Source organism: Neodothiora populina (genome assembly GCF_041146345.1).
Source record: "Neodothiora populina strain CPC 39397 chromosome Unknown canker_contig_8, whole genome shotgun sequence".
In the NCBI taxonomy this organism is placed as follows: domain Eukaryota; kingdom Fungi; phylum Ascomycota; class Dothideomycetes; order Dothideales; family Dothioraceae; genus Neodothiora; species Neodothiora populina.
Genome location: NW_027191411.1, coordinates 1,765,643 through 1,899,444, shown reverse-complemented (window position 1 = coordinate 1,899,444; position 133,802 = coordinate 1,765,643). Strand labels below are relative to the sequence as shown.

Sequence of the window (133,802 nt, the reverse complement as noted above, 5' to 3'; positions counted from 1 at the left end):
CGACCGAGTCTGGCTTTGGCAGCAATCCTATATCTGTACTTGGATGATTTTCTTCGGCTCTACGATGATGCTTGTACCGGCCGTTCTTTGGGCCTTTTGACCAAGCAGCGGTTTCGGTATCGTAGTCATCGCCATTACCAAGATAGCTGTCCAGGATTGGGCTCTTGTTACGGCTGGAGTGGCCAGGCAGAACTTCTTCGTTGTCCCAGAACTGATCAAAATCGGCGACAGTATACTCCTTTGCGCTCACTAGTAATCTGGCATCCTGGCCAGCAGGCTGAAGGGTTCGATGTACCTCCCTTACCTCTGAAGTCGATTTATTAAGATTACCTCGTCTGCGTTTTGCATGGGGGAGAGTTTCAATGATGTCACTGTCGGAATCTGATATATTTATGGGATCGTCAGAGGCGCCTGGTGTAGACATCCTTTTGCCATGCGAAGTATGTGGTGGTGAACTGTTGACAGAATCTGTGAGATCAATGACCTGATTTGTGCTCTGTTCCGTAGTCATGTTGTACTTTTGATCGATTCATACGTGGAACAAGTCCAAGGAATGTCTCGCGCTAGCGAATGACTAAAGCAAAACGAGGACAACTTGTAGTAGCAGAGCTGTTAGAAGTTCAACGAAAGCAGGAATAGTGGGCACGGTTGGCTAGTATGCTATGTCTTGCACGATGAGCACTTCGAAGCACCAGAGTGTTGTTCAGAGGTGAGGCTGAGTGTCAAATGCCGCCAGGCGTGCACCTCAAGCGTGTATTCATCGGATTTCATGTATCTTTTGCTAACATGCTCTCACTGCGAGTGGGGGCGGCTACGTGGTAAGATAGCTTTGTTCTTGTCAAGGTGCAGAGCTAGAGTCAACAGTCTGAATATTGGGGCATCTGGAGTTGCAGTACTGTGCCTGGCAGGCGCTGCCTAGGCACTTTTTGCCCGAAGCGGTAGATTGAAAGAAATTGTACGATTCATCAAACATTATTCTCCGAGTGATCACTCGTGCGTGTTGCTCGTGTCACATCAGGCGGTCTTGCATGAACGAACGTGGATAAGTAAAAGTGTATGGACTGACTTAGGTGTACATCGGCATACCACACATGACGCCGAGCTAATTATGTGTGGATAAGGTGAGGTACCTTAGGTAAGGTAAGGGACCCTTGAAGTGGGTACCTCCTACCCATACTTGAATGTAAGCTGCCGCCCAGCCTTTCTCGGCAGGTAAAGTGGACGGACACCCCGCGCCCTGGATCCTCATGATCATGATTCAGCAGCGCCATTACGCGATTCAAATGGCCATTGGTTGGAAAATATGCCAACCTTCTAGTCCATCTCGCTTAACCACGGGTTTCCTCGTCACCTTGAGCGGTATGGAGCACGAGCATACGTTTCCTGGATCAGTATTTATAGACCTCTACCTTGAACTGCAAGGTTGACTTCATCAGTGGTTGAATTCAAGCTTCGTCAATCTCATCAAATCATTGAGAATGTCTCTCCCAGATCGTCAGGACCCCAGCGTTAGTCTTGTTGTAGCAACTCCAGAGGAGGTGCACGAGCAGCAAGTTTTGAACAGTGATGAATGGAAAGGAGCGCTCCCATTGGAGGCATATCTGAGGAGAGAGGCCATGCTTGTTCAAGAGCGCTTGACTCGTGACGGTGGGTTGACCCCTTGGGTCCTTGTTCACGAGCATGGTGATGGTCGTACAGTCCTATCAAGCTGCGAAACCATCAACAAGAAAGCGCTTGTTGCTGTGAATGGTGAAGTCAGAGAAGTGGTATGTCATGGCGTCTGTAGTGTATTTTGTCCACCTGACTACCGTGGCAAAGGATATGCCGGGCGCATGATCACAGATCTCGGCGAGAAGCTGCGAACCTGGCAGGCCGAAGAGTCTGATTCACCGTTCAGCGTGTTGTGGTCAGATATTGGCAAGGTACTATACGAGCTCCTATAGGCGACAATTCGACTGAAGCTGACATCAGAGAAGCAATTCTACAAAGCCAGAGGATGGTTAGTCTCCGGCGTCGTTTGCCAGAAATATTCTTCTGACTGAACTCAGGCATCCTTTCCCATCTGCACACATATCACTCCATCCCTCCAAGACGAACATTTCTAAAACAGGCTTGCCCTCGACCCGAGCCTTGAAAATCGCGGATCTAGAGGAACTTTGTGCCTTGGATGCGCAATTGATGCGTCAATGCGTAGCACAGAAGTCTACCAGCGGGAAGACCACGGTGGCGATCTTGCCTGATGTCGTCACGCTCGAATGGCACCATGCACGCGAAGGTTTTGTTGGCAAAGAGCTCTATGGCAAAGCTCCAGACATCAAGGGTGCCGTGGTCGAATTGGACTCTGGCAAACGAGTGTGGTGCATCTGGACGAGAATGTGGTATAATTCGGATCCGGCCGATCCTAAGGGCAACACACTTCACATTCTTCGACTTGCATCCGACGACCAAGGGTTGCTTGACAGCGAAGCGAAGATAGCGGGCCCGAAGAAGGAAGAAGTTGCCGCAGCAATTGCTGCTCTACTTGCTGCAGCACAAGCACAAGCAAGCGAATGGAACATGGGGGAAGTAGACATATGGTATTCACACACAAACAAGAGCTCGTACAGTAGAAGGCTGAGACTGACGTGAAGCAACAGGAATCCTAGTCATTTGACAATAACGGCAGGTCGTATGTTGGAAGAGACCGTCGATGTAGTCCACAGGGAGAAGGACAGTATCTCAAGCTTGAGATGGTACGGAGCAGGTCACGAAAATCCAGCTGAGGAGGTGGAGTGGATTGGTAATGAGAAGTACGCCTGGTGCTAAAGCACTGAGGCAGATGTCTAGAGCGAAAGAGCATTGGCACATCCTGATCACCGAATAGCTCATGACACCGTCTGAAGTGCTGTTCACAGCAGGCATTCACGGGGGAAGGCTTTGAAATTACTCACAAGGGTCCTTCTTGGCGAATGTCCCTGTCATTAATCCCAATAGGATCGGGTAACTTTGGTTGGATCGCGATCAGCGCGGACACCACTGATGGATGGATCAATGCGCTGGACATTACCATTGCAAGATTCTTGCTAAGGCATGTTCTTTCTCAAGTGACAAGGATACTAATCATCAGCCTGACAATGCAGCTCGATGGTAACGATGAGATGATGACCTGAAGCGAGATAGGTATGAAGAATGGGCGCACAGTCATGTAGGTGATTGCGTTAATTGGTACTCACATCCGCCCCACCTGCCTGCAATCATACTATAGACATGTGAAGCAGTTTGCAGCATAAATCTGTGGATAAGGTGTCCTGCAACCGGTATCATGATGTACCTATCACAATGTAAGGTCGTACAAGTGGTATCTGTTATCTTGCTCTTGACGGTGCGCTCGGGACATCACCCGACACACAGAGTCACCAGACACCAGACTGCTACCGAAGCTTCTTGAAACTCTGTGTTCTTTTCGCAAGCTGTGATGATATGAGCCTCAGGTAAGTCGCTGTCTTATTCGGCGACGTGGCACAGACTTAGACGGGGGCATCTATGCATTTGTGTGCATCTGTGCATATGGGCAAGTGTGCATTTGATTTGGCAAAGCTTCGAGTCAAGCTTTCGGATCCCTTCCACTCCACTTGTGGCTGAGTAGCGAAGCCCTCCCGAGCCTCCATCTTCCCCTAAAGGTACCAATAATTACCCACCTTACCTACCTTACCTTATCTTACCCTTGCCTTGGCCTTAGTCCTGCCCGTCACAGCGTATATTTGCGTTCTGACATCAGAGAACAAACAGTCGATCGAACACGAAGCAGCCCACTTCAGTCGAGCTGTGTTTCCAGGCTACCTTATTCGCCGCTCTCTCCATCCTACCGTACTCTGCACACGGGTAAGGGCGGCAAGGCACGAGCAACAGTTGAATGCTTGCAAGTAGTGCGTATCGTGTACCGTACTTCACAAGAACCTTAGCTGGCTCTTTTCGTGTTTTCCCATATCTGGTGGAAGTGGAAGCAAAGCAAAGCAACAGAGCAGCAGTCTTTGGACCAAAACAAGCCAAACCCACTCACCCACCCCATCCTATCGTTGGCCTCTAATCATTCTCCGCCACTCCGTCTATCCGTCTCCCCCCCCCCTCTCTCTCTCTCTCTCTGTCCCCAAACTCTCTCTCTCTATCTGCCCAGTTGCGGGCTGTGTCATCACAATCTCCCTGTGCCCGTTATACAGGAGCACTAGCCACCACCAGCACCGGGGCGCAGTCGCGGAGTATAGGAGACGATACTCTCTTCTGGTCTAAGCTCTTGTTCACGGCTTCGGTTCTCCTGCTTTCTCTTGTGGCATTATTCTTGCCTGCCCGCCTTTTGCTGGCAGTGTACAGTACAGTACGCACGAACGCAGTCAGGCAGGAAACGCACGCACGCGCCCACCCCACCGCTCTCTGCTTTCCGTGTTCTCTGCTTTCTCTGACTGTTCTGTTTGGCTCGACTTGACTGCTGCCCTGAGCTGTCACTTGTTGTTTTCTTGGTACGAATTTACCCCTCGGCCGCCCATCACATCTGCCAATAATCCGCCGCACCCATTCAGACTCACCACCAATTCCACCCCTCACTCATTCCTCCACCCTTCCATATTGTCTTCTACTCTTGATCCGTGACAAGTATCGCCGTCTCTGACGATTTTTGTTTCTCTCGTGACATCCTTTTCTCTTCCCTGGACAAGTCATCATCAACAAGCACTACTGTCGTCTTTGCCGCCATTTGGTTCTAACCTCCGACTCCCAGGGCTTCCTAATATTTACCTTTACGGCGCCATCACGACTGCTTTGCCAATCTCATATACTCTGTCCCACCCGGAAGACAGTCACGTATATACATATTATCAGCAGCAACAACAACAAAAACACGTCGACCCGGCCGTCCGCTGTGCATGTGCATGTGCATGGCACGGCAAGACGCGTCTCAAGCCCGATAGATAATTCACTACAGTAGTTCTCGGCATATATCAGAATCAAATCAAATCCGACAAGATGAGCGCCACCGACGATGCGACCATCAGCGATCTGCTGCGAAAGATCGACCGCGAGAAGATGCTCATCAACGCCGCCAATCAGATGAGGCAAGCGACCAACAACTCGTCTGTCAACTCGCGCATCGACAGTCAAGTGCGAGACGCGCGACGAAACCTGCAGTATTTCGAGAAGACGCTGCAAGAGCTCCAGACGCGCAAGCTGGGCGGCGACATGGGCTCCATGTCCCTCGACTCGGGAAATGGCGCGCCACCGACACCTGCTCATGGAGTACCGACACAGTCCTCAGGCTATCCGGACACCCCTGCTGAAGCGAGCGGGTACGGCGCGCCTGGCCCTGGCGGATACAGCATGGGAGGGGGCAACGGGCTCATGCCCCCCCGGGCGCCTTACGCTCCTCCGGCACCAGGCCCCGGAGCGAAAGGACGACCCAACTACAGCAGACTCGGTATGTGCATCGTAAGAGCTCACATGAGTGAGAGCTAACATGAGTGACCACACCATAGACCTGATCAAGGCTGAGACACCACATCTTGGCCCACGCATCCAGCTCATGTTGTCCCAGCTCGAGTTCAAGCTCAGCGTGGAAAAACAGTACAAGGACGGTATCGAGAAGATGGTGCGCCTGTACCAGCTGGAGGGTGACCGCAAGAGCAGGGCAGAGGCCGAGGGCAGACGCATCGAGAGTAGCCAGAAGATCCAGCTGCTGAAGCAGGCACTCAAACGACACGAAGACCTGCACGTCGACATTGGCGCCGACATGCAAGACGACGACAGTCTGAACATGCCCAGCCAGCGCAAGCCCTTGTCGGGTCACCTGCAGATCCGAGTGCAGGCAGTTGCCGACGTCGACCATGCCGCCACAGGCCGCTTCTCCAGAGGCCCCGAGACATTCGTCATGATGAAGGTCGAGGACTCATTCAAGGGCAGGACCAAGGCCACGAGGACGGACCGATGGATTGACGAAATGCACGAGTTCGACATCGACAAGGCGAACGAGATCGAGCTGACCGTCTACGACAAGGCGGGCGACCATCCGACCCCGGTAGGCATGCTGTGGATACGAATCTCAGACATTGCCGAGGAAATGCGACGCAAGCGTATCGAGAGCGAATTCAAAAACTCGGGATGGATGTCTGCCGACCACATGGACGAAGGCAATTCGCCTGGAGGGGGATCCGGAGCGGGCGCCGGCGCCGGCGCCGGTGGACCGGGCTCGCGTCCGGACATGCCTCAGTTCCAACCCCCTCCCGGCGCTCAAGCTGCTGCCCCAGGCGCGGCTCCGGGAGGACCTGTGCCTCAGACACACCCCCAGATCATTGACGATTGGTTCTCACTCGAGCCCGTGGGCAAGATAAAGCTGGCTCTCACGTTTGGTGAGTGCGGACGTGCACATGCACATGCACATTGCTTTTCTCCTCAATCACTGACCAAATCTCGCAGTCAAACAAAGCAACAAACAACAACCCTTCGACGCCGGTCTCGGACGCAAAGGCGCCATCCGTCAACGTAAAGAGGAGGCCATCGAGCAGTATGGTCACAAGTTTGTGCAACAGACTTTCTACAACATCATGCGTTGCGCGCTGTGTGGAGACTTCCTCAAGTACACGGCAGGCATGCAGTGTGCCGACTGCAGACTGACCTGCCACAAAAAGTGCTACTCCAACGTTGTCACCAAGTGCATCAGCAAGTCCAACAACGAGTCCGATCCTGACGAGGAGAAGATCAACCATCGCATCCCGCATAGATTCGAGCCATTCTCCAACATGGGCGCCAACTGGTGCTGCCATTGTGGTTACATGTTGACTCTCGGCAGAAAACAAGCACGGAAATGCAACGAGTGTGGACTGACGTGTCACGTGAATTGCATACATTTTGTCCCAGACTTTTGCGGAATGTCGATGGAGAGACTCACTGATATCATGGGCGAGATCAAGAAGACAAAAGGACGCCAGCAGACCAGTGTCTCGGGAACGACATCCATGGCGAACCGCACATTGCGTCCAGCGAGTGCGAGACCCGCCGCCCATCAGTCACAACCCTCTTTCTCCCTCTCGGCTGGCGGTCAAGAGCAGGTCGCAACACCCCAGGATCGTCCTTTGTCTTACGGCAAGGACCGTCTGTCCGAGAATTATGATGCTCCGGGCAACAGAAATTCCCAGTATGCCTCACAGACCTCGGTCGACGCTGCTGGAGCCGCAAGAGCGTCCTATCCCACGACGCCGAGCTCGCCGGAACCGAGACCGCCACCAGCACAACGAGCCTACTCTTCACAGTCTGCCGCAGCTGCTGCAGCCGCCGCCTTGTCCGGCAAGAGGACCTCCGCACCCGAGCAACAGAGACCTGCACCTTATCAAAGGCAATCGACTGATTACAGCTCCCAGAACCAGAACCGGTCGTCTGGTCCTCCATCCACCGACCCTGTGTACAGCCAGCGGAATTCGCAGGCATCGCCGCCGCCGCAAGGCTACAACCCTGCCGACTACGCAGCTGTCTCTGGCTTCCCCGTACAACCGCTCTCACAACCGCCGTCGCAGCCTTCGGCGTCTCAGACTGCCCGAGCGGCACAGTACGCTGGCCAGGGTCCTCAATCTCCAAGCACAGCGGTGACGCCGGCATCGCCACAGGCAAAGACGTCTGCCAATGTGGTCCCCCCCGCTGGCCGCAAGGCCGCCGGCCAGCAAGGATCCAACGTGCGCGTTGGTCTCGACCATTTCAACTTCCTTGCTGTGCTTGGTAAGGGCAACTTCGGTAAGGTCATGCTTGCAGAGACCAAAACATCCAAGCAGTTGTATGCCATCAAGGTGCTCAAGAAGGAATTCATCATCGAGAACGATGAAGTCGAGAGTACCCGTTCGGAGAAGAGAGTGTTCTTGATCGCTAACAAGGAGAGACATCCTTTCTTGCTCAGTTTGCATGCTTGCTTCCAGACGGAGACCAGAATCTACTTTGTCATGGAGTACATAAGTGGTGGTGATCTGATGTTGCACATTCAGAGGGGACAATTCGGCACCAAGCGAGCACAGTATGTCTAGGCATCTTCGAAGATCACCAAAATCTCGCTGACATACAAAACCAGGTTCTACGCTGCTGAGGTCTGCCTTGCGCTCAAGTACTTCCACGAGAATGGCGTCATCTACCGTGATCTCAAGCTCGACAACATCATGCTTACGCTCGACGGTCACATCAAGGTGGCGGATTACGGTCTCTGCAAAGAAGACATGTGGTACGGTTCGACCACCAGCACTTTCTGCGGTACTCCTGAATTCATGGCACCCGAGGTAAGTATTGTTTTATCTGTCAAATTGCAATTTGCCTTTACTGACCTATCTCGCAGATTTTACTAGACAAGAAATACGGCCGAGCAGTGGACTGGTGGGCGTTTGGAGTTCTGATCTACCAAATGCTTCTCCAGCAGTCTCCATTCCGTGGTGAGGACGAGGACGAAATTTACGATGCTATTTTGGCCGACGAGCCTCTCTACCCTATCCATATGCCTCGCGACAGCGTTTCGATATTACAGAAGTTGCTCACGCGCGAGCCCGAATTGCGTCTCGGATCCGGACCGACCGACGCCCAGGAGATCATGAGTCACGCCTTCTTTAAGAATGTCAACTGGGAAGACATTTACCACAAGCGCGTCCCCGCGCCCTTTTTGCCACAAGTCAAGAGCAAGACCGACACGAGCAACTTCGACTCCGAGTTCACGAGCGTCACGCCCGTCCTGACACCCGTGCAGTCAGTGCTCACACAAGCCATGCAAGAAGAGTTCCGGGGATTCTCATACACGGCCGAATTTCAATGATCACGTAAATTTATCATCAACCGAGAGGAGAGGACAGAAAGACGAGGCATAACGAGACCAAAAAAAAACGGAGTTCACTACCACTAGCGCAGCAAGGGGCATTAGGAAGCGAAGGCACACGTAAAGAGAGCAGATAGATGAGGATTTTTGTTCCCACCCCTTCATCAACCAGTCCGTTCTGGTTGTGCATGCGTGCGTACGCGCGTGCGCACATGCGATAGTGTTTTTTTTCCTTGACTACTTTTTGGAGCTCCTTGTTTTCCCTGTTCTTCTTGTTCTTGGGTGGGAAAGTTCCGAGTTTCGCTATGGCTTCTTCTCGAGCACAAATAAATCCTTGTCGTATTAATTGATAGGGCTATAAGTGCGGTTTTTGTTGCCTTTTCTTTTCTTATTCTTCACCCTTTCTTCCGTTTGATATCCACCAACAGAGTAGTATTTCGCCTATCATGTAAGCTATACAGCACGCGCGAAACTTCGATATCTCGAATTAAAAGTGTCTTCCCTACCCTGCTCTCCGTCTCTGCCTCTTCCGATTGCCTAGTAGTGTTATCCCCCATTTCAGCTTCGGATCGTCATAAATGGCAGCTTGATCAGGCGATGCATGACACGGAGCAATATCGCGACAACAGTACCAAATCGGAGTCCCCGCAAAATCTTTCATAGTCCTGCCCTATGCTTCTTCTTATTCTGCTCCTCCTTTATCCTCACGGTACTTATGCTTAGAGATCCTCGCCTGGGAAAGAGGCGAAAGTCTGTGGTACATAAAACATGCTTGTTTCTGACACACTACTACGGACCCGTTGCAGGACCATAGTGTAGGGCAATGTATATAACCCTTTCCTCTTTGCGATTGCGCTGTTTTGTCGAGTGTACAGGTGTCAAAAGACTCGCACGCCTGACTTGGCGTTTTGGTGCAGAAGTGGGATCTACTTTCGATGAATAGGTTTGATTGGGAGGGAGAGATCGAAAGGAAATGTGCAATAGAGAGATGTAGATCAAAATGTAATAATATGATAGTGCGCTTCGCCATATAGGAAAATTGCTTAGATGAAGAGACTAGCGCAACGGATTACAAGCAAGGAAAAGCTATGGTATCACATCGGGAGACTCGAGAGGGCTTTGGTTCTGAAGGCCGGGGTCTGCTGGGTTTTGATTATGATCATGACAGAGATCTCGACAAAGTGTATATAGTCTTCAAGTCTCCCTCAGCGACATGTTCTAATACATGATTTCATGTCACTTATCAATGGTACAGCCCGTCTACTTGGTGCTTGGCCATATAAACCCTCTAGACTAGGTTACGGTGAGGTCATAAGACGGTGTAGTTTTGAGGACAAGCATACTACGCGGACAAGTTCTTGGATACCTTACCAAAGACCGATACCCTCTTTCGATCATAGCAAGAGAGCGGTGCGTTTTTCCGTGAATGGTAGTACCTTTTTCGCTCTTCAAAGTCCACATTGTATTGTCAAGTCATTAATTTACCTCATCACCGAGTGTGCGTGAAGCATTAGCCTAGACAGCTTGAGTGGTGACTACTACGTGTGACTATTACGCACCGAATGACCAAATCGAAAACCATCTGACTGGTAAGTTACGCCGCGTTGTCGCCGACGAAGTCATGTCGAGAAGACCACGTCTTAGACGGCTAGCAAATCGAGACATACATACCAGTAGCTCGAGCTATCACTGACTGAACGCCACTTCAACCGTCTATTACAATATCTAGATGTCAGTACGTGGGGTGGAAATCCCCCTCTCAGCACGAGGACGACGATCGGCCACAGTGGAGAATTCATCACATCTGGTGGTGGTGATGTTGTAGGATGCAATAGAGAAACCGTGACGTTGCAATGAACAAAGCAAACGCCCCCATCTTCGATTCTTTGTATGAGAATGACCGAGATAGGCAAATCCAGAGGATCGGAACGTGTCTACGACAGTCTGCTCCCAAATCTCTGGTAAGGAGTTTTAGCAGAAAAGAGGGATAAAGCATTAGCACACTTTCCTACGTTTGTAGCCGTCGAGTAAGAAGTCGCAATGTATACGTGTATTTTCCAGTAGCGTTCGTACCTAAGTAGCCAACTGACTTAGACCTTTCCTGTATTCCCGCCTTCTTTTCTCTTCCATAGAGTGAGTCCACTGTCGTTGGGGTTTCACGTACCTGCATAAGACCCGAAACCCTGGCATAAAACCTAATGGTCGTGTGGTGAGTGATGTAGTCTCAACGACATGACGTGGGGAAGAGACAAGACAAACATGAAACGTTCAAAGACACGTACTGCATACCACACATCCATGGCCAGAGGCACTATTCTGACAAGAGAGCCGATTGTATCACAGTATGGAGAAGGATAGAGGCTGCAGTATCATGTTTGAATGGCACAAGATTCATGTCTATGACTATTTTTATAACGGATTCTGTTGATCTTGGAAGATATAGGAGGTCGCGCTACGACACAGGTATTACAGAAGCGTTAACAACACTACGGAATTGTGACTATGGCTGCGCAGCATTCGAAGGATATCGTTGGAACGGATCATCGTAAAAAATCTGATAAGATGGTCTTGAGCGCTGAAAGATTAAATTTGTCAACTCTTCGTTAAGGCTGCATCGTGGATCGAAGTCATAATTACTCGAGAGGCAGTGACGTGGATATCACGATCCATGTCGAGCTGCTATGTACAGTAGGTAAGCACTCTCAAGCTTCGCAGTATTTACGTCATCCTTTTAATACACTTCCGGAGCTGAGTCGAAGGTGTATAACGGTGAGGTAGGATGAAGTATGACAGATTGATCACCAGAAGATGCAGATCCTCCAAAGGCGGAATGATGTATAGTGAGTTCCGGTAACCGTATGGCTGGATATGAGGGGCTTCCTAGAATGTGGTGCTTGCCTTTGGTATGATACCTCACGATGTCACCATTCAATTTACATGACCTGAAGGACGAACGAAGAGTGACAACAGCTCTCGACAGAAGAAGTAATAGAAATGCAAGGGATGCATATACTCATCACCGATGAGCCTGTGGTGTGCTGAAGCTCCACTAACAAAGAGATGCAATGTACCATTCCATGAGATGAGACAGTAAGCTGATCAAAAACGATATGCACTTCAGCCTTGGATAAGCTGAGACAGAGATGCAGGGAAACAATTGAAACGTCATAGCCGTTTCGAGTCACGTCTCTTCAGATCATTACGATCCATGATGAAACCAAGCCATTTAGACCTATGATTGATTACATTTTACTACTCGAGAGGATGCAATATGACAGATTGGCGAATAGGCGCAAGATAATTGACGATCGATCTGGAATTGGATTGTCAAAGCAAAATTGATGGAGGCACAGCTTCGACACCGTTGTTCAGCACGAGGCAGACGCAAAGGGAGGAGACAGACAAGCGTAAAATTCAACATGGAGAACGTGGGCATATGCGAGATTGGGCAGGGATAAACCATGTTCGTACCACTGCAGGCTCGTATTTGCTGGAAGGGAGAACTAGAATTTAGTTTCGTCCGTGAAATGGAAGAATGAGTACTATCCGCTACATGGATCGACGAAGGACACGAGATTGACATCGACATCGTTCACGGTATCGAGAATTGTGAATGGAAAGTTACATTATAGCATCCGAATTATTTACAAAAGAATTAAAAAATGATACAGACGGTATACAGCTGAAAAGATAAAGCAAAGCTTGCAGAAGAAAACAAGACCGTACTTTGCCAATTGAATCTAATAACCAAGAAGCTCCACCGTAACCTGAATTGCATCGCAAACAAGTCTCATACATAAGTCCAAATTTTGTTGTGAAAACACGAAATAGAAAAGAAAGAAGGGGAATCGTGAGAAAATCAAACCCGGATACTCCTGCTCTTCACTTTCGCAATGCATCATATACTTCCAGTAAGAGTAGATTGACTGTAAAGCTCAGTTGAAGAGGATCCAAGGGCGCTGCAAGAGGAGGCTAATTACTTGGTTTGCCAGGTGTCGGAGACAGTCGGGGCAGCGGTAGCTGAGCACCCTGATGGTACGGAGTAGGTGTGATTTGGATCTGCCTCCCAGCTGACATAGCCATCCTTACCAATACTGATGTATTTGTACTGGATAACTTTGCCAGGTGGCAGAGAGACCGTGCCCCAAAAGTAGTCATCGCACTCGTCAGAATTATCTTCCTTTAGGTCAATGGCTGATTTGGGATCCCAAGAACCAAGTTGAGAGACTGAGCCAACAATCTTGATGGATCCCGAGGCGAAACCGCTCGTCGAGTTGATTGCCTCTTCGAAAGTGACTGTGACCGACGTTGGTGTGGCACATGCTGAGCTGCCGGAGCTGGAAGCGGATGCTGTGGCGGATGTGGAAAGAGTGCTCTTGACCCTACCGTTGCCGGAGGATGTCGCGGATGCCGAGGATGCCGACATTGCTGACGATCCACAGATGGGACTTCCAAATAGTTGAGCAGAAGGATAGAAAACCTGAGGAAGACCGCCAACGATGGTCACAGCCAGGTCGCCGTTCGAGTTGGTGGTTTGTGACTTGCAGGTGAGCAAATCAGTAACGGACTGTCCAGCCGTGAAACCACTGGCTTTTGAAGAGAGTGTGAATGATCCACTGCCCGAGGAGCCCTTGTTTGTGAACACGCCGACTACTTGACCATTCGTCGCACCCTTTCGCATGACGATGGTCGAGTCATCAGAATATACCGGGTAGGCGTTGTAGGGCAAGTAACCAGTATCCTGGCCAATTGCGCGCTTGCGGATCTGGTTGAGGCGTGTGATGTAGGTATACATGCTCGAAGTCTTGGAGTAGCCCGATGTCCACAAGGCCTCACGATTGGCTGGCACTGACGCGCCGCTGAAAGATTGCTCTTGACCTTGGTAGATGATTGGGATACCGTCGGCAAGCATACTGAATGCGACAGCATTCTTTGTTAGTGCTGTGTCAGAGGTGTATGAGGGAAATCGAGGCTGGTCATGATTCTCAATGAAGGAGCCAAGAAGAGTGGTATCAGAACATTGGCCGATCATGATCTCGATGCCGTTAACAAGACTGCTTATACTGCCTCCGGGGGCCTTGAAGGCTTGCGTGATCCAGAAGTATGCCGGGTAATTCAGCATGCCGTCCATGTAATCCTGGTACTCGCAATACTGCCATTCGTTGCCGTTGAAAACTTCACCCATGGTATAAACGCCAGCAGCTTCACCGAACGGAGGGAAGAAGGCTTGATCGATGTGAGCAGCGCTATCAATTCTGAGGCCATCAATGGTGTAGTTGGAGACTAATTGCTTAATCCAGGTCTGGAACATAGTCACAACATTAGTATCTTCGGTTCGCAAGTCTGGCAGAGCAACCGTGTTGTCCCCGGCCCAGCATGTCTCAATACTAGTCTGACTCGAATAGTCGATGGAGCAGGCTGAGTGGAAATAAGTCTGTTGGTTGAAGGGGTTGATAGTGCTATAGTCGACACTGTTACGTGCACCATTGTAGCCCATGTGGTTAGGTGTGACGTCGACCATGAGGTACTACGCATCGATGTTAGCTCTTGAATTCGGCAGAATAAAACCCATCTAACGCACCATGCCCCGAGCGTGGAGAGCACTGGATAGTGCTACAAGATCTGAAGCTGGTCCAAAATTGGTGTTGATTTGGTAGATATCCTGCGCCCAGTATCCGTGGTAGGCTTGTCCATCTGGATTACTCTTAGATACATCGACATTCTTCACAACAGGACTGATCCAAATCTGACCTGATATCAGTGAAATTGTTCTCTCAAGCATCACCTCTGGATACTCACGGCAGTAAAGCCCATGTTTTGGATGTAGTCGAGCTTGTTAATTATACCCCTCCATGATCCTCCGCAATAGTGGGCAATGTCGCAATCAGCCGTGGTTGATCCATCGGTCCTGGCGAATCTGTCTGTGACGACCTGATAAATGGATTGCGAGCGCCACTGGGCAGAGCTCAGGCATTGTGCCGGTGTGACTAGGTATGACAAGGCCGCAGCAGCAGACAAAGCCTGAGAAAGGTAACGAGATACTGAAGACACCATGATGATGTACAGGTGAGTAGAGAAATTGAGATGAGCTTGAAATGTTCAAAAAGATGGGCATACTTGCCGTTAATATGCTGCCGTTGTTCATTACTACCCGCGTCATGCTGTGCTAACGTTCTTCAACGTCGAGCTGCCTTTGTACTAGGGGCGAGCAACTAGAACAATGAAGACCCCACTACGACTATTGAGCTGTCTCAGGCGGTTACTACCCTCCAATGCAGAAACTCTGTCGGACATTTCACATCTCAGAAACACCTGCACAGACGCCGTCAACGTGTCTGAGAGCCAACGCGCAACACGGCGCTTAATACATTGTATCCTGGATTTTCGAGGTCTTACGGCTTGTACTTCTTAAGCCGATTACATGTTTTTTGGTTCCATATAGGTTTCTCCGCACTAAACAAACCAGTGTTCAAGGGTGGCTGAAGACAAAGGACAGTGGCTGCAAGCCAAAAATTACCATTTTCCTTCAGCTTTCTAAGAGGTACGGCTCGGTGGCATCCACGACTATGCTGGCTTTATTTCACGAGGGTAAATGGTATAGGGGCCAGAGTTTGCCGAATTGCTTGGCATGGAGAGTTGCTGGCGCTCTCTGGCACTGAAAGCCCCCCGAAAGAACTCCTCCAAAGGATCACTCCCGTTCTTTAGCTAAGGTATCAGTGTGTATATTCTAAGCGCGGCAGCAGTTCTTAATGCGGTTGGAGATGCCTCGATTGCTTTGTCCATAGCAATCTACCTTACTTTATCATCCGAGGACACTGAGACAAGGCTCGGCCGGCAACGGGCCGGACCTTCGTACTATCTGAGTCGCTCGCCTCCCTTGGGATCAATGGTAGAATCTTTGCGACGGTCACTGAAGACGATGAGCTTGAGCGCCAAACTCGTCACTACCAGTAAGGCCAATCACCGGATATACGAGCCCGTTGCCTTGGCCCAGGATGTATTACACAGGTGGGTGTCGCCACAAAGAACCGCTCCATCTAGTAAAGCGATATGAGTAGTTGACCTGGAGCAATATTTACCCTGCGAATAATACTCCGACATGACGAGGTGATATTGTACAATCGTGTGCGACTGCCTCGGTGGAGTTGAGAAGTTTCATCACTCGCACTTGTACTGATTGTATTGCTTCGTTGTGTTCTCCATGGTATGGTCGGCGCCTGACACATGATGCTAAGGCGACAACAATCCGATCAAATGACTCTGTTGTTCAATAGTCGTCGCAGTCTGGACTATTCTTGTTCCACTTATCCCCGATGATGTCCTATAGGCATGTAAGTAATCATGTATTGTGATCACGACGCCCGACACAAGAGCATGATTCTTCAGGCTTCGGACCTCCCTACCAGTAAACCTGTACGAGTGCTACAGACCCCCCGACGCAAACGGGCCGTCTGCACCCGGAGACCTTCTGGTATAACGGCCCAAGGGCAACACCGCATTCACGTTTCAACGTACTTGTAGATACTCCTTCAGGATAGAGAGGGTTTGATCGGCTCTTGGCAGGGGCGCACTCCTCGCATCCGGCAAACCCGTTTACCCAGACCCTCCTAAACGGGACGCCAAACTACCTGAGAAGGCTGACTTGTTTGACTAGGGTGGGAAAGCTATTGCTCATTGACCCTTTATCGGTCTAGACGCCTAGAATTCAATACAGCGCCCCGAAAGTGCAATATCTGCCGACAACTGAGTGCGAATGGGAGTTTTACCCCGATAGTGATATATCAAAATAAATACACGATGGACCGTTTGTCACAGGAGAAATGCCTGAGTCTGCACCATGCTATGGAGTGCACACAATCCGATGTTACACCTCTATCGGATCACTCTTTGGGCTTTAAAAATGCACACATTTGCAACGAACGGCGCTGTGCTGTGGTTTACGAGTCTGGTGCGCCATACTGTATGTTCGACGGCTTCTGTGTAAGGTATCTCTAGGTACTGTGAGGCATCTAAGTTCCGTCCAAATCCGCGCGGGAGACGGCCCGCACCTGTGGGAATCTACCCTTATCTGTCCTTGGGGTAGAACATACTGAGAAGCAGTGGAAGAGAGTTCGTCGTACGGCGTTAAAGCATATAAAGTTCTTATAGACTTGTGCCACTCTAGTTGGTTAGATCGTTTTCCTCTCACAATGTATGGATACTGTCTATTTCCTAGATGTGGCGTAGCTAGTAAAGCATTCTGCTTCGATGGCGCCGGAGTCTGTCATTTTTGGGGACTGAAGCATTTCTGCGGCAGCAGACCACCATCTGGCTAATGGAAACACTTCAAGATATTGTCCTACCATTCATGACGTGTTGGCGTACAATGCAAGCCTCATCGACTGCATCTCAATCTTTTATTTGCTCTAGGACAACCCGTTGGCATGTGCCTTGCTCTGGATGTCTGAATGTACAACATGCTATGTCGACGACGGCTGAACCCCATGACAGCACGGAGAATCACTGTCTGTGCGGCTGTATTGGGCAGGGGTACAAGTACAGTAGCAAATGCAGAGGTCACCGTAATCTTGGTTCGCTCCTGGCTGAAGTGGACTAGAGTGTGCAACGAGACGAGGAACAGACAAGCAGGAAGGTAGTATCATGCTGTCTCGAAATCACCTCACTACAATACATCGCTCTTGATTAGACACTTTTATGCAACCAGGAGATGGTATAACGTGTCGTGAGAATCAACCTTAGTGCATATTCAGAGGCCAAAGCACGAAATGCGATCACGCCACACGTGCCAATTGTTGGCCGTGGAGATCGGAGTATGGAGAACTAAAGGCGATAAGAAAGATACAGGCCGTGGAATGCATTACAGAAATATTCTAGAAATACTTACCAGGAACACAAGTCATGACGAAGCTCTCCACTAATATGGGGACCCGGAACGCTCGTGAGTCCGTGGTGGGGACAATTACTCGATGCGAACGGCCATTCACCAAGGCTGGCCACCATCTACTCCAGAGCTAAGCGTCAGCGCAATGCCAATCAGTGTGACTACGAGGTGGAGTGGTCATCCATTTGATCATTTGGCAGCAGTCGTTTCAATGGCGAAGACGCACTGCAAGTCCTCCTTACAACCCTTAGGCATACTTTCGAATGACTCGTCGCGAATATTTAGGATTGGCTGGCATTGACTCCTTTGATGCGTTGCACGCCTATTGACTGCTGTGCTGCAAGGAGATTATAAGAACGATAAGCTTGATACTGTCTGGGACACCCAGAGTGGACCCAGATCCAAGAACTGGTGGTGCACTGTGCGCGAAGCAAGTCAGCAGTCGACACGAGGAAGCGAGCAGTGAATGCAACAGACTACGACCGAGACGATATTGAGTGCTCCGCGTCAATATACGAGGTGAAGATAGCGCATAGCAATAATTTTTCCAAGTTATGTAGTAATGAATAGGTCCACGGTCGAGTCAGCCCGGCAATTCTGTTGATAATCCGGAGACGGCGGCATCCGATAATTTAGGTGCGATTAGGTGCATATGTCAGCAGAGCGATAACGGATATAGGCCGAGATCGGCTCGGTAAGTCAGAGAAATCTTACATAGGTATTCTCCGTGACCCTTCCGTAACCTTGTTCGAACATCCACATCAAAGTCTTGCACGTTGGACCCTCTTACGCTTCGCTCGTCTAAATAGCGTCTACGACGACGACGACCTGAATGACTTGGTAGTACAGAAAGTGGCCTCAACCATTGAACTGCGAGCTCTTGTTGCTGACAGCTCGTCCCCACGTCTCTTGCATCATAACACTTACATAGGCTTTTCGGGGTATTGGATAATTGCTCAACTTTTGACCGTAGCTCAGCCGATCCAACAGGTAGTGCTACAAAACATCCGCACTATTGGGATGTCATTACGTCTTGAGAACTCTTCGCCCACAATTAGCTTGAATCCTACAGAAATTCATTGCAAACGGGATGAGGGCATATTTATTGTAGGTACCCACTAGAAGGGTCATGGTCACAGATATGCAACCTTACCAATATTCCTTTCTTCTCTTGAATCCTTCGCATCGCTGTTCTCTCACCTTGATTGTGATCACCACGTCATATTGAGTGAACTCTAAGGAGCGTAGTAGACTCGTGTATTGACCTCTTTAATCATTTTGGAAATCTACTGGAGTAGACCATACTTCACGTTCTCGCCTCCTTCAGTTCGCTTTTCATCACCCACGAAGGATGGGCTTCAAATCAAGGGCAGTCCCAGCGAATGGCGGAGAGCCTAAAGCTGAACACAGCCCGGATGATGTGGCCGTTGCCGACTCTGTGCCTGTTGACGAGGAGTCTTTGCCCGATATGAAGCAGACTGAAGTCCTGGACGCCTATGGCAACGAAGAAGGCGCCGAGATTCAATGTGAGTGCTTCCGTAACCATATGCATACGCCATTTGCTGTTGTTGGTGACTAATACCTTTCATCAGACAAGACCATGACATGGATACAGGGTGCTCTAGTCATGATTGCAGAGAACATCTCACTAGGTATTCTCTCATTACCCGGAGTCCTGGCCAAAGTTGGCTTGGTCGGTGGCCTCATCTCCATCGTGGCCCTTGGTATTGTCACAACCTACTCTGGTTACGTGCTATGGCAATTTAGGATGAGATATCCTCATATTACTAACTACGGCGACGTCGGCGGGGTGCTACTAGGCCCTATTGGCAAAGAGGTGTTCGGTGCCGCCTACATCATCTATTGCATCTTTTGCATGGCTTCGCATTTGCTCACGTTCACCATCGCCATGAATGTGCTCACCCAACACGCCACGTGTACTATCGTCTGGGGCGTTGTCGGTCTGGTGATTTTCACTATCCTGTCGATCCCCCGTACATTGAAAAATGTGTCATTTTTATCGATCATCTCTTTCACAAGTATTGTGTCTGCAGTCATGATTACCATGGTCGCCCTCGGCGTCTCTCCACAAGCTGCTCAGAACATGATGAAAGCGAGCTACCACCCAACTTTCTCCTCGGCGTTCAACTCCATCTCCAACGTCGTCTTCGCCTATGGTGGCCATGTTGCATGGATTTCTTTCATTTCCGAGCTCCGCGATCCTAAGGAGTTTCCCAAGTCCCTGATCCTTCTCCAGACAGTCGATATCTCTTTGTACATTGTTGCGGCTACCGTCATCTACCGTTACGCTGGTGAGAATGTCACAAGCCCGGCACTCAGCAGCAACTCGCCCATCGTGCGCAAGGTCGCTTGGGGTATCGCATTGCCGACTATCATCATTGCAGGAGTCATCTTCGCGCACGTCACCGCAAAGTACGTCTACCTACGTATGTTTGCAGGCTCCAAGTATCTACACTCTCGCGGATTGGTCGCTACTGGCTCTTGGATCGGTCTTGCCACCCTCGTCTGGGTCATCGCATGGATCATTGCCGAGTCCATCCCTAACTTCTCTGATCTTCTCGGAATAATTTCAGCCCTCTTCGCCTCATGGTTCTCGTATGGACTGCCGGGAATTTGCTGGTTCTACCTCAACTGGCATGATGGATGGTTCAACACTGCCAAGAAGATCTGGCTATCTATGTGCAACCTTGTACTTATCATATTGGGCTTCATCATCTGTGGTGTTGGTCTCTATGCTTCAGGTTACCAGATGTCTATCGACACGACAGGAAAGAGTTGGTCTTGCGCAGACAACCAGGAGTAATTTATCAATCTTGATTCATTTCTTGATCGCGCAGACCTGCAGTACAAAGAGTAATAACTGAGCAATACATCAGCTTTCTTTTGTATAATGGTGTGATGGTGTGATGACTTTTTATTGGCCGACATTAGCGAGCATATCTATGTACATAAACATTTGAAATTGAGCATTGAATAAACTATTCACGAGTCAGGTGCTGTACAGTACAAGTACACTTCAGTACCAGCACAGTGTAGGAGCGGTGCAGCAGGTTCTGTCACGTAGTGTGAACCTGAGACTGAGCCATCGTTTCAATCATCTGCCTTAGCAAATTGCAAATTGCAATGGAAGGAGCAACATCAGGCAAAATCTCCTCACCTAAACTTCAAAGCCTGCAAGTTTGCTACACACTTGAGTGGATACCATTATGCAGAGTGGCAATGGAAGCGGGGTCATCTACATCCAGAGACTGCAGCAACGTTGACAGCCATGCTGAGAGCACAGCAAGCACCCGTCGTAACACGCGGTGGCGATCTCTGAGATCAAGATCGATTCTTCAGCTAAAGAACCAAAGGCCATCTGTTGGGTCAGATCGCGCACACGTCCTGCACCACTGGATGCCTCGGACTGCCCGCTGGGTCACATAGCCGACAACATCTGCTAGGCTAGACAGCCCGAGCATGCCCGCTGGGTCAGATCCCGAGCAGCACTGGAAGTTCTCGACCTTCACGTGAGGAGTCGGACATCGGCCATGCTGGCCACGCAACGATCTGCCACCGCGGACTGGCGGCATAACAACTAACCCAGCAGGTATCCGACGGTTCTGAAGAAAGGGTGTCAGTCTGGCTAGGGTTCATGTGATAAGGGCATGGAGGGCATAACAAGGAAGGCCAATTCTACAGCATGGTAAATCGGCAAGTGCACGAGTCTGGCCGTTTACCATGAAGACAAAAGGCAAGACGGTACATCGACCAACAGCTTGCCTCCACGATCAGACAAGACTGCATGCAGGCCGCGTCCACATGTCTCACTCGGTAATATTCCATACGCCTGGCAGGTGGTATATGGAAGCTGCCAGGATCACAGAAGTGACAGGGGCCTGATGCAGGTCTCAGAGAATGACATCACTCACAACGATGACCAACGACTTCAGAATAAGGTGATGCAAGGAGCATAGCATTGCAAGAACTCGATAAGTGTAGCATCTCGGCTCGTCTTTCCCTTCAACATCTTTATCCTAGTGGGTATGAATTTGCATGGCCCGATTATGGAAATGGTGAAAGATCTAGACCTACAAGTCCGCTCGAGCAGGCTCACCTGCCCACGCTCGTCGAATCAGCTCGTGAATAGCGGCTCTCTCCAGCGGTCTCGGATTAGGATACTGTGTGCCCATCGCGATTTCCGTCGCCTTATCGATATCGCTCTCGCTCATACCGAGATCTTTGAGCGCTCTTGGGGCTTCTAGCTTGTCCAGAAGTAGATTGAGACCCTTGGTCGCATCACCGTCGCTATCAGGAAGCGCGGTTGCTAACTTGGCCATCTGCTCGGGGATCGCGGGCGCGTTGTAGGAAAGCGCATGAGGCAGGACGATCGTGTGTGTCTCGGCATGAGGCAGCCCGATTGAGCCGCCGAGCGTGTGGCATAATTTGTGGTGCAACGCCATCGACGACGATCCTAGACAGGCGCCGCAGAGCCAGGCGCCGTAGAGTGCCCTGTCTCTCGCGGGCTTCAAGGACGGGTCGGCTTTGATCTGTGGCAAAGCTTCCGCCAATGCTTTCGTGCCCTCCAGTGCGAGCAAGGTGATGACAGGGTTGGTATTCTTGGCATACAAAGCTTCAACAGCATGAGCGATTGCATTGATACCTGATACAGTGCATGTCTTCTGTGGCAAAGTCATCATTAGATCCACGTCGTAGATTACAGTCGCAGGTAGGATCTTAGGGTCGGAGCGTGTCGTCTTTTTCCCTTGATCTGTCTCGCCAAGAATTGGAGTCATCTCCGACCCAGAGAAAGTAGTTGCAATGCTGATGTGAGGAATGCCAGCGCGAATGGAGAGGGCTTTTCCTAGTCCAACGACTGAGCCGCCGCCGATGGATACTACGCTGTCCGCTGATTTGGACCTGAGGACTTGCAACGCATTCTCTGTCACATGCGTAGGTGTGTGCATGACAGCGTTGTTGAATGCTCCAGCGGCTTGCATGGAGTCTCCATGGAGAATCTCGACCAACTCATCCGTCTGCTTGCTGCCTCTAGGCGTAGACAGAAGCAACGGAGACGAGACATTAAGCCTTTTCAATTCAGCAGGCAGCTGCTTCACAGTTCCCGGGCCAAAGATGACTCTACTAGCAAGGACATTGTATTCGAAAGTATTCATTGTGATGCGATTGTAACGGTGTGCTTGGTACAGGATTGTCGCGGGCGGTTCAAGGCAATGGTCATGGAATGGAGAGTTCAAGCGCTTACTAGGACACAATATTCGTCGCCGACGTGCCACGACCTCCGATGCAGTGGCAATATTACTTGGCTGCAATTAATGCGTAAGGTGAGGTAAGTCAGGCAAAGAGCTCCGAGTCCCACTTCCGACAACAATCAACATTGACATCATTTCGAGGTCTTGTCGAATATATTCTACTCGTGCTGGGGTGCTGGCTCTGCTTCCCCGTGCCTCGCTACGCTTCTCCTTCCAGTATATCCGAACTTGCTTGCACAAATGAAGCAAATGACTAGCGGCAGTCATTTGGAGATTCAGTCCCTGGGGAAACCCCCACTGGCGCTGGCTTCCCCACCAAGAAGGCCCCTCGGTCTGCAAGTATGAGGGCTTCGGCAATTGGCACAAGTGCTTCCAGATCATTGTCTTCTTCTGGGGCTTGTCAGTCATCACAGCAGGGAGACCCCACTTACTCATAACCCCTTCATCACAGCTTCACGGTCCATGTAAATCACTCAGCGGATGCAAGTGGAGAAGATATAATTGTATATCCGCAGTGCGGGCCCTGACTTCCGAAGCTTGCCGCGCCGTCTACCGCACATCGCGAAAGATTTACCCCTCAGTAACTCCGACTTATCGCATATGAGGGCACCAATGAGCACGCTGCTGACCTCGAATAACATCGCATAAACGCGGGGCGAAGCTCGATTGTTGTAAGGACAGGTCTGCTGTGTTTACTTTAGACGGCTGCTGGTCGGCATTCGGCATAGCAGATGTGGTGACTTTCGGATCGTCTTACACTGGTGTCAAACGTGACACATGCGCTGTTTTTGGGCCTATCGCTGCCTAAGGTAGGTTTCCTTTGGCATAATCTCCATGCAGGTTCCAAGATTTGAGGTAGACAAGTACAAGGTTCAATTTTCCGTGTTTTGCCAATCTCTCTTGTTTGTCGTACAGACGGTCAATCAGAGATAAACAAAAAAATATAGTCAATTCAAGGAGGAAGTTTACTTGACAATGGCAGAAGGCGCCGCACCCCCGAGTCTCAAGGACCTCACAATCGACAACATCACGGAGAATGTGCACGCCATCAATTCCCAAACACCCAATCTACGACTCAAGTTCATCTTGGAGCGGACAGTAGTGCACCTGCACGATCTCGCACGAGAAACGAGACTCACGACAGATGAATGGATGACAGCAATACTATTCCTGACCCAAGTGGGACAAATATGCAGTGATGTCAGACAGGTGAGTTGCCAGACGACGTCTGCCCATTGGACAATATCACTCCAAATGCCCAGCGGCGGCTGATTCGGAGAAACCTCAATACAGGAATTCATTCTACTGTCCGACGTCCTCGGTCTATCGCTCTTAGTCGACTCAATCGACCACCCCAAGCCCAAGGGCAGCACAGAAGGCACAGTACTAGGCCCCTTCCACACGCACGAAGCCCAGCACGAATCCCTTGGCGGCACAATCTCCCACGACCCCGAAGGCGAGAAACTGCTAGTGTTATGCACAGTAAAAGACGTGGACGGCAACCCGATCCCCGGGGCGATGATTGACGTATGGGAGACAGACAGCAAAGGCTTCTACGACGTGCAGTACGCGGATCGAAACGGGCCGGACGGACGAGCGGTCTTGACGAGCGACGACAAGGGCGATTTCTGGTTCAAGGCGATCGTGCCCGTGCCGTATCCCATTCCGCACGATGGGCCCGTCGGCAAGCTGTTGATGCATCTCAAGAGACATCCGTATCGACCCAGCCACATGCATTTCATGTTCAAGAAGGACGGCTTCGACCCCCTGATCACGTACGTCTCCTTCTCCTCCCTTCTTCTTCTTTTCATCGAGACCGAACTAATCTCTCGAGAAACAGTGCGCTCTACCTGCGAAACGACCCCTACGAATCCACCGACGCAGTCTTCGGCGTCAAGAACTCCCTGCTAGTCGACATCCAGCGCGTGCAAGACCCAGAAATGGCCAACACGTACGGCGTCGAACTCGGCTCTGCGCTCATGACGTATGATTTCGTGCTCGTGACGGACAAGGCGGCGGCGGATCTGCGGCGCGAAAAGGCAGAGGAGGCCATGAGGAAGATTGGGTTCAAGTATAGATTCATTGATGATTTGCCTGTGCCAGATGTCGATTGAGAGAGAGTTGTATATACGGCATGTATGGAAGACCCAGCCAGGAGGAGGGAATGAATGGATTTGCCATGTGGATATTTCTACATACATGTGAATACTGGATAATTAAGCAATGTCGATACCCAGAGATCTTGAACTTGTGACAAGAGCGGATTTCACACATACCTACATCAAACAAGAAAACGAAACGAAACGATCTCAATGCGTTACGTAGAGTATGGGATGTACACACCTAAAGTGACCTTGCCGATCACATTTCCCGGACAACTAGCAGGTACCTTACTCCATCTTTTCCTTCGGCCCACACTTTTACCCCATATCAACTCCTTCCGTGCCGTGACTCTTAGTATCTATCAGGTAAGGTAAGTAATCATGAATAAGGTGACTAAAGCTTTACAGTAATTTGTATCCTTCCAAAATGCAGATGCCTTTATGCACGAGATGTGCCGTAGGGGAAATCCCGGAAACAAACAGAGGTGGGGAAGAGGGCGGGGACTCATTTATACAAACTTTCACTAATTACTCCGCAATATATCGAGTCCCGAATCATGGAGTTAGCATTGCCTTTTCGCTGTTCCCCCTGTTGAAAGCGTGTACATAGCTGTGATGCTGTGGTTCTCATATATCAAGCAATAGTTATGCTCAATCAATGGCCAATGATATACATCTGTAAAGACCATAGGGTTCCAAGGTCACTGGTCAATCACGATCCAGGGTTGGGTATGTGGTCGGCCTGTCCATGTATCTGAACCGTGGTCGCTTAGCCCGAGCATATATCCTGCAGATGCAGCTTCAGGTGTATCCTCTGCCGTCGTCTATCACTCTTCCCCCTCTTCTTTCTCTTTGCACATATTGTGAATAGATACTATAATCCATAAAGCTTCCTTGTCACGAAAGAAATCGTAGACAGAACTTTTGGTTAGTATGCCAGTCTTCCAAGAAACATCCAGCGCGGCTCGAGATCTGCGCATACTGCCATCGCGCGCATCACCACTACCTAGGGTGACACCGATACCAAATGGAGGTCTTTCGACCAATGGACTTGACCGACGAGAGGTTGTGGTTATAGGCGTGAGTCACCTTCTTAATGCATGTTGCGAGTCAATGGCAATGTCTGATTACCGGGATCGATAGGCGGGTCCCGCAGGTCTGTTCTTGACACTTCTACTTGCGAGATATGGCATCACTGGTTCCTCTCTGTTGTGTCTTGACGCCAAACCAGGCACTCTGAAAGCAGGACAAGCGGACGGCTTGCAGCCTAGAACCATGGAGGTCTTCCAGAGTCTAGGTATAGCGTCGGAAATCCTAAGTGAAGGGTGTCACATGGAGGAGGTCGCATTCTGGAACCCTGTGACCAATAACGGCAGTGAGACGGATGGTACTAAGCCCGTGAGTGGCATTGAGCGGACGTCTTTCGTGCCAGATGTCAACGTTACCGCTCGATACGGATTCGAGATTACTATTCATCAAGGCCGAGTTGAGCGTATCCTACAGGAGAATCTTGCACAATATGCACCTGCAGATACAATCCGAAGATCTCATCGGTTTGTGGAGTACGTTTATGACGATCAAGGTGACCCAGAATATCCTCTGGTTGTCAAATATGACTACGACACCGAGAACGGCACAGCCAAGCAGGGCTCGCTGCGAACAAAGTATCTGGTCGGAGGAGACGGAGCGCATTCGCTGGTCCGAAGATGCATGGGCCTAGACCTCCAAGGCGAAACATCCGACCATATCTGGGGAGTATGTGACTTTGTTGCGGACACTAATTTTCCTGACATCCGAAAGCGATGTGCAGTGCACTCCAATGCCGGCTCGGTCATGGTCATTCCCAGAGAGCAAATTGCATCAGGTGAATACCTTACGCGTCTCTATGTCCAGGTCAGTCACGGTCCATAGTGACATGGCCCTCTCGTTTGTTCTAATGTTTGCAGGTGCCGGGTGAGATGTCCCCAGAGACGGAGGTTACGACGACTAGCACAGATAAGAAAACTGCCAGCAAGTCAAGGCGAGGAGCAGTCACGATCGAGTATATCTTTGAGCAAGCGCGAGCAGCCTTCGCACCCTACAAGATCGGTATCAAAGAGGGTACCGCTCCAGACTGGTGGGCAGCTTATCAGATTGGTCAACGAATGACACCAAAGTTTATTTCCCGGACTCCGGACGGCATCGATCGTGTTTTCATCGTGGGAGATGGTAAGTTTATCTGCTGCAGCCCCGCTGGCAAAGAGCTAACGATGACCAGCTTGTCACACCCATAGCCCCAAAGCCGGCCAAGGTATGAACGTCTCGATGATGGACTCATACAATCTGGCTTGGAAGCTAGTACACAGTATCAATGGACTGACTCCAAAATCTGCCTCGGAAACATTTGACCCCGTCCTTGAGACGTTCGAATCCGAACGTCTAGAGAATGCCCGCCAGCTGATTGAATTCGATGCAAAGTTTTCTCACATGTTCTCCGGTCAGATTGGCTCGAATGACCCAGACATGGCTGGACTGACACATGAGGAGTTCGTGCGCGTCTTCAGCGAAGGTAGTGGGTTCACGAGCGGATGCGGCCTTGAGTATCATCCCAGCAGAATCGTGAAGAACGATCACAAAATAAAGGGAACAGGAGACCCCTTGCACGGCGCTCTCACTCCAGGAAGGAGGCTCCTGAGCGTCGAACTGAAGCGCTACGCCGATGCGAATCTTCGTCATCTCGATGACGGCAAGTCAAGCACTTCGATGCGCACCGAGAAATGCAGCTGACACGGGAATCCAGAACTCCCATCACACGGCCGCTACAAGATAATCATACTGACCTCCAACGACCTTCTTGACCGCGACGGCATATCTCAGAAAATCCTCAGCTCATGCATAGACACACACCAAACCTACCCGGCGGGCACGATAGATCTCGCAATAATACACCCACCACTAATCCGACACTTCGAATGGACCGATTTACCCGCAGAAGTCAAGCAACACGCCGAGATGAGAGTCTACGGTACTTCGAAGACAGAGGATGCGTACGAGGTCTATGGCGTTTCGAAAGAAGAAGGCGCTGTACTGGTGGTGAGACCGGATGGGTACGTCGGGGTTATGAGTTCGTTGGTTGGGGGTGTTGAGGCGGTTGATGCGTATCTTTGTGATTGTTTGGTGCGAGCATGAAGAAGGTCGAGCAGTCGCAAGGTACGGGCGGCCTCGATGGGGTAACCGAATGGCAGGGCGTGAGCTGACTATATTGCCAATCATACCTACACTGATAACCAACGTACTCCAGGGGTTAATGTGTCTCAGCTACCCATCAACTACATCAAGTAAATTGAGGATGAAAGATGACCCTACATAGTGTCCACCTTATCATTATCCAAATTTCGACCATCCCTTCTAGTCAGATGCAGGAAAGGCAGGTGCTACCGAAGCTGGCAGTCGCGACTCCTGCCTATCTATGTTGAGTGAAGCAGACTCCTTATCCAGGTCGACTTCGGACAGGGTCGCCTTCCCTAGAGGACGAAGTGCTGAACATGGCCACTGAAACGATGAAATCGAAGATGATGATACGTATCAATAAAGCCAGGGTCATAAAACTATCTTTGATTCTTGATTAGATGTGCTTCACTGGCATTCGTTTCCTATCACTGGACTTGAGATCAAGGTATCCCACAAGCGGACATTGCAGCTGAGAGGGTTTCCCTCTTTGTAGTCTTGCATGTGTGTGCAATCGTACTTTTTGCGAATGCTACTTGTCATATCCCAATCTGAAATAATTTTGTTCGGACGGAGGCACACGGTAAGTTCTTGAGAGTATACAGCCACAGAGGTTTGTTCTGACACCAGAGTTGTATTCGTAGCTTCATCAGTCTCGAGGACAATGGTGTCGCCATATTTTTACACGTCTAACAGAGCCCATGTGTGGTCGTCGACGGTGGTATAGATGACGCCGATGCCTTGCAACTCATCACCGGCCTTCAAGACGTCATTTGTGTCCATGCCGGTACGGCCAGCGATATCCTGCATGTGTAGACCCTCGTTTGTTTGTGGTGTGTTTGCAATACATTCGTACACTCTCCTTGCACCCGAAGAGGCAGATGCAGGCAACTTGCCTCCTCCTGTTGAAGCGCCGCCAGTCGCTGCGTACCCGCCGTCTTGTTGGCCGTTCGCGCCGCCCTCGGCTTTCTGACCTAGAGGACCGCGTTGGAAGTAAAGATGCACGTATGTGGCCTCGAGCAGGTGGTAGTTGATCTCGTTCATGTCCGTGACTGGCTTGATGGCATGTGCGACGACGTGTCTCTTGCCGAAAGTCTTGAGCTTTCCAAACACGCGAGCGTATGCGTTCTCCACCAGACCCTTCTGCGCCGGGACGTCGTTCTCGTCGTTTGCGCTGTCTGTGTCGATCCACATTTTGACTTCGAAGGTGCCGGTGCCATCGTCCAGACGATAGGTTATGTTTGTGACTTGCTTGCTGATGTTGCGGATCTGGCCGACGAATGTGATCTGTGAAGCTTCCGTGCCGTCGATTTCGAAGAACTCGGCATCCGGATTGGGGTGTTGGGCATCGATGAGTTGTTTGATCGTGACAGGACGCAGCGTGTCTTTCCCGTATTGCTTCTTTCCACTCGGACTGTCAGCTTGGCTGCCTGGCATGAAGCCGCCGCCGCCTGCTCCACCTTGGGCGCTGTATGATGTCGTGTATCCGTAATCTGACACAGGTCAGCAAGTCTCTCGTGCAGTCGATGGAGCAGAGATGGCAGAGCGCGACTTACCCATGGCGCCGTATCGAGACTGATCTCAACTCAAAAAGTTCAGATGTACTGGTTGATTCCCTTTATTTTATCAATCAAATTCGCCCTCGAGAGAAGGACAATTTTTAGAATGCTTGCAGAATGGACTGAGTCCGGATAGGTAGCTTATGGTAAGGTGTGATAGTGTCTCGGAGATGTTTTGTTTTAGGAAAGTGTGAAATTGCATGTCAGGCTGACGCGGGGCAAGTCCAGACAAAGACGCGTGCTTTCCCAGAATGTCGCGTTAATCCGACGCGTCTTGCCAAAATCAAAATTGCATCTATAGTACAGCACTCGTATCGATAAGGACCTGGGTCCGTGTGGACTGCGCGAGTCAGGACATCCTTGGGTCTTGGCGCCATGCTTTCTCCAGAAAGTCCCTTGCACGGAGAATGGCGGAGTTTATTTTGACGAGGAAATCATGAAATAATGGAATAATTTGCAAAGTCCGAGTTTCATCGTCTGCCTATACCCAGAATAATTGTTTGCCCAACAAAACCATCAATATTTCGGGATAATAATACCCCACTGGTGTCGCTGGTCGATATCGCATCATCACAAATATGGGCCGTAGAGCAGCCTCGCCTGCTGCCTCTGAGAACGACTTTGACATCACAAACAGTCTCTTCCAAGGCGACTCAGCAGAGAATGGCGACGACGACACCTTTGCTGGATGGCAGCCCCCGACCAATGCCGAGCAAGGCGCAGGCCTGAGCGATGATGACAGCGATGGCGACGAGGCATTCATTGCGGCCACTCAGGCAGCGAGCAACAGGAAGGCAACCGCCGCAAACGGCAAACCGAACAAGAAGAGCGGCGCCTTCCAGTCCATGGGTCTTCACGCGAATCTCTTAAAAGCTATCACCAGAAAGGGTTTCTCTGTTCCCACGCCTATCCAGAGAAAAACAATCCCCCTCATCTTGGAGGGTCAAGATGTGGTTGGCATGGCCAGAACAGGATCCGGAAAGACTGCGGCTTTTGTCATTCCCATGATAGAAAAACTACGCACACACAGCGCCAAGGTCGGCGCCAGAGGAGTCATCATGTCACCGTCGAGAGAATTGGCTCTGCAAACTCTCAAGGTTGTCAAGGATCTGGGGCGAGGCACAGATCTCCGTACTATTCTACTCGTCGGTGGTGACAGTCTGGAAGAGCAGTTTAGCTCTATGGCGTCGAATCCCGATATCATCATCGCTACTCCCGGTCGTTTCGAGCACCTGAAAGTCGAGATGAAGCTCGATCTGTCCTCGGTCAAGTACATTGTCTTCGATGAAGCCGATAGACTTTTCGAGATGGGTTTTGCTGCTCAGCTGGCCGAGATTATGGTCTCGCTTCCTGATAACCGTCAGACACTCTTGTTCTCCGCTACCCTGCCCAAGTCCCTGGTCGAATTCGCCCGCGCCGGTCTTCAGGAGCCAAAACTCGTCCGACTCGACGGTGAGAGCAAGATCTCGCCTGACCTCGAGAACGCTTTCTTCACCGTGAGCTCACAGGAAAAGGAAGGCGCTCTGCTCCACGTGCTCCGCGACGTCATCAAGATGCCCGCTGGACTCACCGCCAGGGCTCAAAACCAAGAAGATAGCAGAAAGGGAGGCAAGAAGAGGAAGCGAGACGGAGTTCACATCAGTGCAAACACTGACTCTCCCACTGAACATTCCACCATCGTTTTCGCTGCTACGAAACATCACGTCGAATACCTAGCCACACTACTGGATACTCTGGGATATGCCGTGTCTTACGTCTACGGCGCGCTAGACCAGACCGCGAGAAAAATACAGGTACAAAACTTCCGCAGTGGTCTGACCAACATTCTGGTTGTCACGGATGTCGCAGCTCGAGGTGTAGACATCCCTATCCTCGCAAACGTCATCAATTATGACTTCCCTCCGCAGCCCAAGGTCTTCGTCCATCGCGTCGGACGTACTGCCCGTGCGGGACGAAGGGGTTGGAGTTACAGTCTCATCACTGACAAAGACATGCCATACTTGCTCGACCTGCAGCTCTTTCTCGGCAGGAAACTGATCCTTGGAAGAGAGTCAGCCGACACTCCCAACTATGCAGAGTCCATTGTGATCGGGTCTCTGGTCAGAGATCTCGTCGAGAACTGCGTCTCCGAGGTCGGAAGACTGGTAGAGGATGATGTTGACTTGTCTAGCATGCGTGATGTTGCTGCCAAAGGCGAGAAGCAATACGTCCGCACTCGTAACTCAGCATCTGCGGAGAGCGCGAAGCGGGCCAAGACATTGGCAGCCTCCGAGCATCTCAAAGAAACGCACATGCTCTTCGGCGACGACTCCGGCACACGCAAGATCCAGGAGGAAAGAGAGGCTATGCTTGCTCGAGTGAGTGGCTTCCGTCCCTCAGAGACAATCTTCGAGGTCGGCAGACGGGGACAGCAGGCTAGTGAAGCCGCCGAGATCATGAAGAAGAGGAGGGCGAAGGTGAAGCCACGAATGCAACAACAACAACAACAACAACAACAACAACAACACGAAGAACGTGAATCTGCGAACGCCACAGAGGTCGGATCCAAGGATGATAACGCTCTGGACACCGAAGATGAAGATCTCCCCGGCCGTGATGTCAGCGTTGACCTCGATGAGGCTTCCGAGGATGAGCTGGAGGTCACATTCTCCCAGCCCAACTCGAAAAAGGCCAAGCGCGAAGCAAATTCATGGCAGGATGCAGAGCATTTCATGGGTTATACTCCGAGCACCATCAACATGGCCGAGGACCGCGGATACGGTGTTCACACCGGAGCTGATGGACGTGACTCGAATTTCTTGTCCGCGGCGAGGGGTGCCACCATGGATCTTACCAACGATGAGACCAAAAACTTTGGTCTCTCGGCCAAAGCAGGCGGCGGTCTCCGGTGGGACAAGAAGGCAAAGAACTATGTCTCTCGCGCAAACGACGAGGACGGATCAAAAGGCACCAAGATGATACAAGGCGAGAGTGGTCTCAAGATCGCAGCCTCATTCCGCAGTGGACGATTTGACGCGTGGAGGAAGGCGAACAAGATCGACGTCCTGCCGCGCGTCGGGGAGATAGAGCGAGCTGGCAACGGACGTGCTGCGAATGGCTTGACCGGTGGACAACGCTTCAAGCATAAGGCTGAGAAGGCGCCCAAGGAGGCTGACAAGTATCGGGACGACTACTACGAGCGCAAGAAGAGGGTCGAGGAGGCCAAGGAGAAGCGCATCGGTAAATTCGCCAACGGTAGGGGCAAGAACGAGATCAAGGGCGTGGAAGATGTCCGGAAGAGCAGGGCGCTCCAACAACAGCGTAAAGACAAGAACGCCAGGCCATCTAAAAAAGGCAGGTAGATTGTGTGAGAGATATGAATATAGATTGAACGGGTGTCAGCCCACACGGCTCTGTCGGTCTTGCCAGTCTACAGGGGCGTGAGATGTCTACCAGGTCGCTTGAACGCCACCTCGCTCGCAAATACTTTATATTCCTCAGCATTCGTATAATGGGAAATTTCAGGTGGCTTCCACCAGCCGAACTTTCTGACAACTACATAGGTGATGTCACAGGATTGGCTTTTGTCAAATCCGTTGTTGGTAGTAGGTACGCATGTGCTTCTATCTAGGAATACAACGATAATTTAAGATCTCAATGGTGAACTTGCTGTTACGATCCCAGTATATGGTTTAGTCTACATCACCATAGCGTCTCGACTGGCTAAAGTTGTAAGCATTGGTGAGCACTTTGCATGGTGAGTCCACGGCAGTGGCTTTGGTCGAAGATAGAGATGTCCGCACACAAGGAACTAATGCAGGGGATTGGGATCGCAGCCGACTCCGGACACAAGTGCGTCGTGACAAGCATCTGAAGCCAAGAACATGCACAAGTAAGAAACAACACCATGGCAACATGGTGGCTTGCCAATCACCAGCAATCATATCCCTGTTTGCAGAATCGGCATACGCACAACTTGCATATACACACCCTCGAGTCTCGTGGCGAAACGAGGTCACATCTTCTCATTAGCCCTGCGAGTGTGAAGATCCGGGCAGTCAAGCATGGGTGGATCTGCATCCAATAGCACTACAGCAATACCGACGGAATCAATGTGCATGCGTACCGCGGTCGTCGACGCTATTTCTGGCACCATCTACGCTCACGATACAACAGATACTCACGCCTGTGTCACAATGGCTACAAGCATACTTAGTCGAACATGATGTGAAATGTAATAGACGACTTTGGAGCAATGTCTGTCAGTCTTGCCTAGATAGTCAATGATGTCTTTCGCTTGCAGCCGGCTCACGGCTTGGCAAGCGACGTTCAGACATCGGGCTCGGCCCCTCAAAATCCATGTTATTCTTCCTCCTACCTCCAGACTTCGCACTCTCCTCAATGTCTGACCACTCATGTCCGAAGGCGCTACGGACAATCTCAGCCCCGCCATCTGTCGACAGTCGTGCATCATGCAGGTTCTGTACAGTATGCCCTGATGATACCTGCACCCCATCTATGTCACGGCCGATCCCGCTCAAAGTTCTGGACTTTTGCAATTTGAACATTCTACTCGAAGGTCTCTCTCTTGTTACCGAGGAGGCCTACCAAGAGTAAGTAGTCACGTAACGGCGAGACCAGCATGATCTGTCAACAAATAGCACGTGCCGAAAAAACCTTTGTTCCTGCATCAAAATATTCCTTGTGTTTCATACAGCCTCATCCGGAGTCCGCAGGACCTCTGGATTTGTCCGATGTACGACCTGCACGACTCTCACGTACGCTTGATGCTGGTGTGATTCATCGGGTTTTTCCCTGGGGCGCCTTCGACCACGGCACTGTTCTGCCTGCACAGATGCCTGGACTATGTTACAGACTTCCAGTGTGTGCTCTTTCGGCGGGAACAAACTGATGGCCAAGGCGTTCCCTTTGCAATGGCTTCATTGGTATGTGTATTTTCAGAAGCATCCACACCAGTATTGAGATCCTCCCCGGCGATCTGGAACGGCGTCGAAGGCAAAGCTCGTTATTTTCTTGTCCGTGGCCGGAATATTCGGGGAGAATAGCTGTAGCCCATTAAAAATCGTCTTGACCATTCTATAATGGGCGATAGTCCCGCACCGAGTTGATGAATTCACAGTAGGCTGTCGATCCGGCCCCACGCTCCTTACCATCAAGAGCGCTGGGTCGACACTGTAACACTTCGCCGAATAAACCTTACAGCTACGTTTCAACATGTACCGCCGGGAGATCCGCGCCTCTTCTAACTCTGCATGCTTCGGTACGGATGAACCCAGTGTGTGCTATTGGTTAGTAGAGGCACTGTCCCTATGGCGCCAGATTCCTGGAAGGTTTGGCGGAGCGGCGGGAGCTTACTTGTAGTCTATACAGAATAGAGCTACGATCTCATACCAGCGTCGCCAAAGGTTGCAACTTGCATGCTTTGTTGCATACGCCGGGTCCTTTCACTTTGCTCGTTGGAAGCTCCGCAATCCTACCCATGCCCATCGCTGTATCCATAGATGCCAAGTCCAAGCATAATCGTTCAGGAGCTGGCTCTTTAATCTGTCTACGGCACGGCGTTTGGAAGTCACCGCTTTGGCGTGTCAGCGTAGAGCTGTGCGGGAGCAAGATTAGATTTTGGTGAGGGTGCTGCTCTTGCATGGAGTTTCTTTTTACCCTCTCCTTCTCTTCACTCAACTTTGGTCCTGGCCGATTACGCCATGACCGACTGAGCTCCGGCATCGTAAAACGTAAAACGCCTGTTTGTTGCTCAGAGGGGGACGGACCTGTCGAACCCATGCTTTTCTAGGATCAGCGCAGCAATACTACCCCTCTGTCTCCTCTGTATCCTCGTCCTCGTTGCATCTGTCATTACCATATCCCACATCTATACCTTCAATCCGAAGGGCCTCCCATTTCACCGGTCATCGTCATTACATTTTCCCGATTTCATTTGTTATCACATTTCGATTCGTCCTTTTGCTCCGAGTTGTCGCATCGGATCTTACTTCGAAACGCCTCGCTTTTCTTTGATTTCCTCTTTCCACGTCGACATTTCAGTCAGCGAACAAAGCTCGATAGTACGACCGGCATTCATACATTTCATTAATATCACTGTCATCACTACCAATACCCACTGCGACCACTTTCCACTCGTGCTGCGAGCAAATTGCACATCCAAAGGGGGGAATGAGCACCGACGCTGAGAGGTCGAATTGACATCCTTGTTGATGCATCCGAAAGTGCGGTACACTCTTACGCGGTGTGCTTGCGAATCTGTGGCTTGCTCTAGGGACCTCGTCTGACTACTCTATACCACACAAACTCCTCGTCTGACACGTCTAAGAAAGTATGAAAGCTCTATTGCTCCAGCCAACCCACGAAACATTCTACCCTCGACGGGGATTCGAACGTCTGCCAGATTTGATCCCACGTCAGCTCCCAGGACGTACTCTGTCTTGGCAAACCGGACTCTCTTACCCTTCACCGCCTATGTCTAGCCCGCCTTCCCCACGGCGGAAGCATACCACTAATCCACCAACAACAACGTCAAGCTACCACTCTGATGTAGTTGCTGTATATCCAGAAACGACGGTAGCCGCAAGTGCTGCTCCTGGCACAAGCGTCGCCATAGAACTAACAAATGTCTATACCGAGGACACAATCTCAGCACCACCTACGTACGGAAGCATCAATCCGTTGCCGTCTGCGTCAACGACCAGTAATCCACCACATTCGTTTACCACTCAGACATCGACCGCGTCGAGTGAAGGTCAGGCTCCGCTTCTGCGGACAGAGTCAACTTCAGGTCTCAGCGGGACTGTAGAGGTCTTTGTCACTGCTGAATCTAGTACATCGGCAGCAGCTGCCTCGACGCGTGGTGGGAGAAGGTCGAAAACACACGTTGCAAATGCGTGCAATAATTGTAAACGCGCTCACTTGAGCTGTGATGTAGAGAGACCATGCAACCGGTGCGTGCAGACCGGAAAAGCAGTATGTCGTCCACATCGTTATTGATTCGCCACGGCTATGCCTAATCTTCCGCAGGATTCCTGTCGAGACGTGCCCCACAAGAAACGCGGCAGACCACGACTACGTGAAGAGGGGCACACGAAGGCGCAGCAGCTGAGTTCTGTCGTCCCGTTGGCAGTGCCTGTCGGGTCTGAGCCTATACTCGCGGGTGGTGGACGAGCCCTGGAAGGCCCAAGACACAGGCGGACTGGGTCTCTCCGTACGATTCGTTCTTACCATGACGCCCCTGAAGCCAGCCGGACGTCTATAGTGCCTTCACGACACCCTCTCGGTCCTGCATTTGCGCCTGGGCCGCGGGCATCGCAGCCCGTACCAGGACCGGTCACTCCCATAGCTTTTCTAGACATGGACCTTGTCATTATGAAAGCTAATTCAGCTTTCAACAGTCTAATGGGCGTTCAAGATATTCGAGGTCGTCGACTGAGTGAGGTTGCTCGCACGATAGAAGGAGACAGCTTTCAAAATACACGAAACGCTTTGCGGGCAGAGCGAGAGGCCAAGGAGCCGTCGTATCTACCTCCTATCTTCCAGCCCGGACTGGATCCAGTCAGTGGTATCACTGATCGAGATATTGACGAGATCACGAGAGGGTTCGACGATCAACACTATAGCTGGGTGTTTCGATTAGCGGGAGGGGTCGAACGCTCACTTGACGTGAGAATGCGGTTGGCAAAAACGTCGCTCTACTTTGTCACTTTGTTCCTACCACCACTGCCAGAGTCACCAACAGAGACGATTTTGTTGTCCGAAACTAAACCCTCTACGTCACTTTTTCAGACACCAATTGAGATTCCTGGCCAGCCGTCGTCTTTTCATGGCAGTCCCTCACACTTTCAGGAGTTCTACCCTCCCGGACGTGAAGCGTTCCCACCAGCATCACCTTCTCTGTACAGTCAGTCCTGGCCATCAAACCCAACAGGAGTAGTATATGGTCCTCCTCCCCCAACACATACAGGTTCAAGAATATTCCCATCGCTCGAACCATTGCAAACGCATTTTGCTCCACCGCCCCTAGCACCTCCACAGCTGCAGCAGCAGCAACAGCCCGTCTACTTTGGACAACCTCCTCCGCGCCCACTACCGGGAAGCGCAGGACGCCGCCAGAGTTTCCACAGTCATCGTCCCACCCCTTCCGACTCGTCGACATCCATCGGTTCAGCGACCGGACAGCCGCTATCGGCATCGTCATATATGGCGCCACGCGGCTCGTCGCATCTTCAGGCTTTTTCGACGTCGCCTGTCGCCACGCGCCCACGCTCCGAGACCATGGAGTCGTTGGGCCGTCATGTACAGAGTAGACTACGGGCGGATAGTGGTGTCACGACATTGGGTTCTTCGTCCACGTCTGCATCGGCGTCACATTGGCAGCAACAACAACAGCAGCAGCCTCAACAACATCATCAGCAATTTCTCCAACAACAACAACAGCAGCAGCAGCAGCAGCAGCATCAGCAACGACGACAACAGGGTCCACCACAATTACAAGCCCAAACCTTACAGCACACAGGCCCAGCGGGAGGTGTATCAGGAGGAACATCAGTAGGCGGTGTCGGCGGCGGGACCGGAGACGGAGGAGAGAGGCGCTCAAGACAAAGTTCAGACAGCGGAGGAGACGACTCGGGGAGTGGCAGGAGTCCCCGGAAAAGGAGAAAGATGGATCTAGAGGAAGTATTGCACAGACGGTGAGAAGAGAGGCAGAGAGAGGAAAGAAATGGATTGATGTATCTAGATATGATTTTGATTTGAAGTGAAAGAATCTCAGCTCAGAGTAAGTAGGAGAGCGAGAAAGCGGCGGCTTGGAGAGCAACGAAGAGATATGAGAGGTAAGAGAAAAAGGCATATAGTCGAACGGTTATGCTAAAAACCCTCCTGCTCCTGCTCCCGCTCCTACTCTTGCTGCTGTTGCCATTAGTACTCGAAAGTCAAAGACATGCAGCACTGTCTATGGCACATATATTCTCCCGTTCTTCATAATTTCCCCTATGAGGAGTCCTTATATCCTGTTCACGTATATACCTATTCAGGTCAGGACACGATTCCACACGCATGCATACCCATATATAGCCCTGTACATCCACACTGCACCGCACGCTGGCATACTCAATTATACATGTACCCACATATATGCTGTCTATACACTTTTGCTATGTAACCTCCTACTACTTGTATTTCCTACCTTCCACCTGCTGCAAACTTTCATACCCTACTCACGAAAGCCAATACTCGCAAGCCAATAAAGCAACTCGAAAAGCATACGGATTAAGGAAAAACCCACCCATCTACATCCAAACAATAAAGGACAAAAAGTTGAATATAGATATAATATCCAAAGCAGAGAGAGAGAAAAAGGAAAAAACAAAAAGATTCCGATGCGGGGAATTGAACCCCGGCCTTGCCGGATTTTCTGTCTCGAAGAAGAAACGTGAGAGCGGCAAATCCTAGCCACTAGACCACATCGGATTTGATATGCTTATGTTTTCATCTCTACTGATCATGACTTCTCGGTGTTTCTGTCGTGTGGACGAATATTGGCTTTAGTTGATGAGGTGGATACCAGTGGTCCACAAGAAGATGATCCTACGTCTTTTCATGGGATTGATCCAATAGCTGAAATTGCTTTAGAGCGATACCTCAACGGTCTCCGGGGGATTATTTCAACAGCTCTCAAAGTAGTGGCCGTTCATGGATACTTCTCAATGGCTTCCAAAGAATCGAGATGAAAAAAAGTACATTTAGTAATCGACGATAAAAAAAACAATCAGTTCATCAACATGTCATATATTCCATATTCATACATAGAGTAATGCAAGGGAGGAAAATAATCATCGAGACCAAGACAGGAAAATCAACGACCTGTTTCTGCTCCTGTAGAGAGGAACAACACACACGCTGCCACTATGGCTGCTGCGATGACCGTGAAGACCTTTTCATTGGCGATGTTAGTGATTTCATTACCATCTTGAATATCACCGCCAGCAGAGATCGATAGGACATGGGAAAAGACAAAAAGACAAAAGAAAACTCACCACCTGCGTCTTCCACCCACTCTGCACCAACGCCCTGCGCTGCGAATACCTGGATACGGTCTTGATGTAGTTCGCCGTGCCACTAGCCAGACACGCAAGCGACAAGAACCAAAAGAGGATCCCGAAAGGTAAAGAAAAGCGGCGTTCGAGTGGCGTGGGCTCGTGCTTGAGATGGAAGGATATCAGGATGGCGATGCTGACTATGGCCATGTACACACTTAAACGAAGCCAGGAGAGGAAGGCTTTTTCGTGGTTCATTGATCAGACCTTGGAGGAAAGAAAAGGTTGTTTGGGAGGGAGAAGGGTAGAAAGAAAGACGTACTTCTCTCGTTGGCGCAGTGGTCTCGTGCATCCGAGTCGTTGTTGTCGAAGAGCAGGGCTCCGAATAGTGGGCGCTGGACGAAGACGGAGCGGTCGTAGGAGTTGCTTCTGGTAGATTGTAAGGAAAGATGTGTATGGTTTGACTCGAGACGAGACTAGAGGATAGAAACACGATCAAGGATTCAATTGTGATATATAAGTGCAGATGTAACAACGTAATGCTGACATTGCTCCAGGTAACGGGAAACCGGGTAGCAACGCCACGAAAACAAGAACAAGACTCATATCAAACAGCAAGTACATGGAACGAAAGCAAGGATGAAAACAAGAATCACCTACTGGTTGACAACGACAGGCTTGGACGAATGGAAGAAGTAGACAGGGTTGTATGGGTGAACGCTCCCCACGGAGAGCGACAGCGACGATGCCATCATGCACTTGCTCTGCACCACCCAATCGTAACCGAGAAAAGCGTTGCTAGGACGCTCTGCCACTGTTCTGCAGTAGCATGCGACACAATGGATCCATGACTGTGCTATCGTTCAGTGGTAAATCGACAACAAGAGCGAATGGCGATACTGGCGACCATGATGGCGGAAGCGCACGCTGCCAAGAGATATCGTCGGGGCACGGGACAGCAGCCTCCGCGACGCCGTCGACCCGGTCTTTCTTTCTGGTCAACGTCGAAGCATCAAGCAGAAGCAGAAGCAGAAGCAGAAGCAGAAGCAGAACTTTTGTCAATTGAATATTGATTCGAACATGCCATAATACCATCCAGACGACCCCTTCTGCATCTTACCTATACAACAACATTTGTGTTAGCTAGGGCAAGAAAGAATACAATCACCCAGGCCCTGCGCAATCCCGCCGCCAAAGACCTCGTCCAAAAACCTCACCTTTACAAACCTCACCACCATCCATGGCTTCACGCGCACCCTTCAGGCTGGGCCTGAAAGAAATCCACCTGTACGTTCTGCCTCCCTCCTCCCCCCTTTTCCAACTTCAATGGGAGTCCCACGAAAAAACAAGACCGAAAGACTGACCCAACCCAAAAGACCAAACTTCACAGTGACCCTGCTCCGCACCGCCCGCCTGCCACCCACATTCGCGCGCTTCGAAGTGCCGCTATCGATGAACAAACTCGACCTGCGCGACTACCTCTACCACGCCTACAACGTGCGCACACTCGGCATCCGGTCCTACGTCGAGCAGCAGCCCGTGCGACAGGGAAAGCCCGGCGCCATCAAGCCGACGATAAAGCGCTGGTTCCGGCCGCGCGCCATCAAGCGCATGACCGTCGAGATGGACAAGCCCTTTGTGTGGCCTGCCGTGCCCGAGGGCGAGGATCTGGCGCCTTGGAACCCGGAGACCTTCAGGGCGTCGCAGAAGGAGAATGAGGAGTACGCGAACCGTAGGGGCAGACTGGCGGATACTATGTATAGTCAGAAGGACCGGGATGAGTTGCGGGTGCAGGCCAAGAGTCTGCTCGAGGGCAAGGAGAAGTGGAGGCCTGGTATGGAGAAGAAATAGATGGGCACGGGCATATGGCGTGTAAGATTGTATAGGCAAGGAGGGAAAAGCTGGGGTTCCATGCATATATCAACGAGGAGTCTTTGGCGCTAGATGATGAACTCGACAGGACAGCCGTGTATACCAATCCTGATCCACTTTTCTTTGTATTGTGGCTCAAGTTATGCTATCAGTCCATCCACCTCTCAATACTCGCTCAACTCAACGACCGCCGACCTGTTGTATCGAGGCTGAAAAGTGAAAAGGGTGAGAACGCCACCCATGCCGGCAAGTAAGATGCATTCCTCGCCGTCCGTCAATTAAAACCCAGTACTCCATCCTCGGGAAAAGCATCCTTTACGCCATCTTATTCCATTCGTCAGATCATCTTCGCAGCCACCATCTGTGACTTGACACTGGCCATGTATATACCATGTACCTGTATCATAGTTTATGAGACGCGCCATAAAAGCCCATAGCAGTGCAATTAGTGCATCGCTTTGTGTCGTGGATATATGCCATCAACAAACCACTTCATCGTTTCAACAGCAACCCCCAGACTTGTTGCCTCTGTGGAGCTGAACTCGGCAGACTCGTAGTCCTCAGATTTAGTCAGCTTCAATGAAATTGATCGGGTCCTCGGCTGAAACACTCAATAGACCTATGGATCTGGTTAGTACTGGCATCACTGAAAAGGAAGCCCATACTCCTGACCGACCCTGCAACCTCTCTGCTTTCCGTTTCTGCTTCGCGACGGCTCTTGCCTGTCTCTCCGCCATGTGCGCCTTCCAGTCGCCATGGACAGCAGTCGCCAATCTCTCTACATCTTCCCTTAAGAACATGGTCGCGGTTGCACCTTCGACAATATACGAACCATAATTGATGACAGGCAATCCGTCCTCCCGGTCTGGGAAGAGGTGGTCATCACTGAGATGATAATCCTTCTTTGCAGCCGTCTTGGTCTGGTCCCAGAATCAGCAATGCAACAAAGTAAGAAATGCAGAAGAAGAAATGTTCTCACAATCTTATCGGGCCACTCAAGCTTGTCGCACTTAGCACAACACCCGAACCCCGTGCGCAACACAGCCTTCCTGACACTCTTCTTACCACAAAACACACAATGCGTCTTGCGCCACCGCAGCAAAACACCTCTGTGACTCTTCGTCACTTTCTTACTCGGTTTGGGTAACACACCATCGTATTTAGTGATACTCGCCCACGACAGCAGCGTGCGGCGGCAATAAGTCTCTACAGCATCGCGCAGGGCGCGACTCGTGCCCGCTAGGTCGATTAGAGGGGACGGGACCTCTGTTGCTAGGACGCTGCGGTCGGGGTCGTGTGCGGTGAAGAGGTAGCCGCAGATGTGGTGCAGAAGTTCTGGAGGCAGGTCTTCGATTAGTGAAAGTGGGGAGTCGCTGCTGTCGCCGCGGCCGCGTTCACAGTTCATCTTGGACGGCGATGACTACCTGGACAGTTGCAAAGATTGATCCCGCGGTGGTAACACAGTCTCGGCTCGCGATCGATGGAGGTTTGCTTGTGCTTATGCTGTTGTTCACGTGCTGAATTTATTTAATATGCTGTACGACCACTGGGGTGTGTGGAGATGGTGTGGGGAGGGAAGGAGCGACGATAGCGCGCGGAGCATGTCGTTATCGATACACCATTGTGTTTGCCTTACTCAATACACGAACGAACCGTCTTCTATCAGACCTGGTAAGAGAAGCAGGACATTATAGGGCGTGCAGAGATTAATGGCACATCACTTGTTGGAGGATATCCATTACAAATGAATCGTGGCATTCCGGAATTCCTGCTTCTCCGACTCCATCTCCCTCAAGAAGAAAAACCAGGGAGATCGGGGCTATGTCACATGAGTTCATAATTCGGAGGTAGAGTACAAGAATAGTATCAAAAGCTCTCGTTCGTGGATGCGAAATCAGAGGGGAGTATATCTACACTATAGTCATGATCTCGTGACTTGCTATACGCATCGAGTAAACTCTCAGACAGGAAACAACTTTCCTGCAAACACACTTTTATTACAGAGGGTAGGACAGCTTGGACTTGACCAACACATCGGGCGCCTTCATGGTGTGCCCTTGGCCTTTACCAAACTCGATCTTCTTATAATTGCATTCCCAACTCCAGGCAACCCTGGTGCTGTCTTTGCCGGTCCACAGGCGCCATCCGTCTCTGCCCCAGCCAATCGTCGGTAGAGCGCATATGTCTTCTGCAATCTGTTTTCTGTCTCTCACATGCCTGACCTCTCGTCTCTCGACGATGGCCGGCAGAGTGAACCGCTGATCGCCAGACGCCCAGTACATGAGTCGACCCTTGATGAAAGCTTTGTTCTCTCTATCCAAGGTCTTGTAGAGCCGCTCGAGATCATCCGGCTGCAAGAACCTGATGACGACTGATCTATCAGGAGAGAGATTGAAGGGACGATGCCGAAGACGTATCCAGAAACGCCCGTCAAACAACTGCCAATCTGTCCACCCAATATCGGTTGAGGCCTGTCGCTTGCCCTCTGAACGGACTAAGACTTTCGTCATGTCTTGGAAGTATTTTCTAGGGACTTGCGCCCGTTCAATTCTGAATACGATATCGGCGTGGTGCGGAGGGATAGTACGGGTGTGCGCCCCTGGCGTGTACAGCGCCATAGACCCAGAAGACTGCTTCTCCTGTATCACCTCTGATTCTCTGGGAAACAGGCTTTTTTGAGATACTGTACGTATTATACGCAAGGAGTACAGCGCTTGTAAAGCTTGATTCCCAAGGGGAAGCTCTGTATCTTTACGCGAGAAGGCAAGAGGAAACATCTCATCTACGTGTGTAAGTAAGGTCGTAAGCGGCATCTTCGCTTTGGGAGATACGAGCGAGAAGACCTTGCGCAGCAGAATTGCTGCTCGATAACCCGCTTCGCTGCCTTGAGCACGTTCTTCACTGCCACGAGTGGGAGCGAACAATTGCTCTTTGATGTCTGCAGGAGTCTGTAGAATCAGAGAGCCAGATCTGACATCCAGCTCGATCTTACACTTGTTGAAGATGGACTCTGCTACAGCCTCGCGTCCCTGGACTCGTCTTTCTACTCTCTCGGCAAGTTTGATCATGGACAGTTGCCCCAGCGCTCGAGGCAGCTTATTCTGTGCCCAGAGATGACGAAGGGTATTGCGAAGCGTGAGCGTGACATCCGTATTGGTGGGGTCTTCGAACCACCTTACGCGGTCTCTTCTGCATGTAGCAATGAGGCGATCCTTGCAATATTCGAGAAGTGGTCGGTATACATTGATACCGCCCCCTTCGATCGGCAAGGGGCTGCCCGAGGTACCCAACCGCGTAGGCAGGAGCTTACGAGGAGAACCGGAATTCCAGACGCCGTAGATGCCCTCGCATTCTGGGAGTTGGCCCTCCGGTAAGATGCCTCGGAAGCCGGCGCCTGTGTAACCTGTCACGAGTCTGGCCAATACAGTCTCAGCCTGATCGCCTGCGTGGTGAGCGAGCAGCAGAGAATTGATATTGGCATCTCTGCAGGCTACGCCCAACGTGTGAAAGCGCAAGGCGCGGGCGTGCGTCTCGAGATTCGTCAGACGGCTTGGGTCATGGGTGATCATGCTCCAGTCCAATTTGAGGATCTTGGTATCGATGTTGAGCAGTTTCAGCTGACACGATACTTTCTCGGCTTCGAGACTACTACCTTCCCGGAGACAGTGGTCGATAATGAAGGCTGTGAAATCGAGCTTGTGCATAGAACTCCAATTTTGCCTGGTCGCGCTACATAGACTGGCTAAGGCCATGGAATCCACACCTCCGCTGATCGCCAGACCTGAACATCCACGTCAGCATCTGTGTAAATGTGAAATTGATGATCCTTCGACTATTTGACGACAGGAGTTTTATGCATATGTATCACAGGACGATCAAGCAGTACTCACCCATCCTGCGCTGGAATCCACTTTTGGTCCATATTCGATGCAAGGACTTGTCGAACTTCTGGTTGTCTATCGGAACAGATCTTGCTGCGACACGTCTCACGATATTCGACATCACATTGCAAACTTCCTCGCCCCAACAATGCAAATTACCGTGATGCAAAGAATGTCGGATGATACCAGAGGTTGTAGTGAAAGCATGTGAAAGTGCTAAAACAAAACATTAACTCCCAGAAGTTCTATGTTTTATGTCCACCGGGCTACAAATTTCGCCGTGACGTTCTTCTCCGCAAAGGCAAGAGATATGCAATGCTGTCATTCGAATTATGTGTGGAGCAAGCACCGATACCGCGACTTTTCGGCAGCTCTATAAGAACATCCCGAGATCATCACGACTTTATCTTGATATTTGTATATCTGATCGGTGCCTAGCGCCTTGTGTTCTATTCGATCCATAGCAAGATGGCCATTTCGGAGCGGAAAGCTCTGGTCGAGTCGCCATACGTGCGATCGTTACTGGTAAGTCATTATCTCGTCATATTCCATAACACCATTGGGTTGCTCTACAACTATACACAGAAAGTTGTAGAAAAATATATGGTGTACAATTGAGAAGGAAAAGAGCGAACGACATAGTGACTCTCCCAGGCAGGCGCCGTAGCAGGCACAACAGTAGACACATCGCTGTACCCTCTCGACACGCTCAAGACCCGCCTTCAATCCTCCGGAGGCTTCTTCGCAGCAGGTGGTTTCCGCGGCGTATACGCAGGAATCGGGTCTGCATTCGCCGGATCCGCGCCCGGAGCAGCCCTGTTCTTCGTGACCTACGACAGCGTCAAGCGCGCCCTCTCCTCCCGTCGCGAACAGCAGCACCAGCAGACCCTCCTCGGCGGGACCCAACCCGCGATAAGAGGCGGCGGCATAAGCGAGACGGCAACGCACATGATCGCGGCGTCGATGGGCGAAGTCGCCGCTTGCGCGGTGCGTGTGCCGACGGAGGTGGTCAAGCAGCGCGCGCAGGCGAAGCAGTTCCCCTCGTCTCTGAGTGCGTTTCAGTCGATCCTGGCGACACGACACACGCAGGGTGCGGGAGTCATGTTTCGCGAGCTATATCGTGGATGGAGCATCACTATCATGCGCGAGGTTCCTTTTACCGTCATTCAGTTCCCGCTGTGGGAGGGGTTGAAGAGATGGGCGGCGGCGAGGGAAGGGAGGGCTCAGGCTACCGCGGTGGAGAGTGCCGTTTTGGGTGCCTTTTCTGGGGCCGTGGCTGCGGCGGCTACGACGCCTCTTGATGTGCTCAAGACGAGGATGATGCTGGCGAGGGAACGACAGAGCGTGGCTGGACTGGTGGGAAAGGTCTGGAGAGAAGAAGGCGCAGGAGCATTCTTGAAGGGAGTGGGCCCTAGGACTATGTGGATTTCAATAGGTGGTGCTGTCTTCTTGGGAAGTTACCAATGGGCTAGCAACACGCTGAGTGGAGAGCGGTAATGCTGACGATTGATCGGACGAATGCTCGCTTCAAGTCGGTGGAGCTTTCCACGACCTCATCGGCGGTGATGGTCACATGGTTGTCAATGTAGGATTAAGGCATGACACTGTGATTGATAAATTCTGGTTTCGTTCAAGCTATCATAAATCCTTTCTGCCGCCTTGCAGAAGTCGTCTCGTTGCATGGATGAGGCTATTATGAAGAAGAAAATAAAGGTATCAGCCACAAGGCCATAAAAATCCCCCTCCAGCGGTGTCCTGCAAAGAAGTGCCAGGATCAATCTGCCCAAAACCTCCCCCAGAAAATCGTCAGCTGAAATGTGTGCAATGCTAGCTCCCCACGCTTTGTCAGACGAGTTGGGTGCTCACCACCAAGAGCATGAGAGCCATACATGCTTGCAACACTTCTGAGGCGCTGCTTTGAGGCGTTCAAGCTTCGTCGCTGATTCCAAGCTCGGCGTAGAGCTCGGCATCGTCGTCGACGGGTTCCTCGTCGACTCCACGCTTCTTGCTTTTGTTGACTTCAGCCTGGTCGAAGTCGATCTCGTCGTCGTTGGTGGCGGCTGCGACTTTGGCTTTCTTGCTGGTGCGTGGAGTACCCTTGGCGCGAGCAACACCCTTCTTGGTAGGGAGGGAACGGGGGACATAGTCATCCTCGTCGTCGGACTGGGCTAAAAGCAGCAGGTAGCGTTAGCAAAGTCGATGCCTAGAATGCACAGCTATCTCATGGGGCCCTTGTGGAGTGAGAGCATGACTGACCAGGCTGATGAGTGCGCTTGCGAAGAGTAGCAGGCTTCTTGGCCTTCTTCGCGGCGGGCGTGTCGGTAGCGCTCATGGCGCCGGCAGGCTGATCACCATCGGATGCTTTGGCGGCCTCGCTCGCGGCCTTCAGCTTCTTCTTGATAACGGTCCAAGTATCGCGGGCGTATTTGCCAGTGGTCATGCCGGCAGAAGTGGCAACCGCAGCCCAGTCGCTGACCTAATTTGCTGACTCAGTATAAGGTAGTCATAGAACGAGAAGTTGTAGACAGTACGCACGGTGACCTCGCCGCTAGTCGCGACAGCGGTCAGAAGGTCCACCTCCTTTGGAGTAAGACGTGGGACAGACATGTTCTCGGAGTCGTACTCGAGTATCACGGAAAAGGGTTATGAGTTGATGATTCGAGATAGATGGAATGGTTGAACAGCGGAGAGAGTCGAAGATGGAACGGTGTTTGTGCCAAAGGAAGATGCTGCTGAGACGGCTGGGACGCGAAATAGGGCGACAGGAACGGCGGGCGCTCTTCAAGTGAGGCTATCCTTCACTTCGCCCGGTTTCAAGACGTGCGTATTGGCTGGTTACCAATAAGTGTGAGTGAAGCATCGGTGATGATGTGAGGCATTGTAGCGCTATCCACCTGGCACGGCGCGGACATCGAAACGACAAAGTGAGAACACATGTGTTGTCGAAGTGGGATCCACAAGCAATCTCGTTTTCGCAGTGAATCCCGTTCTCGCAGTGAAAGATCGACCACAAGAGTATTTGGACAAGAGGTTCTTAAGAAAGCGATATGGTTGTGCAGACGAGCAGGACGATTACAACAAAAGCGAAGACGTCTGCGAGGGGTCCATGAGTTTAGAGCCGGATAGAATAATCCGGAAGCATGTGAGGGTCGTCTCTGGAGCATCATGGTGTAGGTCATCGCCTGAATCTCTCCTGCACTTGAGACGAGAACAATAGTTGTCGTATGGTCAAAAGGGTGCCGTACATTCTTTGGGACTGCACATGGTGATGATGCTGTCGGTGGCAGCACTCAGTCAAGACAGCAAGCTCGAATGCAACCAAGCGAAGAGTCTGTCCATCGATCCGTACAACACGAGCGCAATGCGGCCAGATGAGACTGTAGAGACGGTCATTTACGTTCTACACGGCATAAGTTCTATAACAGTAGATCCACGTCTTCTCCGAGACCCAGCAAAAAAGCCAGACAATGATGAAAAGTGCAACAAGATTTAGCTGCCTGTCAGAAGTCCCACAGCACCTATCCAATCAGACCGACCGAAGCCAGACATCCGAATGGATCGAGATCATTACCATCGATGCAGAAGCCGAAGCGAAAAGCAAAGATCAAAAATCGGTATCACTCTGAGGCGCCGGAGATGTTTCTCATCAGCCAAGTTGGAGTTCTGTGGCTCTTGTGAAGAGTTCAGATGAAGTCGCGAACTTTAGAAAATGATTCATGAAGTAAAGTCGACATGAAAGAAGAAAGAAGAGAGAAGTGAGGGATGAGGAAGTATTTTATACTCCTGCTCGGGATGGCTGGGACGGTCGTTTCGCTTGGCAGGAACAACTCCGGGGTCCAGATCACAGAGCAAACTGCGCAAACACGATGGAGCAGACACAGGAGCGATATCGCCGTCTCTGTCTTCTTTCTCTCTTCATGCCTCCGACAAGCGGAAGCTGCCACTTTCGCCATCTGGGCTAGACTCAACTACAGGAAGTCAGCAATCAAGCAGTCGCTAGATTCGATGCTCAATTTTCTTGTATTGCACTAGCTAACTAATTCATCCATCTGATCAGCGTCGGTCCTCCTACTTGGCCCAATCAATAATCACTGGATACAGTATTGTAGAGAATCCCACCAGTCGTGATCTCTGGAAATCGGTTTACTTGTATTAGTAGCACTTCACATAGCGTGCTGCACCTAAAGCGGGCCGATCCTGGGGAGATTCAGGCAGGGACCATCTCTCATCTTTTTCGGCGGGGAGCGTGACATCTGGTCTGCCCCTCTGTGACTCTACTTTTTGGTAATTGATAGTTGAGGTGATACTCTCTTTCTCTATATCAACACTTTCATATATCCACACAATATGGCATCACATACCGCATCGCAGAGGTACCTCAGCACAAGAGGCGGCTCATATGACGTACGAACCACCAACAATCAATGGCATCCATCTCTCGCTCATTGATTGTATGTAATGTAAATAAATTCACGCTGAGAGGTTGTGTAGCTTTCATTCGAGGATGTAGTCCTCAAAGGTCTCGCCAACGACGGAGGTCTCTTCATCCCCGAGGAGATCCCCTCGCTGCCCTCGGACTGGCAGACCAAGTGGAAGAACCTTTCTTTCCAGGAATTGGCTCTCGAGATCTTTTCTCTCTACATTTCGCAATCCGAGATCCCCTCTGCGGACCTCAAGGGCATCATCGACCGCAGTTACGCCACCTTCCGCGCCCAAGATATCACTCCTCTCGTGACCCTTGACCAAAAGAAGAACGTCCACCTGCTCGAGCTGTTTCACGGACCCACCTTCGCATTCAAGGACGTTGCCCTTCAATTCCTCGGTAACCTTTTCGAGTACTTCCTTGTGCGCAGGAACAAGGGCAAGGAGGGAACTGACAGAGCACACTTGACCGTCGTCGGCGCCACGAGTGGTGACACTGGCTCGGCAGCCATCTACGGTCTTCGTGGCAAGAAGGATGTTTCCGTATTCATCATGCACCCCAAGGGTAAGGTCAGTCCGGTGCAAGAAGCACAAATGACCACCGTCCTCGACCCCAACGTACACAACCTTGCTGTCGACGGCACTTTCGATGATTGCCAGGACTTTGTCAAGGCTCTCTTCTCCGACCCAGACATGAACAGCACCCACCAACTGGCCGCCGTCAACAGCATCAACTGGGCCCGTATCCTCGCTCAGATCACCTACTACTTCCACTCATACTTCACCCTCGTGCGCAGTCTCCCTGCCGACGCTGCCGCGAGCGTTCGATTCGTCGTACCGACCGGCAACTTTGGCGACATCCTCGCCGGTTACTTCGCCAAGCGCATGGGTCTCCCTGCCGAGAAACTCGTCATCGCAACAAACGAGAACGACATCCTCCACCGCTTCTGGCAGACCGGCTACTACGAGAAGAAGGCCGTCCACGGTCGCGCAGCAGAAGGTGGATTCGAAGACGACGGAGCAAAAGCCCACTCCGAGGGCGTCAAGGAGACACTCGCCCCCGCCATGGACATTCTTGTTTCCAGCAACTTTGAGCGTCTGCTCTGGTACCTGTCCTACCGAGTCCACGGCGGTAGTAGCACCGACGTGAAGGAGAAGAGGAAGACAGCAGGCCAACAAGTCAAGAACTGGCTCGACGACCTCAAGACCAACGGAGGGTTTGGAGTCGAATCCGCCGTGCTGGCCGCCGCAAAGGGGGATTTCGAATCCGAGCGCGTCAGCGACAAGCAGACCCTCGAGCAGATCACCAGCACCTACTCTTCCGGTCTGCCCGTCGAGCCCATCGGCGGCGACAAGAGCGGCGCCTACGCCACCTCGGGCACGGTGAACCAAGGAAAATACATCCTCGACCCTCACACAGCCATCGGAATCGCAGCCTCCTACCGCTCGCAGTCCCGTGTCTCCTCCCCCGACGCGACGCACTTCATCTCGCTAGCCACCGCGCACCCGGCCAAGTTCTCCTCTGCAGTCGAAGAAGCACTCAAGTCCCAGTCGGGCTTCACCTTCGCCGCCGTCCAGCCCGAACAGTTCGTCGGACTCGAGAGCAAGCCCAAGAGAGTCACGATCGTCAAGAACGGCGCCACCTGGTCCGATGTCAAGGATATCGTGCGCGAGGAGGTTCAGCTCGAGATGGACGGCAAGGCCCCCACTGGTCCCGGAGAGATTGTCAAGGGATAGGTAACTAGATTGACCTGTTGTTTTCTAATTCTCGTTTCATGAATTATTCGCCATAAATGGAAATATATAAAAAGTATTACGCGAGACACCAACGAAAGCCATGTTTGTTTCTGCTCCACAAAATGGATTTCATCGTATCTCCAACGTGAGGCCTATTTTTCTCTCTGTACATCAAAGTGTTATCATGTTAACCAAGTACAAGAAGCCTCCTGCGATGATGACAGATGAAACAATATTACGTGACCATAGGCATTGATCCCATCTCTCGGGTAGTGGTGCTCTCGACGTTCCTTCTTTTGTTCATCTAGCTGGCAGGAATTGATGGAAGTGTGACGACGCAGGCACTGTGGAGGAAAAGACATCGAAGAATTCATAGTACAACGATTCAGTGCCTGAGCATCATTAATAAAAAAATCAGCAGGACATGGAGTACGAGACACTTTTGAAATCGAGAAGTTTTGCTGGAGTGATTTTTGTTGGTGGTTATTATACAAGAGGGGGAGGACCGTAGCTAGCAGTACATGGTTGGCGTTGAGTATATGTGGGATGGGTATGTGATTATTTTTCTTCTCTTCTTTTTTTCTTTTTTCTGGTTATCTTCGGAGTCCTTGCGTAAATGCGTTTACTCGTTGATCTTGGCGAGGAGCCTGAGGGAGGTGTCAACGATTAGTGGTCTGTTGCTTGGATTGTTGTAGATGGGTGTTGGATGTTGGTAAGACTTACTCGTGGTCCCGGAAGAGGGTGTACTCGTCCTCTCCGACCTTGATGGGGGAACCGCCGAACTGTGGTGAGAAGCAAACGTCAGTCGACTTGTTCTCGTTCTTGTCATATCTCTACCAGGTCCGCCAATGCCTGTGGTGTGGCTCTTTTATCTTGCTCTCATTTTCTCCATGACCAATTCTTCTAGCCTTTGCAGCACCCAGCTCATCCCCACCCACCCACTCCGACCCTATCCCATCGAGAACAAAAGACTCACCTGAGGAATCAAGACCTTGTCACCAGGCTGGACAGAGACGGAGATGCGCTTGCCCTGCTTGTCGTAGGCACCAGGTCCAACGGCAAGAACCTTGGCCTCGTTGAGCTCCTTGACGGCAGACTCGGGCAGGAAGATGCCACCGGCGGTCTTGGTCTCGGCCTTTATGCGCTGCACCAGGACACGGTCGAGGAGGGGAGCGAGGGACTTGATTGACTTGGCGGCGATGGAAGACTGGTGGAGCAGGTGTCAGCTCGGTATCTCTTTCGAACTTCCCATCTCGTGACTGTTCTTCAAGGTCCAAGGCAAAGACGGATCGACTTACCATTTTGGCTGAATGGAAAGCAAAAAAGTATAGACTTTACTTTTGAGAAGGGAGAGTCGGATAGAGAAAAGTGTATATATGCAGCGGTGGGCAATGAGGTCTGGAATGAGGAATATAAAAGTGGTATAAAGAATACTTGATCGGTTGCAGTGTGGAGATGCGCAACTTCCCTTTCCGCGCCGCTGCTGCCATTTCCAAAAGCCGCCGAATTTTCCAGAACCTCGGCCGGATATAGAAGGACATAGTGTGTAGCAGCATATCAATCACCTTAACATACCTAATCCTTTCAAACACCAGATCATCGTTGATTATCATGTCATGTCTGTTCTGGCGGATAAGGTATATGTAACTGTTGCAATAGCGTGGATACTCTGAAATTGTCGTCATGACAGCTCAGAGTGACTTCGAGCCACACTGCATAGCTTCGACAGGCAAGACCTTCTGCACCTCTGTCGCAGGCTGCAATCCACATCGAGAGGAATTATTCAGTCCTTACCCTGGCTTGCGACAGGATGGATTGCAGAGCAACTGTTTCCGCTCTGCGCAGATCTCCGCAGATGGTAGCACCATAGTCACATATAGTGAAGATCAAGCCTATCGATCGTTCATTCTGTAGGTCTTCTTTCATCCTGACCTCGCACTGTTTTTTACTCTATCATCTCTGTTGCTTTTCTGAAAAAAAGGATGCAAGAGCAGCCAAATCATCAGGTGAAGATCTTCAACAGAATTTCATCAATGCAGATGTAATTGTACATGCATCTAATTTCAATCCCTTCAAACACAGTCCTCCCACCCTTCTAGATCTTTCACCAGCACCACACCCTCTGCCTGCCTACTCGACTTCGACATACGCCACCTCGCACGCTTTTGCCCTGTACCCTTACTTCGACCTTTCGCAGCCCTCGTCGACGCTGGCTCTCGTCTCCCAACAGTCCCTGCCCATCAGACTCACCAATATCCTGGACTTTGGCTTCACTGTCTCGACCTACTCCTGGGTGAATGAACAGACCGAGGCTTTCGTCTCGCCAGCCTCGTTCGCCTTCACCAATGATGCAACGCACTTTGTCGCCGGTACTAACAACGCCCTCGCAATTTTCGATCTTCAGCGCAATGGTGAAGGCCCGGTGGAAGAACACAAGTCTCGAAGAAGCGCCCGCGCGAGAAAGATGTTTGGTGTCTCACACGTTGAAATCAGTGGTATCATCAATGCTCTTGCAATCGACCCATCGAGCGAGATTCTGGCCGCAGGAAGCACAAACAGACAGATAGCTCTTTTCGAAGGCCAGGGTCGAGGAGCATGTGCAGCCAGCTTCGAGCTCCGCGAGCATGGAGAAAAAGAATCAGGCGTGGTGGGAAACGGCGTAAGTCAGATCAAGTGGAGTGGAGACGGCCGCTATCTCTTCGTCGCTGAGCGACAGAGTGATGCTCTCCTTATCTATGATGTGCGTGTCACGGGCAAGCGCATGGCATGGCTGCAGGGAAGAAAGGCAAAGACGCCCCAGAGACTCGGCTTTGACTTGGCTGATACGCCGGGCCAGGGCGTAGATCTTTGGGCCGGCGGCACCGACGGCATATTCAGGGAGTGGAAGAACGTCACCAGCAGAGAAGGGCCAGTCGAACCAGACGGCGCATTCAGAGCCAGCTCAGACACCATCAGCAGTGTTCTGCTACATCCTACAGCACATCTCCTTGTAACAACGTCTGGCCAGAGGTTGCCTCCCGAGGATTTGCTGCCTTTGGACGATTCAGACACCGAGACAGATAGCGCTGGTCACCCTTCCAGCGCAACCATGTCCGAGACGGGGCGCCTCGATAACACATTGAATGTGTGGGCAATGTCTCAATTTGCCTGATTCGCATAATATTCTGGTTTAGTGGTCATATGCACGTGTAGGCTCCCGCTTTATGTGCCGATTCGCCAACTTGACACAATGTTAGGCCTCACCTGCATCGATATTGCTCGATGGACGCAAGATAAGCCGCCGGTTTGTGGGCACGATGCAATGCAATATCACAACCGGCATGACCCTGCTGTTAACTGATTGGAGTCTTGCGTTTAAAGCTGCCGGTCAAATCCTTGGCCTGCTAAGGGCAATAACAATTCTGCCATCTCGGAGCTTGTGCGACGCGCTCATGCCGCTGTTTATTGCCACACGGACGGATCAAAGCAAGTTGACACAGCCCCTCTCGTAGCTCCCGAGCAGTTTGGGGTGATCATGGAGCACAGGGGCGTCCAGGAATCTTCTCGGCCCATTCCTCCGACGCGAAGATGAAATTAATGCTCTGAAGCTATTCTGGACCGAAGCGCCAGGTCAGGTGCACCTCCGGTCTGCCGGGCCAAATCTGATCTACTGTATCTGTCGGAGAACAACGATAGGATACGTACCAATAGGTACACTTTTCAAGTACTATACAGTACATTAAGGTAATGTCTTCAAGCAGTAATAATGATGCGGGGATGGGTACAGCCGCGTCTAAGCTGGACTTTTTCCTTGCCATCTAGATGGCTCATGGAACGTACTGTATCTTGTCCTATCTCTAAGCAGCTTTAGGCACCTCACCCAGTGCAGGGGTAGCGCAGGACGCTTTGAAATCACCCCTAACCATGCAGAGAGCTTTGCTGTGTGTCCTACAGATTTCGCCAAGTGAAGCATTGCGACGCTGCCATCAATCCGGCTGTGATTTTCACGAGCATTGGTCATCGGCTGGTTGATGGACCGAGCTGGGGTTGTTGTGGAGATGGGGTGTGGGGTGCGCTCAGCAGTACCATATAGCACCATTGTCGTCACTGCTGCTGTTGCTTCATCAATCATGAAGATGATGGAAACACCAGATGATTCTCTATGACCCGGATTGTACAAAGGAGATCTCAGCAACAAGCGAGAACCTCATAAGCTTAACTCGGTGGAGCATGCATCGATTGGGCGAGGCTCCACGGAAGGAATACGGTGGTCCTGGTACTAAACGCTCCCCTTACCAATCTCGGAACTCTTCACCAAGAACGAAGCGATATGCGGGGTAGCTCTTGGTTGCACCCCACTTAGACACCCTCATGGCCGAGGTCACCAACCCCTAAACCTTGATGTATTATTTGGAGCCAATGGCCAATCAGATGACTCCATTTTCGCCATTCCTTTCCTGCCAGATTTTAGCATTCTGGACGAGTGGAGCACTTGCTCGGTGGGGAGAAAGGCAGGTTAATCTTTTACGACATTCATCCAGCTGTACATAAGGCGCCCCTCACCTACCCTCTACGCCTTGTGGTCACTTGTCCTTTTACTTCTGTTCTTTTCTTCTCTTGTGATACCCGATTCTCCTAAGACGTATACCCAGATCTCCACATATACATACACACACACACATAGCTGCACAATGAGTCTTTCAGTTCAGCTCGAGACTCCCGTGACGGGCAAGTACGAGCAGCCCACCGGCCTCTTCATTGACGGCGAGTTCGTCAAGGCCGCCGATGGCAAGGCATTCGATGTCATCAACCCCTCGACCGAAAAGGTCATCTGCCAGGTCCAGGAAGCCAGCGAGAAGGATATCGATACCGCAGTCGCTGCTGCCCGCAAGGCATTCGAGGGTGAGTGGCGAAAGGTCACTCCTTGTGACCGTGGCAAGTACCTCCTCAAGCTCGCCGATCTCTTCGACGAGAACTCGGATCTCCTCGCCGCTGTCGAGTCATTGGACAACGGCAAGGCCTTCAGCATGGCCAAGGGCGATATCGCAGCTGCGTCCGGCTGCTTGAGATACTACGGTGGATGGGCAGACAAGATCGAGGGCAAGGTCGTAGATACCAACCCCGACCACTTCAACTACATCAAGAAGGAACCTGTGAGTTATACCTTGGATCGTGTGATTTCCATCTTAGCAGTTACTGACTGGCCCTTTGTAGATTGGCGTGTGCGGTCAGATCATCCCATGGAACTTCCCCATCCTTATGTGGGCATGGAAGATTGGTCCTGCCATTGCTTGCGGTAACACCATCGTTCTCAAGACTGCTGAGCAGACTCCCCTCTCTGGCCTCGTCGCAGCCCGCCTTGTCAAGGAGGCCGGTTTCCCCAACGGTGTCATCAACGTCGTTTCTGGATTCGGAAAGATCGCCGGTGCAGCCATTGCCTCTCACATGGATGTCGACAAGGTGGCATTTACTGGATCGACCGTTGTCGGCCGACAGATCATGAAGGCAGCCGCTGCCAGTAACTTGAAAAAGGTCACTCTCGAGCTCGGTGGCAAGTCGCCCAACATTGTCTTCGACGACGCCGACATCGACAACGCCATCTCCTGGGTCAACTTCGGTATCTTCTTCAACCACGGCCAGTGCTGTTGCGCAGGCAGCAGAGTCTACGTGCAGGAGGGCATTTACGACAAGTTTGTCCAGAGATTCAAGGAAAGAGCATCAAAGAACGTCGTCGGCGACCCATACTCCAAGGATACCTTCCAGGGACCTCAGGTTTCGCAGCTTCAATTCGACAGAATCATGGGGTACGCATTCCATGCTTACAATACGATTGTACACTTGCTGACTTGTACGACAGCTACATCAAGGAGGGTGAGAAGGAGGGCGCAGTCATCGAGACTGGTGGCAAGCGCAAGGGTGACCAGGGTTACTTCATCGAACCCACCATTTTCTCGAACGTCAAGGAGGACATGAAGATCATGCAAGAGGAGATCTTCGGACCCGTGTGCTCGATCGCCAAGTTCAAGACCAAGGAGGATGCCATTCGCGTTGGCAACAGCACAACATGTGAGTTATTTTTGTGAAGGGTCTTGTCCTCAGCCATATACTGACAGTGGAATTCAAACAGACGGTCTCGCTGCCGCAGTACACACAAGCAACCTGAACACCGCCCTCGAGGTGTCGAACGCTCTTCGCGCAGGTACCGTCTGGGTCAACTGCTACAACATGCTCCACTGGCAACTGCCATTCGGTGGTTTCAAGGAGTCTGGTATCGGTCGCGAGCTCGGCGAGGCAGCCCTCGACAACTACTCGCAGACCAAGACGGTCAGCATCAGACTCGGCGATGCTCTCTTTGGTTAAGAGATCGTGGTGTCGATGTGTGCAGATTATGAAGATTGATACCTTGCCTCATGTAAATGTCTTGACGTAAATGAAATGAACCAATTTTTTTGCCAATATATATCACTCTTTTACTCGTGTAGAGACTCCCGTTGGATACAACATGAAGATGTGGTCTAAGATGTGCTTACAATAGAATACAATGCAATACACTGCCAGGTGAACCAAACGCCATTGGCGTTCTGGAATAGGTCCAGACGCCGCCACGCGACTCTTGTAGACGTCGAAGTCGTTTTCCCACGCCTCGGGGGCAAAGCAGCCGAGCGAAGGTCATGGAGAGTAGGTGATCATCGAGTGCGCGGGGGCCGAACTCCGTCTGTCTTGACCAAAACCCACCCTGCACCTGCATCCACGCGACATGGAGATGACCTCAAGAGGAAGTCCGTGCTTTCTCCGCGTGGTTCTGGACGCAGAGTCTGTGCCCTCCCTCCACGTTTTGGCAACCGGGGTCGTCGAAGAGGGGAGCTTGCTGCAATGTAATTACAGTAAGTACCTAGCATACCTTATCTTGTCAAGATGGCATTAAGATAGGTCAGGCTGTCAAAGGTCTTAAGAACACATACTCGATAACTCGAAGATTGTACGATACGATCTAGAGTGCTAGGTATGCGTAGAAACAGACAGACTTCAGCTCATCAGAAACTTTTGACTTTCGGTATTCGCAGCAGTACTGATCGTACTGATGTAGTGGTCATCCATGTATTCGCCAATTCGTCGAAGTCATCGATGAGCCTCGTTGTCTTGTGCTAGAACAACTTAATTGCGATGCGTCAGAAGTGTCTGGAAAGGCGGAACTAAGCAGGTCTGATTTTGAACTTGTTGCCAAAAGTATACTGGAGGCTTGACGGATACCCATTCCATGTCCTTACACAGCAAGCTCGGTTTTTTGGACCATTCCCTGATAGTTATGAGGATTTTATTGACGAGCAGCAAAACCAGATACTTGCTTCAATTCTTTATCATATCGAAGACAACTATTTGCGTAAACTATTCTATTTGCTTCAAGATGAGGAGGTCACTCAGGATGACAAAGACTTCACATGTAAGATCATGAAGATGGATCCGAGGGACAGGCCAACGGCTGAACAACTCCTGGTAGATAAGTGGTTCGGGCTCCCTTGAGCTACGTCCTCAAGATGCAGCGCGGCTTCGAGCACTTGTGGTGTATACGACACAAAATGCCAGATCGATACGGTTCCTGATGAGACAGCGTACTTGTACAGTTTGTGCCATTTCTAGCCTGGAATGGGTCCAGACTGCCGCCTGCACCTGCACCCACGCGACACGGAGACGTCCAAGAAAGTCCGTGCTTTTTTGCGCAAGGCACCTGTACAGTACAAGTAAGGTACAAGTATGGAGTGAGTCTGTGCCCTCTCCCACGTTTTGGCAATCGGGTCGCGGGGGCTTAGGATATCCGTTCAAGCCGTCTGCTTTTGAGGGGTGATTACCGTACCTCCCTTGCCTTGTCTTGGTCGCCATTGATCGATAAGAGAGGTCGGATGATGGTTGTGATACTGCAGAGTATACTGTATCTATCGCGGATGGGACTCTCGAGTGTATATAATCAGCTCTGTCAAGGTGAGATAATGTTCGGTATGTGCCATTTCTAGCCGTCTACAAGTAAGCTCGCGGAGGTCGTAGTGTGGACTGTAGTCTCCGTACATGCACCCTTACGCCTTCTTTTTCTCTCTCTCTCTTCTCTCTCTTTCCATCCACCTTGTCTGTATCGTCTCGTGACTCGCTGTATCATACTGCAATCTGTTTGCATCTTCCTTCTACTCTGTATAGTACTGCTGCTTTTGCCTGAGCAGGAGTATACCTTAGCTTGCCGACCATCCACGCTCACCTGCGCGCCCCCGGCTTTGGCTGATCCTGGTCGTCATTGCGCACTACCCCAATCCTCCAATTGATAGACTTGCTCGAGCGACCTTCCTTGCCTGATGCACGCATCGAGGTGAATTCTGTGGTTTGTTTGTTTGCTTGCTCGCATAGGGAATGGCTCGTAAGGCGCGCCGCAGGATCAGCTATGTCCTTCCTCTAGACAACTCGGCCGGCGGACATCGCCTGGGAGTCAATGGGTTGGCCATAGACGAGCAATCATCTTCACTGTATGCTTCCATGCCTTCTGTCATGGCTCCATACATGTGCTTAATATGAAACAGATACTCGGGTGGTCGAGACGGTGCCATTTGCGCCTGGGACCTCAACTTCGATCTCAAAAACCCCCCACGGCTACACGACCAGACGAGAAAGCTCCTCCCCTGCCAACCACCACCTTCCGTCGTCAGGTCCAGGCCCACACACATTGGATCAACGACATCCTCCTGACTCAGCAGAACCAAGCGCTCGTCTCGGCTTCCTCAGACATCAGTGTCAAGTTATGGCGTCCCGCAGGCACCGACGCATTACCACCACAGACGATAGGTCTACATAACGATTACGTCAAAGTGTTGGCCTCGCCTGATCAGAACGCCGACTGGGTTGCGAGTGGTGGACTCGACCGCAAGATCAAATTCTGGGACATCAGCGGTGCGGGACAGAGACTCAGCATCGACGTCGGACTCGAGGAGGGAGCCAGCGGACTGGGAAGAGACAAGGGAAGCATCTATGCTCTGGCTGCCACAAACTCCATCATCGCCAGCGGAGGCCCCGAGAGTACGGTGCGCATCTGGGATCCCCGCACCGGCAAGCGTGTCACCAAGTTCGTCGGCCACACGGACAATGTGCGCGATATCCTCATCAGCCACGACGGCAGCACTGTCATGACTGCCAGCAGCGACGAGACGGTCAAGCTTTGGTCTGTCATTGCCGGCCGCTGTATGAATACTTTCACCATGCACGATGCGAGCGTCTGGTCTTTGTGGTCTGATCACCCGCAGCTTTCCGTCTTCTGGTCCTCGGACAAGAGCGGCCTGATCGCCAAAACCGACACGAGAGGCTGTGCAGAGCTGGAAGATGGTCTCAGTGTCGCCGTCGCTCAGGAGCATCAAGGTGTGCACAAGATCATTGCATCCGGCGATTTCCTGTGGACGGGCACAAGCAGACCCAGCATCAACAGATGGAGAGACGTAAACACGGATGGTGCAGAGGTCGAGTCGCCTGAAGGCGTGCTTCAGTCCCACAGGATGAGCACTCCGACCGCCAAGCCACGTCTGCCGAGTCCGCTGTACCATTCGTCTCCTCCGCAAAGTCCTATGAGGGAAAGACCCAGTGGTGGGAATAAGATTGCGTCCAAGCATATTTTGAGACTCAGCAACACTGTCTATGTCGCTCGTGCCCAACGTCCTCCGACGAGAGACAACGCGACGGAAGCAGAGGAAGAACCAGAGTCCGAGGTCATGGTGCCAGTCAGAAGCGCACCAGAATCACACGTCGAGGGCCAGAACGGTCTTATCCAGCACCACATGTTGAGCGATAGGAGGAGAGTCTTGACCCTCGACACAGCTGGTGAGGTCATGATGTGGGACATAATCAAGGTATGTTGTTCTCACTTCGAGCTGACACGAGGTGTTCGCTGATGTCACTAGTGCGCTCCTGTCAAATCATATGGCAAGCGACATATTGAAGATGTCGCGCCAGAAGTCAACACATTCGAAACGGTGCCTAATTGGTGCTCCATCGACACGCGGACGGGCTCTCTGACTATCACCCTGGAAGAAAATAATGCTTTCGATGCGGAGATGTATGCGGACGAATTAGATCCTAGTGAGCAAGCGGACTTTAAGGAAGACCAGCGAAGTAAGTCTGATTGTGTAGCTCTGAAGGAAACATGTTTACTGAAATATGTGTCTGCAGTCAATCTTGGTAAATGGGTACTCCGCTATCTTTTCGCAGGTCTGGTCGATGTAGAGGTCCTACGAGACCAGCAGATACGACGACATTTACTAGACAAAGCAACGATGCAGAAATTCGAAAGAGAAAACGCTCCGCCCAGTATTCAGCTACCAATGACCCAGACCAATGGTTTCCACGACACAACTGCGCCGTTGACTGCGACCACACTAAAGGCTGGCAGTAGTCATGGTAGTTCGTATACACCGGGTTTGTCCATTGGCGCAGCGACACCTGGCGGATTCTTTGGGTCCTCGCCAATCAAGAAGCGGGACAGTGACTCGGAAGATGGCGCACCTCTGTCGAAGACGACATCCCAGCAATCCCGCAAATCTGGCGATTCCAAAGACTACTTTTCCACCGCTACAACAGCGACAGCAGGGTTGACTTCGCCAACGGAGACTATCAAAGCGCCCGTCACGCCAGGCGAGGTGCCCGCCGAGGGTTCTGATGCAGCGACTGCATTGCCCGGAGAAACACCCTCCAAGTTCGGCCGCAAATTCAAGATGAACATGTCATTCGGTATGAAGAAGCTTGGCCGGACCACCACTAATGAAGCTGCAAAACCCGCCGTCATCGAGGATGCTTGCAAAGAGTCGGAAGCCGAGTCGGACACAAGGAGCGTCAAAACGGACAACTCCCGTGTCGTGGAAGAGAATTTCCTGGGATGCATTCAGAAGATCCGCTTTGGATATGAGGATGATCTCACCGCACAAGCACAGCGACAGAACGCAATGGAGTCGGCAGGTGGGGCACTCGGCGCCGCGAAAGATCTGGAACTTCCTTCTCAGGTCACGCCTTCTTCGCCTTCTGAGACGCCTGTTTTAAGACCTCCTCCTAATACTACAATTCTGATCCAAGAAGACAGTCCTGAGGCGGGCGGCGTCGCTGACCTGTGGGAAGGTAAAGTTGGCGTAACCGGCGAAGCAGCCCAGGTGGAGCTGTTGGAAAAGTACGCTCCCATGTGGTTGGGTGACGTTCTGTTGAAGAATCAAATACCGTACAAGGACGTGGTCAAGATAAGTTTTGTGCTTGAGCCTTTGGGCGGGGAGTTGCCTCCTGTCGCCACGGAAGGGTGAGTGTTATTCTTTTCTCTTTCCTCTACTCTTTTCCCTTTTCCTGCCAATTGGATCTCAAAGTGCTAGATGGCTAATATGAAGTGATGACAGAAACAACCGACTCAATGCCAATCGCATGCTCCGTGCTCGCAAAATCCTTACTTATGTTGCTGAGCGCATCGAGCCTGGGTATGAAGCACCCAGTAGCAATAATGCCCCGGCGGCAGCTGCAGCGACGGCAACGGCAGTACCCAGCAATGTCAACGCACCCGCTCAAGTGACTTCTCCAACCACGGCAATATCAGCGCCTATTGCCGTACCGTCAGCAGCAGCATCCCGACCATCAACGGCAACATCGCCCACTTTCTCCTCGAACAATCCATACGCCAGATTCGCATCTTTGTCGACCTCTGATAGTCAGCCAGCTCTGTCCTCGTCGTTCTCCACTCAGGAGACGAGATCGTCGTCGTCGTCGAATTACGATGATGATCGTGACGATGAGGATGACGACGAAGACAATCCATTCGCGCATCCCGACGACGATGTGGACGATGACCACCACCACCACTACCATTCTCCTCTTCTATCATCATCACAGCACCAAGAAGAAGAAGAAGAAGAAGAAGAAGAAGCAGCATCAACACCAGTACCCACACGAACCTTCGCACAACCATCAAGTCTACGCACAACAGCAATTCTCCCACCACCCATCATCACCAACCCAGCCAACAACGACCAAGCCTCGATCCTCCGACCCGAAGACTACCTAGAGCTCTACTGCAACCACCAAGCGATTCCGCCGAAAATGACGCTGGCCACGATCCGGTCTCACCTGTGGAAAGCCGGGGGCGACGTCGTGTTGAGCTATAAAGCGAATGGCAGGAAGAAGATTGTCACGTCTTCTGTTTCTAGTGGGAATAATGCTGGGCTTGTTAATGGTGGCAGTGGTGAGCTGGCCAGGGCTGATGAGAGTAGTGGGGCTACTACTGGAGGTGCTGGTGCAGGTACCGGAGAGTATGCGGGTAACGGCACCAGCAACGAAATCGGAAACGGAATTGGTAGTGGTGATTGAAGATGAAAGATCAAAGGTAAGAGTTGATGTAAGAGGTGGAATATTGGGTAGTAAGTAGGTAGAGAAATAGGCCCAAGTGCCAGGTAATTCATCTCTGATCTGCCATGCACATTGCACACGACAGAACACACACATGTAGATAAATGCGCGAAGAAGAAGATGATGATATCCAACAGACTGATCACCCAAGCAAGCCCTGCGCCAACGCCTCGAGATCCTCGAGCGTCTCGGGCTCGGCGTCTCGCTGCGCCAACCGCGTCTTCTTGCGCGCCTTGCCTTCCTCTTCGAACCATTTCTTCTGGCGTTTCGGGTCCTTGTCTTTTGCTTCCGAGTCCGAGTCTGCTGACGAAGGTCGTCTTCTAGACACCAGAGCTGGGACGCCGTCGTCGTCGTCGTCGTCGTCGTCGTCGTCGTCGTCTTCGTCTTCGTTGTCGTCAGAAGAAGAAGCGGCGTCAGCGATGAAGTTCGCGAGCGCGTCTTCCTCTTCTCCCTGTCCTGCTTCTTCAGCTTCTTCGTCATCAGACGCAAGCTCAGCAAGCCGATCCTTCTCCTTCCTCTTCTCCCTCTTGGCGCGCTTCTTCTCCCTCGCGACCTCCTTGTCCTCCTCGTCCAGCACCCGCACTCTCTCTCTTTCCTCCTCCAAGAACTTCTTACGCTGTTCCTCCGCGGAACCGAGTTTCTTGAAGTCTTCCTCGCGGATCAAGTGGTTGTCCGCCGGCAGGACTTGCCCGTCGTCGTCGAAGCGCGTGTGCACGCCTTTGTCCATGTGCTTGATCAGGTTCTTTTTCTTCTGCAGCAGGCGCGCGCGCCGGTTCGAGTCGACGAGGATCGGCGTGCTGCTGTTGGGTAGGAGGATGTATTTGGCGCCGGGCGGGGCCGCTTCGCCTGCTGGGCCGAGGAGGTTGGAGTCTGAGTCTGAGGCTTCGGAGGCGTCGTCGGAGGCGTGGTTCGTGCGCGAGTTGGGCACGTGTTTCTTGACGGCGAACATGTCGTCGTCCGAGGCCGTGGTGCCGTCTAGAGCGTTGATGCCGTCGCCGTTGTTCTCGTCTGCAATCATCTTGGCGTAGTGGTCTGCCAGCACGTCCTGGTTCTTGCGCTCGAACATCCTGTCGTATTTGGTGCGCACCTTGTCCTTTTCTTTCTCTTTCTTGTCGGTTTCGTTTTCCTCGTCGTCGTCGTCGTCCTCGGAGTCCTCGATCTTTTGTCGCGGGGCGTTTTTCCGCGCTTTTGCGTCGTCGCCTGCGATGAACTTGATCTTGGGCGCGCCGATCAGGCCCATGGCCGTGGCGAACTCTTCCAACGGCAACTCGGCGAGCTTGAAGATTTCCTTGTTTTTCTGGATGTGGATGCTCTTGACGTAACTGACGAACGCCTTTTGCGCCAAGTATCTGAGAGTGGGGTCTTTGAAGCACAAATGCTGCAGTTGGTTCTGGATGCTGGTCTGTTTGTTTGCGCGCACGCTTATTCGTTCGATCGGCACCTTTTTCGCCTCTAGGGCGGACAACATGCCTAGCTCTTCGCTGGGGTCGAGGAACACGACCGCCTTTCCTGCGCGTTCGTAGCGTGCCGTGCGTCCGACTCGGTGAATGTACGTGTCTGCGTCTTCGGGACAGTCGACCTGCACGACCCAGTCGACGGCGGGGAAGTCCAGACCTCGCGCCACGACGTCGGTGGCGAAGAGACAGGAGTTTTTGGCCTGAGAAAAGCGTTTGGTTATGTCCAGCCTCGCCGTCTGTTTCTGTCGACCGTGCAGGTGCAGTAGCGGAATACCGGGCTGCATGTGTCGGAACGACTCGTACACGAAGCGGACTTGCTTGCCCGAGGACAAAAAGACCAGGATCTTGGCCTTTTTCGTGGATTGCAGAAATGACCACAGAGTGTCGAGTTTCTGCGAGAGCGGGGTGACGATGTAGCTTTGCTGAAGGGTCTTGGGGGTGGCCGATGTGTCTGCGGTGTTGGTGGAGACGTACTCGGGGTCTTTGAGGGAAAGTCTGGCGAGATCCGAGACTCGTTTTGTCTGCGTGGCAGAGAACAAAAGCGTCTGTCTGTCGGCAGGCAGATACTCGACAATGGCGTCGACATCCTTCTGGAAACCCATGTCGAGAATTCGGTCAGCCTCGTCCAGCACCAGCATTTTGAGGTTGTCGACGTTGAACATGGCCGTCTGCGAGAGATGCTGGAGAATGCGGCCCGGGGTGCAGACAACAATGTTCATGCGCGCCAGAGCGTGCTGTTCCTCCTGCAGCGACTTTCCTCCGATGATCAGGCCCGCAGCAAACAAATGCCCCTTCCTGCCGATCTTGACGAGAACATCAAAGATCTGGATGGCCAACTCTCGGGTGGGAGAGATGATCATGGCGCCCAGGCCTGCGTCTGCTCCGATGCATTGTGCGCGGTAGAGATTCTCCAGCACAGGAACAAGAAACGCCAGGGTCTTGCCGGATCCGGTCTTTGCAGCTCCCAGAATGTCTGATCCTTTGAGGGCGAGCGGGATGGCCTGGGCCTGGATCGGCGTCAGGGTGGTGAAGTGGGCCGCCTTCAGTCCTTCTTTGGTGGGCGACGAGAGCGGGAGGTCGGTGAATGAGTCATAGCTGCCTTTGACATCCTGCAGAATGGATGATGTTAAATACTGATAGAATGACAAGCACAGGATGCTGATACCAAGAACATACCAGGTCTTGAACAGCCTGCTCTAGCTTTTCGGCGTCGACATCGTCACGCTTCCTCTTCTGCGCTCGATCTAATTTCTTGGTCTTTGTAGGCTTGGTCCGGCCTGTGATGTGAGGCGCCATGATTGCCTGCTACCAACAGTGCAAAGCGAAATGGTACAACAAAAAAAGTGGATGATGTTGATGATGATTTATTATTGATTGATTTTCTGATCGGAGGTAACTTTTTTCCCCGTCGGCGGTGACGCTCCGCTTTCCACTGTCACATGCGGCGGAAACACTTGGCGCCAAGTATACAGCTGCGGGCTCCGCCAATCGATAGGAAACCAAGCAATTGCTGTACCTTCCATTTGTACAACAGCATCTCGAGGTCCTGCTCACTTCCTGCTGTACTACTGTCTCCGTCTATTCTGCGCCCTCTTACACGCACACCCCTCGTCGCTGTCACATGCACCCAAGAATGGCAGACAGAGCAGACAAGTCCGACAAGGACATCGCCAAAGACATCGACGATGGCATGACGGAGAAGGAGCTCGATTCGCTGCTGTCCAAAGAGTCCAAGGAGTTCGACAAGGTTGCCCTTTCACCTTCTAGCCTGGAGGTTCCCATACTGACACACGCTCTCAGGACGCCGAGATCAACAGAATCATGCACGCCTTCCGCCTCGACGCATACGCCGTCCTAGACCTCCAGCCCGGTGTGCCCGACTCCGACATCAAGAAATGCTATCGCACCAAGTCCCTCCTCATCCATCCTGACAAAACCACAAACCCCGCCGCCCCCGATGCTTTCGATCGTCTCAAAAAGGCCCAGCTCAGCCTGCTCGACGAAAAGGAACGCGCCCGCCTCGACGAGTCCATCTCCGACGCTCGCATGCTTCTCATGCGCGAGCGTAAACTAGACAAGGACTCGCCTGAAGTCAAGGACCCAGACGACGACTTCAAGGCTGCCTGGCGCGAGTGGACCAAGAAGGTCTTGGTCGACGACGAGTTGCGCCGTCGCAAGCAGATCAAGGCTCAGATGCAGGAAGAGGGTCGCCAGCAGAAGAAAGAGGAAGAGGAGATTGCCGAACGCAAACGCAAAAGAGAGTACGAACAGAGCTGGGAGAAGACCCGAGACCAGAGAATCGGGAGCTGGAGAGACTTTCAGAAGGGAGCTCCCGGCAAAGCTTCCGATGGTGGCAAGAAAAAGAAGAAGATCAAGACGCTTGGATGAGGCCCGCTCTGCGAGTGGGTATCACACGCCCAAGCCAAGATCCGCCTCTCTCTCATGCTCGTCGTGCGACTATTAGGGAGCGTCTGCAGGAACTGCAGAAGTTGTTTCCAGCTACTAGGGGCGGGCTCCCTCCTTGAATCTCCAAGTCAGGGGCCCCTGCGTCCGATGTGTTCATGCGTCTCATCTGCCTCATCCAGAAGACCTACTGGGACCCGGATAGCATGAACAAATTTCCGTCAGTGCGCCACTCACACAGGATGCATCTTTATGCCGCTTCTACGCCGTATGTACGCCACATGCATTCTCAGGGTTATACCCATGCTTACTTGCATGAGAAAGAAGCAGCAACCCGAGCAAGCGCCCATATGCATTTTACTCGTTCATCTCCCGGCATCCTCACATGAGCTCCCTGGTATATATGATCTCCTGCAAGAAATCCAACTGCCGGGTCACCCGATGGTGCGGTCGAGCCATGGACAACTGCTACCACCATTGCTGTGCAATCTCGCCGTTCGGCAGGGGCAGTTGTCAACCATTGGATGCGCACCAATCACACATCCGCAGATTCATCTGTTTTCATTAATGACTATTTTCCGACTCTTGTTTGCTTGTCACTGGATCAGAGACGTCACGTCGTCATTCCTGACGCACAATGTGTGACGTATGCCCCATAATAGCCAATTTAACAACAGTTTCATACCCAGCTTTCCTTCTTGTACATGAGTCCGTACGACATGCCTCCGGAGAGCTCCCTTTTGATCTTGCCCAACACTTTCATATGACGACTACGGCTAGAGCCCCGTATATCCGAGCATCCCAGCGAGCTTCCGTTCGTCACCTTGCACATGCTTTTCTCACCGAGTTCATTGGGAGCCGCTTACTTGGCATTTCAGGGCCTGTACAAGTATCATTATCTCCGTAGCTCTGCACAAGCTTTCCTGCGAGGCTTGCTATGAATAACTTCCTTGACCCCATCACTTGTAGATCTTGGCTTCGCTCAGCTGGCATGGTATAGCATATCTAGCACAATACATGACACTGGCATCGTTGAAGTACAAGTTTCCTTTAGATGCGCAAGGCCAAAGTGTGTAGATCACTTCAGAAGGTCACCTACCCCTCATGCTCCCGTTCAACAATACAACCTGAATACATCGCTAAGATACGACCCTATATATAGAAGGAGCGTCATGCCAGGGCACCACAGTAAGCACAGAGGAACAGCCTATGTCGTGAACATCCTTGGCTTGAGTTTATACAGCCCCATGTGTAGGTTGAGGAACATAAACTTTCTCTCTCACTTTTTATCTTCCACAAAGTCTGAACAAGGCCACCACTTGATCATGTGCCGTGGCGTTGTGAGCGGCTGCCTTCTACGTGGAGTATTTGCTGCAGTCATAAAACCTGGTGGCGAGCGCCACTAACAACCCAGTATTGTTCACCAGCGAGAAACAAGGCGAGGAGATTCTGTGTCATAGATCGTCGGACCAACACCAGAAGAGTTGAGAGTCATGGTCGCATCTACCGCCTAAAAGACCCCGGCCCCTCTCTCATTAATGTCCCGTATCGCGAATAGGCCATCGTGCCTCGACGTTGTGTCTCTTGCCTTTTCACCGCTCGAGCCGTGCGGTGCCTGGTTGATCGCTACCTTGTTCAGAAATTCATCCTTCCCTGAGCCGTATGTAAGGCTGCGGACTCGCATGTACTTTGCATATGTACTCGATAGAGTGATGAAGTGAGAAAAATTACCTAGTATGGGTCTCTTACCATCGCGACCGGCCAAATCTTGCCCCGCATTTTGACCAACAAAGCCTTGTGTCAGCAGCTACATCACTGCTTACCTTACTTGGACGACCTCTGGGGACGAGCTTGCCTCGTGTTTTCTTATATCGACATGCTCGCTTTGTCGTCAATCGTGGCTCAGGAAGCCCTCAATGTTCGTATCACCATGGTGTAGACAGTCAGAATAAGACCCTCAGTGTCGAGACATGCATGAGTTTGCAGATCTGCGTCCGTTCTTGGTAAACGTGCTTCTTCACAATGCTTCGCTAGCCAAAGCTTTCGGACTTCTTGGGGATCCAGAATCAAGGTTAAGCACGCGACGTCTTCACCCACTTCATGCTGCTGTCATTCATCAACACAAAAGTCTTGAATTGTGGAGCAAGAGGTGGCCTTGCCGCTATACCATCAAAGTATGAATTGTCCTGATCGAACGGGACGGCGTCATGGAAGCATACAAGGATCAATCCCTGCCCTTCACGATGTTTTGCTGCAAGCTATGCATCTTACTTGACGTAAACTCCGCTATTGGTCGGTGACTTCCAACTCGGCCTGACCAATAGTTCTATATCCGGAAACAAAAGTACATCGTCATGATCAGAAAATCTCCGAAAAGGCTTGCCGCCTTGCAGCCTCGAGGTCAGAAAATGATACTTGTGGCAACAAGATTTGCTAACAGCACAATCATCACTGCATCATGCCAACGCCTGGCAAAGCTCTGCTTGGTCGAGTCTTTGCATGTGAAATGATCCATACAGAGATGATGTGCTGCCATTGATCTCGGACCCCACCTCTATCTACTCAACCCGGCGCCGCAGTGCCTCATGGTTGATCATCTGCTCGTGCACTATGGATCCTTCTCCCTCTCACAAGATCCACCTTAACCTTCTCGGCTCCGGCAGGAGCCCTTGTACCTCTTGACCTCGTACTATACTAGTGGCGTAAGAGTAAGCCAGTGCGCTGTATCCAGTATTCCTACAGCATCCTTGCGGTGCCCGATGAAGCCACCATATCTATCAATATCTTGCTAATTGTGGTCCAGTAGTGGCAGTAGCCTACGCTATATGATCTAATCGGGAAAGAGAAAACATGGATCGAAGGCCTCTAGAGGCTGACTGAACAGAACAAGTAGACATGTACCATATATCTCTTTCAGCCGGACTCCGTGCCTGACTCTTTGAGTGTATGTTGCTCATGCTGGTGCTGCTGCAGCTACCGGTCACGAATAACGTATATACATCTGTCGTGCTACCTGCTTGAGCATCTCACTTTCATTTTCATCCAGTCCCTCGCTCAGATCTGCACATCACCCGTCTGACATACTCCTTGTACCACGTGGGTACGTTGTGGGATTCACCATGTTCATTCGCTCTTCTTCATCTGTCCTGCCCTTGGCAGGACTGTTATTTGCATCTGTACGACATGGTCTTGCTCAGACATGTGTGTCTTACGGCATAGACTTTGTTGACGGAGGCTCATACTTTATCAACACGAATTCGACGGACGACTTTACGTGCGTGTCACAATTCTCCGGTATGTCGCCCTTGCTGTCTCGCTAGTAAGCCTAGACTTATTCTCATCTGCAGGTTGCAACAATGATGTGGCAAACATCATCTTGTCTGGACCAAATGACTTGGAGGTCTACTGTTCGGATGTCCCGTTACAGCCGGACTACACATCCGAGATGTCTACTTGCCCTCTAGAAAAGTCCGACATGACTTCGGGAGAATATGAAATGACCATCATCTCCAACAACGGCGATGGCGACCCGATTGCCTACCAGAGAGACTTTGAGATTACAGCTGGAGTGCAGCAAACGGTCACCGTAAGTTTTGTAACAACTTATTTTCCAGAATGATTGGCTGATGTCCCGAAGGCCACTCCTACACTCCAATACAACTACACTACTACCCCGACCGTGACGTCCACGTCATGGAGTATTCTGACCAGCACGGTCGTCCAGAACAACACTCTGACTGTGACTGTTCCCACCGCCACCAAGGTCAAGACTGGTATGAACCCAACAACCTCATTTATCGATCGAGTACTAACAGGTCCAAAGTTACTCCAAAGCCTACTGTCGTGACAAGCACAACCACCTTGACGAGAACATTCAAGACGTGAGTTTTCTATTCCTGTAAAGTGGTGTTACCTGTTACTGACAATTGGATTTCAGCTGGGTTCGCACCGCTATCATCGTGACTAGCACAACCACAGCGACTTGCACAGTTCCCCCAAGACCCAACTTCCCGGATCCAACCTGGCACAGAAAGCCTCGCATTCTCAATTCTCTACCTACCGGTCTCTCAAGCCCTCCCACTAAGCGCGAGGCCATGTTCGCGATCAGAGATGCTCTTCGCAAGGAGCGCAGAGAAGCCAGATCGCCCGATGAGCTCGAGAAGCGCGAGGTCGACAAGAGAAATCTCGCCAAGCGCAGTGCTGATGTTCCAACTGTCACCGTCACCGAGACCACCGCCACTTCCACGACCACTGTAAGTTTTACCGGGACATTCGAATTTTTCTTTTGCTGATGATCGTCAAACAGTCCACCATTACCGGCACCACATCGACGGTCCTCGACCTCGAGACTTCAAGCACGGTCGTCACTAGCACTTTGCCTCCATCGACTGTTTTCTCGGGCTACGCAGTCTCCACTACTACCGCTCCTCAGAAGACGTACGTCTTTCTATTCTATTCTTTTCTCCTCTTTGTCGCAGATATACTGACTACAAGACAGTTTCACCAAGCTCCAAGTGACAACATCCTACACCTGGACTGTTGGCACCATTACCGCGTCATTAACCAAGTGGTCGACTGTGACTCCTACCGCTTCCGTCACTGCTTGTAAGAGACAGGGTGGTCACTTTGGCGGTGGCTGGCACCCCTGGGGCTAAGTGAATAGAAAGAGGGGCTCAGCCTTCTTTTTGCTTTGTCCCTTTTCCCCTTTTGCTGTTTGTCTGTTTTATCTGTCTGTCTATACGTCTATAAGTCCGCGTATGTCTTTCTACGAGATTGAAACAGACCCAGCTAGTAAATCTGGTGGTCTGTTGTAATGTTTTCTACTTCTTGTTGCCTGCGGGGAAAGTGACTTCTCACGCTGGGTCAATCGATCGTGAGAGAGAGAGAGAGAGAGAGAGGCGCTATCTCCCTATACATATATTTTCAATAACTCTCATAATGTACAAGATGGACGACGAACGAAATCTCACCCAGGCATCCACAAGTAGTCTTCCATGCTTTTCGTTCTCCCTTACTCCATTTCATGCCCCAACATGATTTTGTATCATGACAGTGAGTATGTAACTCGCTTTTAACAAAACATATGTATTCACTTTGTTTCGTTTCCGATAAGGATATCGCATACGTGACGTGCCATTGTCTCAGCTCCCTAGACGTCTATGTCACCTTTAGAGAGCACTCCTGCTAACGGTGTGCGACAGCCATGTATTTATGACGGAACTGCATGGACCCAGTAGCAAACGTATCTCTACAACACTCTGACAAATTGAGAAACACTCACTGAGTCCATGTCAACTTTTATTTCTAATATCAAGCATAGCAGAAAGACTCGAGAGTACCACCCCTCGAAGTACGCTACCCAAAGCACAAAGACCATGTGGAACGTGGCATGAAGGCCAGGGTTGCCCTATTCTCATTCTCTTTCTCGGCTTTGTGTAGAACGATATATTACCACAAATTTGTAGAAATGATATCGAAATCCGATGTGGTCTAGTGGCTAGGATTTGCCGCTCTCAATGCCCAACAGCAACAAGATCCGGCAAGGCCGGGGTTCAATTCCCCGCATCGGAATATCGTTTTGCTTTTCCCCCTACCTATTCATCACCCTCTTTTTGTTCTTTTTGATTGGCCGATCATGGGCGTTCACTAGGAGGGATGTTGCGGTTGCTTTGTGTATCATATTACACAGGTGGATATGAGAAGCGAGGGTACAAAGGGAAGGGAAGCTCCACGCAGTGGCGCCGTCCGCGTAGGACTCCACTTACTCGCCCTCCCTGCCTGTGAAGTCCATGCATGCGCAGGAACATAATTACCTTGTGCAATACTCACGGCTGAAACGGGTAATGGACTCTGAGAACAGGATAGACATGGCGAGCAAGCAAGGGATGCAAGACGATGTATTCGACTAGTATAGTATGCAAGATCTGCTTGAGGTGTGGCCTCTGTCTGTCTTATGCTTGTTATGGGGTATGATCTGATATGGTATGGTAGATATGGTGTGACGTGTGCTGACGCGCGCTGACTCTTTGGTCTGGCTGTGTTGTTCACTTTGCTGCACTGCAGTTGCCGTGTCTTGCGTCGCTCTCCGCCTCGTAAATCACATGGCGGGTGAGGGCTAGGTAAGATAGATATGGTAGGGCAGGGTGAAGAGAGGACTGGTAGTGAGGCGGGTCTGCGTTGTTGTACATGCCCCAAGACGGGGATACACTTTCTGGCTGCTGATGATGATAGTGGTGGCGATTTACTTGTGTGTGATATGCTGGAATTGTATGTACGATATAGTCCTTTTCTTTCTCTTCGTGACATACCTTAGATATAGCGAATACATACATAGATAGATACATTGAAAAGCCATGAATTGTTTTCTTCTTCTTGGTCTCGTAGCCGATAATATCATCATGCTGCTTATCCTTATCCGAGCCCTCGACATTCTATTCACAGATATAAAAAACCCAAACTCCCTGCATGACCGTACAAACGGTCTAAACCAGAAACGCTGCCGTACTTCGTCATTACTTACCGGGTATTGTCAAAAAGAAAAGACCCAAAACCATCCTTGGGTCATTTTCATGACTGTTCCAAAAGGTTTCGTCATACATAAAAAAGTCAAGATGTCCCATTCGACTCCTTCTCCCTAAAAGTACCCAGCAATACTGTCAAGAAACAGATCGATATCCGCGTCTCCGTCATAAAGCCACTCAGACAGCGGCATCTCCTGCTGCATGCTGTCAATCGTCGCCTGCGCATCCGCATCCAACGGTGTAGCAGGCGCCTGCCTGCGTTGCACACTGAGCAGATTGAGCTCCGTCATCTTGCGCTGGAACGAAGCGTCCACAAGCAATTGTGCCGTACGCACCGCTTCGTTGCTCATGTGCGTTTGCAGTTTCTCGGAGATGTCCTCGAGCGTCTGCATCGCCTCTGCTAGCAGCAAAAGACTGTCGGGGGTGTTGATTGCCAGTAATATGCAGATGAAGTGGAAAGGCACGCCGAGCACGTCCCACCAGACATGGTTTTGCTCGGCGAGCGAGCGTGCCGCTTTCAGCGCTGTAATGGCCAGCGACGTCGTCTCTCCGATCTGGTCTTTGGTCGGTCCGTTGTCCTGCAGGCGAAGTCGTCGAAAGACGCAAAACCCCACGTTTGCCTCTAGCAAAGAAAGCACCGGCGGCTGTTGAGTATGCATCCCGAGTCCGGTCAATGCAGTCTGTAGACCCAGCATCTCCGGTGAGGTCAGACCCGACGCCACTTTGGCTAGCATGATCAAGCGATGCGTATAGTCATTGGCGACCCAAGCCGGCTCCGTGCAGCTGATGTCGTTGATGACGACTGCCGTTCGGCCGTACTCGCACGAAAACAAGCGGTTCAAGGACCACGCGACCCAGAACGTCCTTCGTCGCGTGTCTTTTTCCTTGGGGCTGATCGAGGAAATGGTACTGCTGCGCGAAGCCATCAGTAGTGTGTCCAGCTCTCGGTGAAGACCCACCGCTTCAGCTATATGCATCGTTGTGCAGCTGGACACCCATGATGAGTGCGGCCGTGTCGTCGAACGCAGGTACAGTGACCGGAGGATCCAGGCGGAAACGTGGTCGTACGATGCAGCGTGCATCGAGCTGACATTGTCCAAGATGTTCTTGGCGTGCTGCACCAGTTGTATTTCTGCTCTTGAGCAGTTTGGCCCCGCGAAGAGGGAAGCCAGCGCGCAGACGCCACTTACGACAGCATCAAATCCAGTAGACTGGGCGTGTCCGTTCCAATGTAAGATGCATCGCTGCTTGAACAGATCTCGATCGATAAATCCAAATACTGAATGGACGACCTCGAAGTAGATGGCGGTAAGACTCTGAAGTTCGCTCCAGGCAAGTATGCTGGCTGCGCCGACACCAAGCGGTACCGTCTGTTCTGGTCTGGTGCCCGCATTCCAGGCATAGGAATGCATCTTCAGCATGTCCTTTGCACCTAGATCTCTCGCCAGGTTCTTAGGAAAGACAATGGCGGAGCTGGCACTCACGAACCGCGACTTGGCTGGTTCATGTACGCCTTCTTCAGCCAATTTGGACGAGGGCACTCCACGAAACTCAACTTCTTCTTTGGGCGTTTCGAAATTGAGTAATTTTGGTTTTTTATTTCCTGTTCTTCACCATAGTGTCAGATGACGGTAGGCAACTGTTCGTCATTCGGTGGTTCATAGTACATCGTCGGTATTTGCATCCGTGGTGAAGCCTTCGCATCGTGGACGAGATATCGACATTCATAGCCATATCCTACGCACGTCGCGCATGGCTCCTCACCATCACATTTCCTCTTCCGCTGATGGCACGGCTGACACGCCCGGCGAGATCGCTGTCGGGCGTACCCATCCTTATTCATATCGTAGTGTACTACAAGTACAGGGTCCACAAGTCGTTAGGTGCTTGAATCGTGTACCGAGCGGCGATGTCCAGAAGATATCGCACCCGCTTCTTTCTTCCTTTCTTCAGCGATTCGGTAGCACGGGTATGCATGAGGCAAAATATGTGCCGCTACTCATGTCGATCAGTATGGGCCTTCAAATGTTGTTATACCCTTTCAAGTGCGACAATCGGTGTAGCTTGGCCTCTCGTGGAACCCAAGAGATGCCTCGACAGCGTCCGCTAATAGCGGAACGGATCAAGGCGGATATGGTTAACGCCGTGAGAGCTAAGAAATTAAAGCCGCCAGTGTTCAATATAGAGTAGACTGCTTTCATGATTACAGCTGATGGGCGATGCACGCCTACGACTGATGCGGAGGGGATCTCGGGCTCAGGCGTTAAGCAAGGGAGCATGACCAAGATCGAGATCTGTTGTCAATCCCCCACCACCGACTAAAACTCACCATCCTAAGCCCTTTTAGGGGCCTTCCATGTTATCCTCTACCAATTCCATGCATGCGATCGTAGATGGTCTACACCGATCGATAGTTTGTCAAGGGCACAGACCTGGGTCTATACTACATTCGAGAAGTTTGGCGCTTGTCATACCATAGCGACAGCGTTTGTGGCTGTACTTATCTGTCGCTTTTCCCCTCGCTGTGAGATAGTAGGAATCCAAAATGCCCAAATATCGGATACTGAAATCGAGGGATAACGTGGCCGAGACCAATCAACAGAGCTTACCCGCTCTCTCTGGTCCACAACACTTGTCGTTTTATGTGACGAGAGCTAGTTAAATCGTACCAAAGTCATGGGACCAGAATTGCCAACGATTATCACGCCTGCTGCGTCGCACTCAACCACTTGCCGCTTGGGACACTCAGCACTCCGCTTGGTTCGGAACACTTCAAACCTACGCACAGCAACAGTGATGGCAATGGATCCGGCCTTGGAAGGATGCGTATCGCGTCTGCCTGCGTGGAGCCTGAATTGAAATCTAATTCTGGCTGTAGCGGACCGCTGCGGGCCAATATGGGATGCATCTCGTATGGCACCGTCTCATACATACCCTACGTCTGAAAGACACTCGACATGAAAACATCGAGATATGTCTACACAAACACAATCACTAAAGTCATCTGCAGGATTAGCTACCAAGCCAAGTACTGAAAGCTAAGCGAGTTCGAATATGCCGGATGCCCAAGCCGTGGCTTTGCGGAGATATTCATAAGCTCGAGCATAGCGTCGTCATATCTCGCACAAGACGCTGTCGTTTCCAGAGGATCGGTAGACCAACGCGAGGAGTTGTGATCAGCGCACTCGTTTGTATCCGTATATGGTGGCGACGCTGTGAGACTCGGAGTGGTCACCGACAACGACCATCCCATCTCTCGCTGCGAGGTCTCGCTTTAAACTACGATACTAGCAAGAACCCAAAGTCGACCTCGCAGGTCATGACGCTCTGGGCAATGAAGTCATGGCGGTGTGAAAGACGAGTCTTGCTATTTACTCTGATATGCTTGCTTTCCGATGATGCCAGCGTGAAGAAAACCTCATCATCTACTGCTGACGCTGAGGCCCGGGAACATCTATCCCACTGCTCCGGAGCGACCCACTAAGGAGAAGATGACAACGACCCATCAAGTACAAGCAGTTTTAATCAAAAGCTGTGCCATGATCTGGAGAAGCGGGGTCTGAGTCGGTCCGAGCAGGGTGTGACGAATGACTACCTTACAAATTGATGGAAGATACATGTGCAAAACACAGATCAATCAATCTAGGTGGCCATATTCATGAGCTGTGATATTCCATGTTACGGCCTAGGCGATATCCGCGCTTCTGTTTGCGAAGAACGACGTACGAGCGCGGTTGTGACGTACATGCTTATCGCACCTCTTCGGTGTGCTCATCGCTTTGGAAATGTAGGCTTTCAGCCTCCTCTAATTACTAATTTGTTTGAGCTCGTTTGAGACGAGGAGGTGAAGCAACCGATTGAGTCTCAACTGGCAAGTCAGACGTAGTATATGTTGACAAGCTGCCGGGATCACAATAATGCTAGAGTCGTTGCCTCATCTGTGATAACAAGCCTTCTGCAGAGCCTGGCACTTGTCACAGGGTGACACGACAGAGTCACCAGTTGGCATAATCGCATGCTCCTGTCTGAAGCCTCTACGATGCAAGCGTACCGGAACTCCGGACAATCAGGCTAAATTCCCAGTAGTAGTTTCCGTAGTAGTTCCCTCTCTTGGCTTCGCATCACCGCGCTGTAGATCGCACTATGGCTACAATAAGGATGCAGCGGAAAGCCATATGATTGATCCACTGAGATTTCATGTGTACTGCATTGGGAAGAGAGTCTGCTGATCATTATCATGCCTGATATGGGGGTATCTTGACAAAGATCTTAGCCTAAATTTGTTTCGCATGCACTCAAGTGGAGTGGGCGCCCCATATATTGTAATTGTACTGCACGTCAAAATCTGGAAGATCCATAGATTCAACGTTAAGTCCATCGATAACGGACTGGATTGTATCCGGATGGATACCTCTCAAATCACCGTCATCGTTCATCATCCATGACCAAATCATGTCCTGCTCTCCTTGATCTTGATCTTGTGGCTGTTCTTGAGCGATGGAGTCGTTGACTCGGGGCACATCGTCAGTCTGTTCTCCGCGCTGTGCCTCCCTCTCCTGAAGCTTGGCATGGAGGTCGAGCAACTCCTGCAGATCAGCCTTCAATGAGTCCGCTGAGACGATTTCCCTTGTGATGAACTCGTCCAAGTAGCTGAAAACCCGCTGAAGATCCCACAAGAGGTCTGTTGCTGGAGTTATGATATCGACCAGGATTAGGACAAATGCAGCCGAGAAGATGGCGTCAAGATCGTATGGTAAGAACATGTCTGGGATATATCAGCAAATAGTCCGAGCGAGGCGGAAGGAAAAGCCTCGCACCTGATAGATTCTGCGACTTCAGCGCAAAGATGATCTTCAAGACGTTGAAAGCAGACTCTACGCACATGCGAAGTAAAGCGTTGATGGTATCTGGAAGCTGCAGTGGCCGGCTTGAGTTAAGCTTCAGACTAAGAAGGGAATACAAGACCGGTCGGACAGCTAAGATGATACACTGATGTGAGAGTAAATGTAGTGTCGCAGCCACCCTGGAGAGAGTATCGACAGGACGTTGTGTTTCTATTGGCAATCTTTCAGCCAACATCTGCGAAGTCTCCGCTAAATTCGCAAGGATCACCTGAACACCCTGTATGAATTTGCCACGACCTTGATTCTTCGTACCATAGATTACTATAACACAGGATGAGCTAATGCTATGACACTTGAAGCTTGCTATCAGTACTTACTATCTAGTATACCACCAAGGAGTGAGGATATTTTGACATGCATAGCGAGGGCAAAATCGCTTTCGCTTACCCCATCTAGCAATGGCTCGGGAAGAAAAACGTCTTCGTCGTGGATGCCGGACGGCGAGCCCATCAAAGCACAAGCTCTTCTGTCGATGATGTAGACAGTCCACCAGAGCTTATACCGATGTTGTGATGCAATAACGCCAACAGATTCTGCTTCTGAACCTCTGTTCAAGCCGTGTGCGATCGCTATACGCAAAGCTTGACCAATCTAAGTCCTTGGTCAGTCGTAGTCCTGCTCAAGCTTTGATGCTGAATACTTCGGACTTACGTAGCCGTAAGCTTCTTGTCCAGCGTCAATTGCTTGCATAAACAAAGTGAGCAGACATAGTATCTCAATCGAGAGCACCGGGTCCTCGTATAGCCTATGGGTGTCTGGTAATGCATCAAGAGCGCGGAGAAAGTATGTTGTACCTGCTGGGCCGCACTTGAAATGTTCACGAGCGAGGATAGCTCGGCCAAGGGCAAAAACCAGTAGCATTTGGATATGCCACAGCCCAGGTTCTTCGGGCTGTTTCGAAGCAACGCTCCCATAATAGGCTCTGAGTCGCCTCAAGAAGGCAGCCTTGTCGTAGAGATCATACAATGGTCCAGCATAGAAAGTCACGGTACTTGTCAGGTACTCAGCAAAGTCAAGAGGTGGTAAGTCAATATCGTCAAGCCGGAGATTCAAAGCAGGCCATTTGATCGAGTAGGTCATGTCATCTCTGACCAATGTGGCATCACGCGGTCCGACAATCTTATCCGACGACTGAATCATGTTTCTTACTCGTCGGCTAAATGACAACGTAGAACTATGACCTAGATACCCTGACTGCGTCAGAATGTGATCGAGTTCGTGAGATACACATCTTACTATGTTGCCCATTGCCACGGACTCGTACTTGTGGGATTGAGTCGACGAGGGTATTTGTGAGACCGTGATCCTAGAATCGGTATATATCAATAAGGAGATCCTCCGAGGATATTGAGAGACGTACCGCGTCTCCGCCTTCAGTAGTAGTACGTGCAGGAGGTTGACCCTGTCGCTCCAGACCCGAATGTAACGAGCTGCGCGCAGGCGAATGTGTCATAAGGCTGCCCCTTACCGCGTTGTACGAGATCGATTGTACAGGACTTCTTAGTGAAGATGAAAAGGATGGGGAGGCGTCATCGGGTGCTGGTGATGTGTATGGCACCGCAGATGCATCTGGAGCTCCAGATCCCGAGCCCCCAACATTACTTCGGAGACTATCAATGAAGCTGGCTGTATTCAGTAATAGTTTTCATCTGGCCCACAAGGTGGATGTCTTACCCTTGCGTGACTACAACTCTTTTCTCTTTCTCCTCGAAAATGCAAGGAACATCCCTGGCTACACATTTTTCGCACGGATGCCGTCCTGTGCACTTGATCTTACGCGTTCGACATCGCACGCATCTACGAAGACACTAATGAGCCGAGCTCCATGCTCCCATTGACAGGTTGTGGCTTTGCATACGCGTTGGGAGCCTTCCTTTTTCCAATACGGGATGACGACTGCGATGCTGCGGCGCTGGGTGCCGAATTCATACTTTTTCCGTCGAGTAGCAACTCGGCTAGGCACTTTACATGATTCTAGTGGTGTTAGACTGGACATGCAGTGAAGATCTTAATCAATTATTGTCAAGTAAAGGCATGTATCGCTACCAAGATTATCGCATGTCGCCTTCACTACCAAGCGAGGGAGGTACAGTATGTTGAAGTGGTGGCTGTCACGCACAGACCTTTCATGGCTTTTAAACAATTCTCTGCACGTCTACCTTAAGGTAAGGTAGCTCGTGCCTTACAGCATATCCGACCACTACCATATACGCATCAATTGGAAGATCGATCCTGAGATCTTAGGCAAGTATGAGAATATGGACGTATTCTACAAGGAACGTGGGACTTTCCGCCGTTGCACGAGTGGTCGATGTAAGCAGCTGTATTGCCACGGTCGTGATATGCTTATCAGAATCTGGGTCTGTAAACCGCTACCGTCGTCTTCGACTTGCGAATCGGACACATGCTCGACATCGCACCGTTAAAGCTGCTTTAACTCTGTGACCGATCCATACATGGGCACCTCGCTCACTTATGCTTGGAATGGCCCTCGGAACAGAATCACTTACCGTAGCCTCCTGCGCGGGACCGCTTGCCGCGACGTTTGTTGCTCATCTCACCACATGACCGCCCGACAACAAAGCATTTGTCAACCCATCAACCACCAAATGCCTCATTAAAATACGATATCGCTGATATACTGTACGTATCTGCTTCGACTAATTATGACTGTTGTGGGTTTGTCGGCGTCTTCATCTCAGTGAGGGATCTTAGACGGGTCGAGCTTCCGTCCCTGCACTTCCGTCGAACAGATAGCGAGATCGGATGTCGTGAAATACAGGTAAAACGGGATTATGGACGGGATTGGTAGCGGGAAGTACTTTCCGTCCCATTCGAAAGCCGCAGCCAACTCCACACTCTTCTTATCGACCCGGTTTGCGTCGGCTCAACCCCACCAACCTGGTCATGACCATGCCTTCTAACTAGCATACCATACAGTATTTAGAAACAAGGCAAGTGCATTGTAGACACTCCGATCTCCTCTCTCTTCAATTCCATCACTGTCATTCGGCACCATCTCAGAAACATCCTACACCAATCCTATAAGAATTACACAAATCTCAGAGAAGTAACGACCAGCACAATGGAAGTTATCAGGTGCGGAACGAAGAAGCGCATAATCTCCTCGTCATCATGCCTTAGCCCTCGCACACCTCTGGTTCACTCTAGCCAAAGGAAAAGTACACAGCAGCGAAGAAACAAAATCACCCGCCGGAGTCTCTCATCTGACAGTGCGAGCGAACTACTTGCCAACGACCAATCCCAAGTTACTGTACCGTCTGGACACCTACCACCGCTATCAATCATGCCAGCACCAATTCTTCTCCGATCTTTGATGATCACGCAGATTCTCGCATCACCACGTCTACTAAGCGCGTGCATGCCACTTATGAAGATCATGTCATCTTCCAAATCATTTATGTTGAACCCTGATCGCAACCCGCTATTGCACACTCTGATGCGGAAGTTCCTCTATGATCACTTCTGTGCGGGGGAGAATGGAAAGGAAGTAGAGCAGGCAGTATCTCAAATGCGAGCACTGGGGTACAAGGGTGTGATCTTAGGTTATGCGAAGGAGGTTGAGCCGAGCTTATTGGCAGAGGCTGCGAATGGGTCGTCTACGATTGATCCAATCATCGAGGACTGGAGAGTAGGAAATATGAGAACGCTGGAAATGATCAGCGACTCTGACTTCCTTGCCATCAAGTAAGTAGTATTTTCTCACGTGGAGCTCGATCTGATCACTAACGCAATGCTCGACAGATTCACTGGTGCAGGCCCAGCAGTGATTGAGGCCCTCAAGTCAGGCGCCCCGATGCCCGAACAAATGGCTGCAGCAATGAAGGAGATCTGCGATGCCGCCGCAGCTCGCGATACGCGTCTTTGGATCGATGCTGAAAACCAGAAGTACCAAGCCACTATCGACGCGTGGACGGTAGAGCTCATGCGTACCTACAACAGCCGTACTGACGGCAAGGTACCCATCTACAACACGTACCAAACCTACCTCAAGCACACTCCCACTGTCATCCTTGAACACCTGAAGCTGGCCTCCAAGGAAGGCTGGGGACTAGGCCTCAAGCTAGTCAGAGGCGCCTACATCGCCTCCGAGCCCAGACACTTGATCCACGACACGAAGGAAGACACAGACGCCGCATTTGACGCCTGCACCGACGCTCTCCTCGCGCAAAGATTTCCAAGCTTTGACTCCGCAGAGACCGGCGCTCCCTTCCCTCCCGTCGAACTCTTCCTCGCCACCCACAACGAAGATTCCGTCAAGAAAGCATGCCAAACCCAGCATCGACGAGTCCTTGCTTCCCAACCCCTCACTCACCTCGGCTACGGTCAACTACAAGGAATGGCCGACGACATCAGCTGCGAGCTCCTTCAGATGTGCCGCGACGACCCCACTTGCTCTACGGAGCGCAAGGTCGCCATGCAGGAATCTCTACGCAATGCTCTCAAGCCCAACGCTTTCAAGTACTCGTCCTGGGGAACAGTGCAGGAGTGCATGCAGTACCTTTTGCGTAGAGCAGTTGAAAACCAGGGCGCGATCGGCAGGACAAAGCAGTGGGCCGCTGCGTTCAGAGGCGAGCTTTGGAGGAGGATGACTACTCTTGGGCGATGAGCGTCGAGCATGAGTGAAGACTGAAGTGACTTCTTGCATTCAGCAGGAAGTCGTGCTTTTGAGATGGATGGGATGGATGGATGCCTGATGATTTTTGTTATTTTGCATTATTCTGCATTACCGAAGCGTGCTCTGGGAGATACCTTGTAGCTTTGAGATTCCGCAGATACCAAATATGAATTAACGGTCACACTATGAAACCCGTTCCTCCCGATTTCGTAAGCTGACAAGCTATCATGTGGTTGAAAGAAAGCCATGACGCAGCTGAGATTAATTTCGAAGATGACTTGGAGAAAATGGGGAGTAATATACCTGGCACCGCCATGAGTAACCACGTGGAAGAGCAGAAGAATTATGGAATATGGCCTTTCGTGGATATCTTACTCTAGCTAGGTAGTGCACCGACTCTTATTCCATCCATTTTTCGCCTGCCCACCTACCACGACCCTTGGACTCGAACAGTCAAGACTGTGTGCTTCACTGATCACTATACCTCCCACCAACAGATATCCGCCGCAAGTACCAAAAGAAAGGAGAGGATGACCAAAAAACAAGAAACTGGAAGATAATTATGTGGCAAATATGCAAGAAAGTCGCTGATCTCTTATTCCCCCTGTGCTTGAGCAGGTATGTTTTTTTATGTCCTTAGCTTCGAGCGGAAGCCTGCTTCATTGCCCACTTACGTCTGCCTTACGTACTGTTCAAACTCTACAGCAATCAAGGCAGCTATATTGGCTTAAAAACTTATGACACAGCATCGACAAATTCCTCATCAACACCCTCAACGGAGTCCTGTCTAAGGACTGGTGGAGACTGGAGTGACGCCTTCATGCTGCTCATATCGTCGAGTGCACCATATGCTGGCGTGGCCGAGGCCGGGGCTGGGGCAGCCGCTTGAGCGCCTTCCTTGCTAGCCTGTGCTGGCACGGATGCGGTAGCAGTCTGTCCAGGTACGATGGGGGCGATGGCCATGATTTGCCTCGCAAGCTCTTCTGGCGTATTGCCGTTGCTGTTTGTAAATCAGTATACAACCTTTCGGAAAGAAGTGGAGAGGCAGTGTCTTACATGTCGGCATTGATGACCCAGTCTAAGTTCTCCTCATCGCCGTCTCCAATACCACCTGTACCAGTACCAGACTTGCGGAACAATTTAGGCGACCAATTCTCTTCACCTCCCATCTCTGCTGCTTCCTTTCTTTGACGGTCTTCGATGAGTGATTTCTCATCAGTAGCCACACGCTGATCGGCCTTCTTGACCGCCTCGGTGACCTTATACCACAGCTTCTGCGACTCACGCTCCGACTGCTCGGACAGAGGACGGGAGTCAATCACGGAAGGCTTTGCATGTGTAGCGTCGAAGAGAAGAGTCTTCTTGCCGGTCTAATTGTGTGTGTCAGCATAGCTTGGGAAAATTCCGAAACAAGGCGCCATCACCAACCTTGAGATCTTTGATGAACATCTCGCCAGTCCAGAAACCGCTGAGTTCGAACAGCGCTTTTCCCGACTTGTCTTTGATGTTGCCACCAATTGCGTTGTATGTACCGCCCATCCAACCCTTGACCTTGAACTCAATGTTTGCTTCCAGACCAGTCTCTGGACAGCGAACGACTGCATGGTCGCCGAGCTCATACTTCATCTTACCGAAGAGAATGCCCCTGGCGTACATGTTTGGCTGGGTGATGAAATATCTCTCGTTGTGGTTTTGGAAGCGCATTATTGCGATGCCCTCCATAAAACTACCCACAGAGTTCCCGAGAAATTTGCTGCGAGGCTTGAGAGTGCCATCGATGCGAATCTGGTGCTCAGGAGCCATGAAAAAATAGCTTGACTTTGGTGGATGGTGAGATGTCTGTTCGGAGATGTAGTAGCCGCGAGTGCCATCTTGGTAGTCCCAGTAGCCAGTGAAGGTCTCGCCGAGAATTGGGTTTAGTGGTTTCTTGACACCCCTAAAACACGCTATGAGCCGCCATAGCCTTATGGTCACGAGGAACAATGTACAACTTACGGAGGCCTGATATGCCATCCACTCAGGTAGAATTTGGTGACGGCGACGAATCTTTCCAAGGGATCTTGGATGTGAGGGAGCGGTAGAAGCGTGTCCGGGTGTGACATGAAGCTGGTTTCGGATCATAAGCATCGCATTGCATCCTCTACAGCATCCACTGCTTTTCCAGTTCGATCGAGTATGCTTTTTGCTTACTTTGTGATTCTCTCTAACATAGAGCGGGGCTCGAGAATGAAAGTCGGGAGAGTGACACGACTGAGATCTGCGCCAGGCCGCAGCTGGCTGATGATATGTGAAAGGACTATTCACCCATATCGTCAGTCACCTCCGAGATTCAACTCGTCTTGTCAGACTCATGTTGCAGTCAAAGGACATACCATTACCCTGGTCGGCATCGACCACGGTCTCATCGTCGGCGTTTGTATCACTCGGGCGCTCCACGTCGGTGGAGGCTCTACTGCTGTTGCCTGCCCAAGAAAGTCGCTTTAGCATGGTCGCTTCAATCTCGACACACTTTTCATGCGTGACGGCTGCAATTTCCTGCACAAGGCTGCTTCTGCGGCGTAGGACGTACTGGTGACTGAGTGCCTTCTATGGCTGTGATGTCCGAGCACCATTTTGTCCCAAGTCAGCCTGACAAGAAAATAGCCAAGAAAGCAGTACACTCAGAGCGGATGGCCGGATTGAGTGTATAGACGAGGTGTGTATTTAAAAGATCGATATATGTTGAGTCTGTGTATTCCTATTTGAGGTTATTGGCTTCCGGGATCTGTTTTGGACAATGTGAGTCTTCCAGTGGGAACTTGGAAGGTAGGATATGCTCTTTCCTGAATCAATTTGCTTGCGCCCGCTGAGATGCGGGCACTTCACGAAGCTGAGGCCTCCCCCCCAATGACGTACATCACCTCAATCTCCGTCGTGGCTGTGAACACTTCGCTGCATTGCACAACGGGCCGCAGCCCCTGGCTTAGACACATGAGGTAGACAAAAGGCTCGGCGGATGGACATATCGGAGAGTGCTACTCTATGTCCATTTCCCTTATGAGTAAGCCCTTGTCGACAGTGCCGTCACATATCCATCTTCTTCCGCGTCCGCGAACTACCGCTGAAATACCTTACTATACTTGTTGCGCGAGTATACATGTTTTGCAACTGCCTCCTCGTGACCACGGGGTTAAGCATGAACGCCCAGTCGCTGAACTTGTCTTCCTACTTCGACTTATGCAATAATTTCCATGGGTTCCCTTCTCGCTACAACGGGATGTGCGCCCGAACTCTTAACTCCGCGCTTAGGCTACTCCAATTTTTAATCTACTGAAGAGCTTAAGCGATTGTAGTACTGTACTAAGGGACAGTGGGTGTCGCGGATTTTGTGGTCTGCGGACTAGTATCCTCACAGGCACTTAGGTCTTGGTTTCGTCATCTCGAAAGCGAGGCCTGCAGAACTTTGCCGTTCCGAAAGACAAATGATTGAAGAGTCAATTATCATGTTGCCTGTAAATTCTCATAAGAAAGCACCATTGGGTTAGTGGTAAACTTGGTCGTTGCCAGCTGTCGCAGCAAGTTCGACCAGCCCCGTGTTCGATTCACGGATGGTGCACAACTTTTTGGCTTGTCCTGTCTCGTGCAGGAAAACCATCAACTGTTGTTACTTGAATAAGGCGTAGACCCTTTCCTTTTGTGTTGCCCCCATTGACCTGGCGTAAAAGTATCATTTCTGTAGACTGACATGATTTTCTGAAGGATGTTTACAGCCTGCGCGATTGCTCAACTGGATGTTAGGTAGCTATTTTACCTGCCAATCGTTAAGATCAAAATCGCAGTGTGCTGCGTGACGCAGGGGCAACTGCTACGAAGAAAACGACTCTGGCAGCAGATGGAGTCCAGGAAAGAAAAAGGATGGACTTGTTGGGGATCGAACCCAAGACCTTCAGCAATCGATATCCAGAAATGGATATGCAAAGCAGACGCGCTACCACTGCGCTACAAGCCCTACTATTGGATCACTTCGTACCAAGCTCTCTATTGTAGTCGAGCTGGTTGTTGTAGTCCAGTGGGCTTGAGATAGAATCGTGAAGTGGCTCACGTCATGACAACAATGAAGCATATGGGCATATTTTGAAGGACAACGCCCTACCTTGAGACTCTCTGCTCGATACTTCCACTACCATACACGATCGTTCAGTACCACTGCATTTCATTCGGACCTCTTGCTGGATCATCCATTTCTGTATCTGTCGTAGCGCCGTTCAACATGAAGGCTGCTCTGGTCGTTGTGGACTTACAAGAAGACTTCTGCCCACCATCGGGTAGCTTGGCCGTAGATGGTGGTCGCGATACCGCGCCATGTATCAACGAGCTCCTCACATTGCCTTGGGTACTTCGCGTAGCCACCAAGGACTTCCATCCCCGCAACCACATATCCTTCGCTTCAAATCATCCAGATCCACATAATAAACCATTCGAGTCTACTATCACAATAGTCAACCCAGAGAATGAGACTGAAACTCAGCAAAGTCGACTATGGCCAGATCACTGTATTCAGGGCACAAAGGGTGCAGAGCTCATACCGGAGTTGGAGACCAGTAAGATTGACCATATCGTCAAAAAAGGTCAGGATTCACGGATCGAGATGTACTCCGCCTTCGGTGCGCCTTTCTCCAACCCCAAAATCGCTGCGGCAGATAGCGGTCTAGCGGAGAAGCTCAGAGACAGCGGCGTGACGCATGTTTTCTGTGTTGGGCTTGCCTTCGATTACTGCGTCAAGTGTACTGCTATCGACGCTGCCAAAGAAGGATTCAAGACTTACGTGGTAGAGGATGCTTGTAGACCCGTTGACAAGGGGCGCGAAGCACATGATACTGTGGCCAAACAATTCAAAACTCAGGGCGTGGAGCTCGTCAATGCGGACCATGTTGCTGGCATACTCAGGAGTACTACATGCTGAGCCATGCTTGACCAGCTAGGCCTCCAGACATCATTCATGCCACGCCATATGATTTGCTCCTGCTTCCGCACTCACAAAAGTGGTCACTATCTCTAAAGGGCTATCCTTCATGGAGATGTAGACAAACTGGGAGTGCAAGCCATTCTAGAGACCAGTTACACTGTTGTACCTCTGTCTACTTAAATTCCGGTGTAATCAGAAGTGATACAAAAAACAGACACCTACGATGGATAGCAGTAAGCATAACATGATCATGATCAAAATGGTGATCAATCTACTACATAAGTCATCCGCGACTGCAGAGAGTCCTAATCGTTTCGCTCTGATTCTGTCAAAATTCCTGGTACCACAGATCTCTGCGACCGCTCTCTTGCAGGCAATAATGTATCAAAAGTGATCGGTATGTCGGAGAGTACACGAATCGATCATATTAATACAATAGATTTCTACAACGTGGTCTGCATTCAGTACAAGGTCCGGACCTTCGGCCCCACGTAGCGGCCGATCATGCGGCCGACTGCACAGCTGAAGCACCGACCCCCCGCAGATCTGGGACACTCACCCGCATTCCTTACCTCAATTGTCACTTTCAACCGCCGGCCAGCATACAAGGGTACAAACCAAAGGCAGGAAATTGAGGAAAATGGCGCTCTCCCTGTGCATGATGATCGCATCTCGTTGCTCTAGCTCGATGTCTCGCTCATTTCCTCTGTGTTACCATCGGAGCTTTGATGTTGCGACCCCCTCTGGTCTAGGACAGTCATGAGACTCGAAGTCTGATCTTCACATACTTCGTGGTGTAGGTTTATAGACGTGCTCGTGTTATATATCTGACATGGCACCCTTTTCTGCAGTTGCTAGAGATAACTTGCATTCCTGCTCTTCGTCTATTCGCAAGGTTGCTTCTTCTTCTAGCTCAGGACTGCTTCCTGTACTTCCCTTAGATAGCAAGGCTACGACTCACTTTCTTGACTTACAACCTTACCTTAAATATCCCATATTACAGCAAGACAGTTCTGAGGTGACTGGACCCTACTCGACTTCTCGTCTCACAATGGTGAACCTTCACAAGGATGGCCTCGCACCCAAGTCAAGGACTGATGAGACGGACGTACTCTCGACTAGTAAGCCTGGCCAAGGTGATGTCGAGAAACAAGATTGGCGAACAGATGCCAAGAGTAAACATGAAAACAATGGCAGAGCCAGTAATGAACACGACGATACAATAACGGATAAGAAATCCCTCGAGCATGTGTACCCGCCGACCAAGGAAGCTGCGATAATCATGCTTGGCTTGTACTTAGCTATCTTCCTTGTGGCACTGGATCGTACTATCATAGGCACAGCGATACCTAAAATGACAGATGAATGGCATTCGTTCAACGATATAGGATGGTATGGCTCAGCATACATGATCACTACTGCTGGTACGTCAATCTGCTTTAAGCGATTCTGCGCAGAGCGTATTCATCTTCCTGACTACACTACTAAATTGTATCGTCAAATAGGCTTCCAGCTTTTCTTCGGAAAGACATACACATACTACTCGCCCAAATGGGTCTTCCTTTCCGCCATATTGCTCTTTGAGATCGGTTCCGCGATTTGCGGTGCAGCCCCTAGCTCTGTCGCTTTCATCATTGGTCGGGCTATCAGTGGTGTGGGATGTGCAGGCATCACAAGCGGTGGTGTTGCTATCTTGATGAATGTTATCCCGCTTCACAAGCGGCCCATGTGGATGGGTCTCATGGGTAGGCACCGAGTTTCGATACTGGGCATATGTCAGTGCTGACTCGTCACAGGATCCATGTTCGGAATTGCGAGTGTCGTTGGGCCCTTGCTCGGTGGTGTCTTCACTTCTTACGCAACCTGGCGATGGTGGTAAGTGTACGAAATGTGCTTTTCAATGTCTCTCGTTACTTACACGATCACAGTTTCTACATCAACTTGCCTATCGGCGCAGTGACCGCATTCATTGTACTTTTAGTACTAAAAGTTGATCGACCAATGGCTGCCGCTGGGAAGTCAGTTGGGGAGAAGATCAAGCAACTTGATCCTATCGGTACCCTTTGCTTTTTTCCAGGTATCGTGTGCCTCCTACTGGCGCTGCAATGGGGTGGTTCAACGTACGCTTGGGACGACGGTCGCATTATAGCTCTTTGGGTAGTGTTCGGTGTTCTGACCATCGCCTTCATTCTCCTCCAAGTCTTCCGCGATGATGAATACGTCACACTACCCAAGCGTGTCATAACGAATCGCAGTATAGCAGCCGGCGCATGGTTCACGCTATGCATAGGCGCGAGCATGTCAGTAGCCGTCTACTACCTTCCAATCTACTTCCAAGCCATCAAAGGCGTCGACGCAGTACAATCCGGAATCAGAAGCATTCCTCTGGTCCTCGCGCTGGTCGTGGCCGTGATTCTCACCGGCATCGCAGTGGGTAAAATAGGTTACTACACCCCGTTCATGTTCGTCTGCGCCATCATCACATCTATCGGGTTCGGTCTCGTCTGCACACTACGAGTCGATTCCAGCCATTCCAAGTGGATCGGTTTCCAAGTCCTGTTAGGCCTAGGACTAGGCTGCGGGCTGCAGCAACCCAACATGGCTGCGCAGACCGTTCTGCCACGCAAGTACGCCTCATCAGGCATGGCACTAATGTTCTTCTGCCAGAACCTCGGCGGCAGCGTCTTTATCTCCGTGGCGCAAAACGTTCTCAGCACATCCCTCATCAAGAACTTACGCGCACTGCACCTCTCTGATATTGGTGCCGAAGACATCGCTAACACGGGCGCTACGGATCTGAGGAACTTGATTCCCGCGAATGAGTTGCCCAGACTGTTGGTCGCTTATAACGCGGCCATCATCGATGCGTTTTATGTCGGCCTCGCCATGGCATGTATGTTGATCGTGGGCGCGTTGGCCATGGAGTGGAAAAGTGTCAAGAAGGCGAAGGAACAGCAACAAGCTGCCGTTGGTGATAAGACTAGTGAGGTCGACACGCGCAGTGGGGCCGCAGACGCTTCTCCTGCTGCCGCTGCGGCTGCGGATGCAGTGGCTGTGGACGGCACTTCGAGTGGACTACAATCGCACTCCAAGGGGGATGAGAAACACGCATATGACAGATGATCGGCCTCAGGCGGTCCCGGACAGGCTATCGTCACGTTCGCGGCGAGCCTCCGTTTCAGATCCATGCGAATTGAGCTAATGAAGCAATGAGTATACAATGATAACTATTAATATGTTGACAAAAGTACAATATAATCTCTTCTCAATCTACTATTTCTGTTTCCATATAAGAGCTCATAGTGCAGTCGAGTGATTACCATGTCTTCCACAATCAGCAGGAGTGCTACACATCATCACTTGCTCTCGAAAGGTATTTGTCCATAAGTTGATCTCCATTTGTTCGTATGGTAACGCTAAGGACACGAGAAAAGAAGATATAATTCCCCAACGCCTGCTGGTCACAATCACTGAGACCTCGACAGCCAAATCAGAACAAGCCTCGCACCACCTCAGAGTTCATCGTGCCCCTCAGCCTCTTGATCCTTCTTGGCCTCTTCGGCAGCCTCCTTGGCCTGCTTGATAAGCCCCTCCTTAAGGTCATCATCGATGTCCTCAAACTCAAGATCGACCGTCGGCAGACTCTCGCCCTTGTCGTTCTTCTCCGTCATTCCCCCGACCTTGAACGCGTTCTTCATCAGACGCTCGTAATCCTCGTCGCTGATTTCTTCCATTTGGATCTCTGGGCCCGAGTCGCCGGTTGGGGAGCTGGCACTAGGGCTGGGTGTTGCTGCTGGCGAGGCCGCCTCGACTAGTATACTGTCTGGGAGGGATTGCTTGGCGCCGTCGCCCATTCTGATGCTGTCAATCCAGGTTTCAAGGGTCAGTGCTTCGAGGTCGCTGCCGGTGAATTTCTTGATCCAGTGGCGTTTTGCGTTGATGGCTACGAGGGTCAGGGCTTGCTTGGCGGCCTCTGTAGGGAGGTTGAGAGATGTGAGAAGAGAGGAGTCTTCGGCGGCAGGGGCCGCGATGGTGTAGAATGGGAAGAGCTTGTGTCCGCTTGTGGTGTGTCTGTGGTGAATGGAGCTGAGGCTCAAGATCGCCGTGTTCGCATCTTGTTCGTCTGCGGCGGCGTTCTCGATGGCGAGAATGCATGTTCCCGACTTCTTGGTGAGGCAAGCTTGTTGGAGGTCCTCAAGGGCGGTAAGGGTAGGAATCAGGGGGGCCTCTTCCTTTGGAAGCTGGACTGGCTTCTCGGTCTCATCTGTGACAACGTTGGGGTTGGGTGATTCGGTCGGCAGACCGCCTTCGTTCTCCAGAGTCTCGGACGTCTGTGTCGCTCTGGCTGAGGCCGAGTCGGCTGACTCGTGAGCAGTGGAGGCTTTTGAAAAAGCCGAATTTGCAGACTTCTGCTTACCGGCGCTCTTCTTGGGTTTGCTTGACTTAGCAGCCTTGGGAGCAGGATCAGGGTTAGGAGGAGCAATTTGGGACAAGAAGCCGGACAGGGCTTCCTTCTTCATCTCGCCATCATATGTGACCGCATCCGCTGCGCCTCCTGGAAGCAAGAGCAGAGTCGGGTAGGAAGTGATGCCAAACATGGAGATAGCATTGGCTTCTTTGTCCCTGATCTGGGCGAAAGAGACAGATCCGAGGAAATCTACAGCCAGGGCTTTAAGAAGTGGACTCGTAATTCCCTTGTTGGTGAACAGGACAGCCTTGGCCGTGGCATTGCCTTCGGCTAGCCAGTCCTCAAGATTCTTATCCGAGATCCTTTTGACGTGGTTAGGAATCTTGTCTTTTACAGCCTCGACGATCGCCTTGGCGCTCCTCTGTCCCTGGTAGTCCTCTACGATTGGTCTGCCTGGCTTCTTGCCTGGCTTGATGATCTTGAGAGTTGGGAAGCCTTGAACACCGAATCTGCCACACAGTGGCTTGTTATGATCTTCATCACAGTTTATAGCCGCCACATTCGCAAGACCCAAAAGAGATTTTGCAGCCTTCTCGTAGGCCGGCTTGAGATTTTGACAGTGACCACACCACGGAGCGTAGAACCTGAAGCAGTCATGTGAGAATTGGATGGGAGATGTTACGATTAATTTTGCTTCTTACTCTACAATCTACGATTTACTTAGTCAAGAGTCGATGAAGACGAATATTGCTAGAATCAGCTTACAGAAGTGTGATTGGAATTCTCAATAAGGCTGCCATACGTCTTGCTATCAACCTGCAACACAGGCGAGCCCTTGGGGTAGATGCCGCCAGCAGCATCCACAGTCGGAACTAAGAGAAGCGAAGCTGCCGCAGCAGCGAATGCGAGGGTGTTTACCATCCTGACGTATACGAGAGATGTTACGAGTCACTCTCGAAACAAGGACGCACACAACTCGTGTTATATACTCGCGTACGAGCAACTTGTCCTTAAGAAGCAGCTGGAATGGTGTTACAAGCAGGAGATGTGCACAAGCCACTAGCAGGCCATTGACACCACCGAGTCCTCCGCCCCGCACTCCTTGGCATATAGTAAGCGCTTTAGCCACGCGACGTCAATCGATCACCGTCCTAGGAATATATCAATGTTGATGTCTTATCTCTGGTAGATTGCTCATTGACTCGAGTTCCATTCTATAATTCGACACATTGAAATCTCGAAAAACTTGTACGGAAACAGAGGAACTGAAATGGCTTCCGCATTACCTGCTCCTCTCAAAATCAAGGACATAGTCCCTTTCGTGACCAGAGCTGTACAGCTCGAAAAGTACAAGCCGATAATCTCGTACTGGTGTAAGTAGGATATGGAAGTGAAATCAAGGGTCATCACTATATTTCAAATTGCTGACGTATGATCAGGCTATTACTACATTGTTGATCAAATACTGGCCAAGGGATTACATACGGCCAGCGATGAGTGTATGAACTACACAACAACCCTGATGGACAAGCTGGAGCAATTCAAGACTGAGCAAGCCGGCAATGATGCGATTACCGACGACGTTGCTGCGAAAGCATATGTCGAGCAATTTGCCTTGGAGACCTTTCAAAGGGGAGACACTGCCATTCACACGAACAACGCCTCGAGGTACGAAATCCATATGACTGACTTCTGGTATGTATGATACTGATATAGACAAGACAAACAATCGATACTTTCCAAGCGGCGTCGACTTTCTTTGACCTCTTGAACATGCCAATCTGGGCTCCTGTTGATCCCGAGCTGGCTGCGAAATCCAAGTATGCAAAGTATCATGCCGTGCGTATTGCAAAGGCAATCAAGGCGGGTGATGATCCAAATGCTTCAAACCCAGTGGCAGAAGAACCCGCGATCCAGGACCCCATGTCTGGACTAGAGGAAGCAGCACCTTCATCGTCGGCTTATGTACCTCCGACCGTGGAAAGTGCGCCGGAAAGCAAGCAACCATCCCGGCCTGGCTCCGTGGTCCAAGCAAATCCCACTTCACCGCCTTCCGCAACACCAATGGCGCCTGACGCACCGTTCGAGAACATGCATTCACCGAGCGCTGCAACTGAAGCTAGCCGCACAGGCTCTGTAGGGGGCGGATATTTCCCATCTGTGCCGACGTTTACCTCTGATGATGCACAGCCAACCGCACCCACGGCGGCGCCGGATACATCAACCCCAGCAGACTTCTACAAGCAGCCTTCTCAAGCTCCTGTTGTTGCTCCCACGCCAGTTCCAGCTGTGCCAGCACCACCACCCACAATCCCACAGAACGCGCCTCTTCCTCCTGCACAGGCCGTTCCGACTGGTGGCTATCGCACCGACGATGCCTCGGTCACTCTCGCGACTAGGCACGCTAAATTCGCAATGTCTGCGCTCAATTTTGATGATGTGAACACCGCAGTCAAGGAACTCAGGCTAGCCCTGCAGACTCTTGGTGCTCAGTGAACGAGTCAGTGCTACGAGCGGGCTAGATCCATATAACGGTGCTTTTTCCGCAATTATACCCATGAATTAGGACATGATTTGAAAGAAATTTTTGGTAACTTGTATTCGTTCTCGTGCGAGGCTCTGTGCTAGGGTATCATTCGTGAAAGAGGTAAGAACAAGTAAGCAAAGAGGGAGGGCGGAGTATGTGCAGAAACCCCTTCTTCGCGCAATATATGCAGATAGTCGTGATCAAGACTTCTTCGATCCAGCCTTCCCCTCCTCCATCTCCTTGGTCCTGTCCTTGAACTGCCGAGGCGTCTCGAATGCCGCCTTGGTTTTGTTACTCATGAACAACTTCTGCCACCACGTTCTCAGACCAGGCGCGCCCTGGCCCTTCCATAATCCCACGCCGTGACCTTTGGCTTTCCGTTCCGCAGCTCTATACTTCTCCTCCATACCTCCAAACTCACTCCCGAATTTTGCCTCGTAAACCGTAGCGTGGCCCAACCTCAGCATATCCAATCCGACATCTCGAGGCCAAACCCCCCACTTCATGACAGTCACACTACCCACGACCCTCTGGTACTGATCCTGTCTATACAACTTCGCGCGCACGAATCGCCCCCGAATCAGTCCGCGAAGACCCTCCAAGGCTTCCTTCCCGTACACCTGGGCGGGCTTGCCGAAATGCGCCAGTTCAGGCGCATCGATGCCCGCGACTCGCACCTGGATAGTCTGGTCCTTGAGATCCTTTTTCGTGAACGCCGCCACTCTCCTGCCAGGGAGCCAGCCCCAGCCGAGCAATCTTCCTCCGGGCGTGTGATAGAGGCGAAACGTATCGCCGTCGCCGACAGCCGTCACATAGCCGAAAATACTTCTTTTGCCCATCGCGTCCGGGGTTATATATGTAGCTTGCGGGATGCGGCGCAGGTAGAGTGTGTAGAATTTGAAGCCGAACAGGCTGGCGGTCGTGAGGAGAAAGGTCGGTAGGAGGACCTCTGGACTCGTCCAAGCGGTTTTGTTTAGGGTGTTTGTCCAGTTGATGGGAGGCTTTTGGTCCTCGGGTTGTGTTGGGAGGGACGGGAGCCAGGACTTGTTCGACCCGTCATCGTTCTCTTCGGCGCTGCTCCAGGGCCATCGCATTGTCTTTATCTGACAAGCACGGGGAGGTCGAGTCGTGCTGATTTGTATGGTGAGAATATATTTCTTGATCGTTGCACTCTGGTTTGGAGATGGGATGATGAGTGCCAAGCGCGCTTAATCCGAATGAGGAAACAAGTAAATACTGTAGTGGCCTTGTGGATGCCTTGGAGCATAAAGCATGCCACGATACATTGCAGTTTTGTCACGTATGATCACGGCGAAGAGGTATGGACTTGATCCGGTAGAGAGACTGCGACAAATTATAGAGACTTATCGGAGGAAGTACTGGTTACTATATACGTATCCTTTTGCACTCACTACACAAAACTTTCATAATGCTCATGGGTAGCAATCCGTTGGTTCTGGTATCTGACCTCGGTATCTGGCCATTATGCTATGAGAGAGGCTCGGAAAAGATCACAACTGGTGGTCGCCGATCTAGAGTGATAAATGTTCCATAAGTGTATAATAACACTTTCTCCTTTCTTGTGTCCAGATTCTGTAGATCAAGTCTTGAGGTTCGACACTCATGATCTGAAGTATTTTGCTATGATGTAGATATCGTCTAGAAGGGTACGTACAGACCTATGAATATAGCCAGTCACTGAACCAGACCGTGCCTTGCAAATAGATCTAGCCACGTACCCTTACCTTTGCCTCTCCTATTTTTCGATGCCTTCTAGAGAGGCCGCTGTTGCCCTAAATGCTTTATAACACCCAGTCATCTCCAACACAGGGTTGCCGTACAGGTACTCACAACGGCGATGATACGTGAGCTCCATGCACGTATCCAACCATGATAGACATGGGCGACGCACAGGGTAGTAGGCTCAACGGTAGGAGTGTATGTCTTTGGCTCGTCAGTATCACGGCGCTTGTGTTTCATATACGGGTTCCAGGTTGCTATAAACAGACGGAGATAACGGCGTGAGACACCCCAATTCTTGGCGAGTCAATGACGGCAAGCACTCCACGTAAGTGTGGGGAAAGCTCCCCCGACATGGCAGGAGGCATTCGTACCTGTGGATCCGCGGGAAGGTACCCTACCCTTTATCGATCCGATCATACCGTGCCTTGCAGTGCTTCGGTGGACCAATTGCCATCTTGTCATTCCGTCAAGTTTCCAACATTCCCCTCCTCTTCTAGCAGTCATCCAACATGGGTGGAGAGAGTAGAACCAACATGTCCTCCGTCTCCTCGTACCCGGTCCTCGCCTCGAGGCCTGTGGGGAAGCAGGTACCTTTCCGTATCACATTATCAAAGCCATAGACTCGATGACTGACATGAACAGATCCACGGTATCGTCAAAGATCGCCTCAAGCAGTTTACAGACAATGGTCAATACAGAGCCCAGGGATTACTTCCGTATGTCTGAGCCCTACTTAGCCGTCTTTGCCCATACTGACAAACTGACAGCAAGATTGAGCCAGAGCGAGCATCTGGAGATCCTCATGTAAAGCTAGAGGTTCGTCCCAGAAATCAAAACGTGATAGAGATATAGCTTGGCTAATACTGAGTACCTTAGGTATACTCGCCTCCGGATCTCTCTCGCCCGACATTCAAAGAAGCAACCTCGAATGAGTTCCGCCCGACCAAAATCGGCGAATCGTTTGGTCCTAGTTGGTCCACACATTGGTTCCGCGTCCATCTCACTCTTCCTCGCTCTTTCCTGCACAAAGAGCATCTCGAGTTACACTGGGATGCCAACAATGAAGGCTTGATCTGGAATGAAGATGGTGTGCCATTGCAAGGCCTCACTGGTGGTGGTGAGCGTATCGAGTGGATCATACCCGATGCTTTCAGAGATGGCAAGGAGCATACTTTCTACGTTGAAATGGCTTGTAACGGAATGTTCGGAAATGCGCCGGGAGGAGACAGTATCCAACCGCCTAATCCTGACAAGTACTTCCAGCTATCAAAAGCCGATATCGTGGTCATTGATCTCGAAGCACGCGCCTTGTTCATCGACTTTTGGCTCATTGGCGATGCTGCGAGAGAGTTCCCCGATGACTCTTGGGAGGAACATGAAGCTCTGCAGATTTGTAACGCTATCATGGACACATTCATTGCCGGCAATGGTAGTCACGAATCGATTGTAGAGTGCAGGAAAATTGGGAAAAAGTATCTCGGAGACAAGGTCGATTCGGCTGAAGTGTACGATGAGCCGAAAGATGCCATTGTCACCGGTATTGGACACTGCCACATCGACACGTGCTGGCTTTGGCCTTGGGCAGAGACAAAGCGCAAAGTCGCTCGCTCCTGGTCAAACCAATGCGATCTGATGGAGCGCTACCCTGAGCACCGCTTCTGTTGCTCACAAGCACAGCAGTTCAAGTGGCTTGAGCAGCTTTATCCTCCGCTTTTTGACCGCGTCAAGAGCAAGATAAAGGAGGGCAAGTTCCAACCAATCGGAGGCAGTTGGGTCGAGCATGACACCAACATGCCTAGCGGAGAGTCTCTGGTGCGCCAATTCGTATATGGACAACGCTTCTTCGAAAGTCGATTTGGACAGAGATGTACAACGTTTTGGCTGCCTGATACGTTCGGATACTCCACGCAGTTGCCGCAGCTTTGCCGTCTCGCTGGGATGACCAGATTCTTCACGCAAAAGCTAAGCTGGAACAACATCAACAATTTTCCCCATACCACGTTCAATTGGGTCTCGCTAGACGGTAGTCAGGTCATCTGCCATATGGCACCATGCGAGACCTACACTGCAGAAGCACACTTCGGTGATGTCAAGCGCAGTGTCACTCAGCACAAATCCATGGACCAGGACCCTACGTCCCTTCTCGTGTTCGGCAAGGGTGATGGTGGTGGTGGACCCACCTGGCAGCATCTTGAGAAGCTTAGGCGAGCTCGCGGCATGAGCGATAAGATTGGCCTCCTTCCTCGTGTGAGAATGGGTGATTCCGTTGATGACTTCTTCGCGAGACTTGAGAAGAAGGCAGAGAACGGCACGGAGTTCGTGACTTGGTATGGTGAGCTGTACTTTGAGCTGCACCGTGGTACGTATACCACTCAAGCCAACAACAAGAAGAATAACCGCAAGTCTGAGATTATGCTTCATGACATTGAGTACCTCGCGACGCTGGCGAGCATTCAGGATGTGATCAAAGGAACCAAGACCGGCTACAAATACCCGAAAGAGGAGATTGACAGCATGTGGGAGAACGTCCTCCTTTGCCAGTTCCACGACTGCCTGCCTGGAAGTTGCATCGAGATGGTATACGATGATTCAGCAGAGGTAAGTTTCCGTCTTTCTGCCCCAGTGATTATGTATAGAGCCAGCTAACATGCCATCAAGCTGTATGCCAAGGTCTTCAAGACTGGCGAGAAGCTTCTCATGGATGCCCTCGACGCACTTGGCTTTGACGACAAGCCTACAACGAAAGACAATCTAGTTGCCATCAACACCCTCGGCTTCGGCAGACGAGAGGTCGCGAAATTGCCCGCGATTGCAGGCCTGCCGAAGTATGCTTCTCTGCAAGGCGAAGCTGGTATGACTTCAATTACGCCATTGACCGCGGCCTCTACTTCAGAGGCTTCGGTCTCGGTATCGGAAGTCTCAAAGGGCGTCTTTGTACTTTCCAACAGCCAATTCGATGTTCAAGTCTGCGCTGGTGTCATCACTTCGCTGTACGACAAGAAGGCAAAGAGGGAAGTGATCGCTGGGGGCGAGAAAGCGAACCAATTGGTCATCTTTGACGACAAGCCCCTGTACTGGCAGGCCTGGGATGTTGAGGTCTTCCATCTCAACTCTCGTCAAGAACTCAAGGCTGATGGCCCAACCACAATCACCGAGAACGGTCCCCATCGTGTATCTGTGACCACAACGACCATCATCTCCGACAAATCTTCTATCAAGACGACAATCTCTCTTTCCGCAGTCGTGGACCAGAACGTCCCCACGTATGTCGAGACCGAAGCCGAAGTCGACTGGCATGAGACAATGAAGTTCCTCAAGGTCGAATTCCCGGTGACAGTCACAAACACCGAAGCCTCGTATGAGACGCAATACGGTATCGTACGCCGACCAACCCATTACAATACCACATGGGATATGGCCAAGTTCGAAGTCTGCTGCCACAAATGGGCAGATCTGTCCGAGCACGGCTACGGCGTCAGCATCCTGAATGACTGCAAATACGGCTTCGCCACGTGTGGCAACCTGATGCGCCTGTCACTCCTCCGTGCACCAAAAGCACCAGATGGACACGCAGACATGGGCAAACACACATTCAGATGGGCAATCTTGCCTCACAAGGGCGCCTTGGACCACCGCACCGTTCAAGCCGGATTTGCCTTCAACAACCCCATGAAAGTGATCTCGCACCCGTCTCCCCAAGACGCAAAGAGCATCCTTCAAGCCTTCACGCTCAGCCCCGACAGCGACGGACTGATTCTCGACACGATCAAACGCGCCGAAGACGACGAAGACGTCCTGCCCTCCTCTTCCTCTTCGTTCTCATCATCCTCGATCCTCCCCAGCAAGATCCGAAAAGGCAAAAGCATCATCCTGAGAATCTACGATTCCCTTGGCGGCAAGAGCACGGGAACAGTCGTCTTCGGAGACGGCATCACCGTCGCCAAGGCCTGGAAATGTAATATTTTGGAAGACGATCTCGTGGAGATGAAGCTGGGCAAGAACGGCAAGGAAATGGAGATCGGACTGCGCGCTTTTGAGGTTGCTAGTTATAGGGTTCTGCTTGCTTGATCCTTGACTTCTCTTTTCTTGTTTTGGTTTTTGCGCCGTTGTTGTTGTGCAGATGTACGGATTGTGGGATTCGTAGAAATCTATTTTATCATCTACTGCTATCATTCCTTCATATCTCGAGACTGATATCATACTTACGTCTGCACATGAAACGTCTGCACATGAAATGTTCGTTATCTGATCAGGCAATGGGAGATGAGAAGGGGAGAAAGGGCCAGAGGAACGAGCACATTACGGACAACCGTGGACACTGAAACGAGCATCGATCTTCTTTTTCCCAGTTCACGATCAAATTCCTTTCCCCTGTCGTTCTTTCTCGGTTCCTCGTTCTTGAATCATCTGCCGCTCACCATACACACCATAATACACACGTGTACAAGAACAACTCAACAACAGAAGTTTGAAAACCCACAATCAACCCCACGATCAATTTTGTTTTCATCCTCGTCTGTCCCTTTCTCAGGAACTGACCAGAAGCTAAGATAAAAACTATGAATGCGTAGGCATATCGACATCAGCCTTCTTGGTAGCGACGGCGTTCTCGCTCCTCCAGTGCGAAGTGACCGTCTTGGTCTGCGTGTAGAACTGGATGCCAGGCTTGCCGTAGAAGGTATTCGCGCCGCCGCCTGCGATGCTCTTCTTGTTTCCTGTGAAGGAGAACATGGGGAGTGGGACCTTGTCCTCTGGTTAGCGGCTGTGCAGGAATAGAGTAGAAAAGGAGGAGAGAAATAGGCTTACGGGGATAGGCACGTTGATGCCGACTTGTCCGGCCTCAATGTTCTTCTGAAAGGTAGTGGCCGTCGACCCCGAGTTTGTGAAAATGGCGGCTCCGTTGCCGTATTCGTTTGCGTTGATCAGATCGATTGCGTCTTCGAGGGTTTCGACGTTCAAGCAAACAAGGACTGGGCCGAAGATTTCTTCCGTGTAGCACTTCATGTTGGGTTTGACGTCTGTTATGAGGGTTGGTCCGACCTGGAGGTTTTGGTCGCGTTAGTCACACCCAAGTATTGGACTTGATCAAGGCAGTGACTTACAAAGTTGCCGTCGGGGTACTTCTCGGGCTTGAACCCTCTTCCATCGAGGAGGATGGTCGCGCCCTCCTCCTCTGCACTCGCGATCAATTCCTCGATTCTAGCCTTGGATTGAGGAGTGATGACAGGACCCAAATCACATCCCGGCTCAAATCCACCGTTTGTGTTCAGAGCCTTTGCGCGCTCTGCAACCTCGGCGACCCACTCTTTGGTTTCGCCAACGAATACGACAGTGCTGAGAGCCATGCATCGCTGACCGGCTGCACCAAAAGCAGCACCTGCAATGGCATTCAATGCCTGGTCCTTGCTACAGTCAGGCAGGACAGCAGCGTGGTTCTTGGCGCCCAAGTTGGCTTGGACACGCTTGCCGTTGGCGCTGGCGCGAGAGTAGATGTACTCGCCGGCCTTGTTGCTGCCGACGAAGCTGATGGCCTTGATGGCGGGTTCATCGAGAATGAAATCGACAGTCTTGGCTGCGCCGTGGACGACATTGACCACACCTGGAGGGAAGCCAGCCTTTTCGCATAACTCGGCAAGGATCATCATTGCACCAGGATCCCTCTCGGAAGGTTTGACGATGATTGTGTTGCCAGTGACTGTTGCAATAGGGATGCTCCAAAGGGGGATCATAGCGGGAAAATTGAAGGGACAGATGGCGGCAGTGACACCAAGAGGCTCCTTGTAACTCCTCGTCTCCATGTCCTTGCTTACCTCGAGTACCTCGCCAGTGAGCTGTGTGGTAATGCCACAAGCAGTCTCGGCGACCTGCAGACCACGAAGAACATCACCTCGGGCATCTGCGAAAGTCTTGCCCTGCTCGAGGGTGATAGAAGCGGCAAGTCTGTCCCAGTTCTCCCGGATCAGAGCAACAAACTTGAACATGATCTGTTGTCTGTGCAGTAAGCTGGTCCTGCTCCATGCCGGAAAGGCTTTCTCCGCAGACTTGACCGCGGCCTTGAGCTCTTCATCGGTGGATTGCGGAACTCGGGTGACGAGGTTATTGGTCGCCGGATCATGTAGATCGATCCATTGCGTGGCCTTGGAGCCGACGAACTGGTTGTCGAGGAAGTTCTGAGTATCGACAGGCTGCTGAATCTGCTCGTGGGTGGTGGGATACTCTGTGGCGGTACTCGTTGCCAGTGACGTGGCAGGCTTCAACGAGGTAGGTGTGGCATGTAGTCTTCGTATACCGGCCTTGCCGCCGAGTGTTGCTTGAGGCAGTCTAGAAGACAGAACAGCAGGCCTCAGAATAGATGATCGGAGACTGAGACTCTGAATGCTTCTACGACTGACTGCACGACAGGCGGCCATTGTGTTTACCTTGGTAAAGCTAAGGTAGTGTGTACTTCTTGAAGCTGCAACGCTGTCAATGACCGACGACTAATGTGCGTACGACTTTCTTGTAAAAACCTGTCTTAGTGCTTAACAAAGACAATCAAGCCGTAGAGGTCAATAAAAAGGCGGACTTTCTACAGAGAAACAAAATGCAATACTTTTGGCCTTCCAGTTCCGCTCTGCCTATCAACCCACAACCCCATCTATTCATGTGGGGTAGAGGCCGAGGTCCATTACAAGACTCGGTGTTAGTACACCTTTGAACAGCATTGATAGGGTAAAAGTTACTGTAAGTGCCTTAGCCTGTCTTTGCTGCCCGGCCCGGGGAGCACGTACAGTAATTAATCGCCGCCGGCTTATCGTCACGCGTTCACTATACACGCCATCTCCGAGCGACATCACCAAACAACATGACCAGACGATTGTACCTGTAATATGTAGGTAGCATGAGCGAAGCAGTCCCCCTCCTGTGCATAAAGGCCCATTCCACAGAAACATCGTTATCGAAAAACACACGATTACATAACTTTTCACACCGTCATGGATTCGGGGAAAGCTGTGGGGAATGCAATCGCTGTTCTACTATGACAAGTACTAAGAGGTCACCCCTGCACACAACGCCAGCCTGTAGGAATATAATGGCCTGCCACTCAACAATCACACCAGTAAAAGCACCCAGCTAATTTTCTTCTTTTGCCTTTCGGGAAAAACACACATCGTGAAGCACGTAGCAGAGTCCGAGTTTACTCGGCAGATGAACGAGTGGTTCTCTGCTTGACCTCAGCCTGAACAGCCTGGGCCGACGAAGTGACACCCTCGGCCACCTCAGCAGCCTTGCCCTTGGCCGCCTCGGCCTTGGCCTTGATCTCCTCCTTGCTGGGTGCGGCTTTGGCACCACCTCCGATAGCGCCAGCGATGAGGGCGAGCACGGTGATGGCGAGAACGGCGAGTCCACCAGCGACCTCGGGCACAAACTTGATTGCCTGCACGGGGTCACGCTGGGCGATGGCGATGAAGAGGTCGAACTTCTCCTTGACGTAGAACACGGGGTCGTCCATGAACTTGAGGTCCATGGGGGACTTGGGGGGCTCCTTGGTCTCGTCCTTCTTGGGCTTGGTCGCCTCCTCCTCGGCCTTCTCAACCTGGTTCTTGATGTCAAAGGTCTCCTTCTGGAGGGCAAGCGCATCCTCGACCGAGTGACCGATGTAGATGTTGTCGAAGAGGATGTCGTTCTGCATAGTCCAGAGCTCGAATCCAATCTGTACAGTATTAGCTTGTGTATGTCAGGGTCTGAAATGTGAAGACTTACAGCGCCGATGGGCTCAAAGTTGGCGGGAGTCTTGTCCTCAAAGTAGTCAGGGTTGGCGATCTTGCGAGGAGCCCAGGTCCCCTTGTAGGCAGGGTTGTCGATCAGAGGAGCGGTCCACTTGCCCTTGTACTCGGGGTTGCGGATCATTGGGGGCTCCCAAGGGCCACAGCCAGACACCTCCTCACACTTGGGGTTAGGAACCATAGGGGGAATCCAGTCACCATCCTCCTCGTCATCCCAGTCCTCGGGCTTCTCAGCCTCGGGATCGGGAACACGGCTAGGCTCGTTCTCGAGCCAGTCTCCGGGCTTGGTAGCTTCCTCGTCGACAATCTCGAAAGGTGCGTCCTCGTCCCAGTCCTCAGGCTTGGTAGCCTTGGGGTCAGGGATCTTGGCCTCCTCGACCCAGTCCTCGGGCTTCTTGTCCTTGGCATCGTCAATCTCCTTCTCGGGGTTGACGGAGGGAGTGAAGTCTTCGAGAAGGGAACCCTTCTTGACAGAGTCGCCGTCGATCTTGATCTCGAACGTCTGGTCGGGGTTGACAATGAGGGTGTAGAGAGAGGTCTGCTTGGAGACACGGGCCATGGGAGGAGTCTTGAGGTGCTTCTCCTCGTACTCGCCAGTCTTGGGGTTCTTGTGGCGGAAGATGAAGTGGACCTTGTTGGTGGAGCCGCACTTGTCGGGACCGAACATGATGATGTAAGGAGATGCGTTGGAGAACTCCTCGGCGTGGAGAGCCTTGTTGTCCTGGAGGAGCTTCATGTAGGCACCACCACATTCCAAGCCAGCTGCTCGGTGTTAGTTATGGTCCCTGGATTTGTCTTCGTGTTCGCAACTCACCTTGGAACTTGGCCTCGTACTGAACAACGAGGGTGTTGTCCTTGTTGTTGATCGCCTTGGGAAACTTGGCCGAGATGGCGTGATGAGCAGCCTTGTCCTTGAGGACGAGACCCTTGTCGCCCTCGATGCCACGGAGGACTGAAGGCTCCTCGACGGACCAGGTGCCGACGTAGGCCCACTCCTCCTCAGTTCCCTCCTTCTTAGCGTGGGATGCCTGCCATCTTGAGTCCCAGTCCTCGGTGAATTGCTCGAGGAAAGGCGCCTTGAGCGTGGTGGGCTGGTCGCGCAAGTCAGCCGAGGCTCAACGTCGCCGCGTAGTTTTTAGCGATCGCTGTCAGTTACTCACAGTGAAAGTAGGCTTGGAAACAGCTGACGAAGTCACAGACTCGACAGCGGAGGCGACAGAGGAAGATGCCTCGGTGGCAGTGTCCTCGAGGTCTTCCAAGACATCAGCCCTGGAGACTGCGGCACAGAGGCCCAAAGCTAGAAGGGCGTTGACACGCATATTTGGCAAAGATGATTCAATTGCCCTCGAAGATCAGAGAATGACGAATGTGGAGTAGGAGGAACGTTCCAAGGGAAGACGAAGACCATGGACATTTATGTACACATTAAGGCCACTTGTCAAGCGTGTAGCTCCCGCCCGATTGGGTATAGCGTAGATGGAGCATGGGGCCTGTTTTCCCCTTCACCTGCGGACTGTACCCTCTTTACTGTGCAATACAATGGCATTTACACTGAACCTCATAGATATCTGACACATGGAGATGCGAGCCCGCCCTGCCAAGATTCGTGTGCGACTGTGTCTTGTTATCTTCACTCACACATCTCCGCTATTGCTGTTCAGCCATGGAAGACGATGGAAACACTGTCGCATGCCTTGCTTGTGCATACAACACTTTCGTATCTGAAAAGGAAACGTGGCCTTACAGCAATGATGACTGAATCGGTGAGGAAATCAAGCAGTGATTGCTTTAATTCGGGGGGTTTGTTCTTAATGTGTCATCGTGTCAACTGAGGGTAAGGCTTGCAACAAGTATGGCGTCGTGGTAGCTTTAATCAGGTATCGTTTACGGCCGGACAGCCTCGCTGTCCGTTGGCTTGCTGAGCTTCGTGCACCAAGCTTATCGTTGAGAAGTGACTTGTATCACGTTGTATACCTGAACCCATACGGCTTGTAGCTCAGTCCTGGATGCGCATTGAACACTCTGAGTAAAACACTAAATCTAAACCATGGTAGACGCTGCTTGTGCCTCTCGTATCTGTGGAGACAGCCAACGCGCTTCATGACTGCCAACTTTTCAAAGAGGTGAATCCGAGGACTCTTCTTCTTCGACCTTGTCAGAGGGCCATATTGGAAGCAGTCGTTTTCTTACCCTTTAGAAGAGTGAAGTGATACCCTGCTCAGACCCGCGTCCACTCCAGCTATGGTGTTTGCGCAGTAGTGACCTCTTTCGAGCATGCAATACGCGGCTTTAATGGACGCGAACGTGTCGGCTTCGTACTTTCCATGCACCGAATCGATCGCAGATACATATTCAACATTGCCAGTGGAACGTCGCTCACAATCAGAATGGCTCTAGTTGTTTGAGCGATAACGCAGCACATGCATTCAGTAAGGCCATTGCGTGATTCCATGTCATTATTTGCTCGTTGTCACCAGCATCTGGTCTGCATGCTTTGTAGGCTTACCGAAGATGGAGGTGGCTACGTTTACCATGACAAGCCTTGTTGCCAGCTCATGGATGCGTGTCTGAATTCTCTTACAGGTTCTGTGCTGTTGCTATACGCCTCCTATGAGAAGCTGAGAACCTGAGTGACCTCGCAGAAGGCCGTGACCGTGAGGAGCGACCTCTATTTGCAATGAAAAGAGCAAGGGTAAGCAGCAGAGATTCGGACACGAACCTCCGAACAATCGAATCGGTTACCATCCGACGCTGTCTAGGAGTTCTAGCCTCTGTCTGAAAATGGTGTAATTCCGCTGCCCCTATCGCTTGCGCTTGCTTTGATATTTAGTAAGTGTCTGTACACAAGTTGACATGGTATAGCAACCTGTGGGTGCTGTAGTAAGCCTCTTCATTAGCGTCTTGTGCTACGGTACGCTCTTTTGTAAGCCTCGGTTAATTCTACAATTCTGGCAATGTACTTGTGGCCTTTGAGGGTAATCGCGCAAGTACCTAGAGGACAAAGCTTGGACGCTGGACCGAAGGACGATGTAAGTTAGAGACTAATGGTGACCCAGGTTCTCCAATAGTCAGTATTACAGCGGCAATATTGTGAAGTGTGCTGCGGCATTCTGCAAAAGGCCGGCCTGGACCATGCTTATGTCAGATGCACTTCATTCTCGTCGAGCATGATCATGTTAATTGTAAAAGCAGTGAAAGTCGGTAGCAGCGTGATGAACACTGCTAGATAAGTGATTTGCATGCAGTGAAGCTGTGGCCTCAATACAGCACATTCAAGGTCGCCGAGGCTACACAGATTGTTCGCGAACCCCGTGCCACGCGAGATTAGCCTCCAGATAGGAACCAAGGTCTCGTACGAGATTTTTCTTCCACTTTGCCTCAGGGCTACCACGAACGTACTTTTCGAGAAGAGTCCGGTTGTGGTAACTCTACACTGCAGTACTTAATTAGCCTTGACTTGTACCAAGTCGGATTTTTGGCATCCGGATTATCCGAGTGGTTCTGTCCAACGGTCAAAGAAAGCGTTTTGGGCGTTTGAAGATCGGAATGGACGGAGGTACACTCCTTCAGGGCGGAGATGAGAATAGAATGGTCGTAAGAAGTCAGCAGACCACAACAAGGTTGCGAGGCGCTTGAAGCGCTGCTATCCTCGATGCTGGAAACAAAGCAGCCTTCGATGGGATGACCCATGCTACAGCAAAACCAGAAGCTCCCAAGTCGCGGGGAGGTCGCTCCGCGAATAGATCCGACATTTTTCTCTTACAGTTGCTTAGGGCCAATGTTTCAGTTCTGGTACATACAGTTTCCGACCCCAAGGTAAAAGCAAGCCACCCTCTATCGAAGTTCGAGCGAGGACGCGGCAAGCTGCAGGCATCTGAACAAATCAGACGTGACGGTGGGACCGAGCGGACCACAAATGCCCAGAGAATGATCCCATCACTGGAAAAAGTCAAAAGCCACGACCCGAAGCATTACGGACGGGTAGGTATCGACGTCAGTTGAGACATGTAACGAGAAATGCCTGTTTAAACCCGCACTTGCCAGGCAAAGATTTACGGACAGTTCGTCAGAGGCATGAAGATGAACAGAGGATTTAGATCGATGAGTTTGCAGGTTTCAACAGTGTGTGAAGAATGTACTTGTATCATAAAGCAGTGGTTGGCTATGCGACCGTGCGGCCACGACCGAAAGTAAAGTACAGTAGTGGTGACTTCACAGGCTTGCGCTGCTTCCACCGTCCGATCCTCGATTCAATTGGACGGGGCGGAGCCTGGAAAGTGCTCAGCAAAGATCCCCGCAGGAAGGCGAAGCCTTGCTTCCTTGGAAGAATTACCACACTGGGACAGAATACGTGGAGCGCACCAGCACAAAAAGACTTGGCCCGTTGCTCATCCACTCCTCCATTCGTCTACCGTGCTTTGTTTGCAGGCAGGCTCTGATCAGCCATTTGTGTGTTGCAAAATGTGTAGTTTGCTTTATCGGGGTGGTGTCAGACAGAAGAATCTACGACAGATAATCAAATCCCCATCGTTCTCATATCACACATGTACAGTACATGTCCCCAAAAGCAGGCTGAGAAAGTCGTTATCAGCACGCTGCATCACCGCAATCCTATGTTAAGAAGCAGAACGAGTTTTTAGTTCTTTGATCGTGCATGATCGGCAGGTTGTCCCGCACCCGGACACGCCATCAATCCAACCAAAAAGACGCTAGTAGCCGAAAACGATTGTGGCACTCGTAGACTTGCGTCGTCACCCTACCCTACTCTACCCTAAGGTACAGCTCATCCACACGATTCTAAAAGGCATATCGTCTCACTCGCGCATTTTTCTGTGATTTAGACATCTTACTCCGTCGAGAAACGTCTTTCGTGTACCTCTTCACCTCGATCCTCTCCCCTCAGCACTCACTCGTTCGCTGCTGCTGCGCATACCATTAATTCTATTAATTGTCGCATCAATCCGCTACACAGCCACTAATTAATCCCGGCGCAACTCCCGGACAACCTAGCCCTTCAGCATGGACCCCACAACTCCCAACAGACCAAGGACGACCTCGCGCGTCTCTGCATGGAGTCATAAGAGCGATAAGAGCAATGGCTCTAAGCCAAAGGCTACAGGTCCGAGCGAGTCACCCGCGGACAAGAAGCGCCGTGATAGCTTTTGGAAAGGCGGGTCTAAGGCGAACCCCAATGCTGCTATGAATGAAGTCCAGCCCGGAGGTTTGTTTCTCTCCCAACATCCACTTTTTCACGTTCTTTCATAAAATAAAATATACGTCTTAATGGCGCGTCCCAAGTTGTCATTCAAGAGGGAATCCTCGAAATCATTGAAGGCCGGAGAAATCAAGCATCAGCCCAAGACTGACGGTGTCATCATTCCAGACGCTGCTGTATTAGAGAAGGCAACCATAGAGTCTCTCCGCAAGGTTCAACACAAGGATCGTGACGGTAACATCATCGGTAAGCTTTTGTTCCGGGTGGAAAAACCACTATGCCAATATGCTGACATTGCCGCCTCCAGCCGATCCCGATCTTTCTAACCCAACACGCTCAAGATGGGAGCGTCCTCTCGATACCATCCGTTCATTTGACAAGAACATCGAGGCTGGATACAAGCGTCGCTCTTTGAGTCGCAGCGGTATGTTCACGACCTGGATGACGTGAATTTCATGTGGACGCCGTGCTGATGACCCAACCAACAGAGAGCTACGACCCCAGAGAGCAGTACGCCAGCCGTAGAAGCAGCTACATTGGCGGTACGCGAGCTCACCTGAATAACGGAGGCATGCGACAACTTACTAATGGCAATCGTACAGGACACGATCAACGCTACCAATCCGCAGCACCCAGTGTCAGCCAATACAACGGTGGCTACTACGGACAGCAACGACGCCCCGATGGCTTCCAGGACGATGGCACCAGCCCGATAGCTCCTCCAAGCCGTAACCGATACAACCAGCGCATGGGCACCATGACTAGATCTCAGAGCAGCTACGGACCTGCATCTCCTCCCCATGGATACAACGGCCACGATGCGTACGAGGCTGGTGTGGCCAGCGACAGCACGGGACAGTGGAACTACTCGACCGATCCCAGCAGTGAGAACAGCTCGATCGACCGCGCTCATGCAGCAGCAGCCGCAGCTGCTGGCATGAAGGGCAACTCACCCGATGGCTTCGCCTACAACGATGGTTTCGCCAATGGCGCTCCTATCATGGAGGAGTACGACAGTGGATCCGACGGATACGGCATGAGCCACCACCCCCGAAACGGAGGACCCCCACCGGCTCCCATGCACTCACAAGCGCCAGCCGTGCGTGCGCCAATCAAGCTTGGAGGAGAGGCGCCCATTTCTTCCCAGGGAGGCAGCCTTCCATCCATGGCCCGCAAAGCACCCGAAAAGGAAGAAAAGAAGGAGAAGAAGGGTTTCTTCAAGAAGCGTTTCAGCAAGAGCAGCTAAACGGAGACTTTACATTCGTCAAGGAGGCCGTGCCGACCGACTACTGTGGTCGACGGAACCGATTCCATTTCCATATGGTACAATACTTTTAATGATTCATGGCATATGTTGACGGATTGGCGAAGGGGAAGGGATTACTGATCAATAATTGCATCTCGGGGCGTTATCTGGAGTTTGCGTCGACAACATGCGACGAGAACAAAAAAACGACCACTTCGCGTCCGAGCAAGAGCAAGAGCAAGGACGAGAGTGTCGAAACTTTTGGCCATGAAAAAGTGAATAAGAAGCAAAGTGCGCAGTAATGGCACCTGAGATTTCTGCGGAGGCCAAACCGACATATCGTCATTGGGAGGAGCGAACATCACATACACACACACACACACAGACGGGGCGTTTTCTTTTCTATCTCATATTTCCATTTCATCACCTTTGAACCGGGCCCTTTTACTCTTTTTCTCTCGTACCAGTCCGAGTTTTCTTCTTTTGGATCTTCTGATTTTCTTGCCAATAGCCGCAGGATCAGAACAGGAAGAAAGACTTTCGAGAAGAAGAAGATTTTGTAATATGGCGATACCTGTTTCCCTTTCTCCTGTCACTCGGAGTGTAGACGAGAGAAGAGAGAGAGAGAGGAAGGGCAAAGACTATTGATCGTACAGGTGCCGGATTTCCCTTTGTTTCAGGCCAGATTGAATAGTCGTTGGCGGCGGCGGAGGAGGTATTGATAACAATTGCGTGGCATTTCCAAGTAAAGGCAATCACAATCGTAATCCTCTTTTTCTGCTCTCTTCTCTCCTGCTATAGTCAAGTCCGGGAATCATAATGTGCTTGAGATTGTTGTGGCGTCGTGAAGAGCTGAGTCCGTAGAGTTGATCTCCTTCTGGATCAACATCTCCGACCTCTCCACAGCGAGTAAGGTCCGAGTCACATACAATCGACCACTCGACCACAAAGATCCTATATCGTAGTCCGTATACAAAAGTCCACAAGATATCTACCTACCTACCTACCTACCTACAACAAGCAAGATGCTAGAAAACCCAAAGAGTGGCAACAAGATTCCTTTGAGTCCGTCATCTCGATTTCTTGGCCTCTTTCTCAGCCTCGACTCGATCCGCCTGGTCCTCCCAGAAAGCTACGACTACATATCCTATCAAGACGACGTTTGCCACTGCGGCGGCTGTCGCGCCGGCGTAGGTCGAGTTGCCTGAGGAGGGGGTGTCAGGTGGGGAGAGGCGAAGAAGAAGGAGAGGGAAATAGAGAGAGAAGAGGAAGGGTGGGCTTACCAGAGTATAGATTGTTCACGGTGAGAAAATAAGAGCCGATGGGACAGACTATCATTGCGAATGTGAAGAGCAAGAGCTTGATTATGACTTCCCTGTTGGTGTTATCAGCACTTGGTGAATCACATGAACGGGGAGTGGTAGAATCAGACAAGACATGTTCTTCTTGTAGGGAAGGTCTTGAGATGCAAGAGCAAACTTACTTTGGCACAGCTGGGGTGATGTTGGATTTACCCAGCTTGCTGGGGAGTTCATCTTGCTGGTTCAGAGACGTCTGTTCCTTGGTCACGTTTCTTTGGGTGGCCATTTTTTGGCTGGCTTGATTGATTGATACTCGTTATTGCTTGTGTTGTTGATGTGCTGTCGTTGTCAGAAGGAAAGCAAGCCAGGCCGAGGAAATAATGCTTCTCGGATACTAGTGCAGAGCACAATGGTGTGAGTACGGTAGTAGGATATGGCTACAAGTACCTTAGTACAGGTAGTAAGTGAATAGGGCTTGGCATTGGCGCACCTGAAGTCGCAGAGTTACACGCTTTTTGTGACTTTAATTGTTTCTGCTTCTTCGCGTCCTCCGGATCACGATTGAACAATGTTTCATCTGTACAATAATTAGACTCCACTTCGACAGATCCCGTCTTTGTTTGCATCTACAATACCATCACTTTGGCTCAGTCTTGGGTTTTGTCTTCTTGCCCTTTTCAGTGATTGCTTGACCACAGTTTAGACTGATTTGCCATTTGCCTGATCTGACAGGCGCGTCTGTCTCGTCACTGCACGCCCTCAGTGGACCCTCACTTTGCCTCACTCACATATCGTTGTTCCATTCACTGTGACACACACACAGTTTCATTACAGACCAATCACAAGTCATCCGTGCTGGTCATGGACAGCGACAGCATACAGGAGTCGCCCGTCAAGCGACAACGCACCCAGAATGGTTATCGCCCGACAGGCAGACCTCAGCAGCCGCATGTTCGTCAACACAGCGCCAGTCAAGCGCACAATACTATCGCGACCCAACCTCTGTCGCAGGTCGGCGGATTCTCTGTCGCCGGACTGCTCAGTCAGATAAATGGGTCGCCTTCGTCATATGTCACGCAGCCCACCCAGCCTCTCAACCGCCGACAGAACGACAATGCCAATGCCAATGCCACGCCCATGGTCGAGGTTGGCCGCAGTTCACCTCCGTTGCCTGCAGGATCCACCCTTTCCCCCGTCTCTGGAGCCACTCCTCGTAAACAAGCACAGCCTGCCGCTGCCGCTGCCGCTGCCGCTGCCGCTGCCACTGCCACTGTCCCCTCTGGGCTTAAGAGACCCGGCATGGGATCCCGCCTCGCTCCTGCCGGCACTGCTTTTCGACGTCCACCCGGCGTCCTGCCCCGCCCTCAACCCATCGCAATCCCCGACGACGACGATGATGATGAAGACATTCCCGATCCACCAATCGATCGCGATTCCGACGACGACACCCAGCCAATGCACTCGACCATCAGACCTACCGAGTTCACAAGAGGAGGCAGGAACCTACACTCTTCGCCGAACAGAGTCAGAGAGTCGCCCAAGGCGGGCAGCGTCGACAACTTCAAGAGCATCACCAGCCAATTTGCATACAGTCCCGCTGCCTTGAACAACCCCGTTGGTGGAGGAATGGAGAGTGCATACGGGGGAGTCTCGCGCAACAGACCGGCCAACGTCGCACGCACCGCCTCCACCTCTGCCTCTGCCGCAGCTGAGCCCGACCTGACGCTCGACGACATTCTCGACCTCAGCGTGCAGACCAAGATCAAGCAGATGAAGGCCGTCTTCCCTACGAAGTCCATAAAAGAACTCGAGAGCGCTTTACGCACCAAGAAAGGAAACTACAACGACGCCTGCGATCTTCTCTTTGCAGACGACGACGACGACGGCTTTGGCAGTGTCGTCGACTTGACCTCGTCGGATATAGAGACCAACTCGAACAAGCTTGCCGCCGGGCCCCTCAAGGCCCCTCTGAAACCTGCCGCCAAGCAAGAGATCAAGGCTCCGGCAAAATCCATTCTTGAAAAGTACGGCGGTGTTCAGGCAAAGCCCAGGATCGCTGGCGAGACTGCTGTTGCCGATGCAGAAGGCCCGAAGAAGAGAAGATTGGTTCAGGGTGGCAGGAACACTCCCGTCCCTCGCGGTGGCAGTCCTTCTCCCCAGAAGCCTTCTCTTGCCGCCTCCAAAAAGAAGATTGTCATCGACTCCGACTCAGAGCCCGAGGATGCTGTCACTGCATCTGACGACGAACCTGAGAACTCGGACTTTTATGGTCGACTGCTCCACTTCTTCAATACCTGTTCTGCTCGGGATCTTGCTGACCTCTCGAACGAGAAGCTGGATATTGCGGAATTCATCATTTGCAAACGCCCCTTCCGCGATCTGGACGCCGTCTGCAACGTGTCAAATGCCCAGCCTACCAAGTCTGGCAAGAGCAGAGCCAGGAAACCCGTCGGAGAGAAAGTCTACGATGTCTGCAGAGATATGCTTGAGGGATACGAAGCGGTAGATGACCTCGTCGCGCAATGTGATGCCATCGGAAAGCCCATCACCGACACCATGAAGCAGTGGGGCATCGACGTTGCCGCTGCCACCAAGGACGGCGAACTTGCCTTGACCAACCTCGAAGACACTCTGCAAGATTCTGGCATCGGTACGCCGAACAGTTCTGTGCCCGATGATGATGACGATATCGTGCGCCCCAAGAACAAGGCGTTGGCCAAGAAGAACATCTTTCTCAAAAAGCCCGCCATCATGTCGCCAGACCTGGTGCTCAAAGACTACCAACTCTTTGGGCTGAACTGGCTGAACTTGCTCTGGTCGAAGAAGCTGAGCTGTATCCTTGCTGATGACATGGGTCTGGGCAAGACGTGTCAAGTCATTACCTTTCTTGCTCATCTAAAAGAAACCGGAGTCGCAGGGCCGCATCTCATCGTCGTTCCTGGCAGTACCCTCGAGAATTGGATCAGAGAGCTTAATCGCTTCTGTCCAGCACTCCACGTCTCTCCCTACTATGGTAGCCTAGCCGAGAGAGAAGAGTGGCGACTCAACTACCAATCAGGTGACGACGAGGATATCGATGTCATCGTCACTACTTACGAGACCGCGACCGGCAAATATGACGCTCCTTTCTTCCGTAAAGTTGTGAGGCCGGTCGTGGCTGTCTTTGACGAAGGCCATCACTTGAAGAACAGCACTTCCAAACGTCACATCGAATTGATGAGGATTCCTGCCGAGTTTCGCTTGTTGCTTACCGGTACACCGTTGCAAAACAACCTTCAAGAGCTAGTGTCGCTGCTTGCTTTCATCATGCCCAAGCTGATCACCTCTGAGATCAAAGAAAGTTTGGATCTGATCTTCAAGTACAAGGCAACAACAAAGGATGCAGATCACGCTGCCTTGTTGTCTGCTCAAAGAATCAAGAGAGCAAGAAGCATGATGACCCCTTTTATCTTAAGACGCAAGAAGGCGCAGGTGCTGAAACACATGCCTGCCAAGATTCGAAGAGTCGAGTACTGCGACATGCCCGCTTCACAGAAAGAGATATACGACTCATATGTGGCCGAGGCCATTCGCATGCGCGCACAATCGGCGCAACAAAAGCCTTCTTCCCGCGGTGGTGCAAGTGGTTCTTCTAGGATGGCCCAGGAAATGACTGCTCTGCGGTTCGCCGCTCTGCATCCGTTATTGCTGCGCAACAAATATACCGAGAAAGATCTTCCCAAAATTGCAAAGGCGCTCAAGCGCACAGACGAGTACTCGCAGAACCCACTTGATCGGATCCTGTCGTATCTCACCGACGAGCTCAAGGGCGGAGATTTTGGTCTGCATAGGTTCTGCGCCGAACGCAGCACCGAAGGTCTCGGCAAATTCATGCTGGACCACGACGAATGCATGCGATCGTCAGGCAAGGTGACGAAGCTAAAGGAATTGCTTGAAGCATACATTGCAAACGGCGACCGAGTGTTGATCTTCTCGCAATTCACAACCATGATGAACATCCTAGAGTCCGTGCTCGAGAACCTCGGGATCAAATTCATGAGACTGGACGGATCGACGAACATGTCGACTCGTCAAGACATCATCGATCAGTTCACCACCGATCTTTCGATTCCCGTCTTCATGCTGAGCACCAAAGCAGGCGGGGCGGGAATCAATCTCGCGTGCGCGAACAAAGTCGTCATCTTCGACTCGTCGTTCAATCCTCAGGACGACATTCAAGCCGAGAACCGAGCGCACAGAGTTGGCCAGACACGAGAGGTCGAGGTCGTCAGACTCGTGACGAAGGGGACGATTGAGGAAATGATTCATGTCCTGGGAGAGAGCAAACTCGCGCTCGATGAACGAGTTGCTGGAGACGGGAACGCAAAAGAAGAACTCGAGGCTGAGAGTAAAGTCGAGGAAATGTTCTTCAAGTCCCTCGAGGGTGAAGAAACCAAGACAGAAGATGTCAGTGATGACGTTGGAAAGAGAGAAACGTCAGACACGAAGAACAAGAAAGTCAAGGACGAGGAAGGAAAAAAGGATCTCAAAGATGAATTCAGAGACGGATTGAAAGACGCCGGATTGAGCGTCGAGTGAGTGAGAGAAGCTTGTTCTAGCATTGGTCCGAGTCAATGAGCGTTATCTGTGTATGGTTCGAAGCCACGTCGTCGGCACTGAAATAGATGAGTCGAAAGGGACCATGAGCGAGACCTATTTAGACTTCTGCTTCCATTATATGTATTTAAACACCTACTAGAACTGCAGAACCTGGATGAAGTATACAGATGATTATACAAACGAACATGCAAGGAAAGAAGTCCATGACCATGTAATCTCTGCTTCTCTCACAACCCGTCGTCTTTCTCAAGACTGTTCTTTGTGAGAGTTGTCATTCTCTATCTCTTCCATCATGTCTTGCTCTTCTGTGTTTCCACGCAGTTTCTTATCTTTCCTGCCTCTCCTGCCTCTCCTGTCTTCCCATGTCTTCTCTATTGCTGCACCACCCTCTATCACTTAACCCACCAGTTGCGCTCTATGGCTACTCTATACTCGGTGTGGTAATCATGCATGTTCCGTCTTCTCATTTGTTTTCAACAACTCCTCACTTTTCTCTCAAGCAAACAACACCGCCATCAGAGTCGCCTTTCTATCCCATCATGAACCGAACCAAGCCATAATCCCTTTACATATCGGTGTCTTTCGTTCCGAACATCTCAGACATATACGCCTTGACGCGTCTGCAAGTTTCGGTTTCTTCACTTTTGCTATTGCTAATGTCACCAACGCCCTTGCCACGGACAGGAGCAGCAGCAGAAGTGAAGGCGAAGTCATATTCACAAGCAACACCTCTCATCTCGATCCACATTTCTTTTTCCACGTCTTCGCTGCTGTCTTTCTCGTCGACTTTGTTTCCATTGCTGCTGCTGCTGCTGCTGCTGGTACTGTCTTTGCTGCCACTGAATCGCTGACGCGTCAAGGCTTCGGGTCCCCATAGGCGGCGGTGCGCTGTGCATTTTACTTGTTGTTTTCTGGGATTTCCTATCGTTCCTCCTGCGGCTGCTGCTGCTTCTGCTGATGGAGTTGTTGCTGACGCTGATGCCGGAGAAGCCACAGAGGCGAAAGACACGCATGCTGCGCCAAAGCTCGGATCTTGCTGGGTTATCGACGACGAAGACAAGGGAGCAGAAAAGAGCAGAATCGATGGATTCGGTTTCGGATAGTTGTGGTGGAGATACATTGGTGTGAATTCTTCTTCTCTTTCGTTGGCATCTTTTCCTGCTGCGGTGGGGTTTGCTATGGGATCAGAGGATGCAGGAGCATACTGCAACATCGCCACACCGTGATATTGTCCCTTTCCCTTGAACTGTGCGTTACCAGACTCGTCTGCGGGTAAAGCGTCGTAGCCATCCTCATAGTAGCCAATTGTGTCGACTGGTCTCTTGGTGAACATTGTGTAGCTCGCTGCCGTGAATTCTTGCCTCCCTTGGGAATTTGATGTAGAAGATGAAGAGGGCGAGGAGAGATGAAGATTCACGGCTTCGACGCCGGCGGCCCAGGTCTCTTTGTCGCCTTCTCCTGGTCCTCCCTGTGATAGTAATGGGTAGTAGTACCCGACGCCGTGGAAGTTGTAATAGACTGTCATGAGCAACGCCAGAGACTGTGACGGGGAGCGTTTCGAGATCAACAATTGGCCGGATTCTGAGCTAGGGTGTTCGAGGAGGTATTTCTGCTGCTCGTTGGATCTTTCCGTTGTATTAGTAGAGATGATAGTAGAGAAAAGGGGAGATTGCGACGATGCCCAGAAATCCGGCCAGAGCAACAACCCGGCCTTTTTCCCCTGCTCCTCGTCGGCAGATCCAGAAGAAGGTCCAGACGAGGGTTGGCCAAGACGACCGAACAAATCTTCGGGATCTCTTAAAACAAAAGCGTCTGCATCCAAGAACAAAACCTCCTCGAACTTCGAGAACAAGACCGCAAAAGCCTTGATCTGATACCCCTTGCCTATTCTCTTCGCGCCCTCTTCTCCTATCAATAAATCAAGCCGTACACATTCCGCGTTGAGACTCGGTAGAATCGTCTCACAGACCTGGACGTTGTACTCGGACACATCGAGAACAAAAAGCTGGACTGGTATCCGAGTGTTTGTCTTGCGAAGCATGCGCAAAGACAAGAGAAAGACTGGAAGAAGAGCAGGAGACGCCGTCGAGACTATTCCTTTTGTTTCAGTACGAAAGGGCAATGTCTGGCTATTCTCGAACAGCTCAGTCGCGTAGTGATTGAGAAAGTCGGAATGTGCAGCACGCATAGTGACAATTTCAGACGTGGTCATTGATATTAGCGATGGAAGTGGTTGGTTGTCTTGCTGCGCTCGCCAGTACACTACTGCTGGAGCAGGAGATGTTGGATGAAGCGGTAAAAGGTCGGGCTTTGTTCTCTCAAGCCTGTCGAAGAGAGACGAGGAAAAGGAAAGATATGTCTCTTTGGTGACATCCTTGCCGGCGGTCTTGAGGTTGTCAACATTGTGATTGCTGCTCGTATGATCCGAAATCGACGACGCTGTCTGATGTGGTAGTATATCATGTAACCGCGCCCAGGATTCTCTATTGTTATATCTTCAGATCAGTCATTCTGAGCCACATGTTCGGTACAAAGCATATTTACTCAATTCATACTCTCCGGGATACCTCAATCTCTTTGCATACATCTTCCTCTGTGCACCAAGGCAGAAGAGAGGAAACCGCACACTCTTAACCTCCTCATACCAAAAGAAAAGAGCGAAAAGAGAAAAGAAACATACCTATCAAAAGCATCATAAAACGAGACAACAAAAAAGAGCAGGACCAGAACCCCAACACAAGCCACACCGACGCGACCAAGACGACTGGAAAACATAAAAGGAGAAAGCATTATGTTTCTGGCAATTGACAAGAAAAGAAGAAAGAACGATATAGTCAGTGACCCAAGAAAAAAGAAAAGAAAAGAAAAATGAGTGTTGCCCCAAAAAAGGTATATACAAAACAAGCAGTATTACCAGTATCAACACACCTCTCCCATTATGCTCAACACCAAGCCTCGACAGGAAAGTATGAGCAAGACAAAAGACAATTCAACTCACGCTACCTCCCTAATCACAACCGAGCAGGCCTAAAGCAAGATATGAAGGAAAGGAAAGGACAGCAAGTCACAACAACTCAACCTGACTATCTCCCAACCCTCACTCCGCCCTTTGAGTAAACAAAGCAAGACCAGCCAAGAAAACAACCGCAATAGCACACCACCAATCCCACAACCTACTGTCCTTCAAAGTTCAAAAGCGGAGCAAAAGACTCAAAACCAAAACCACCTTTACCTGCAGCAGAGCAGCAACAAGAAGCGATGACACGAAAAAAAGGAAAGAAACGGTCTTCCTTCCTTCAGTCGTCGGACAATTATAAGTTTTTGGGCGGGTGCCAACTAGCAAACCCCCTGTTTTACACTTTCACTACGCCTATCGCCCCCCCCCCCGGATTTTTGAGGACCAAGAACCGTTAGTCGGCCGCTGTGGATTGCGTGGACTTCTTGTCTTTTCTCACTGCGCAGTCTACGTACTGTAAGCGTGTGACGCGTTACAGCAGTAGTCGTCTAACTGTTTCGGTTCTTAAGCCGAGGGAAGAATAGAGAGATCAAGTTCCTGGTCGCAAGACACATTGCTTACCTTGCACGCACGCCGAAGCTTGGGAGATCAAGGCTGTTGCGCGCGTCCGTGTACTTTACCTCGTCTACTTTGCTTTTAGCTTCCTTGACCGCGCCAGAGGAGGCAGAGGATGATTGCTGGCATGGTCTACTGATGTTGTACTGTCCTGTGCAACAGCTGTACAGTAGGAGATATCCAAGGTGATAGCTGTATGGTGCAACGATCAAGTACCCTATAAAACACCATCATGATCAAGAAGAGAAACGAGAGAGAGAGACAGAAGATCACACGAGTTGTACATTCTTCGTTTGTTTCCTTTTTCCACTTTTTTTTTAATTCCTCATTCAGTGTAAAATGGAACATAGAAACTTCGGCGGGAAGGAAACACGACGACAGCCCCCATTGTCAGTGAGACTCTACGATCCACTTTTTCGCAGAAAAGCAAAGAAGTGCACAGCGCGTTATTCAGCTGGAGCCCCTGCCTGTTTCGGTTTCTCGCAATCTTTCCTCCCCCGTGTCAATGCCCTCCTCTCCATTCCCGGCTGTTGATTCAATTTCTGTAATGCCTGCCATATAGCCTAGACTTTTCCGTTCTTTCTCCTCTATCCTTCCTTGCCGTTTGGAAATGTTCAAACGCCTATTTGACCGCACAACCGAGGATATCGAATGCGAATGGACGTCATAATCTGACGTGATACTGTGGTGCGTGTGGTTATCTCGCTGCACTCTCCTTTTTGTGCCAGCATGAAACAGAAAAATTGAAAGGACGGCGTTTATGAACATTCCTCGAGGGAACAGTCCAGTTTTCGCTAGGTCCTTTGTTGAACGATCTCGAGTCGCATGAAATGTGGGATGGTGGCAGCGATGGTGGTTTATAACAAGAGTTGCCATCATTGGCTCGTCAGTTCATCCGCAAGGCTTGAGCACCCTTCAGGTCGCGACGACAACAAACGCTTCAGGCGGCAGATTCGCGCGCACACTGTTGAACGTCTGCAGCGCACGATCAAAGTCCCACTGGACCTGATCAAGGCAGTCCGTGGCATACCCTATAATCATGCCTGTCTGCTTCTGTAGCTCCAGAACCATCTGCTCCGCCAGCTCCGGGGTCAGTCCAGGAGGCATGCCGACAGCGGGAGCCGCCACATCGGCAACGGGTTGTTGTATCGATGGCTCGTCGGGCTCAAATGCCTGGAAGCCGCCATAGCCACGGATAGTGAGCATGTCGTTGACGACGCGCACACCCGAAGGTCCGCCAGGACCCAAGGTGAAAACACGGTCGAATGATCGAGTCTTGGTGACGTTGTTTGTGGGAACATCAATCTCGTTGAACTCGCCGTGCACGGTGATAATAAAGCCATCGACACCGCCGGGACTAGCGCCTGTCGGGTCTGGGATGCCGGGCATAAGCTGACACTCGATATTCCACTTCCGAGCTTCAGTGGCAAGGTCGGGATGACGGGTGACGGGCAGCATCGCCCATGCCTCCGCTATGGCTTGCGAACCACGGTATAAACGTGCTTGGCGAGCAGGCAGCTGTTGAATTTTCTTAAGATTGCGGCTGCGTTTGATGTAAAGGTCCCATTCCTGAGGTTGAACAGTCGCCGGGTGGGCGGGATCCTTGAGCGCCTGGGTGTTGACAGCCAGAGAGAAATCCGAGGACGCATCGTAGAAGTGTTGAGCGACAGCTGCACGATCACTATCGTAGCCAGCGAAAAAGTTGCGCAAGAAATTCTCGGCGATCTGTCCCTCGTCCTGAAACACGGGCGCGCGGATGGGGAAGGGGAGGTCGGTGTTGTGGAGGGGTTTCGCGAGGTCTTCGTCGGATCTCACTTGGATGTTGTTGAGTATGCGTAGTTTTGGGTACCAGTTGACAACCTTTTCTGCATAATCAGGCTCATTCTGCTCGAGCGGGTTCGGCGAAAGGACGAGAAGATCAAGAGTCCTGAACTTGCGACGCCAAGCCTCGATGGCTGCGAGGTTCGCAAAAGCATTGTTGGAAAGATCCAGGTTCTTGATGTGTGGTAGTGTTTGAGCCAGAGTGGTGACAGCGGTGATGTTGGGCAGCTCATTGTTGGCGAGCGAGACACTGACTATAGCTTCGTTCTTGGCATGCGTCGATTCGAACTGGTTGTCCAGCACTTTCATCATGGCCGGGAAGAATTTGCTGGTAGTGGAGCGAGAGTCGAAAATGGCGGATGCTTTTAGGTCCGGATCGGCGCCAAGTGCGCTCAGGTCTAGAAGTTTTGTCTCTGCATTGTATCGCCTTGCGAGCACACCCTGTAGCATGGCAATGGTGCTCTGTGTGGTAGAGCCAGGTGCAGGCGCAGTCAGATCCTGGGCGGAAGCTCTCTCGACTTTGATGTTAGTTCCAGCGAACACCCATCCATTCGTCCTCAGCACGGCCGGGACATCGGACTTGGGCACTGAGATGATCAGATCGTCGCCTTCGACTCTTGACTAAATGCACACGGGTGGTCAGTAACATTCATATGTGTCTTGGCGTTGTGAAGACAAGTGAGTTGCAGCGATGGCGTGGTCCCAGTGGAGGACAAGAGCAGTGCCGGTAGGGCTTCTGGCTGAGGTGGCCATGGTGGCCATGTGATTCGATATGATGCGATGTCGTCTGGCTTGTCCCCGCATCAAACAGCGGTGGCATGTGTTGCATGCAATCCAGAGGAGAGAAGACATTCGGATGCATGTCTCGATGCAAGCCGTGGACATACCTTTTTGACCTTGACCTGCTTGTTGCTCGACCGGTGCTTTGTGGTGGCCTTTTTCTCGATCCAGACGATGAGGGAATGGAGCCCGCCGTCGTCGTTGTTGGCCGCCTTGCTGTTCTTCCAGCCGGTGACTCTGATTTCTTCGGGGACGTCTGACGAAAAGGGTCGCGTGTCAGCGAGAGTAGACTTTTCTTGTCTGGTTCGTGGTCTTGTTTTATCTCATACCGTCTGCCGAGGCGGGACGCTTTCGCAAGGCGCCGCCAGAAGTGATGTGTTTTGCGATTTCGCGCTGGGCACGTTCGCCATTGATTCGCGGTGCAGCCGATCGAGCTCCTCCTTTTTCAGCTGCTGCTCCGGCTCTCGTCGTGCCCCTTGACTTTCCCCCTTTTGAGATTCCTCCTCCGCGTGAGGCTGACAATGCTCCCATGCTCACGTCTCCATCACGATCTGTTCTGGCCGCGCTCTTTCTCTTGCTTATGGCACCGCGAGACGAGCCTGATCCAGCAGACTTTTTCTGTTGAGCGACCATGATGCGAGATGTTGGGGGTGGAAAAGATCGCGGTGGTTGGGGGGCTGAAAGATTGCCTGATGATCGAGCAGATCAAGTCGTGCCCCTCGCTCTCTGCCTGCCGCTGCGGGCTGAAGAAAGACGGCGTTCTTTGTCTGTCAGACGCTTCAAGACTTGTCGCTGGTTCCGGTTTCAAGTAGCGAGCGGTGATTCTGTCCAGATGCTCCCCGTCTGTAGGAAGCAGCGATAGTGTGTGGGGAGTGAGAGAAGAAGATTGATTTGATGGGAAAGTCTGTAGAGAGAGAATTGGAGATTGGTAGAGTCGGAAAGATTGATGCTAATAATTGCTGCTGTAGCAAATGTTGGAGCGTCATATGCCAAGCTTTCTGAGGCAGCCGTCGCGGGCAGGGTCCGAGGGTCTGACTGCTGCATTTGACCTTATTGGGCAAGGATCAATTAAGCTTGTTGTTGTCACAATAATTGAGGAATATTTAATATCAACTTGCAAAGTACAGTAAGGTACAGTAGAAATCAGAAACGTAAGTGGGTCATCCCTAGAACTCCTACAACACCCACGCTAATAATATAACATAATCCTGACCTTGTTGAGGCCTATGGTCCCAGCCCAGCCTGCCTTTTCCTGTGGAACCCGAGAACAACTCCTCTCCGACCTAACCCATAGTTATGACAGTACACATGTAACGAACTAGAAAAGAAAGAGCTTCACTCCGACGACGCTCGGCTCTCGGTACACTTGCCGACCTCCTCAGGCCCAGAATTGAAGATGAGCATTCTGACCTCGCAGTCCTCACTTCCAGTCACCAATCTGGAGTCACTGAGACCGATGCATGTGACAGGCCCCGCGTGACCTGTCCAGGTCCTTTCGCACTTGCCGGTGCGTGGATCCCATATCTTGACTGTGCGGTCTTCACTTCCACTCACAAGCCTCAGATGGTCAGCCGCGAGTGCCCAGATGCCCTCTACGTGTCCGAAGAATGTGCGCAGACAAGCAGTCGTCGATGGAGGCGCTTGCTGCACTCCTGGATCCGCCGACGACGAATTCGGCGACGGAGCAGCAGGCGCATGCACATCCCACAGGCGGATCGTGCTGTCCAGAGCACCCGTGAGCATGTAGCGAGGTGGTGCGGCACGCTCCTCGTCATAAGGCCAGAACGGCAGACTCGAGGCAGCAGCTGCACCTTGGTGGTTGTGGTGATGGTCGTGCCCATGCAATGGTGAGCTGGACGCGGTGGAAGATCCGTCATCGTCCTTGTCACCGGGCAGCAGGTCTGCCTCGTCAAGCTCAAACTCCGGTGGCAGGGGAACCACCTGCTGGACCTGTCCAACGTGGCCTTCAAACACCTTGATGCACTGTCGCGTGTCCAGGTCCCACAGGCGGACAGTACAATCATCGGAAGCAGAAAGCAGGGTGCGAGACGCCGAGTCGATCTTGACAGCGTTGACCCAGTCTGTGTGTCCCTTCAACAAGAACGTCTGCTTGGTGTTGGTGTCGTAGACGCGGATCGTGTGATCCATGGAGCCAGACGCAACATATTGAGAGTCGAAGTGTACACTGATGACGCCACCATTGTGGGCATCAAACTTACGTAGACACTGTCCGGTACGCCAGTTCCAGAGACGAGTAGTGTGGTCCATTGAACCAGTGAGGAGTTTGCCCGTGTCGTCGAATTGCAAGCAACGGATTCCCGACGTGTGACCCTTTAGTGTCCTGATCTCCTCTCCGCTTTCAATGTCCCACACCTTGATGGTGGAATCGTAGGATCCGGTGATCAAGACGCTGTCGTCGTGCTGTAGACACATGACTCCATTGGTGTGTCCTCGGAAGATCTTCGTCGAGCAGCGGCCGTATTTCCAATTGGTGCCGACCTTGAACCGATCCTTGTACACGTCCTTCCAGGGCCTGATGGTGGGCTTTGACTCCACTTCCTCTTGTCGTATCGACTGCGAGCAGATCTTCTTGGGCTCAGGAGAGATGGAGTCTTCGCAAGACCGCTTGACCCCGGTGGTGCAAGCGACATTGGCGGACAACGTCTCGGCGGCGAAACCCGCTGCTTCGGGCAGAGATGTCGGCTCCAGGATGGGAGACCACTCGTTGACGCCCCTACCGGTCGCTCGCAGTTGAATCTGTCTCTTTTCCTTGCGCAGGCGTCGTCTCTCCAGCAGAGGCAGACCCCAGCCGCACTTGGTGCATTTGCGGTCGATGTGCTGCTCACACATCCTGTGCCAGACGACATCATCGTCGGCAAGCTCGCGCCATCGACGGCTGACCTGAGCCGCCTTGCAGAGAGAGGTGGTGTCGAGGAAACAGAGGATCTTGAAGCCAAGCTCCGGTGGCAGGGCGGATAGAAAGTCGATCTTGATGAGGTCGCGGACAGATGCAGAGATGAAGGACAGTTGAGGGAAGCAGCATTGCGACAGGACGCCCTGCAGCATCAGGTTCCGGTGTTTTGAGGGGGCGGCAGAGAAGAGTGACCAGACGTGGGAGATGGCCTTCTGGTCGGACTGTGAGAGAGTTCCCAGCTCGTTCTGCAGTTGCTCCATCGAGGGCTCGTTGGCCTGTCTTCTACACTTGACGTCGGGCCTGTGACGGTAGCAGAACTTTGTGCTGGACTCTTTGGTGGAAGTGGAGTCGTCGGCGTGGGGTTGGGGCTGGTGTGGGTGTCCGACAGGATTGTACTGCATAGGGATGTGTTTGGCGAGAAAGGGAGCGACGGTGTGTTCGGCATGCTTTGAATTGGTCTGGATGCAAATGTTGTTTTGTTTGTCCATGGCGGCCATGTCTTGGTCAGCGTGGGCAAGGTTTGACGAGTGAAGATGAGAATGGGAATGACGCGACTTCAGGGCTGTATGGTCGTGATCACGACAGAGAGCATCCCGATCAAATTCATCTCCCGAGCTGGGAGCGTCAGTCAGGGCGAGGTCTGAGTGTTGTCTTTCATACTGGCGCAGAGACAGTCTTCTGTAATTGTCAGTGGTTGTCGTCGTGTCCGGGGCGGGGCCAGCATCGGTGTGGGCTGAGAAATGCGATTGCGACTGCGATTGCGAATGATCCGGGTTGATTGACGCCATCCTGGCCTGACCCTTTTTAGTAGGGTCTTTTCATGAACCTGTCTCCTGTCTCCTCTGTTCTCGTTTCTAGTCTGGTGCAAAGAAAGAGAAAAAGATGACGATGATCGTGTGCGGAGATGAGTTACGTCGATGAACAACCCGATTGCGTCGCCGTCCGTCCAAAAGATACGATGGATAGCAGATTGGAAATAGCAAGTGTAAAAAGTGCAGGTGCAATATTCTCGAGACGGGGGATATGATAACGACAAAAAAGGCTATTTTCCACAGTAAAATCAACCACGTCTGTTTTGTCACTTGTGCATGCGATGATGCGACTTTTGTTTTGGGCAAAAGACTACCTTAAGGCAGGCACGGCGGATGTGCAAGATGCAAGATTCCCAGGTGCAAGCTTGGAGATGCGCACGGATGATGTCGCAATAGCCGGGGCGGATGGTGAAGAAGGGTTCACAGAACGTTGGAATGTCGCTTTCACATCTGCAAAAGAGAGGGCGAAGGGTCTACCTTCACCTTGCAGGTTTGTCTGACTATCGGCAATCTGAGTGGCCGAGAACACTCTGTGAATCGCCTCAGACATTGGGGGGGACCCAGCACAGCAGGGACTTCTTGGCGCTCGTTCTGCTGGCTGCTTCGACCGACAGACAGTCATCTTAGTCATTTTAACCGCCACCCTCCCTTTGTTTCCAGGGCATGCTTGCTAATCCGCCTCTGGGACAGGCAGATAGAATCAATTGGTCAACCGGTCGATAATGTCACGAGCACGCAATACAATCGAATAATTTGTCGTTGTTTGTGCCCGTCCATCACTGTGATCATCCTTAGACCTGTTACGGCGATTGCACAAGACCAAAAACAAAATAAACCAAGGACACAACAACCACCCGCTGATAAGGCAATAATCAATCTCTCCCTCTCTGAGTTGCTGCATGCCACTATTTAGCTTCCGCTTAAGGTAAGGTTAGCCTGTCTTCCGAACGCCTCGAAAGCCCAGTGTTATCCAGCAAGGTAAAATGTACCTGTCGAGCAGCTAGCCCTGCACCTGTACCCTTGTCTTTTCTTGCCCCGGATCAGCCATAATTTCGCTTGGCCGAATCTCTCTCTGTTCGTGGTGTAACATTGACATTTCTTGCCGAATCGTCGCGAACCTAAGCGGAGTCGGCTATGGTTAGGTCGCTGCACCCCGTATTGTTCGTTTCTTTGCTTAAAGTGTGGCTTGACTAAGTGACAAGACACCGGCTTGATGAGTGAGCTGTACAGTAGTTGTAGCGTAGATTTTGTGAAGGCGTAGGTCTGCAAGCAAGGTGAATCGATCACTTTATCTCTTTTGTTATTCTGAGAAGGTCTGTCGAGGACACGATTTCGGGAGAACGTCCCATTTCGGCGTTGTTTCTTTCCGCTTCACATGTCGTGCTCTCTGTGCAGAAGTTGTGGGATCTTGGGATACCTATTGTTGCGATCATGGCTGAAATGAGTCATGCATGGCATCGGGTATTGAGCAGATGGATTATGTATAGATGCTTCTCACTGCTTTCTCCTGTCGTTCTTCGCTCTCGCAGAGTGGTAGCAAAGACAAGTAAGCCGAGAGAGGCTCTCAATCGCTCAAGGGACCATCATCGGGTAGTCCAGCAATGACATGATCCACCATATCAATCAGACGATCCACATCGGGACGCTCAGAAGCCTCGACCCTCAAGCACGCCCTCACCACATCCCTGACAGCCTCTGAAATCTCATCCGCGCCCGCGTACTCGCCGTCCGCACCACCTCCGGCCGCGACTTCGCTTGGCGCAACGTTCATTCTCTGCTTGCCCTTGGTCTTCTTCCTTCGTGGAGGTGAAGAAGCTGACGCCGGGCCTCCGATGACGGGTTCTTCGTCGGGGAAGCGCCAGTCGCCGCCCAGCACGCAGAGGGAGAGACTGCCGCCTGTTTCCTCGCTTCGCATCTCGAAGGGGGATTTCCCCACCAGACACGCGAATAGAGTGCAGCCTGCTGACCAGACGTCTACTGCTGTGTCGACTACGCTGCCGGTCTTGACGTCGAAGAGCTCGGGCGCGCGGTAGGGCATCGTGCTGTGTTCTGCTGCTTGGTCCTGGACTTGCAGGGCGAGTGCACGTGAGGTTATGGGGGTCGGGGAGGGAGCTAAGGAGCCGAGATCCATTAGGATGGGAGTCAGGCCGTCGTCTGATATCATGATGTTTGCTGTGAACAGGCGGATCAGTCAGCCTGATGATTCTTGACAGAGTGATTCGGGAGAAGTGAATGCGACCAAGGAAAAGAAGACTTACCGGGCTTGATGTCTCTATGCGCATAAGCTCTGATCTCGCCCTCACCAACGCCTTCTTGTGCTCTCGTGACCTCGTCGTCCATCAGCGGAACACCCGCCTCGTCATCGTCAACACCATCCGCCGCATTAGCAGCTTCTCTGTCCGCCCTCGCTCCCTCATCTCTTACTCTTCTCGCCTTGCTCTTCGCCTTCTTGCCCTTGCCCGAACCTTCAGGCACACGATATTGATGCATAGCCTTCAGGCCCTCGCACACTCCCCGGAACAAAACCATGAGTCTGCGCTCGGGGAACCTGCCCCCATTCACGAGATTCGCATTAATTGCATCTTGCAGGTTACCCCGTCGGTAATATGGCAACAGGATATAAACGGTTTTGCTCGACGGGTCCGATCTCGAGTCGCTTGCGACGGCGTGATCGATGGATTGAATGATGTTCGGATGCGGCGCGAACAGCGAATAAGCTTCAACTTCCTTGAGGGCTTGAGACACGCTTTCCTGGCCAAAGGGACAGCGGATTTTCTTCAAGGCATGTAATTGGGGACTCGGCGGTGACTGGACGAGATAGACGTAGGAGAATCCGCCCTGTTTGTTGTTGGGTGTTCCTGTCAGCATTCTCCGCCGTGTGCATGTGTGCAGATATATATATATCTATCTATATATGTTTCTAGGCAAAACTCACCTCACCAAGTAATCGCAGGATCTTATACTGCCGTCCATTGATCTTCAGCGCAGGATTGCTGGGGAAGCAATTGAAGCAGTTTGTGATCTGCCATAGGAAATCCAGGACGTAATTCGAGAAGGTCGTCGACATCTTCGCCTCCTTCTTCTCCTTCTTTCGCTCTTCCCTTCTCTCTCTTCTTTCCTTCGCTTCTTTTGTTTGGCAGCTAATCTCCTGATGCGAATCGCAAGGTAGCGCTAGTCCTCGTTGTCGTGTATGTTGTTGTCTGATACTCTAATCCGCGCACGCAGTTTGTTGTCCCCTTGGCTTATCGCGGCGCAGCGACAGATGACCGAGTAAACCTCTTCGGTGTCTGACAAGTCACAGTACAGTACAGCCCTCCCGAAAAGTGATTCGTAGCAAAGGCACTGAATAGGTAAGGTAAAGATACCTTACAGAAGAGCGAGCTACCGTCCCCAGGAGATGACGACGCCGGCCGGAGCGCCAAAGCTTCTGTGTCTGTGTCTCTCCGCATACCTTAACGACGGGGAATCACAGGTACTTATCGGGGGCATGGTTATCAATCTGGGGGGATGGGGCGACCCTGTCTCATGTCTGGCTTTTCACGTTGATTGCATTTCCTTGGACGTATTCATGGTTGGTTTTGTGTATTGGAGTGGGCGGAACTCCCATTTGATTGATCTGTGGATCTGTAATACTATTCGTGTATATATGAGAAGAGAGAGACAAGGACAAGACGATTTGTATTACTTGAAAACATATTTGATCATCTGCTCTGGCTGGGAATTAGACGCTGTGTAGCGCACGGGAGAGGTAGGTTACCATATCTTACTCATTACCTCAAGATACCGATATCAAGGAAGCGCACCTCACGCACATGGCGGAATCGAGTTGGAGTAGGATGGGACAAGGAGAGGAAGCTAGGATGGCAAAGGATGAAGTAGAAAACCAGATGAGCGCCATATATTTGTGACCCCCATCTGTCTGTATCTATATGATCAAGGAAACAAAATAACATCTACCGTTTGCCCTTGCCCTGTTCCTCGGGCCCGTCCCCGTCCGCGAAAGGATCATGCTCTCGTGCTTTGTCGTCGTCATCGACATCAATAACTTCATTGTCGGGCACATCCTCTGCGTCCTCGACATCGCTGAAAGCGTCTCTGTATCTGGCGTTGGAATGCATGCTGAAGTCGTCATCGCCCTCGTCTCCGTCGTCGAGACCTAATCGCTCGGCGGCCGCCCTCTCAATGGGATCGTCCGAGTATTGATAGCGATGGCCCCTCGCGGCGGAAGCGGCCACACCGCCCTCTTCTTCGTCTCCGTCTTCTTCTGCCCCACCGACTTGTAGCGCGGCTTCTCGCTCTTCTTCTTCAATCTCTCGCGCTCGCGCTTTTGTCTTGGTGTACATGAACCAACCTGTGGCAAGGCCGGCGAACAGACCAATTGCAATGGAAAGATAGGAAATGGCTTTCGTCTTGGCGTCCATCTTGTCACCGCTCTCTGCGATTGCACCAAGACGGCTGCCGACAAAGACATGCAAGATGAGCTTCGGCGTGGCGATCAGACCGGCTCCCATGAATTGATACCAGGTGACTGTGGGAATGGTAGACATGGCGCCGTTGGAGAGAGAATAAGGTAGAGGACACAGACGGATCATGATGAGAAGTTTCAGACCATCGTGCTTGAGTGTCAGCGCCAGAGCGGCGAATCGCTTGTCGTGCGACGTCAAGCGCTCGACATAGGACCGAAGGAGTGTCCGCGAGACGAGGAAGGATGCCGTGCTGCCGAGAACGGTGCCCGAAGCTGCAATGAGCCATCTGCGGCGGAGAAGCTCCGAGTCAGCAAGTGTTTCCATCCTCTCTCCGTTCCTTACTCACCCTTTCGGTACACCATACACAAAACCAGCAAGCGTGACACAAGTAGAGTAGCCGATCAGAGGCGGGAATCCAACCACGAAGGTAGCAGCCCAGAGGATACACCAGCCACCCCTCAGCTCTCTCCAACTCTTTGCGACCGGGGCAAAACTGTGGAATATGCGCTCGTTGAAGGCAAGAAACAGCACACCAAGCACCACCAATACCAAGCCAGCCACGGCGAGCAAGCCACGATGCAGAGGGCGCAGACGATTGAAGCGCTTGACTATGCCCCGAGCGCTCGACAAGATGTCATTGACAAGAGGCGAAGAGGTGAGCGTATTCGACCTCGAGTGACGAGAGCGACGAGAGGTAGACAGACGGCCCGAGGAAGACAAGGAGCGGCGTGCGAAGACGGGAGACGAGGACTGAGAGCGACGAGGAGCTTCTTCGTCATCGCCGCCGTCAATCGTGTGTGCTAATGCCTGCGCGGTCCGTGTGTATTCCGACATGATTTCAAAATAGTTCTATAGCGGACAAGGTACATGCGGGTCGAGGCAGGGTATAGATATGGATACCTTATGGCAGTAATGTTGTTTCAGGCGGCTATCGGCGGAGCTCAAGCTGAGCCTCGGCAGGGCAATTGTGCAGCGAATGTCCGCTCTTGGTCAAGAATCGAGAGATGGGAGACAAGTATAAGGAAAAAGAAAACAGAAGAAGAACAAGCAGGAGGCGGGGGGATTGTGATGAAAGAAGTCAGATCATTTAGAGTATTAAAGTGGTACCTGAAGCTGCTGCTATACAGCACTTGTGGTCATAGTAAAGTAGCTTACTCTTACCTTATTTTAGTCACCAAAAGTAAGTGCAACCAAGTGCTTTTGCATATTGATTGCATGAATCCATGACGCCAATCCTACTTGCACTTGTAGACCCTGCGCCGGATCTCCGCTTATCTTACCTCCGACGTCTTCTACTTGTACCGTACCTCCGGACCCTCGAAATATCATTCCACTTGAGCCTCATCTTCATCCTAATCCTCATCCTCATCCTCATCACCATACACCTCAAATTAAGTCTACCTTTGATCTCCTACTGTTCAACAGTATCCCACTTGAACTTACTTGTTGAGACATGGCATTGAGAGCAACAGATACGCTTGTCTGACGGCCATTGCTGCCGCAAGATTGTAGCTAGTATACTTTGATACTCAAGGCACCTCAGGCAGTCAGCCATATAACCTGCGGACTAGACAATGAAAGATATACAGAAAACGGAAACCCCAGCAGTGCAATC

At 51.3% G+C, this 133,802-nt stretch overlaps 42 protein-coding genes across 52 annotated transcripts in view; 21 read left to right on the top strand and 21 right to left on the bottom strand.

Annotated features, from left to right (window-relative positions):
• AAFC00_007094 (uncharacterized protein) overlaps positions 1–511 on the bottom strand; it is a gene marked incomplete at both ends in the record, with an annotated part of 2,718 nt that extends 2,207 nt beyond the window's left edge. Inside the window, one exon of the mRNA XM_069348389.1 lies at positions 1–511. This exon is cut by the window's left edge and continues 268 nt beyond it. Within this exon, the coding sequence (XP_069200027.1) occupies positions 1–511 (511 nt within the window).
• Positions 512–1,478: 967 nt separating this feature from the next.
• AAFC00_007093 (uncharacterized protein) lies at positions 1,479–2,805 on the top strand (the record flags this gene model as incomplete). The annotated part of the gene is made up of 4 exons (XM_069347153.1): positions 1,479–1,922; positions 1,977–1,999; positions 2,049–2,576; positions 2,637–2,805. The coding sequence occupies 4 exons, from the start codon at positions 1,479–1,481 to the stop codon at positions 2,803–2,805; spliced, it is 1,164 nt and encodes a 387-aa protein (XP_069200026.1).
• A 2,190-nt stretch (positions 2,806–4,995) lies between these two features.
• AAFC00_007092 (uncharacterized protein) lies at positions 4,996–8,800 on the top strand (the record flags this gene model as incomplete). Its single annotated transcript, XM_069347152.1, has 5 exons — positions 4,996–5,443; positions 5,502–6,371; positions 6,439–8,020; positions 8,075–8,276; positions 8,333–8,800. 5 exons carry the CDS (start codon positions 4,996–4,998, stop codon positions 8,798–8,800), a joined length of 3,570 nt encoding a protein of 1,189 aa, XP_069200025.1.
• Positions 8,801–12,776: 3,976 nt separating this feature from the next.
• Positions 12,777–14,854, bottom strand: AAFC00_007091 (uncharacterized protein; the record flags this gene model as incomplete). Its single annotated transcript, XM_069347151.1, has 3 exons — positions 12,777–14,327; positions 14,382–14,546; positions 14,600–14,854. The coding sequence occupies 3 exons, from the start codon at positions 14,852–14,854 to the stop codon at positions 12,777–12,779; spliced, it is 1,971 nt and encodes a 656-aa protein (XP_069200024.1).
• Positions 14,855–19,032: 4,178 nt separating this feature from the next.
• On the top strand, positions 19,033–20,505 carry AAFC00_007090 (uncharacterized protein; the record flags this gene model as incomplete). Of its 2 annotated transcripts, none has more annotated exons than XM_069347150.1 (2): positions 19,033–19,207; positions 19,274–20,505. In XM_069347150.1, 2 exons carry the CDS (start codon positions 19,033–19,035, stop codon positions 20,503–20,505), a joined length of 1,407 nt encoding a protein of 468 aa, XP_069200023.1. The 2 variants fall into 2 exon arrangements, with proteins under 2 accessions (XP_069200023.1, XP_069200022.1); XM_069347149.1 differs by having other exon boundaries at positions 19,150–19,207.
• Positions 20,506–21,772: 1,267 nt separating this feature from the next.
• On the bottom strand, positions 21,773–22,855 carry AAFC00_007089 (uncharacterized protein; the record flags this gene model as incomplete). Its single annotated transcript, XM_069347148.1, has 1 exon — positions 21,773–22,855. The coding sequence occupies one exon, from the start codon at positions 22,853–22,855 to the stop codon at positions 21,773–21,775; it is 1,083 nt and encodes a 360-aa protein (XP_069200021.1).
• A 1,071-nt stretch (positions 22,856–23,926) lies between these two features.
• Positions 23,927–25,065, top strand: AAFC00_007088 (uncharacterized protein; the record flags this gene model as incomplete). The annotated part of the gene is made up of 3 exons (XM_069347147.1): positions 23,927–24,160; positions 24,245–24,726; positions 24,792–25,065. The coding sequence occupies 3 exons, from the start codon at positions 23,927–23,929 to the stop codon at positions 25,063–25,065; spliced, it is 990 nt and encodes a 329-aa protein (XP_069200020.1).
• Positions 25,066–25,986: 921 nt separating this feature from the next.
• On the top strand, positions 25,987–28,221 carry AAFC00_007087 (uncharacterized protein; the record flags this gene model as incomplete). The annotated part of the gene is made up of 5 exons (XM_069347146.1): positions 25,987–26,133; positions 26,197–26,946; positions 27,000–27,261; positions 27,311–27,778; positions 27,833–28,221. 5 exons carry the CDS (start codon positions 25,987–25,989, stop codon positions 28,219–28,221), a joined length of 2,016 nt encoding a protein of 671 aa, XP_069200019.1.
• Positions 28,222–28,941: 720 nt separating this feature from the next.
• Positions 28,942–29,820, bottom strand: AAFC00_007086 (uncharacterized protein; the record flags this gene model as incomplete). Its single annotated transcript, XM_069347145.1, has 2 exons — positions 28,942–29,753; positions 29,817–29,820. The coding sequence occupies 2 exons, from the start codon at positions 29,818–29,820 to the stop codon at positions 28,942–28,944; spliced, it is 816 nt and encodes a 271-aa protein (XP_069200018.1).
• A 577-nt stretch (positions 29,821–30,397) lies between these two features.
• On the top strand, positions 30,398–33,160 carry AAFC00_007085 (uncharacterized protein; the record flags this gene model as incomplete). The annotated part of the gene is made up of 1 exon (XM_069347144.1): positions 30,398–33,160. The coding sequence occupies one exon, from the start codon at positions 30,398–30,400 to the stop codon at positions 33,158–33,160; it is 2,763 nt and encodes a 920-aa protein (XP_069200017.1).
• A 2,992-nt stretch (positions 33,161–36,152) lies between these two features.
• Positions 36,153–38,519, top strand: AAFC00_007084 (uncharacterized protein; the record flags this gene model as incomplete). Of its 2 annotated transcripts, none has more annotated exons than XM_069348388.1 (2): positions 36,153–36,794; positions 36,849–38,519. In XM_069348388.1, the coding sequence occupies 2 exons, from the start codon at positions 36,153–36,155 to the stop codon at positions 38,517–38,519; spliced, it is 2,313 nt and encodes a 770-aa protein (XP_069200016.1). The 2 variants fall into 2 exon arrangements, with proteins under 2 accessions (XP_069200016.1, XP_069200015.1); XM_069347143.1 differs by having other exon boundaries at positions 36,294–36,794.
• A 1,159-nt stretch (positions 38,520–39,678) lies between these two features.
• AAFC00_007083 (uncharacterized protein) lies at positions 39,679–40,614 on the bottom strand (the record flags this gene model as incomplete). 2 transcript variants are annotated; one of them, XM_069347141.1, is made up of 4 exons in its annotated part: positions 39,679–39,756; positions 39,860–40,101; positions 40,182–40,288; positions 40,520–40,614. In XM_069347141.1, the coding sequence occupies 4 exons, from the start codon at positions 40,612–40,614 to the stop codon at positions 39,679–39,681; spliced, it is 522 nt and encodes a 173-aa protein (XP_069200013.1). The 2 variants fall into 2 exon arrangements, with proteins under 2 accessions (XP_069200013.1, XP_069200014.1); XM_069347140.1 differs by having other exon boundaries at positions 40,520–40,611.
• Positions 40,615–41,099: 485 nt separating this feature from the next.
• On the top strand, positions 41,100–41,710 carry AAFC00_007082 (mitochondrial 54S ribosomal protein uL23m; the record flags this gene model as incomplete). Its single annotated transcript, XM_069347139.1, has 2 exons — positions 41,100–41,146; positions 41,236–41,710. 2 exons carry the CDS (start codon positions 41,100–41,102, stop codon positions 41,708–41,710), a joined length of 522 nt encoding a protein of 173 aa, XP_069200012.1.
• Positions 41,711–42,307: 597 nt separating this feature from the next.
• On the bottom strand, positions 42,308–43,136 carry AAFC00_007081 (uncharacterized protein; the record flags this gene model as incomplete). Its single annotated transcript, XM_069347138.1, has 4 exons — positions 42,308–42,350; positions 42,404–42,509; positions 42,564–42,651; positions 42,711–43,136. The coding sequence occupies 4 exons, from the start codon at positions 43,134–43,136 to the stop codon at positions 42,308–42,310; spliced, it is 663 nt and encodes a 220-aa protein (XP_069200011.1).
• Positions 43,137–46,080: 2,944 nt separating this feature from the next.
• AAFC00_007080 (uncharacterized protein) lies at positions 46,081–47,109 on the top strand (the record flags this gene model as incomplete). Its single annotated transcript, XM_069347137.1, has 2 exons — positions 46,081–46,137; positions 46,267–47,109. The coding sequence occupies 2 exons, from the start codon at positions 46,081–46,083 to the stop codon at positions 47,107–47,109; spliced, it is 900 nt and encodes a 299-aa protein (XP_069200010.1).
• Positions 47,110–47,538: 429 nt separating this feature from the next.
• Positions 47,539–48,219, bottom strand: AAFC00_007079 (uncharacterized protein; the record flags this gene model as incomplete). The annotated part of the gene is made up of 3 exons (XM_069347136.1): positions 47,539–47,780; positions 47,869–48,088; positions 48,148–48,219. The coding sequence occupies 3 exons, from the start codon at positions 48,217–48,219 to the stop codon at positions 47,539–47,541; spliced, it is 534 nt and encodes a 177-aa protein (XP_069200009.1).
• A 1,740-nt stretch (positions 48,220–49,959) lies between these two features.
• AAFC00_007078 (uncharacterized protein) lies at positions 49,960–51,771 on the top strand (the record flags this gene model as incomplete). The annotated part of the gene is made up of 2 exons (XM_069347135.1): positions 49,960–50,016; positions 50,104–51,771. The coding sequence occupies 2 exons, from the start codon at positions 49,960–49,962 to the stop codon at positions 51,769–51,771; spliced, it is 1,725 nt and encodes a 574-aa protein (XP_069200008.1).
• Positions 51,772–52,393: 622 nt separating this feature from the next.
• On the bottom strand, positions 52,394–53,072 carry AAFC00_007077 (uncharacterized protein; the record flags this gene model as incomplete). Its single annotated transcript, XM_069347134.1, has 4 exons — positions 52,394–52,418; positions 52,495–52,553; positions 52,748–52,978; positions 53,070–53,072. 4 exons carry the CDS (start codon positions 53,070–53,072, stop codon positions 52,394–52,396), a joined length of 318 nt encoding a protein of 105 aa, XP_069200007.1.
• A 382-nt stretch (positions 53,073–53,454) lies between these two features.
• AAFC00_007076 (uncharacterized protein) lies at positions 53,455–54,922 on the top strand (the record flags this gene model as incomplete). The annotated part of the gene is made up of 2 exons (XM_069347133.1): positions 53,455–53,681; positions 53,854–54,922. The coding sequence occupies 2 exons, from the start codon at positions 53,455–53,457 to the stop codon at positions 54,920–54,922; spliced, it is 1,296 nt and encodes a 431-aa protein (XP_069200006.1).
• A 1,519-nt stretch (positions 54,923–56,441) lies between these two features.
• AAFC00_007075 (uncharacterized protein) lies at positions 56,442–58,110 on the top strand (the record flags this gene model as incomplete). The annotated part of the gene is made up of 4 exons (XM_069347132.1): positions 56,442–56,903; positions 56,965–57,554; positions 57,608–57,816; positions 57,878–58,110. The coding sequence occupies 4 exons, from the start codon at positions 56,442–56,444 to the stop codon at positions 58,108–58,110; spliced, it is 1,494 nt and encodes a 497-aa protein (XP_069200005.1).
• A 2,192-nt stretch (positions 58,111–60,302) lies between these two features.
• AAFC00_007074 (uncharacterized protein) lies at positions 60,303–64,110 on the top strand (the record flags this gene model as incomplete). The annotated part of the gene is made up of 4 exons (XM_069348650.1): positions 60,303–61,625; positions 61,677–61,887; positions 61,945–63,055; positions 63,150–64,110. 4 exons carry the CDS (start codon positions 60,303–60,305, stop codon positions 64,108–64,110), a joined length of 3,606 nt encoding a protein of 1,201 aa, XP_069200004.1.
• A 181-nt stretch (positions 64,111–64,291) lies between these two features.
• Positions 64,292–66,902, bottom strand: AAFC00_007073 (uncharacterized protein; the record flags this gene model as incomplete). Its single annotated transcript, XM_069347130.1, has 2 exons — positions 64,292–66,715; positions 66,783–66,902. The coding sequence occupies 2 exons, from the start codon at positions 66,900–66,902 to the stop codon at positions 64,292–64,294; spliced, it is 2,544 nt and encodes an 847-aa protein (XP_069200003.1).
• Positions 66,903–67,239: 337 nt separating this feature from the next.
• On the top strand, positions 67,240–67,994 carry AAFC00_007072 (uncharacterized protein; the record flags this gene model as incomplete). Of its 2 annotated transcripts, none has more annotated exons than XM_069347129.1 (2): positions 67,240–67,353; positions 67,407–67,994. In XM_069347129.1, the coding sequence occupies 2 exons, from the start codon at positions 67,240–67,242 to the stop codon at positions 67,992–67,994; spliced, it is 702 nt and encodes a 233-aa protein (XP_069200002.1). The 2 variants fall into 2 exon arrangements, with proteins under 2 accessions (XP_069200002.1, XP_069200001.1); XM_069348387.1 differs by having other exon boundaries at positions 67,297–67,353.
• A 3,134-nt stretch (positions 67,995–71,128) lies between these two features.
• AAFC00_007071 (uncharacterized protein) lies at positions 71,129–72,664 on the top strand (the record flags this gene model as incomplete). The annotated part of the gene is made up of 7 exons (XM_069347128.1): positions 71,129–71,303; positions 71,357–71,595; positions 71,647–71,782; positions 71,833–71,890; positions 71,947–72,262; positions 72,316–72,446; positions 72,508–72,664. The coding sequence occupies 7 exons, from the start codon at positions 71,129–71,131 to the stop codon at positions 72,662–72,664; spliced, it is 1,212 nt and encodes a 403-aa protein (XP_069200000.1).
• A 1,979-nt stretch (positions 72,665–74,643) lies between these two features.
• AAFC00_007070 (uncharacterized protein) lies at positions 74,644–76,214 on the bottom strand (the record flags this gene model as incomplete). Its single annotated transcript, XM_069347127.1, has 2 exons — positions 74,644–76,138; positions 76,198–76,214. 2 exons carry the CDS (start codon positions 76,212–76,214, stop codon positions 74,644–74,646), a joined length of 1,512 nt encoding a protein of 503 aa, XP_069199999.1.
• Positions 76,215–78,825: 2,611 nt separating this feature from the next.
• AAFC00_007069 (uncharacterized protein) lies at positions 78,826–81,363 on the bottom strand (the record flags this gene model as incomplete). Of its 3 annotated transcripts, none has more annotated exons than XM_069347125.1 (8): positions 78,826–79,295; positions 79,348–79,695; positions 79,752–80,025; positions 80,086–80,624; positions 80,671–80,740; positions 80,795–81,056; positions 81,109–81,231; positions 81,293–81,363. In XM_069347125.1, 8 exons carry the CDS (start codon positions 81,361–81,363, stop codon positions 78,826–78,828), a joined length of 2,157 nt encoding a protein of 718 aa, XP_069199996.1. The 3 variants fall into 3 exon arrangements, with proteins under 3 accessions (XP_069199996.1, XP_069199997.1, XP_069199998.1); XM_069347854.1 differs by having other exon boundaries at positions 80,086–80,615; XM_069347126.1 differs by lacking the exons at positions 81,109–81,231; positions 81,293–81,363 and having other exon boundaries at positions 80,795–80,887.
• Positions 81,364–82,519: 1,156 nt separating this feature from the next.
• AAFC00_007068 (uncharacterized protein) lies at positions 82,520–84,064 on the top strand (the record flags this gene model as incomplete). 3 transcript variants are annotated; one of them, XM_069347124.1, is made up of 2 exons in its annotated part: positions 82,520–83,142; positions 83,200–84,064. In XM_069347124.1, 2 exons carry the CDS (start codon positions 82,520–82,522, stop codon positions 84,062–84,064), a joined length of 1,488 nt encoding a protein of 495 aa, XP_069199995.1. The 3 variants fall into 3 exon arrangements, with proteins under 3 accessions (XP_069199995.1, XP_069199993.1, XP_069199994.1); XM_069347123.1 differs by having other exon boundaries at positions 82,742–83,142; XM_069348386.1 differs by having other exon boundaries at positions 82,835–83,142.
• A 744-nt stretch (positions 84,065–84,808) lies between these two features.
• Positions 84,809–86,560, bottom strand: AAFC00_007067 (uncharacterized protein; the record flags this gene model as incomplete). Its single annotated transcript, XM_069347122.1, has 6 exons — positions 84,809–85,073; positions 85,130–85,443; positions 85,502–86,009; positions 86,069–86,179; positions 86,264–86,369; positions 86,446–86,560. 6 exons carry the CDS (start codon positions 86,558–86,560, stop codon positions 84,809–84,811), a joined length of 1,419 nt encoding a protein of 472 aa, XP_069199992.1.
• Positions 86,561–89,850: 3,290 nt separating this feature from the next.
• On the top strand, positions 89,851–92,141 carry AAFC00_007066 (uncharacterized protein; the record flags this gene model as incomplete). Of its 3 annotated transcripts, none has more annotated exons than XM_069347853.1 (4): positions 89,851–90,442; positions 90,524–90,763; positions 90,815–90,893; positions 90,947–92,141. In XM_069347853.1, the coding sequence occupies 4 exons, from the start codon at positions 89,851–89,853 to the stop codon at positions 92,139–92,141; spliced, it is 2,106 nt and encodes a 701-aa protein (XP_069199990.1). The 3 variants fall into 3 exon arrangements, with proteins under 3 accessions (XP_069199990.1, XP_069199991.1, XP_069199989.1); XM_069347121.1 differs by having other exon boundaries at positions 90,070–90,442; XM_069347120.1 differs by having other exon boundaries at positions 90,373–90,442.
• A 389-nt stretch (positions 92,142–92,530) lies between these two features.
• AAFC00_007065 (uncharacterized protein) lies at positions 92,531–94,347 on the bottom strand (the record flags this gene model as incomplete). The annotated part of the gene is made up of 3 exons (XM_069347119.1): positions 92,531–94,070; positions 94,128–94,135; positions 94,192–94,347. 3 exons carry the CDS (start codon positions 94,345–94,347, stop codon positions 92,531–92,533), a joined length of 1,704 nt encoding a protein of 567 aa, XP_069199988.1.
• A 349-nt stretch (positions 94,348–94,696) lies between these two features.
• Positions 94,697–95,922, top strand: AAFC00_007064 (uncharacterized protein; the record flags this gene model as incomplete). Its single annotated transcript, XM_069347117.1, has 3 exons — positions 94,697–94,799; positions 94,866–95,094; positions 95,148–95,922. The coding sequence occupies 3 exons, from the start codon at positions 94,697–94,699 to the stop codon at positions 95,920–95,922; spliced, it is 1,107 nt and encodes a 368-aa protein (XP_069199987.1).
• Positions 95,923–96,153: 231 nt separating this feature from the next.
• On the bottom strand, positions 96,154–97,047 carry AAFC00_007063 (uncharacterized protein; the record flags this gene model as incomplete). Its single annotated transcript, XM_069347116.1, has 1 exon — positions 96,154–97,047. One exon carries the CDS (start codon positions 97,045–97,047, stop codon positions 96,154–96,156), a length of 894 nt encoding a protein of 297 aa, XP_069199986.1.
• Positions 97,048–98,205: 1,158 nt separating this feature from the next.
• On the top strand, positions 98,206–101,764 carry AAFC00_007062 (uncharacterized protein; the record flags this gene model as incomplete). The annotated part of the gene is made up of 5 exons (XM_069347115.1): positions 98,206–98,283; positions 98,339–98,412; positions 98,464–98,512; positions 98,573–100,294; positions 100,355–101,764. 5 exons carry the CDS (start codon positions 98,206–98,208, stop codon positions 101,762–101,764), a joined length of 3,333 nt encoding a protein of 1,110 aa, XP_069199985.1.
• Positions 101,765–102,253: 489 nt separating this feature from the next.
• On the bottom strand, positions 102,254–104,106 carry AAFC00_007061 (uncharacterized protein; the record flags this gene model as incomplete). Its single annotated transcript, XM_069347114.1, has 3 exons — positions 102,254–102,439; positions 102,503–102,736; positions 102,799–104,106. 3 exons carry the CDS (start codon positions 104,104–104,106, stop codon positions 102,254–102,256), a joined length of 1,728 nt encoding a protein of 575 aa, XP_069199984.1.
• Positions 104,107–104,873: 767 nt separating this feature from the next.
• AAFC00_007060 (uncharacterized protein) lies at positions 104,874–106,781 on the bottom strand (the record flags this gene model as incomplete). The annotated part of the gene is made up of 4 exons (XM_069347113.1): positions 104,874–105,389; positions 105,440–106,224; positions 106,277–106,553; positions 106,623–106,781. The coding sequence occupies 4 exons, from the start codon at positions 106,779–106,781 to the stop codon at positions 104,874–104,876; spliced, it is 1,737 nt and encodes a 578-aa protein (XP_069199983.1).
• A 3,700-nt stretch (positions 106,782–110,481) lies between these two features.
• Positions 110,482–111,923, top strand: AAFC00_007059 (uncharacterized protein; the record flags this gene model as incomplete). The annotated part of the gene is made up of 5 exons (XM_069347112.1): positions 110,482–110,683; positions 110,846–110,923; positions 110,985–111,101; positions 111,166–111,219; positions 111,280–111,923. The coding sequence occupies 5 exons, from the start codon at positions 110,482–110,484 to the stop codon at positions 111,921–111,923; spliced, it is 1,095 nt and encodes a 364-aa protein (XP_069199982.1).
• Positions 111,924–112,993: 1,070 nt separating this feature from the next.
• AAFC00_007058 (uncharacterized protein) lies at positions 112,994–113,510 on the bottom strand (the record flags this gene model as incomplete). Its single annotated transcript, XM_069347111.1, has 3 exons — positions 112,994–113,127; positions 113,207–113,298; positions 113,407–113,510. 3 exons carry the CDS (start codon positions 113,508–113,510, stop codon positions 112,994–112,996), a joined length of 330 nt encoding a protein of 109 aa, XP_069199981.1.
• A 575-nt stretch (positions 113,511–114,085) lies between these two features.
• Positions 114,086–117,802, top strand: AAFC00_007057 (uncharacterized protein; the record flags this gene model as incomplete). The annotated part of the gene is made up of 1 exon (XM_069347110.1): positions 114,086–117,802. The coding sequence occupies one exon, from the start codon at positions 114,086–114,088 to the stop codon at positions 117,800–117,802; it is 3,717 nt and encodes a 1,238-aa protein (XP_069199980.1).
• Positions 117,803–118,388: 586 nt separating this feature from the next.
• On the bottom strand, positions 118,389–119,864 carry AAFC00_007056 (uncharacterized protein; the record flags this gene model as incomplete). The annotated part of the gene is made up of 1 exon (XM_069347109.1): positions 118,389–119,864. One exon carries the CDS (start codon positions 119,862–119,864, stop codon positions 118,389–118,391), a length of 1,476 nt encoding a protein of 491 aa, XP_069199979.1.
• A 2,445-nt stretch (positions 119,865–122,309) lies between these two features.
• Positions 122,310–124,628, bottom strand: AAFC00_007055 (uncharacterized protein; the record flags this gene model as incomplete). The annotated part of the gene is made up of 3 exons (XM_069347108.1): positions 122,310–123,836; positions 124,103–124,251; positions 124,325–124,628. The coding sequence occupies 3 exons, from the start codon at positions 124,626–124,628 to the stop codon at positions 122,310–122,312; spliced, it is 1,980 nt and encodes a 659-aa protein (XP_069199978.1).
• A 4,657-nt stretch (positions 124,629–129,285) lies between these two features.
• AAFC00_007054 (uncharacterized protein) lies at positions 129,286–130,788 on the bottom strand (the record flags this gene model as incomplete). Its single annotated transcript, XM_069347106.1, has 3 exons — positions 129,286–129,893; positions 129,980–130,559; positions 130,657–130,788. The coding sequence occupies 3 exons, from the start codon at positions 130,786–130,788 to the stop codon at positions 129,286–129,288; spliced, it is 1,320 nt and encodes a 439-aa protein (XP_069199977.1).
• Positions 130,789–131,674: 886 nt separating this feature from the next.
• Positions 131,675–133,021, bottom strand: AAFC00_007053 (uncharacterized protein; the record flags this gene model as incomplete). Its single annotated transcript, XM_069347105.1, has 2 exons — positions 131,675–132,473; positions 132,534–133,021. 2 exons carry the CDS (start codon positions 133,019–133,021, stop codon positions 131,675–131,677), a joined length of 1,287 nt encoding a protein of 428 aa, XP_069199976.1.
• Between the last annotated feature and the right edge of the window lie 781 nt (positions 133,022–133,802).